The sequence below is a fragment of the Meriones unguiculatus genome, chromosome 16 (assembly GCF_030254825.1).
Source record: "Meriones unguiculatus strain TT.TT164.6M chromosome 16, Bangor_MerUng_6.1, whole genome shotgun sequence".
NCBI classification, from domain to species: domain Eukaryota; kingdom Metazoa; phylum Chordata; class Mammalia; order Rodentia; family Muridae; genus Meriones; species Meriones unguiculatus.
The window spans coordinates 22,552,967-22,696,792 of record NC_083363.1 but is presented as its reverse complement, the minus strand read 5'-3'; the positions used below and the strand labels follow the sequence as shown (position 1 = coordinate 22,696,792).

Here is a 143,826-nt window from a genome sequence, read left to right as displayed (position 1 = left end):
GGCTAGAAACAAGCTGTTTAAATTCATTGCTGTTATTGGGCTCAGTCTGCTCTCAAAAGCTAGGATAATCTGCCCTTCATGCTGAGTGTAAGTTGTTGGTTCTTTTTTAATTTAAAATTTAAAAGTACTTGTATGTCTGCATGCTTATGCGTGCCAGTGCTCAAATAGGTCAGAGGTGTTGGGTCCAAATGTGGGTGCTGAGAATAAAATTGTGTCCTATGCAAGAGCAGTGTGTGCTCTTAATGGCTGAGCCATCTCTCCTGCTCCCAGGCCTAGGTTTTAAAAAGTATCTTAAGCTAACATTGGTTAAAAGAAGAGCTGAGACAAAGCAAAACGCAGCACTTGGCAGGAGACTTCACAGACCTGGGCTCCACTCTTAGTTTTTAGATTGTAAATATATGAAATTTTGTTTTTGTTTTTTTTTCTTTTTGGTTTGTTTGTCTTGAGACAGGATTTCTCTGTGTGGCCCTGGCTGTCCTGGAACTCGCTGTGTAAAACAGGCTGGCTTTGAACTCACAGAATGGTCTTCCTCCTGAGTGCTGGGATTAGAGGCAGCCAGCAACACACCCAGCAAAAATTAATATTTTTAAAACCTTAAGAAAACAGTACAAATTGTTTCCTCCAAGCTGTTAAATATCTTCTGTCTGGAATAGATGCTCAGAGATGGCCATAACCTTCCCATCAACAGTGACTGACTTAACACCTCATTCTTCGGCTCCACCTACCCTCAGAGGTGATGATGGAATGAAGACTATTTGCCATTCCCTGCTACTAGATATTGGCCTTGTCCATAAAGCGGGGAAGAATATAATGCCCTAAGTCTCTGCTGTCTCTAGGATTCATGACAAAGCCTGTTTCAGGCCATCTATCTCTTCTGCCTGACATGGTAGCCCCTCGCTTATGTCACACTGGAGGCTTCCTAGGAACTTCCCTGGCTCCCAAACTTCCCCAGTGCTATCCCAAACCAACCTCTCAGTTGGCAAAGGAGGCAGTCACCTTGAGAGGGCAATTAGAGATGGCTGGAAGGATCACTCACAGTGAGTGTTTTTTTCTGTGTACTTGCCAGAGCCTGAGATGGCTCCAACTGGAGTTACTTATATCAATGAAGTCTATTGTGCCTTCAAAAGAGATGCATTTAAAATTCAAAGGTTTGGGATGAAACCGTCACCTTAATCTAGAAAGATGGTCATTACGGTATGGACAATAATAGGAAAATTGGAACTACGTTCAATAAGAATTAGTTAAGCAAATTATGATATGCTTACTGCCTATAATAGTTTTAAAGTTTATAGAATGGTGAAAATTATGCAAAATAGTACATGAAAGAAAAACTAATATCTCAGTTGAAATTTTTTATTTGTGCATGATCCCTGTGGAAGAACAGATGAATGAAATAGGGCTCAAAATGCTATTTGCAAGCATATTTAATATGCTGATTATTATCAATAATTCATAGATGAATTATAATAATTACCTCTCTGTTTACTTCTGTAGCTTGAGTCTTAGAATACTCTGAACTTTGAGGGTGAAAAGTAACCCTGCCTTGTAAAGCAGGATGCTTTCCTGTTTGAGGGATATTGATGTTTACTGTGTTGTGATATGACTTTGTCTTTAGCTGTGTGTTTGCTGTGTTGACTTAGTAAGACAACACAGAAAAGAGCGCTGACCACAGCATTAGAGATATCTGGGTTCAAATTATGGCTTCTTCTCTCTCAGCAGGTGACTGAGACGGTTATGCGTCTTTTCTGAGCTTAGTTTTCTTTATCTTTAATTACATGTAATCCCTTTGTCAGGGAGTTAAGATCATCAAGAGGGCAAAGCCCAAAAACACATGGCCTGTGGCTGTGAGTATGCAACTGACATCATTATTAACACTTGACACTGATGTTAATGTTGAGGAAGTTTCAGAAAGTTTATATTTATGTGGAAGTGGAAAAAGGTCACTGTTTTCCACATCTAGTTTATTTTTAAGAAGCCAGTTGAGATATGTTTACTTGTTTTACGTTTATATTTATTAAAACTGTTAGAATAATAAAACTTCTAAGCATTCAATACATAGGATCTCTGTAGTGTTTAAAGTCTTATGTTCTAGGATGTTGGTGCTTGGTGCTCAAGACCTACTTCTGATGCTTCCTGGCTGTATAAAGTTGGCAAAGACTCACTTGTAAGCCTTCCTCTAAAACTGTAGACTAGGGAAAACAATAGTAGCTATCTCTAGGCTGAAGTGATGATTAAATGGCCTTGGCATTTGGCATTTCGTAAGCATTCAATAGATGTAGGTACTATTGTCACATAAAGCTATGGCCACAAGCGGCCCCATTTTATGATGGAGAAAGAGGAGCACCAGTGAAATGACTTCCTATGGAAAGGCACTGACAAACAGCATGTCTGTCTTCTGCTGAGAGACAGGCTCCTGAATGGCCTGACCTCACTGCAAAGCATTGTATATATTCTCTTAGATTGGCATGCTCCCTGTTCCCTCCTCTCCTTACTCTCTTACTGAACTAAATTCTGCGTAGTTTACAACTTGCAACAAAGAAATGAGCGCTGGGATCTCTCTTCTCTTCCGTAAGCTGGAAAGGCTCATGTTCTCATCACCAAACACAGCATTTAATGCCATATGTTGAATTTGCCTGTTTACAGTTTTGGTTGCTTTAGTTTCTTTTGGTCTCTCCTACATTGTTTTGTATTACCACATTCTCTCCACAGACAGAGAGCAGAAGGTAATCAACAAATACCTGCCTAATTCTCTTCTTCACCAGAACTTCCTATTCGCTCTATTGCTTATTTTTTAATTGCAGTGTTAAGCAGAAAAGATAAAATAACAAAAGAAAACTTACAGTCAAAAGAAAAACTATATAATACTACAATAAAGGAAGAAGTTTTCATACGTGTTAGGAAAGTGTTCTCTCACTGGGTAACAGCCTTGCCATCTCATCTAGTAAGTTTAACTGAACATCTCTGCGCCGGGTGCTATTCTAGGTGTTGAGGAGTCAGTGGCCCGTAGAAGACAGAGCTTCTGTTTTTAGGGAGCTGACTTAGGCTATCAATGTTAAGAACAATGTGGGGCATGGTAGTCAATGTAAAACAGGGAGGTGGTCAGGAAGGGGGTTACTTTAGCTGGGAAGGCCAAGAAGATCTATTCTGGAGACATCGGTGACTTGACCAACTGGGGAGAATATTCTTTTCCAAGGAAGAAACGTCAAAGTCAAAAAAGATTAGTGTTTGGTGTGTTGAGTCAAACCCTATGAGGAAAAGAATGGAAGACATGAGGTTAGAAATGTAAAAGGCCATAGACTGGGCTTGGCGCCTTCTGCCTGCAATCCAGGGCTGGGAGGGCTGAGGCAGGTGCAGCAACATGGAGCCCAGGCGAACCACAGTGAGTTCTAGGACAACCTGAACTAGAAAGTAAGACTTGTCTCAAAATAGTAATAACAACAACAACAAGAAAAAGAAAGAAGGGGGAAAAAAGGAAGAAAGAAGAAAAAGGCAGAAGGCCAGATTATAGTAAGCCTGCAGACCATGGGAAGGACTTCAGATTTTCCTGTGCTGTGAATGGAGAAGATTCATCAGAGCAGTTGGAAGGTGTTGGTGCGGGCCAGTGAATGATAGCGACAGGAGGTGGTGGGGAATGGTTGGGTTTGAGATAGCTTGTAAGAGCAGAGGCCAGTGATTTGCTCATCGGTTGAGAATGAGCTATGAGAGAAAGGCCAGAGTATTTACGACCTGAGCAACTGGGTTGTTGGCGGACTCCGACCACGTGTTCTCTTAGATATTCCATCGGGTGTTCTGTGGCGTTTGCTGTATTTTCATTTTGTTCCTTGTAGACTGAAGTGTAGATTTTATGGCTCTTTCAAAATAAGATGAATAGCCTCCTGAGAAGGCTTTTGTGATGTTTGTGAACTGGACCATAGTGGTAGTGGGGCAATCCCATCAGCCACTTGAGAGACTTGATCCCAGTTCTAAGACACAGTAGCCATACTGGAAACTTACTGACTTGGCTAATTTTGCGTGTGTGTGTGTGTGTGTGTGTGTGTGTGTGTGTGTTTTCTTTTCCCGGTGACTTTTCCTGAGGAGAATCTGCCCTGAGAACTTGTTTGCTTCATAAAAAATAAAACTGGATGTTAATACCCTCTCTCTGTTTCTCTCTCTGTCTCTGTCTCTCTCTCTCCTTTGGCACAGGGTGTCACTGTGTAGCTCTAGCTGTCCTGGAATTCACTATGTAGACCAGGATGGAGTCAAATTCATAGAGATCCTTCTGCTTCTGACTCCCAAGCGCCAGGACTAAGGGCAAGAGCCACTCTGCTCAGCTTGCTGGCTCCCTTCCTCAGGTGCTTGAGGTGGAACCCAGGGTCTTAGGTAAGCTGAGCAAGTACCATTACTAAACCATATCCCCAGCCCATAGGGCATATTTCTTCACTCATCATAACTCACGCAATCCTTCTTCAGGCATTAAAAAGACCCTGTTGTTCAAAAGATTCTATGTTATGGATTCATCTTTTGTTTATAAGGCGACTATATAATTGGGACTTTAGGGACTCAGTTCAGCGGTAGAGTACTTGCCTCCGATGCAGGAGGTCTTAGGTTAGATCTCTAGCACTACAAAAAAGCAAGCAAACAAATAAACAAACTGTGGTATTGCCCAGGAAATTTGCAAAGCCCAACATTAAATAATTCAAATTTAAACCTAAGTGCTGGAATTTTTCTGGCTACCAATAACTGTTTATTATATTATTATTGTTATTTGGTGCTAAGAACTGAACTTAGAGACTCACACATGCTGAATATGCCAAGTATCATTATCTATTTAACGGAAACAAACAAGCCATAAAGGCTGGAGGTGAGGAGAGGTGGCTCAAGGGTCCAGAGTCTCAAGTAGAGAGAAGAAATATGTTCTGGAGATTCTCTGTACAGCATCGTAACTATAGCTAATGGAGCAATGTATGCCAAAAACATAAGTAGTGAGGTATTTTAATTACCTCGACTTAATTACTGTACAATGCATACATATATCAAAACATTGTGTTATTACCACCAGCAAGCACAACTTTTGTCAGTTAACAAAAGTCATTGTTAATTGTAAAGTAAAATTTTACTTAATAAAGTAAAACAGGAAATATATTTTTTGTTTGTTTTTGTTTTTTAAGACAGGGTTTCTGTGTGTAGCCCTGGCTGTCCTGGACTTGCTTTGTAGACCAGGCTGGCCTTGAACTCACAGAGATCTGCTTGCCTCTGTCTCCCAAATGCTGGGATTAAGGGCATGCACCACCACTCCCCTGCTAGGAAATATCTTTTATCCACAGCTCTTTAAACACTGCTGTACATTCTGTGCAGTGCAGGGAACATTCTCATAAAAGCACAACAGAAAGAAAACAAACACATAAAATCCAAATCTAGTTTCTAGACTGACACAGAAACAGCCTAATGCCTGATAGTTATTTATGAAGAAAGCTGGGATAGGAAAAGTTGGTCATGTTTAAGCAACTTATCTTCAACTGCGGACACACAAAACAAGCCTGTTAACTTCCTAGTTTGTCTGTGAAAACGCCTTAAAAACAGAGCACTGTGCACATTTAAGATAATTCTTTTCTGCTGATATGTAATTACGAGGCCCAGAATTTTCTTTAGGAGAACAATAAGACAGTGCTCTCTTCGTGGCTTTGTTTATGTTTTTGTGACAGTTTCTCTTGTAGCCCATGCTGCTCTCAAACTCCATTTGTAGTTGAGAATAAACTTGAAATTCTGGTCCTCCTGCCTCTACGTCCTGAGCGCTATCTTTTTTAAATTAAATTTTCATAGTGTGTGTGCTTGCTCACTCACTCAATTGAGAGAGATCACATATGCATACCATTGAATATGTGTGGCGGTCAGAGGGTAACCTGTGGGAGTTGGCACTGTCCTTCCATATAGGTCCCAGGAATCGAACTCAGGTCATTAGGCTTAGCAATGGACCTTTACCCACTAAAGCCACCTCAGTGGCCCCACTTTTTTTTCCAGTTAAGACAAGAATTTCCCTATGCAGCTTAGATGTACCTTTCAATCTTCCTATCTCAGCTTTCAGAGTGCTGTGATTACAAGCAGAATTGCCCAGAATTGCCCAGATAAGCAAGTTCTTTGGGAGAAACTCTTGCTTGGCTGAAAGGCGAATCTCAGTGCAGAGGAACCAGTTTGGAGAGCTGTGCATAGAACACCTGTTAAACATTTGGCTGCAAGTGACATGCACTTTGTGCACCATTACAATGCCTGACCCTCATACTACCTGCACTTTTGTGTTTGTAACACAAATGGCGTTGGCAATTTAGATTAGTCTAAATAGATGTGGGGATGAGGTATGGGGAAGTGCCAAAGGTCCAGAAATAATATGACTCATTCTCTTAAAGAGCTTCCAGTCTGAAGGAAGAAAAATAGTAGTCAAAGATAAATCCAGACGACCGACTCAGTGAAAAGTATATGTTGAGGCTGAGCCCGGAGGTACACACGTATAATCCAGCTCTTAGAAGGCTGAGGTAGGGGGATTGTAATTTGAGACCAGCCTGGGTTACACACCAAGATTCTGGGTTTTAAAAAAGTTGTTTCTTTCTTTGTTTAAAGATAGATAGATAGATAGAGAGAGAGAGAGAGAGAGAGAGAGAGAGAGAGAGAGAGATAGATAGATAGAAAGAGTGTGTTGGAATACAGAGGCAAAGACCACACACACTAGAGTTAGTGAGGATCTCTTAACTAGACCATCCCTGAAGTCTAGACGATGACACAGTGAAAGGACTTTGAGAAAATAGGGCAAAGGCAAATAGGCCATTCTCTCCTTGCTTTCATGAAACTGATAAAGGCCGGTAAGTAGGAAAGAAAGAGTTCACTGATGTTCAAGAAAGGGAGATTGGGGGGGTGGAGAGATGGCTCAGAGGTTAAGAGCACTGGCTGCTCTTCCAGAGGTCCTGAGTTCAATTCCCAGCAACCACATGGCGGCTTACAACCATCTTCTGGTGTGCAGGCACACACGCAGTCAGAACACTGTATACATAATAAACAAACAAACAAACAAATAAATAAATAGAGCTGAAAAAGAAGGAAAGAAAAGAAGATTGGCCCTACAATGCAGCACGTGTATTTTTTACGCAGGAGAGGACTGACATGAAAGAGACACTGTGAGAGATTACTGGAAGTGATACTGATGCCGGAGCTCAGTTACCACTGAATCTGAAACACAGAGAGCAGCTGGGATCTAGAAAATCCCAGGGCCCATGGAGAGGCTGATGGAAGGACTCTAGGATTAGAAAGGCGTTTGCAAGTCAGAATAGTTCCATGGTACACCATTTACCTAGCATATACAAAGCCCTGAGCTTTGAGCCCCAGCATTTGAGAGAGAGAGAGAGAGAGAGGTTGATGGTAATCCCAACCACAGGGATGGAAGCTGTATGAAGCATTGAGTTATACAGGGCTGCAGTTTACAACCTTCCTAATGCTGCGACCCTTTAATATGGTTCCTCATGTTGTGGCGACCCACAACTATAAAATTATTTTGTTGCTACTTCATAACTGTAATTTTGCTACTGTTATGAATCATAATGTAAACATCTGATATGCCACCCCCGTGAAGGGATCAACTTGACCCTCAAGTTGAGAGCCACTGATATACATTTTCATCATTAATGTAAAACTTCTGCTAATCCTCATAAACTCAAATTTTCTTTTTTTTTTTTTTAATAGGAAAAATAAAGAGGAAAAGGACCCACTCACATTCTTCAACCTCTATTTACATCATTTCTTTGTATCTCAGGTAATCAAGACCTTGAAAGGGGGTTAAGCTCCCTCGTTAACCTGGCGCGATGTGTTTGCAAGGTTGGGGGGTGAGTTCTAGATGAAGTGTGGTCCGTAGGCTCTGCTGAGGATGGGGCGCCATGAGGTTCCGGTGGAGGGCTCCGAGCCAGGCCGCCTGGGCCACTTTGTCAAGGTGACTCACTGTGTGAGCTCTGGGAGTTCTCTAGAGGCCACAGGTACAGTCATGCTAACGTTCACTGCCACCAAAACTATCTGTCTGTTTAAAACATGCTCGCGGGCTGGAAAGCCAGCCAGGGGTTAAGAGCCCTTGCTGCTGTTACAGCAGACCCAGGTTCGTCTCTTCACCCTCCACTTCCCAAGGGCTCCAAGGCCCTCTTCTGACCTCTGAGGGCACCCGGCGTGCCTGTGGCACACACACACAGGCGGGTTGCCCCCTGAGGCAGATGTATAACGCTATAGACATTTTTAAAGGCATTCTGGAGACAATCATAGAAACTCGTGAAAACACATATGTAGCGCACCATTAATCTTCATCCCCTAGCAAAGGGAAAGGCCGTTAAAAAAGACATTTCTTTTCAAAACTTAACTTGTAAAAGCTATCTCAGTGAATCCCAAAACAAGCTTGCATAATAATTGATATATATATATATATATATATATATGTGTGTGTGTGTGTGTCTTTATTTAAGTATGTCTCTGAATTTATTGTGTTTATAAGTTGTAGTTCTGAGCGGATACCTTTTAAAACATTTGTTGTTGTTGTTATATTGTGCATGTGTGCTAGCAATGGTATGGAGGTCAGAGGAAAGCCTGTGGGAGTCTGTCCTCTGCTTACGCAGTATGGGTCTTGGGAATGGACCTCGGGATGGACACTCGGCAGTGTATGCCTTTACTCATGGCACCATCTTGCCATCTTGCACAGTAAGTGTACATTGCTGCTGCTCATCAGAACAGAAGCTTGTTGGAGCCTATGCTGTAAGTCACGGATGTAGGAAAGAGTTGGTGGTTCACAGAATTGTAGTTATCATTAACCATATCATTACATAGCTTATCAGTGGGAATACAGACAACCTTCCAGAACTTGGATAGTTTAAGCTGCTTCGTAGTCCACTTATTTCTCAACTTCTGGAAGTGTAATCTCCATGCATTATCAGATTTCCTGTGGTGGCCTTGATTTTAAATTTTGCTTATTGTCAGATACAATGTCAGAGAGAGTAAGTGTAGATATTTTTGATTTCCTAGAAGAGTACTGTAGATTTTAAATGAACTTGAGAGCATTATTAAGAAGAAATTGTGGAGTTACGACAAAATTTTAATTCATAGCCTATAAAATTCATTTTCTCATTATTAAAGTGTTACTAACATGAAAGTGAACAAATTACCTTAATAATTTGAGAGAAAAAAAATCTAAATAGCTATTTTGTCTCTCTCACACTAAGTGATGGGGGTATCTTTAATACATAATGAAAATTTCTTGATTAGGTGATGCCATTTCTTCATGCCATCTACTTTTTATGACTGGAGACACGGAATGATCTACCTTTTCTCTTTGCTTGAATAGTTTTAGAAACAGTCAAGATGCTCATCTAATTACCTCTAAGAGCTAAGAGTCCAGTGTACCAGGCCAGACATTTGCCAGGGGCTGCCAAGTCTCTGTGATACAGCTGGGGAGAGAAGACTGGAAAAGGAGAGGAGAGAGACGGAAAAGGAGAAAAGAAAGAAAAGAGATGGGGGGAGAGAGAGGAAGTGAGAGGGAGGGAGAGAGAGAGGGAGAGAAGGAGAGAGACTGAGAGACTAAGAGAGAGGGAGAGAGGAAGAAATGGAGAGAGAGAGAGGGAGAAAGAGAGAGAGAGAGGGAGAGAGAGAGAGAGAGAGAGAGAGAGGTGTCCCTTGAGCAGTCTTTCTGCAGCTGTTGTGTACATTAATCCAGGGAGCAGATCTCCCAACACTAAATATAGCAAGCAGATCCTTTTACAGGATAAAAAAAAGTTTTAAATGAAAGCCTTCAGCCATGGAGTCACATTATTTTAGATTTGATTTCCTTTAAGAAGGAAATAGGCATTGTATACATATTCTCCATATAAACAACTTTAGTAGAACTGATGAGTATGTAGAAAAATGTCAGTAATAATGGCCACAGCTTCCTCTGTAAAAGTATTTTTCCTTAGACCTCCGATAGGATAGCGCCTCTGTGAGTTTCATCTCCTATTCCAAAAGCTTTGGAATAGAAAGCCTTGTTTTCTATTTAATTGTGTGTCTCATGATACACAGTTAGAAACTTATCTTAGGTTTCACTCTAAGGAACAGTAATTAACTCCCTGAAATACCCCTTTCCCCATTGTCAGTAACCCACTATCAGAACACACTTCGCAAACTTAAATCTGGATATTACCTTTCTTTTTTTAGGTGGCCCAGATGAGGATGTCCAAACCAGGAACGCTTCTGTGATGACAATTATCCAAGGAGAAGTTTTGATGAAAACACGAGAGAAAGGGGAAATTCTTCACGCCCTTGGAGAGAGTGAGTAGCCGTCCATAGAGAGTGAGGAGTTAACCTTAGTTTCGGTGAAGATGGCTGTTAGCTGGGCAACCTGTCACCACCACGGCCAGAGCATTTGTCAGCTCACAGGTCCCAAGTTATTTTGAGCTGTGTAAACCATGTGCCTGTGAAACATTCCACCTGATTGGACAGGAGAAAACTGAGCAAAGGGATTCCATTGCAGGACGGCACCTACGGGAGCTGGGGTCAGTGGCATTTATCTACCTACAGAATTCCGTTCACGGCTGGAGGAGCAACATGCTTATTGACGGAAATTTTGAATTAATAGAAAATGAGCTGTATTCCATTCCACCTGTCCAAAACCAAAAACAGCCTTACTTTAAATGAATTTGTCATTTTATTGTTGTTCATCAGTATGTATTTATTTACTTACCCTGTGAGTTTGTGTCGTGGGCGCACAGGTCCCACAGTGTGCATGTGTCAATCAAGGGACAGCTCTCAGGAGGCGGTTGTCTTCTTCCACCGTTCAGGACACAGGGATCAAATTCAGATCGTCAGCACCTTAACCCTCTGAGCCGTCTCACTGCTCCAATATCTTTAATTTTAACCAACGGACAACATACTCTCATTTACTTACTAAGATACTGAGGAATTCTGTCTACAAAAAGGAAATATGAAGCTAAAGCCAACGACTTAAAATTGTCTGTCCCCAGGGAGCTAATCCAAAATCACAGATCAGGTAGAGGAAAACTCCACTTTTCAGTCAAAACAGGAACAAAAACGTCTGAACGACCTTCTTCATAAGTACAAATTTAAGCAGCGTGTGGTGGCACATGCCTCTAATCCCAGAGCCCTCTGTGAGTTCCGGGCCAACCTGGTCTGCTTAGCAGGTTCCAAGCCAACTACGGCTACATAGAGAGACCCTGCCAAAAGACAAAACAAATAAAAGCACAAATTGGGTAGGCTTGAGTTAAAATGAAGGGTGGTAAGATGGATCAGGGGATAAAGGCTTTTGTCACCAAGCTGATGGCCTGAATTCAATGCGTGGGACCCAATGGTATGTGGCACACACACACATATACAAACAAACAACACACACACACACATTCGCAGAATAAATATATATATAATTTTAAAATTTTAAAAATCTTTTAAATGACGGAACTGGAAGCGTGGCTCGCGGCTGAGAGCGCTTACTGCTGTTACGGAAGATGTGAACTTGGTTTCCAGAACCCAAGGCAGGCGGCTCACAACTGCCTGTACCTCTGCTCCCTGGCCTCCTCCAGCACCGCATTCACACGCATTTGCACACCATACGCACATACCACAGGCACACAAACACACACACACAACTGGTTAAGTTAGAGTGACAACGAATACAACATAATATAACCTATTAATATGTTATTGCCCAGCTATAAGTTCTTGTATATTATTTAAAAAATCAATATCTTCTTTAATAAGCATTATCAATCAGTGAAAAAAAAAAAAAGAAAAAGAATCCTTAACCCGACCACATATGCTCAGATAGTATCCTGATACTATACTGTCCTGTAAAAAGTATATATTCTTTGATGTTAATTTATTTTATTTATAGAGCATGAATTTTAAGAACATCAACTCCACTAGTACAGATTAAAGGAGGGCTTAATAATTCCATCTTGTCAGAAGACTGTATTTTGAAATTCAGGAATTATTTTTTTCTTTCTTTCTTGGTTGTTTGGTTGTTTTTTTTTGTTTTGTTTTTTTGTTTGTTTGTTTTTTTGGTTTCTGAAACAGGGCTTCTCTGCGTAGCCTTGGCTGTTCTGGAATTCACTTTGTAGCCCTGGCTGTTCTGCAACTTACTTTGTAGACCAGGCTGGCCTCTGTAGACCTGCCTCTGCCTCCTGAGTCTGGGAATAATGATAGGGGTTATTTTCTCAAGAATTGTTTTCAAATTCTTTTGGCATGAGATAGATTGGTTAAAAATTGAGCTTTGTTACTAAATCACACAATTGCTTACAAGTTACAAGTTTCTCTCTCTTTCTCTTTCTCCCTTCCTTCCTTCCTTCCTTCCTTCCTTCCTTCCTTCCTTCCTTCCTTCCTTCCTTCCTTCCTTCCTTTCTTTCTTTCTTTCTTTCTTTCTTTCTTTCCCTTTTCTGAGACAGGGTTGCTCTGTGTAATCGCCTTGGCTGTCCTGGAAATCACTTTGTGACCAGGCTAGCATCAAGCTCACAGAGATCCACCTGCTTCTGCCTCCTAAGTATACAAGTTCCTTTACATCTATCCACTCAGTAAATGTTCGCTTAGTTCTCGCCATGTGGCAGGCAGTATGCATGAAGAGTGTACAAAGTACTCACACCTTCCTGCCCTTACAGAACTTACTAAGAGGGCTTTGTCCTCTCTGGTCATCTTGAGTTCCTATAGGGCGCTGGATAGAGGCGACATTTGTTTATTGTGGTCATAACAGAGGTTTCACTGCACCTTTTGTTACAAGGTCTTATGTTTATACTGGGAAAAAAAAGAACTATTATTAAAGAAAGAAAAGAACACAGGGAGATATGAGTCATCTGGTTAGATTACTTTTAGAAGTTTTTAGTGGACTAATTTAAAAATTGGCAAATAAAGTAAAAGGTTTCTGAGTGGCATCTTAATAAATACTTAATTTTGTTCGGTCCTCTCCCTCACCCTACTCCCCTCCCCTATTTCTCTGCCTCCCCCATCCCTGCTTCTACCCATTCATCCCCAGTATCTCCCATTCTGCTTCCATGCCACTGTAGTCTATTACCCCTTCCAACCTCTCTCTGAACATCAAGACTCTTTAACTTTGGCCTGTTGTGGTAGCTCTGTAGATGAGGCTGGCCTCGAACTCACAGAGATCCATCTGCCTCTGCCTCCAAGTGCAAGGGTTTGTGCCATCATTGCCGCACGGTGACACACTTTTATAATCTTAGTTCTTGGGAGGCTGACAGGTGGACTGTAAAGAATTCAAGGCCGGGGTGGGGGGTGGGGGGAGATACAAAGTGAATAAAGTGTAATTAATAAAGAAAAAATTAAAAAAAAAATTCACTGGTAATTCCCTCAGGGAAGTATGGAACATTGTGTCATCCAAGAAGTAGTGCTCATTATGAAAAAGAACCCTTAGAGACAGAGTAATTTTTAAGAATTAAAAACATTCCCTTTAAAGAGCAAAATATTGAATATGACTGAACACTCATACTGAAATCCACAATTATGATATGGAAGAAAGAGTTAAAGAAATGCCGTAGTGGCCAGCTCCAGACACTCCAGGTAGATTCCTCCCCAAGCTCCATGCCTGACAACTCCCCTTAAAGCACACCCAACAGCCTCTAAGTTTGCACCCCATCACCTGACCTCCATTTTTCCTGCCTACGACTATACCTGCTTTCCCAGAAAAAAATCACTGGCAAAAACAGTGGTCTACAAAATGGAAAAAGATCTTCACCAACTCCACATCTGACAGAGAAATGATATAAAAAAAAACAAAAACAAAAACAACAACAACAACATATGTAAAGAACTCAAGAAACTAGACATCAACAAACCAAACAACCCAATTAAAAATGGGGTACAGATCTAAATAGAGAATTCTTGACAGAAGAATTTCTAATGGCTGAGATGCATTTAAAGAAATGTTCAACATCCTTAGCCATCACAGAAATGAAAAATGACTCTGATGTTCCAGCTTACACCCATCAGAATAACTAACTCAAAAAAAAAAAAAAAAAAAAAAAAAGAATTCAAGGCCAGTGTGCTGACTGCTACAGAGAGAGACCCTTTTTTTGAAAAACAAAAACCAAAACAACAACAAAGTAGATCTTGGGTTGGGTGTGCAACTCAGTGTCACAGCCCTTGCCCAGCACTCACAAGGCCCTGGGCTCAACCCTCAGCATCACCGAAATAAATGAACACCTTCTGCCCCCATTCCAACTAACATCTTAAGCCATGATCAATATCAGTGTTCCTGGGTCTTGGGTGCACGCATGAGAAAGTGGAACTTCTATTTTGAGGAGCTAATAGGGACCCAGGTTGGTCTTCCAGGGGGAAATGCTTATATGCACTATAAAGAGAACATGCTTACTTCCCTGAAGACTCTCATGATGGGTCCGCTATCTTTTTAACTTTTATCTATGCATAAAACACTGAGTTGGGAGGAGACCCACAGATTGACCAGAGTTGGTAGGATGTGAAATTAGGTATACCAAGTATTAAAACCTGTTTAAAATATAAAAGAATTACAGAAGAAACCAAGAATTGCTGTGTCCTCTCTCTCTGTGTGTGTGTGTGTGTATGTGTGTGTGACATTTTCCAAAACAAATACTATACACATTTTTAGGCTTTTAAAAAAAGCTAAGTACCAAAAAAAAAAAAAAAAAAAGCTAAGTACCTATGTTACTTAGGTATCTAAGTATTATTCAGCAATTATGAGGCAAATGTTTTGCTTATAATACCTCAAACTCTTATTATAGATATTAGTCTTAGACTTTGCCTTACTTATAAATACTAATTAAGCAATTATTATAACACAAACCTCCCAGGTTTTATCAGAGTTTATTGGCACAGAGAAGAATTCTTAAAGCTTTTAAAAACCTAACATAGTCATAGATTGACTTACTAGTGACAAGCAAACACAAGGTTATATGACTTAAGCCTTCCCCATAAAGCATTGCAGTCCAGCTCTGTATGTGTTTTTAGGTTTAGAGCCCGATCGTCTGGTTCAGCTGTTTCCTTAATTCAGTTACGTGCGAAAGACATGGCTTAGTCACTCTGGGATGGGCCGAAGGGATGCCAAGGAATCTGGGAACCTACGGCACAGTCATCTTCACTTAACTAGAGACGTGAATTTCTGCAGTAGGAGATTCGTATAACATTTTGATTTGCTATTTTCTATATTGCCATAAACTCTAATGTCTAAAAGGAACTGCTCCCATCTTCCATAGTTCATAGTTTTATATTGAGGTCCCCCTTCTAGTATCATATTTCAAGACCAACAATGTAAATTCATCTTCCAGATCTTTGTAATGAAAGACGCAAGTTCTTGACCATCCCAAACAGGAGCTAGGTGGTCACATGGCTGCTATGCAACCCTGTGATATAATTGAGAAATACAGTGAAAGTCTTAAGAAGCTTCTCTTTCATCCCAGAAACATTTACCTAGAAAAACTAAATGTAAAAAAATCTAAACACTGTCAATTCAAAATGCATTTAGTTATAAGAGCTTTTAACACTTTTAACACTTCTCAAAGCTAAACAGAACACCTGTTGATAAACATGAGTTGAAAAAGGAAAGTTGCCATTCATTACCTGTATCAGGAGAGGTGCCATCCCTGTATCAATCAAGCAGGATCATCGAAAGCCCAGCTCTCACTGCTTCGCTTGTGTCAGCCACAAAAGTAGCATGGAGGAAATGTGATACAGCCCAGCCCAAGTGATGAAGGGTATTTACAGGGTTCCAGTGCAGATCCAGGGACGCTCACTTAGAACACATTGCTCTTTCAGATCGACCTTAATAACCCAGTCTGTATGAGGTTCCTAGCCTGCAGCGTTGGGGGGGGGGGGGGTTGGAAACTGAGATGACTGAGGACACAAGCCATGCTCGACCTCTCACATGAGATGAGAGAACTTGGAAAGAAATTCTAAAGAACATCAACCAAAACTGAGCATATGTAGCAGTACCATCAGGAAATAGTTGCTTTTTATGCTAACTAAAAAAAAAAAAAAATAAGGAACAAACAAGACATTCTGGAAAACAAAATCTAAAGACTGTGCAATACCCAGGAAATAAAAAGGCCTTTACTTGGTACAGAACAGAGGCTATGGGTAACACATTTAGTTAAGTGAATGTGGGGAAGCGATCAATTACTATTACTAAATACTTGGAGTTTGTGCCCCAGTTTTAAGCTAAAACATTACAGTGTGACTTTTAGTAACTGGCAGCAAGGTTATTTTACTGTTTCTGGTATAAGTATTGAAAATGGAGTTTAGTAAAGTGATTAAATAAATTAATTAATGCAGAAGAAAAAATATATTTCATTTCCAAACATACCAAAGTTTATATTGTAAAGAAAATATTACGTCCAAGAAAAAAAAAATCTGTTCCCAAAACTTTAAAAGTTGTTGTTGTTTTGTGTTTTTGTTATTGAGACAGGATTTCTCTGCATAGCCCTGGCTGTGCTGGAACCCACTCCAAACACCATGCTGGCCTCGAACTCAGAGATCTATCCCCCCCACCCCCCGCCTCTGCCTCCAGAGTGCTGGGATTAAAGGCGTGAGCCACCACTGCCCTGCCAAATGATTTCTTTTTAATTCTGTGTATGTGTGTGTCTGTGGGACTGTATGTCTCATTTGTGTGAGCCAGAAGTGGGTGTCAAGTGCTGAAGAGCTAGTTACAGGCAAGAACTGTGAGTCACCCGACATAGGTGCGGGAGAACAACGCTGTGTGGGTTCTGGGAACTCAACCCAGGCCTCTGCAACAACAGCAGTCATTCTTAACTCTGAGCCTGCTGTCCAGTCCCTCTTCCCAGAATGTTGTGAAAGTGCTTCCGGAGACGAGGTATGCAGTTCAATGGGAAAGTGTGTGCAGAGAGTGCATGAGCCCCTGGGTTCAATTTGCAGCACATGTGCACAGGTGTGTATGCACACAAACATACACAAATGCACACAAAAGCAAATGATTAGATAAGCACCCTGTTTATGAAACACAGTGCCATATGCAATGAAGATACACAATGAAAAACAGTTAAGTATCTATTTGAGGGATGATCTCCATGATTCACCATATTAGATGGGAATAAAGCACAAAGCCAGCTTGTTGATCCTAGGATATGTGTATTCTGATTTTCACGTTTCTGAACTCGGCATGGGCCTATGACTGACCAAACTTTCTGGTTGAAAAAAAATTAAGAGTGGGTGCTGGAGAGATAGGTCAGCAATTAAGAGCACTTACTGCTCTTGCAGAGGACCTAGATTCAGTTCCCTGCACACACATGGTGGTCCACAGGCATCTGTAACTCCAGTTCCAGGGAATCTGCTGTTGTCTTCTGGCCTCCACAAATACCAGACATGTAAATGGTGTCCAGACATACATGCAAGCAAAACAGCCACACACGTAACATCAAATGAAAACAACAAACACAAACAGTGGTGGAGTTCAATCCAGGACTCCAGATTAGGGTATCTCTCATCCCTTGTGAGAGAAGCATCTTCTTGCAATACATGGCAGTTGGCACAGAGACTCTCAACTGGCCAATAAGACACTGTGGAATGCAAGACCTAAATAGGACAAGCATGTCACCTCCCCGAAAGCCAGGGGGATCTTTGTGAAGGGGGAGACAGAAAGGCTGTGAGAGTCAGAGGTGATAGATAGCATCAAGGAAACGGTGGCTTTTCTTAGATGCAGCAGGGCAGGTGAACACAATGAGCTCACGGCAATTATGACAGCATTCACAAGACCTGGGCCAGCCCAAGTCAGACAAAATCCCACCGTGGAGGTGGGGAGGTGGGCACGAAATCCCGCCACTAGCCAAAGAGTGACTGGAATTTGATACTGGGAGAGGAAGAGTCAGTTTTCTTTAATGGTGTGAGACCTTGGGTAGGTAGACAACTCTCCAGGGCAAGCCCTGCTCCCAAAAGTAGTTGAGCAACACAAACTGGGCTCCATAGGGAAAAAGAAGAAAACTCAAAGTTGGGTAGGTAGGTGAGGTAGGACATAGGGTGTATCTAGGAGGGGCTGGGCACGGGAAATAAGTGATCAAACTACATCGTGTGAAATTCTCAAGGAATAAGAAATATTTTTAAAGTATTCTGTGACTAACACCGAGTTACAAAAATCCAAAATAATTAGTATCAGGTATATACTCTCAAAGATACTAGTTTAGTTTGCCATTTTGGTAAAAAGCACATTAGCATTTCTGTGCTGTGCACTAGGAACCTGGCTGGGAGCTCTGTGTGGGTTGTACTTTACTTGAGAATCTGGGGTCTTAAAAGAGGTTAAAAGCATGATCAAGATCACGCAAGTCATCGTTTGAGCCAAAATTAAATCTATGCTCATAACCACTGTGAATAACTAAATGTTCCCACTTTCAATGCTTTTGTTAAAAGACTGTGGGTAAAATAAATATGAAATATGCCTTTTCTTTCAGTAAATATCCTAAAGAGATTCTAGGTAAAGCTTTAAGTTGTTCACGTTTCTGATTGACACTTAACTCTGGAGTTCTTCAGTATGATTAGACAAACAAAATGAAGGAAAAATTTAGAGGGTGGAAAGGAGATGCTTTGGAATACTCTCTACTTTCAGATTTTAGTCTGCGTTGAGGCTCACCCTGCAGATAAGCAGGGGAACTGATGCTCAGAGGTAGGGTACTGACAGGCAGGCAGAAGGCTTTCCAGAGCTTTTTTTGGGTATCTATTCGTTATAGCAATTTGCTAAAACAATTTAAGAACATTGTTCATTTGAAATGAAGCTTAAATGCTTTAGATGTTATTTCTGAACACATTCACACAAGTCAATAATTTTCTATTTTTGCCAGACAAGGCTAGGAAAATGGATTTGAGTTCTCGCTGTAGAGCGTTAGCTCGGAATGTGCTAGTATGTCAGGCTCTGGGCGATCCCACTCAGAGTCTATTTTTGGGCTACAAGGTCATCTCAGAATCAAAGTTCAGTGTTCTTTGTGATGTGAGTAGTTGCCTTAACACTAACAATGGGAGGAAGGGATAGAAGCCAGTGTCTGTTTACTTGATTCTTTCTTTCTTTCTCTTTCCTTCTTTCTTTCTTTCTTTCTTTCTTTCTTTCTTTCTTTCTTTCTTTCTTTCTTTCTTTCTCTCTCTCTCTCTCTCTCTCTCTCTCTCTCTCTCTCTCTCTCTGTCGCTCTCTCTTTTTTTCTTTCTTGGCAGGGTTTCTCAGTGTAGTGCTGGCTGTCCTGGAACTCCCTCCTGTAGACCAGCTTTGACCTCACAGAGCTCTGCCAGCCTCTGACTCCCAAGTGCGGGAACCAAGGTTTGTAACTCTGGGAGTTACTCTCCCTTAATTCCCAGTAATCCCATAATCCAGTAATGTTCCCTGCATATACTGGGGCAATTAAGCTAAAGAAACGTGGCTTTGCTGCAGTGACCCGATCAGTAGGATACACAGCCGGGTGCATTCGAACACTGGTCTTCTAGCTTAGAACTTTTCTCTTCTCATTGGCTCCCACTACCTTTTCACAAAGGATAATTATTCAGGGAAATAAGACAAAGGAAACTGCCCATTTTATTACTTTGCTCCTAGGGAGTTGGGGTTTATTTTACAGAAATAGGAAGAGAACAGAAAAACAGTATCACACACACACACACACACACACACATACACAACCTCTTGATAAAAATTAATTGAAGCTTGGCAGTGTGGTGGCACTCAGGATAATCCGAGGAGGACCCTGGCTTTTGGGATAGGCTTGGTGCTGTCAGATGTCCACCTTGTTCAGGGTGCCTTTCCAAGATGCCTCCTCTGGGGTCCTTCACCCCTTTGCAGTGTTCTCCACAGACTGCCACTTTCCCTGAATGCCTTTCCACAGCCTTCGTTTTATATTTGCCCGTGATTTCATCCCACCCCACAAAGACAAGATGGTTTCTTGTTTTTTTTTTTTGCTTCTCTTGGGTTTTACACTTTCTGACCCTGAGATGACAGCTCCCTCCACTCCCATGCCTTGATATTGGAGAGCCCAGCTCTAGGGAAGCCAAGCTTTCTGGTTTAAAGAATACATTTAAAACTTATATAATATGCACTAATTTATATCAAGATCTCAGTGATTTGTTACTGACTACTGGATTTACTCTTTAAAATGCAGATGAGCAGAGTAAGTTTCTTAGCTCTTCGAGTGATGCTATGACCTCAGCCCAGCTCCCTCCCAAGCTTTGATTTTGTTGCTCTAGTTAATATAATGACTTAACACGACTCAGGAAGTCGTGGTCATTATCTCTATTTTATGAGGGATGAACCTGAAAAAAAATTACATGCTTCAATGTTTTTTGCAGATCCAAGGGTCTGAAAAAGATGGCTTAAGATGTACTATGTCATTATCTTCTTTTTATAGAGGAGGAAACTAAAGATGCAAAGCCACTCAGGGCTGTGATTCACACCCAGGTCTGCTGGGCACAAGCCACCTTTCAGAGGCCTTCGTCTAGAGCTATACTTAGGAATCAGTTTGGGATTGGGGGAATCTTGGCAGAGATAGAATCGCAAGGAGAGCCCCACACCTGGTAATTGTTGACCGCAGTGGCTACTAACCCCCTCCAAACTTCTCCCAAGTCCTTTGCATCCCACATGCTTTTACTGTTTCTGGCCAGTCAAAGAAGCAACCTAGACGAATCCAGGTAACAATAACCAATTCTCTCTGTATATGTTTATAGACCAGGTGTAGAGGATACTCAAAACACGTGAGGCTGTTTACCTATAATCTTTTTAGTAAACCCATCCTTAGCATTTCATCTTTTCTTGTTTGTTTTTGTTTTGGATTTGGGCTTTTTGTTGTTACGGGGTTTTGTTTGTTTGTTTGTTTTTGTTTTTTGTTTGTTTTTGTTTTGAGACGGAGTTTATCTGTGCAGCCCTGATGTCTTGGAACTAGCTTTGTAGAACAGGCTGGGCTTGAACTCAGAGATCTGCCTGCCTCTGCCTCCTGAGTGCTCAGGTTAAAGTCAGGTGCCACCAACACTGGGCTAGCATTTCATCTTTTTAAGTTAAGTTCTGATTGCATTGCCAGTAAAAGCAAGTTGCTGAGTGCTGCCAGTTTGACCTTTTGTAACCCCAGCCGTCTGGGGGGCTGAGGCAGGAGGAGTGCTTGGAGCCAGGGTTGAAAAGCAGCCTGGATATTATGGTAAGGTCCATCCTATAAACAAGTAAATGAAATAAAAGGAACAGAACAGCACTGTCCTTGCGGTTGGTCTTTCCTGTGATTATTTTGTATGTAGGAAAGCAGTGAAGAGCAGCATTGTGTGTGAGGACACACCAGTAATAAAACCCACATCCCCATGACTCGTGCTCATGGATCTAAGGTGAGCGTCTTTCAGGGAACTCCCCTGAGCCCTATCTTTAGCAAAGCAGAGTTATAAGTGAGAGACAATGGATCTGGAACAGCACTGAGTAGAACAAACAGCTGAAAGAAACATCTAAAGATATTTAATATCTCTAGATAGTAATTGCTATAAACATTTTACCAAGTGATAAGAACTGTGAGAATCAGACTGATTTACTCATTGAAATGAATCAAATTGCTTCACGAACTGTACTTTAAAGATCATTTATCCCATCAAAATTATATTCCCTAGCTACTATGGTTAAGCCTGAAACTCATAAAATACAAAATCAGATTGATTTGTTTTGTTTTTCAAGACAGGCTTTCATTGTGTAGCCCTGGCCATCCTGGAACTCATTCTGCAGAACAGGCTGGCCTCAGATTCTCAGTGATCCACCTGCCTCTGCCTCACCTTGTTGGGACTAAGGGTGTACGCCACCACCACCCAGCCTAGATTTTTTTTCAATGTATTTGCTTTTTTTTCCCACAAGGTCTTACTATGTAGCCCCTACTTGTTCGGATCTCACTGTGTAGACTAGCCATGCTCACCCAACTTGTTAATTTTGGAGGCTAGGCATGGTGGCTCACATCGGTGATCCCAGCACTCAGAAGACCAAGGCAGAGAAAGTTCAAAGTTTCAGGGCCAGCCTGGGTCACATAGTGGGTTCCAGGCCAGCTTGAGTTATATTTCTATATAACTCTATCTCAAACAATAAACTAAATGGCAACAAAGATTTAAAAGCAGACAGTAGGAGGAAAGAACTCAGTTCCTATGACAACAACAAGTGGCTGTATTTGTGCCAGAAGGAGTAGAAGAAAGAATTTTAGGTTGTTTGTTTGAGTTTTTTTTTTTTTTTTGGGGGGGGGGGGAAAGGGTTTCTCTGCATAGCCTTGGCCATCCTGGACTCACTCTGTAGACCAGGCTGGCCTCGAACTCAGAGATCTGCCTGCCCCTGCCTCCCAGGCAGGCATGTGCCATCTCACTCAGCTTCAGAAACCATGTTTTAAAAAGTTTAGCATGATAGTATGAGCTTGTAATCCCAGCGCTGGGAGGCGGAGACAAGCCAATGCCTGGGATTCCCTGGTCAGCATAGTCCGCTGGGCAAGTTCCAGGTCAGGGAGAGAGGATCCATCTCAAAGACAAGGCGGGCAGTGCTTGAGAGCACCAGCTGAGGCTGTCTACTGGTCTCCACATGAACATACACACACACACGAACTCACACCGGCATCTCACAAATACACACAAAGATATCGAGCACATAGGAAGATATAAAAGAAGAAATCAAGTAATTATTATAATTAGGCAGAATGCGGTTGAATTTAGAATCAAATTCTAACACTACCACTTTCTATCTGAGAAACTTCTAGCAAGTTGTTGAGTCTCTTTACACTTCCGTGTGTTTTGTAGAAATGAGAAGCAAGATACACTAGTTCTGGAGGTTGAGGTGGGAAGACTATTTGAACTCAGAGTTTGAGACCAGTCTAGGCCACTCATTGAGACCCTGGGTAAACAAATTAATTAAGCAAAATAAACAAACAGGCAAACAAATAAATAAATAAACTTTAAAGGGGGAATCATGGGAACTAAGGCCCTAGGAATGCTGGAAAAATTGTTAATACTCTTAGATCAATGCCTGCTTCCTCGAAAGTAAGCAAACAATGTTAAGCACCACTATTATTAAAAACCAGGTGTTAGCAGTGCGGATTTGTAATTCCAGCACTCTGGAAGCAGAGGTAAGAGGATTGCCACAAGTTCTGGGGCAGGCTGGGCCGTGATGTGAGTTCTGGGCTAGCCATGACTATATAGTAAGAGAATATCATTAAGACTGTTAAAGTAGGGGATGGAGAGATGGCTCAGCAGTTAAGAGCAGTTAAGAGAGTCTACTCTTCCAAAGGACTCAGGTTCAATTCCCAGCACCCACACGGCAGCTCACAGCTGTCTGGAATGCCCATTTCAAGGGATCTGACACCTTCACGCTAATGCACATAAAATAAAGATAAATAAATAAATATTTTTTAAAAAGACTGTTAAAGTAAAAATAGAAGTAAAAAGTGAGATGAACATCATCTGGCCTGTTGTGTGAGGTCCTGGGTAGTGAAGTTCTTACAGTTTTGCTGAGCCATAAACTTAAAGAAAGGCCAAAGGCTGAATGGGCCACCCAGACTGATGACTCAGGCCCTGCTGCAGTTCAGGTTTCTAGACTGATTCAGGCCTTGGCGTCTTTCCTGAGGCTGACAACAGGAATGCCAATTAGTGCCAAGGGTGATGAGTTTCTGAAACATGGGGAGTTGCCTGTGAAAGGTGTGAATCAGGCGACTTACACCTTGTGCAGAATACCAATCACCATCAACCACGCTCAGACTCATGCAGAAGATAAGCAGAAAAAATGCTACTATCTAGTTACTCTGCCCCGGAAACATCCGCCTCTGAGTTCTGGATTGTCAACTGACCCACTGCCAAGGGGCTAAACATAGCAAAAGCCTTTAAATTATAATTTGATCTGACAGGCCAGGTATCAAACAAGACCTGTGCAGCCAAATAGGGTGGTGACAAATATCAGGGCAGTATTTCATGCTATGGTGTGCGCTTTATGACAAGAAAATAATAATTGGCAGTGTTAGTGAATATCTTTTTTCTCATTTAGTCTAAGTAAAGAATGTCTGTTTAAGTGTAGCAGTCAACACGGGCTCACAAAACTATGCTTCAGTTTAAATGATTTATAGGGGAGAAACCTGGATAAGTGTGTGTGTGGGGGGGATAGCTTAATCTTTTCATGGTCCTGAATTGTCCAAAAGACTAATGTTAATGCACATTAATGCCTCCTGTGGAACAAAATAAATCAGACATACATACACCAAATAAATGCCCCCAAAGACAATTGCAGTCGACTGGGACAGATGTCAAATACAATACAGTAGAGTTTCAATACTATTACTAGGGTGGGAGAGGGATAGGAAGGGGAATAGGGGTGGGAATCAGAAGTGGGGAGGGAGAAAGCTGGGAGAGAAAACTGAAATTAGCGGGGGCGGGGGCTATCTCTGGGATAAGCACCTGGGAGTCTGTGGAGGTGACCCTAGTTGAGGATGTAGAACCTCAAGAGGCCACCTCCTGTAGCCTGGCAGGACTTCCAGTAGAGGGAAGGGCACACCAACCCACCCACAAAACCTTCGACCCCAAACCTGTCCTGCCTACAATTAGTGCAGGGATAAAGATGGAACAGGGATTTAAGGAAAGGCCAACCAATGACTGGCCCAACCAGAGACCCACCCAGCTGTGCTTGCAGACAGGAGTCTAGCACAGCTCCCTTCTGTGAAGCTTCATCCAGCAACTGATGGAAACAGACGCAGAGACCCATAGCCAAACAACAGGTTGAGCTCGGGGAGTCTTGTGGAAGAGTGGGAAGAAGGATAGAGGGAGCCAGAGGGGTCAAGGACACCACAAAAAGACCTACAAAGTCAACTATCCTGGGCCAATAAGGGCTCACAGAGACTGAACCATCAATCAAAGAGCATTCATGGGTTGGACCTAGGCCTCCTACACATATGTAGCAGATGTGCCTTCATGTGGGTCCTAACAATTAGAGCTGGGGGGGGTCTCTTTCTGACTCTGCTGCCTGCCTGTAGATCCCTTTCCTGTAGCTGAGCTGCCTTATCTGGGCCTCAGTGGGAGGCTATGCATCTAGGCCTGCTGCAACTTGAAGTACTAGGGTGGACTGGTACTCAAGGAGGGGGGCCTCCCCTTCTCTGAGAATAAGGGGATGGGACATGGGAGAGGGGTGTGACCGTGGGCCTGAGAGGAGAGGTGGAATCGGGGCTTCCATCCGGCTGGAATGATGATGATGATGATGATAACAATAATATTACTAGAGCTGCTGGGCAGTGGTGGCACACACCTTTAAACCCAACAGAGGCAGGTGGATCTCTGGGTTCCAGAAAGCCAGGGCTACACAGAGAAACCTTGTCTCTGAAAACCAAACCAAAATTTAAAATGTTTTCTTTGAAAAAGGATTCTTTTTTCTTATCTATTTCTCATCAGAATCCTGTCAGCAGATCTGCTTTAATGCACATGTTTTACCACAGCAAATTGCCACATAGAAAAAAGAATTAGCTTGCATCTACATACAGCAACTCAATGCTAGAAACCATCTGAGGATGGTTATTATTTCCATAGGCCATTGTTTATCTTCAAGTCTCAGTGAGCTGTGTCCACGTAATTTAGGTACCACTGGGGGCATCGAGGGATCTGTGGACAGTATCATTTACCCAAATTCACACCAAAACATTAGTGTTGTAGCCAAATGATTCCATTTCAAGTTGGGGAGTAGCTGTCCTAAATCAAAGTATGCTTCAATTTTGGTTCCCTGGTCACCTATTCTTTCTCTTAAAAACTGAGACTGAGGTTATAGCTCAGTGGTCAGGCCATGCTTGCTAAGCACGGACCCTAGACTTGGCCCCAGAATAACATTCTTTTTAAATGTGGCAATATATAGGTAACACAGTTTTTCTGTTTAACGCATTGGGGCTTTTTTTTTCCTTTGAGGCAGAGTCTTACTATAGCACTGGCTAACCTAGCATTCAGGAGTTAGACAAGGCTAGTTCTTACAGAGAGGTCTGCCTTTCTCTCTCTGCCTCCATAGTACCGAGTAAAGGTGTACCTGAAAAACCCTACTTTGTTTTTTTTTTAATTCTAGGGTTCAGTAAGCATTGGCTGTAATCTCTCTGTCCACCCCCGACTCTTGTGTGTGTGTATCTGTGTGTGCGTGTGCGCATGCGTGTGTATGTGTATTAAGATGTGCATTCAGCCAGGTGCAGTGGCTCACGCCTGTAATCCCAGCACTTAGAGAGGTAGAAGCAGGTGGATCTCTGTGAGTTCTAGGCCAGCCTGGTCTACAAAGCAAGTCCTTCCTCCTCCCAAAAAAATGTGTACTGTGTATACAGGGCCAGGCCAGAAGCCACTGTCCGCCCTGTTCTTTCATCGAATCTGCAGCTCGCTGATCATTTAGACTGGTTGGCAACATGCCCAGCAATCCTCCTATCTGCACCCAGCTGTCCCCATCCCCCATCACAGCACGAACTGGGTATCGGTAGGATGCCATGCCTTGTATCAGAACTCGGGTCTCCGCGCTTGCTCTGCGCGCACTTTACCAAGCCATCTCATCACCTAGCTCTACATTTGTAAAGCTTCTAAAACCAAAAATGGCAGCAATTGGTTTACTTTAAAGCTTTTGTCGTCTCTTTGAAAGTTAACAGATTGGGGTATGGTGGCATTTGCCTTTAATTCTAGCATTCAGGAGGCAGGGGCTGGAGGATCTCTATGAATTCAAGTCTAGCCTGGTCTATACAGTGAGTTCAGGCTACACAGAGATACCTAGTGAGATCCTGTCTCCAGAAAAAAGGAAGGAGAGAGAGACAGAGACAAAGTTAGAGAGACAGAGAGATAGACAGAGACAGAGAAACGGAAAGATAGAGAGAGACAGAGACAAAGAGAGAAAGAAAGAGAGAAGAGGAGGAAGGGAGAAAGGAGTACATTAACAAATTGTAATTCTAGCTGGTTGGCGTACACAGGCATAAGGTCCCAGGTTCAGTCTTCAGTAATGAAAAAAATTATTTTGACAAATTTGGGGAAAAAACAATGTTTTTTAGTCTGAGCTTGGAAAGCTGATGGCCAGACAATGGAACCTGTTAATTTCATCAAGGTAATAATAAGCTTCAAGGTCTATGGCAGCCAACAAAATGAACTCCCCTAAAATTCAACCCTGTAATCCTGGATGTCATATTTAGCATAAAAAAAACACCCCCAAGGCAGGTGTGTCTAGAAGACCTTACCATAAAATAATTCTACAGTATAAACAATGGACATGGCAGTTTATCTACAACCCTGTATTATTATTCCCTCTTTCTGTGTGTGTGTGTGTGTGTGTGTGTGTGTGTGTGTGTTCTCCATATGTAGCTACATATGAAGGTGTGGAGGACTATGCCAAATGTGTGTAGAAGCCAGAGGCAGACACTGGGCGTGGTGCTCTATCACTCTTTGCCTTATCCCCTTCAAACAGGGGCTCTCGCTGAACTGGGAGCTGGCAAGTCGCCAGCAAGCTAAACCTTCCTCCTGTCTCCATGCCCACAGCGCTAGGGTTGCAGGCACTCATACGCAGCCTTTTACATAGTGCTGGGATCTAAACTTATGGCCTCATGCTTATAACCCACGGAGCCATCTCTCCAGATCCCCACTATTAATTATTCCTAATCTAGAACTACAGATAAATTGATGACCCAAGAAAGTAAGTCATTTAAACCAGATGGTGGTTGATGTTAGTTCAAACTTGCCTCAACAGTTGGTGGTTCATGATCCAGAACATGAAATTACTTCAGCTTTTATGAAACAATGCCATTGCTGTATTATGTGTATAGCTACAGCTGTACCTCCCCTTCCCATTTTAAAACACTTACTGAATAGTCTGTTTAAAGTACCTGCTATGTCAAGGTTGTCTTCAAATCCATTCTGTAGATTTTATATCATCATTAGATGTCGAATATTGAAAATAGAAGGAAAGAAATGTTTACTAAGATGCTAATATTTACCAGACATAGTCTAGACAGCTATCCTCATCAAGGTTCACTTACAGAATGCACAACTGCTCTGGCTGTGGTGATGCAAACCTGCAGAGGCAGGCAGATCTCAGAGATTAGGTCAGTTTGATCTACAGTTCCAGCACAGCCGGAGCTACACAGAGAAACCCTGACTTGGAAAATAAACAGACAGAATATATAACCTTACAGTGTATACCTATGTGCCCTCTAGTGATGTCCTAAACAGATATGCATCATTATATCAGGTCTTATTTGAAACTATCATTAAACACAAGTCATCATGGGGCTGGAAGATGGATCAGTAGTTAAGAGCACTGACTGCTCCTCCAGAGGAGCTGGGTTTGATTCCTAGCACCCACATGATAGCGAACAACCACTTGTAACTCCGGTTCCAAGGTATTTGATACCCTTTCCTGGTGTTTCAGGCACTGCAAAAGTGTGATGCACAGACACACATGTTGACAAAACATACATACAAGAAATAAAAAAAATTAAAAGTCATCATGACTACGCTGCATTGGTGAAAAATGTTCGACACCAGGCTGCCTTCACAGTGGGATAACCTTAAAGGGATGGCTGTGGATGCCCATGACAAGTGTACAGTGGAGGTGATGGTGAAATCAACAGCCAAGACTTCAACTGAGGAGTCTTTAATCTTGCTACACACTTAAGTATATTAAAAAGAGGGAAAAAATACTGCATATCAGGATTCCACTTATATGAAAAGCCCAGAATAGACAAATCTACAGAAGCAGAGGGTAAGTCGGTGGTTGCCTGGGGTTGTGGATCACAGGATGGTAAAAGAAAGGAGGGCTGGAGGGACAGGTGTGTGTGTGTGTGTGTGTGTGTGTGTGTGTGTGTGTGTAATGTTCTTAAATTGTTTGACGGTGGTTGCAGTTTGCACAATCCCATAAATGTTTTCAAATCCTCTGTAATGAATACTCCAAATAGGTAATGTATTGTATATCCATTATATCCCATTAAAGTTACTATTTAGTTCTGGATCACTGTTATTCCTTTGTACAATCTCTTCAGATTAAGCCTGGGAAGATTCTTTTAAAAGTTTGTAACTTTTAAAAAGAAAGAACATATGAAAATAAATTCCAAGAGGGAAGACAGATAGTTATGGCTCAATGGATAGGGGCTTGGGGTCCAGCTCAGTGATGACCACCTGCTTGGTGTCTTGAGGCCTGGCTCCACTGCCATCAGTAAGCTGTAATGAGAGTAAAGTGGGCACTGGGTGTGCTGGGCATAGCTATTCCCAGGGCTTGGGAGGCTAAAGCAGAAGAATCGGGAGTCTGAGGCCAACATGAGCCACACAGCAAGACACTGTATCACAACCAACCAACCAGCCAATTGAGAGTGATATGTTACTTATCCTGACTAAGAATACCTTACTAGACCTTTCTTTCTTTTTTGGAGAGGGTCTAATATAGTCCAGGCTGACTTCAAACTTGACAAAACTGACTTGAACTCCTGTTCCTCCTATGTCCATCTTCCAAGTGCTGGAGCTATCAATTCCAGTAGCTATCAATGCCTGATTACTAATTCTTTATACAGATAGCATGCTAGCTCTTTCCAGGGTCCTGTCATCTCAATCAGCTCAGTTTCTCTGTATTTCAGTGGTAGAAAAAGCCCCCTGTTGCCCCACTGGTCTTGTCTGCATCATGTTGAATCCTTCTGGCTCTGCATTATCCCATCTCTTTCTCTAAATCATCAGTGGCACCTTCCCCAGGCCTCTTTCCACATGCTTCACAGATTTTTCTAAAGAATTTTAGCACTTGAAGAAAGCACATGCTAGAGAGCCCCAGGTCAGTAATGTGGAAGTGGGTGGTTTGGGTGAATAATACTGGGTAAGGATGATATGAGATTTCTGTTATGGATTTTTTTTTCAAGACAGGTTTCTCAGTGTAGCCTTGGCTGTCCTAGAACTCACTGTAGACCAGGCTGGCCTCAAACTTACAAAGACCTGCCTGCCTCTGCCTCCTGAGTGCTGGGATTAAAAGCGTGTATCACCACCACTCGTCCTATTATAGATCTCTTAATAACTAGTTTATTAGAAGCATCATTCATTGGTAAGAGCAAATCTTTCAATTCTCTGGATGGCCTCCTAAGAAGTATCCACGGACTTTCTCTCTGGGGATGCTAGCCCACACCTGTAATCCCACCACTTAGAAGGCTGAGGTCAGCCTAGGCTACATAGTGAGACCCTGTCTCAAAATCAAAATCTCTACAACAGAAAGGAAGAATTGGGGTTGGAGGGGAGAGAGGAGAAGAGGTAGGGGAAGGAAGGAAAAATAGGGAGGTTGCATTACCCGCAGTGTGTGTTGGGGTTGGCTTACCTGTCACCAGCAGAGGCTGCGGAGATTAAAGGGGGATCCTCCTGGACTCCTCACTTGTTGAGGGCAGAAAAGGCTGCCTGGCTTTCCCTCCTGGGCTTGCCCGTCTTGCTAATTTTAGGCTGCTTCCTCATGCGGCTGCCGTGAGTATCAAAGCATGTGGCTCCCCTCAGAGGAGCTATTTTCTCCTATGAGCCTCACTTGTTTGTTTCCAACTTGTTTTCCTTCTCCTCCCCCACTCCGTATCTGTGGAACTGAGCCATCTCACTGTAATGTTCATATATAATATCCTACTATATGTCTTTCAAGAGCTTCTTAGCATATGCAAAGCCCTGGGTTCAAACACAGCATACGTGCGCGCACGCGCGCGCGCGCGCGCGCGCACACACACACAACATCCCAGAAAACCCTTTCAGAACTATGCTTACTCTGATCTGAATTCAATCCTGAATGCAAGAGACAAAAAGCAAACTTTTTTACGCTGGATTTTAGGTATACTTGCCAGTAGCCAATTTCTAAGTCATGTTTGTCTAACAAACATTTACTAGACTGCCCAGCGTCACTGAAACATGATGAATGAAGCTAGACCTGTGCTTACTGGTGAAATCTTGGTAACAGAACATTTATCAAACTTCCACTGTGTCCGGATCAGTAAGCGAAACCTGCTCCTTAGAAGGTACATGTATATTTCAGTATATAAAGACCCAAAGGCATACGTCTAAGAAATTCTGGCTTCGACTCAGGATCTTAGATAATGAAGAGATTTGTTTATTCAGTCTGTCAGTAAAAATGGATGTGAACACAGTATTCTGCGAGGCACCAGAGGTAATAAAATTGTAGCTACCACCGGTCTTTCCCTTAGAAAGGTGCAATCTAAACAGAACTGCTTAGGTGATAAACACACAAAAAAAAATACTGATTATGTTCACAGTCTTCTCTGAGGTTTTATCTTGTTCACTAGAGATAATATATCAAACCATCCTCATAGGCTTAATAAGGTTTTCTAAGTATTTCTTATTTTTTAAATGATAAGTGGTTTGGGCCATTGAGAAGGCTCAGCAGATAAAGATGCTTGCTGCCTCCCCTAATTACCCAAGTTTGATCCTCAGAACCCACGCTGCGGAGGGAGAGAATTATTCCCAAAGTTGTCCTTGGACCTCTACATGCATGCTGTGGGCATGTGTGTACACCCATACAACTCCAGATACAATAAATAAACATTCTTAGGAAGATAAACGATCATCCACGGTAACAGTTTATAGTCTTCCATTCTTGAGGATACTTGGATAAAGAGATCCAAGTTCACTGTCGTAAGCTAGGCATATAGTCTCGATGCCCGGAGGCAGGAAGATTCCAAGCAGCCGAGGCTGTAGAGTGACTTCTGTGGATATAGGTCACTAGCACAGCACTTACCCTGTGTTGACGCCTTTGGATCCTCCTAACGCACAAAGTGATGAAAGCAAACAGTATTTGAACTCCAAAGAAACCCTTAACATCTACTGTTCTACAGGGGTTTCATTTTGTTGTCAACACTGTCTGAACTTGTGAGTGGGGACAGTTTCAGACTGCTCTTTGGCCTTCTGGGTAGGGCTTCCTGCTAAGATTGAACCCATGGCTGAGCACGCCTTAAATCCCAGTACTCCAGGGCAGAAGCAGCCAGATCTCTGTGAGTTGGAAGCCAGCCTGGTCTACATAGATAGTTCCAGGCCAGACAGGGCCAGATAATGATATCCTGCTCCCTGCTGCATCCCCTAACCTCCACTCCCAACACCTTCCCCACCCACACATCCCTTGCCAAAAAGCTTGAACAGATGAAGTTTATTCGTTGTAGGGAACACACTACATCTTGATTTGCATCATAACATCCCATGTTCACAGAATAACTTAGTTTGATTTCTTAGTATATGTATAGATTTTTACAAAGCAGTGTGACCAGAGTGGCATTTTTCTTGGTCTAACATTTTTGTTATTTTAATATGGTCAAACTGTATTAGGCAAAGTGAAAGTGACAGCTATAATTTATTTCCTAGAACACCCTGTCTTTCTGGCCACTACTGCTCAAACTCTTTAGGCTCTAAGTTTTCACGTTATGGTTATGAGTGCAGCTTTCAGATTCTAATAAAGATCTGCCCATAAAAATATAAACGCTCAGTGGGGAAAGACGCTGGCTGCTAAGTCTGAAGACCTGAGCTCAAGCCCAGGTCCCACACCAAAGAGAGAAGCAATTTCTGAAAGCTATCCTCTGATTTCTGCACACTACCCCATCACTAAATGAACATGTTTTTGTTGTTTTGGTTTGGTTTTGGTTTTCTGAGACAGGGTTTCTCTGTGTATCCTTGGCTGTCCTGGACTCAATTTGTAGACTAGGCTGGCCTTGAACTCACAGAAATCCTCTTGCACCTGCTTACCAGAGTGCTGGTGTTAGCATTTAGGCAGCCTGGTAGCCTATGATGTCATAGTGTGTCACTGCCCACAGGGGCCCAGGATAAATGGACCCTTGCTTCTTTCTCTTTTTCTCCCCCCCCTTACTCTTATCCCTCTCTCCTCCTCTTTCCCCTCTCTCTGTCGGGGGCGTCCCTTCCCCCAATCATATCTCCCTTTCTCCACCCCTTTCTTTCTCCATCTCTATCCAATAAACCTCTTTCATATAACATCTGTTCTGAGCATCATTTTTAACAGCTAGGATTAGAGGCATAGGCCACTGTGCCTAAATAAACATTTTTTTAAAGCTTAAAAGCATGTCAGTGATTTATTTATTTATTTATTTCTAGATATTAGTCTTTCTTTTTCTTCTTTTTTTAATAGGATTTCACTATGTATCTGTGGCTGTTTGACTGTCAGCTGAATTTCTGCCATTAGATAGTGGGAAACTTTCTTATAAAAAGAAAACATTTAGAAACAATTATGCCTTTCACAAGGCAAGAATTACTGCTGTTTTACACAGAAACAGTGAGAAGAAAGTTGAAGTCAGACAGTAAATTTGGAGTGATGGTGGAGGCTGGGATAAGTGTGATGGGGAAAATTGAGAAGGTTCTTGCAATACCTACTCAGAAGAATTACCTTTTTATATTGTTGACTAAGTGAAGTATTTTATAACAATATCAATAAAATTGTAGTTGGGCATGGTGGCGCACGCCTGTGATCACAGTACTCAGAGGGGCAGAGACAGGCAGGTCTCTGTGAGTTCAAGGCCAGTCTGGTCTACAAAAGGAGTCCAGGACAGTCAAGGCTACAAAGAGAAACCCTGTCTCTAAAAACAAACAAACAAAATCAATGAATTGCTTTTAATGTATTGGAGTTATTCCCCCCCCTTTTTTTTATTTTTTGAGAGCAGGTCCATAACCCCCAGAGGCCTCCCTCTGCCTCCCCAAGTGCTGGGATTAAAGCAGAGCACCACTGCACCTGGCTTTTTTTTTTGGTTTTATTTTTGAGATGTGGTATTATGTAGCCCAGGCTAGCACTGAACTTGGTAAGTAGCCAAAAACAACCTTGGACTAATTTTCCTGCCTCCTTCCATGTCCTAGGAATACTGGCATGCGGCACCATTCCTGGTTTATTCACTCGTGGATGCTCGGCGCAGGCACGCTAACAAGTGCACCACGTCCTCAGCCCAAAGGCCTTTTTAATAAGAATGCAAAAGAAAGGAATATTATTCTGGGCTAGGCGTGATTCCGAACACCTGTAAGCCCAGCACTTGCAGGCTGAGGCCTTGGCCAGAAAGAAGAGGGCAACCCAGGCCCCTTAGTTTCAGGACAGCTGGGGTTAGACTGTATGTGGTGGTTTGAATAAGAGCAGCCCCAGAGGCTCCTATATTTGAATGCTTGGTCATGGGGAGTGGTCAATTTGAAAAGAATTAGGAGGTGTGGCCTTGTTGGAGGAAGTGTGTCCCTGAAGGTGAGCTCCGAAAAGCCACAGCAGGCTCAGTCTCTCCCGCCTTCCTCTTTCTCTCAGCCTATGGTGTGGACGCACTCTCAGCTACTTTTCAGCACCTGTCTGCTTGCACGCCACTGTGCGTCCTCCTTGATGGTAAGTTGTAAGCAAGCCCAGCCACTATTAAATGCTTTCTTTTATAAGAGTTGCCTTGGTCATGGCGTCTCTTCACTGAAATAGAACAATGATGCAGACACTGTCTCAGGAAAAGGAAGCAGGGAGCTAGAGCCGTTAAAAGCACTGGAGGCTCTTCCAGAGGATCTGAATTGGGCTCCCAGCACCCACATGGCGGCTCACATCCATCTGTAACTCAGTTTTAAAGGAAACAGACACCTTATCTGGCCTCTGTAGGCACCACACAATCACATGGTACATAGAATACATGCAGGCAAAATAGCTATACACATAAAAGAAAAATTAGTTAAAAAAAAAAAAAGGAAAAGCTACTGTGGCTCACAATATACTCTTCCCTGACAAATTTTCATGTTGAAGTCCTTTCATTCCGTATGCCAGTGTCTATAGGTCTATAGGAACAATTAGGTCACAGGGTAAGACCCTAATTCCTTATGATTCATGTATTTACAAGAAAAACAACAGGGACAGAATACAGAAAGCAAATAGAAGATCATGACAACACATAGCAAGGGGGTGCCTATTTGCAAATCTAGGAAAGAGTTGTTTTCTCTCTCTCTCTCTCTCTCTCTCTCTCTCTCTCTCTCGGGAGAGGAGGAGGGGAACTGCTAACACCTTCATCATGGACTTCCAGCTTCCAAAGCTGTGAGAAAATAAATCATTTAGGTTATGTTTTTTTCTTTTCTTTTGTGGTAATTATTGTGCATGCAAAGCAAGCACTGTACCACTGAGCTATACCCCAACCCTATGTAACTTATTACTAATAAGTTACATAAACTATTGAATAAATTCTGTTACTTAAGATACCCAGTTTGTCTGGGCACAGGTGTCTTTTTTGAGAATGATACTCCAACCAAGGACCACTCATTGGAGATAACCTAGAACCCCTGCACAGATGTAGCCCATGGCAGCTCAGTGTCCAAGTGGGTTCCATAGTAATGGGAACAGGGACTGCCTCTGACATAATCTGATTGGCCTGCTCTTTGATCACCTCCCCCTGAGCAGGGAGCAGCCTTACCAGGCCACAGAAGAAAACAATGTAGCCAGTCCCGATGAGACCTGATAGGCTAGGATCAGAAGGAAGGAGAGGGGGACCTCCTCTATCAGTGGACTGGGGGAGGGAGAGTGGGACTGGGAGAAGAGAAGGGAGGGAGCCATAGCTGCTGGGGGATACAAAGTGAATAAATTGTAATTAATAAAAATTAAAATTAAAAAAAAAGATACCCAGTTTGGGGTCTGGAGAGATGGCTCAGTGGTTAAGAGTACTGTCTACCCTTCCAAAGGGCTCAGGTTCAACTCCCAGCACCCACATGGCAGCTCACAACTGTCTATAACACAAATTCTAAGGGATCTGACAAATTCACACTAATGCACATAAAAAAAAAGATACCCAGTTTGTGGTGGTATGGTAGTTTTACAAAATTAATACAAAAACATCAAGACTTTCTCTTGCCAAAATGTATCTTCCAGCTGGGCTTTGTAGTATACACCTATAATCCCAGAACTCCAGAGGTAGAAGCTGAGGCATTTCTGCACATTTGAGACCAGGCAAGTCTACGTACGTAGCAAGGTCCAGGCCAGCCAAGGGTACATAGTGAGATCCTGTCTCAAAACACACTAAAGCTGCCAGGTGTGGGGGCACCTGCCTTTAATCACAGAAGTCAGCAGAGGCAGGGGGATCTCTGAGTTTGACATCAGACATCCTGGTCTACAAAGCGTGTTCCAGGACAGCCAGAACTACACACAGAGAAGCCCTGTTTTGAAAAACAAACATCCTCATCCCGCCACCATCATCATTCACAACAGCAACAACAAAAAACTGAAAACCTTACCTTCAGCTTCCTTCAATGTCTTCATTTTAGTAAATGGCTTTAATTACTCAGGCAGTTGCTGAGTGAAAAGCCTATCAGTAGCTTCAATCATTTACTACCTAGTGCAGCCCTGGTAAATCTATCCACAAAGTAAGTTTTTTAGCTTCTTTGCATTTGTTGTGTTTTTTTAAAAAAATATCTATTTTACTTTATGAAGAAATACTTTAGAGGATTCAAAAGTAAAAAGTCAAGAGGTGCAGTATTTAAGTTGGACATCTTGACTCAGAGGCCATCAGTCCTGTTGTTAAGTTTTATCTTTTTAAACTCATGTTATAAGTGTGTCTGTGAGTGTAAGTCATGTGTGTGTAGTGCTGGCAGAGGCCAGGGGCATTGGAACCCCTGGAGCTGGAGTTACAGGTAGTCCTGAGCCACCTAACATGGGTGCCATCTCTCCAGCCAACACTCTAGAGGCATTAATGGAGTTGTATGTCTAATATATCTGAAAAACTGGTATCTTGTCCTCAGCTCCTCCCTGAGGTAATAGTCCACGGGCTGGCCTGGAATCTACATCCAAAATATTTTCTTGGTCTGAATTCTGAATCTGTGGTCTCATGGCTTCTTCAGGAAAGCTGAGGGTACCTGGTCTCATCCCTAGTTCAGGATGCAGAAGCCTGTGTGCTCTCCTAGAATGTACCTGTTGCTTCTATGTCTAGGTCAGAGGTTGATGCTTGGTCCCTAGCTACCTCTAGACTAGTGGTTAACACCACCTTATCACAAATGCCTGGACTGATAGTCTGTTCTAGGCCACTGATTCTAGTGGGCTGCTAGTTGATTCCAATAGGTTACTGGTTGATTCTCATTGGTTTTCACAGGTTGATTCTAGCAGATCACTAGCCAGATTCTAAGCAGTCACTGATTGATATGAGGATGGATTGAAGAAAGCCAGCACCACATTAAACAGGTGTCAGGACCTTGCAGGGTATGGTGCTTGGTGAGGATGGGGGCACAGGTGAGCAGGCAGAAGACAGAAAGCAAATTAAGCTTGACCTCAACCTTCTTCACATCATCTCTGTTACTGCCATTTCAGCCCCACCACTGCTAACTCCCTTTGGATAACAACCTCCCCACCTTCTCACTAATTCAGCAATCCTGTTCTGTTCCACAGCAGAAGTTACTTTTTTCCTTAGTATATATGGTCACTACACTCCTCTCTTTCCTTGGCGTATATTTCTTGTTCATTCCCTACTTGATTTTCTGTCTGAATTATACCCTTTAGCTATTCCCTTGAATGTTTTTCATTTCTTCCTAGGGCTTGATACCTACTACCTACCTATCTCCTGAAACCTGAGACTCGTGTACATCTTCTGTGTAGCTAAGGCTGACCATTGAACTCCTTATCTTTTTGCCTCCCCCTCATAAATCTTTCCTGTTCTTTAATTTTCTCTTTTTTTCATGTTTATTTATGTGTGTTTGTTGCTGGCCCTACTTGCATGCCTCTTGCTCAAGGAAACCAAATGAAGGGATCATTTACCCTAGAACTAGAGTTATAGATGCTTGTGAGCCACCATGTGGGTGTTGGGAACTGAACCCAGGTCCTCTGCAAGCGCAGCCAGTGCTTGTAACTACCGACCCACCTTTCCAGTCCCTTTAGTTTTCATTTTTAATGTCAACTCCTCTGTGGAGACTTTCACTGCCTATCCTATTTCAAGGATTCACTCTATTATTCTCAGCTCTATGCTTTATTACAGCATAAAATGCACTTCTGTATGATGGTTGTCCTGACAAAATAGTGACATCTTGTTTCAAAATAAGCAAAACAAACAAACAAACAAAAAACCAAAAACCAAAAAAAAAAACATATGAAAATGAAAAAGTTTGTGAGTACTTTCACATTCCAATGTTGAAATTATGCTTTTTCTTAAGTATTTTACCATTTTATACTTCTCTAACATACTGTGATAGGCTGAAATTTTAGCCTCAGGTACCCTGTGTGATCTTATTGGAAAATAAAATCTTTGTAGCTACAATCACTTATGATGATGCGCTCATAATGGATTAGCGTGGGTCCTGATCCAGTTACTGGCATACTTGAGAGAAGGGAGACTTGAGTAGAGACATCCAGAGAAAAAGCAAGTAAAAGTGGAAGCAGAAATCAGTGGAGATGCTTCCCCATGGCTTGCCAGGGGCCACTGGCAACCACTAGAAACTAGAGGAAAAGCATAGAAAAATTTCTCCCCTAGAAACCAGAGGGGAACAACCTGCCGCCACCTTTCTGACTTCTAGAATGTGATGCATCAAATTTCTACTATTTTAAGAGACTTGATCTGTGGTAATTTGTTGTAGTCCAGGAAATTAACACACATATACCAAACTGTTGACATTTTCTAATCTAAAACACTTTTCAAAACAAACAACCCAGCCAACGGTGAAATTGATCACAATTAACATTCATGCCAAAATATCAAAGTTTAGTATCTTATAAGCCAGGTGCTTATGGCCTGCACCTGAAATTTCAGCCATTGAGGAGGAAGAAGCCACAAGTTTGAAGACAACCTAACTTAGCTTTGGTGCCATGCTTAGTTAGCTAAAGCATCTAGTAAAGAAATAACTAAATGCTGTGTAAAAATAAGTCCTATACAATTCCAAAACTGCCTCATTTATTATAAATTCATTTATGACTATGAATTTTGAGACTGTAATTTTGTTTACAGCTATCCTCTGCCGAGAAGGTCTTGTACCTCCTTCAGTCGTGCAGCCCCCGCCTTAACACAATTGTTTTGCTTGGAGCTACCAAGATTTTTTTGCTGTTGTTGTTTTTCCCTCCCACTCTCTTCAAGCTCGACACAGACGCAGATTGGTAGCTACTGGGTTTCTTCAATTGTTTCCTTCTAGGAATGAACCTGTGTTAAAAAGATTTAAATGTTAGCAAGCTACTCCACACTCTCTTGACGTCTTACCCAATAAATCTTTTCTTCTTGTCCAACAATTTGCCCTCCATTCATTCACTGGGTTCTTTTTTTTTTTGAAACACAACAGACACATTTGGTATAAAAATGATGTTAAAATTGTTCTGTGAAATCTGGATTTCGTTTTCACGAAGCAGGAACTATAGCCGAAACGTTCTGTTTTTCTCTGAGTCAGAGGTTGGGCAATTTAACCTTATTCCAAGGAGTTAGCTGAAAACGTGAGCTAACACTGTTCCAGGAAACCTGAAGCAAAGATGCTGACATTAGATTAGGCTAAGGCCCTGTTCCATTGCTATCAATGTATCTCACGTGCTCAGATTAGGTTTAGGTGAGTTTAAGGGTGTAAACTGAGCTATCGGCTTTTCTAACCATATTTGTGAGTTTCGTCTGCTACTTCAAAATCTCCTCAGGAAAGGTAGAATAAAATTATGAAAAGCAGAAAGACAACCCAAGAAGAAAATGTCATTAAATAGCCTTTCTGAACGCAGAAGAATTATAGAAAACACACCGACAAAAACAAACAAACAAACAAAAACCAGAAAGGAACCACACTGACAGCTTCTACCCTCAACCCGGGGCATTGCTCTCTCAGAGCAGGAAAATAAGAACACAACTGCGCAGCCGCCTTGATCCGACGAACCCTGGGAGGACTCCCGCGCAGGCGCGCGAACGGGGAAGTGGGCGGGGCCGCGCATGCTCCGCGGCTCACTTCCGGCCGGCCCCTCCCTTCCCCCAACCCCCGCGAAACCACCGCCCCTCTCCCTTGTCGCCAGCCTCTCCCTCGACTCTCTCCACCCCTCGTGCTCTCCGCCCTGCTCGCCAGCAGCCCTTCCCCTCCCGCGCCATCCGGGTCGCTGACGGCTGTCTCTCCGTCGGGAGGGTGCCGGCGGGAGCTCCTCTCCGAGGAACCTGAGAAAGTTTCACAGGGGAGTCGGGCAGCGACGCCGGCGGAGCGGCGGCCGGGACGCCGGGGGAGCCGCGGTAGTCGCCGCGGCCGGGACGCCGGGGGAGCCGCGGTAGTCGCCGCGGCCGGCCGAAGGAGGAAAGTCTCAGGAGCTGGAGAGCCGCCCGGAGGTCTAGGGAGCGGCCGCCCTCCCTGGCCCAGGGCTCTCCCTGCCCGAGGGACCGGGTGAGTCGTTGCCCCGTGGGTTCGGGGTAGTGTGACGGAGGTGGGCTGTGCTGGGGCCTTGGGGAAGGGCGCCGGCGTCCCCATCGTTTCCTGGGGCCCGGGCGCTGCACCCCGTCGGGGAAAGGGCCTCCCTGGGGCTGAGGCCTCGGGGCCCGAGCCCGGTGCCGAGCCCGGTGGGGCGGACTACGCGGCGCGCCCGGAGCTGCGGGAGTTTGGCTGGTGCGCCCTCGAGGCTGGGCGTGTGCAGACCATTGCTCTTCCCCGGGCCGCGAGAGCTGGTCGCGGTGCATGGTCGGGGAAAGAGGAAACTAAGCTGCCTTCCGTTCTCCAACCTGTTGCTGGCGAGAGAACGACTTTCCAATACCCGTTCTGACTTCTGGAGGAAAAAAAAAAGGGTGCCCAAACGAAGCGCATTGAAATGGATTTGTTCCTGTCTTCCGCTAGCCTTGAGAGATAGGGAAAGACAATGCAGAACTCTCTGGAACTTCCGAGTTTTGGCGTCCCAGAAGAATGAAATCAAACTTCTGTTGATGGGAGTGGAGTGGAGCAGCTTCAGCACTTTCAAAATAGACATATATGCAGGAAAATTATATTTTGAAACCTCAGTGTAAGAAATGTAGGTGACACTTTGGACAGCTAGGATAACCTCCATTAATGCTGCTCTTTAATGATGCATCATGTTTTTTGAAAAAAGTGTGGAGGTTTAGAGAAGGATTCAAGTTCTTCCTTTTTTTTTTTTTTTTTAACTTTATGGATGTTTTACTTAGAGTTTTGTGTACCTTGTGTGTGCCTGGTGCCAGTGGAGGCCAGAAGAGGGCGTAGGATTGGGACAAACTGCAGATAGCCTCCTTGTGGGTGCTGGGAATTGATTCTGCACTCTTTAAAAGAGCAACCTTAGACATCTACCAACCCCGTCCTGTAAGTCCTTCAAGGGAAGAAGTTATATAGATCTCCCTATCAAACTTTCAGTGTCTTAACCCCGCCCCCAACCCGCTCTTACTTTGAAAAACGCCCAGCAGGCCAGATATTGGTTACAGTTTGTTTTTCGTCAGTTGTCCCAGAGGTACACATAAATATAGATTATTGAAGGATTTTTTTTTTAACTCGTAGGAACCATTCATAATAAAAAAATTCAGTGGAGATGGTGTGGTGCTAGTATTTTGACTTGTGAAATGGAGTTGTTTTGAAATTATGACTTGATAGATTCTAATTTTGTATATAGCCTATTAGTATAAATAATAAGAAACCTAGTTTAAATTGTGAGAAAAACATTTTTTGAGTTACATTATTGGTTTTATTTCTGTTACAGATAAGAGCTTCAGTTCTGTGTTGATGTGGAGGTAGGTATCAGATTGTTGGGTGCTGTGCGCTGAGGCAGACTGTAAGGTTGTTTCTGCGTTTGGCTGCATACTTGCTTGTTTGGGCATTGGACACATGCCTTATTTACTGTTCTCATTAAACTTGAAACTAATTTCATCAGAGTACTTATTTCTGAGTTATTAACAAAGTCCAAGCCACTTAACTGTTTTAAGTTTTGGGAAGAACAATAGAAAGTGGTGTCATTTCCTAAACCTTTGCATATGAGGCTTTAAAAAAGAAAGAACCGATTGGTTCTTGGAACTGGATGATGACTCTGCATCATATTATAATATTGACAGTTAAAATCCTCGTGGCTTAACACTTGATGAGAGAGCAGTTAGTTACACATCACACTCTTTGACGATGTATAACTTTGGTTTGTCTCCTCAGGCATAGGGTACCTCCAAGTTTCCAGTGTTTCAGAAGAGACTTCCGTATTGAAACTGGAAGACCAAAGCCATTACAAGCATGTTGTGCTGGGGAAATGCATCCTACGGACAGCTAGGTTTGGGTGGAATTGATGAAGAAATTGTACTAGAGCCCAGAAAAAGTGACTTTTTTGTAAATAAGAAAGTCCGAGATGTAGGATGTGGACTCAGACATACTGTATTTGTCCTGGATGATGGAACTGTATACACATGTGGATGCAATGACCTAGGACAGCTAGGCCATGAAAAGTCCAGGAAGAAACCAGGTAAGTTAAAGGTTTTCTACTTCAGTAATTGATAACAATCCTAAACTTGCCGTCTTGATCAAGCTTTAAAAGCAAAGCAGGAGTAAAACATACTCTTAACTTTCAAGTGCCTCTTAGTGCGTTGGTTTGTGGGTTTGTTTGTTTTCTTTTTAATTATTACTACTACTAGAATGACCTAATTGTATGTGGTTGAAAACATCAACAAAACACCCTAGCCTTCAGTGTATGTTCCTTTTGTATAGAATATAAAGGTATCAAAATCTTTAATAAGTTCAGCCACCTTGAACAGCTTTTGAATTCCTGATTTGCTCTCTGTGATGTTTCTATACACATGGGGGGTGGGTATGGTAAAGCTTTTATTTTCATTTACTTGCTTAAATTATATCTTAATTCTTCCATTTTATCCCCGTTACACTTTAGATAAGTAATTTTTGTTTTGCTTAGTTAGAAATACTATTTAATTCCCTAATTTCTGCTTTCATCATTATCAGTGCTAGCTTTTAAAGGGTTTATGAATGTGAGGTAGGTAGGCTGACGATGTAGAGGTATCTAAGTAAAATAGTTTATCAGGTACTGAGAATTGAAAGCATTTGGTCAGATTTCATGGTTTGTTTTCCTGGGTGTGGTATTTCAAATTAGATACTAAAACGTTTAAGATGATAATGTTAGGTACTTTACTCTCAGATGTGATAACCAAAAGCTGCTACATTTAAGGTAGTAAATTCAGGCTAGTTTGCTGCGGTACCCAATTATAATAATGTTTATTTTACAATAATGACACTTAGGTATTCCCTATGGCAATCCTTTTTCTTTATCAGCTCATTGTGTCAGGTTTTTGAAAGATCAATGTAGGTATAAAAACTCAGGCAGTAAATGGAAATGTCTTTCATATCATCTCACCACCGCTGCAAACACTTTTAATTTGCAGATACTAGAGATTTTATTCTTTGTGGGTAGGATCTTAATCTTTTTTCACAACATGTAACATTGTCTCATGATATGTAACTTTTTTTTTTTTAAATGAATGAGACATTCCTAGTACAATAGGTCTAATTATTGTAGAACTCAAATGATAGTTTTACTTATTATGTTTCACAAAATGGTCTCTTAGAGAATTGTACCAGATTTTCATAATCTTGAACTTTGAGGTTATTGTGCATGGCAATTTACTATCTGTCCATTTTGCTTAGTGTGGAAATGTAGCCTCATGTTGAGATTTTCATGGTATTGGGGCCACATAGTAGGTGTAGGTGTTGCCAGTATGCTCACTGGAACTTAATGAGTTTAGAACTTTTAAATACGACTAAACACTGTTGTTCAGAAGAGGGTAGACACGTGCACTGGTGAGTAAACTGTAAATGAAGTTTGGGGAAAGCCAAGTGTTTTTTGGTCTTGTTGACATGGTGATGGCTGTATTGTGACATTGCTGTCTTCTGTTAATTCATTCTGGAAGCATTATTTAGTGATACAGAGTTGAGGAATGTGCTTCCATTTTCACTTTGGCTTGTCAGTGTCCAGGGCACATAAAACAGGCTCGCTAGAGCTGCGTGGTGGCATCCTTGGCATCCTTTTACTCTGGAGGTGGACGCATGCGGATGGATCTCTTAAGTTCAGGGTCAGCCTTGTTTACATAGTAAGTTCCAGGACTGCTAGTACTACACAGAGAAAGCCTGCCTCAAAAACCAAAATAAATAAATAACTAAACAAATAAGTAAATAAAGAAATAAAAAAAAATTGAGAGCTTGAGTTGGGAGTTAAGATATTATAACTAAAGGGAATTTAAATTTGCCATGATATGCAATATATTTCAAGTGTAGGGAATTTAAATGATGAGAAAGATATGTGGGATTGAACTAAAGAAATAAAGGTTTAAGTTTAATTCTGTCAGTAGTCATGTAAATAGTCAGAAAATAAGTCAAGCTAGAATTACTTTTATAAAAGGGCTGGCTAAGGTGGTCAGAACATCTGATCCTAAGCAAAAGTCCTGGTGCTCTGATAATTCTGAAGTGTAACTAGGATACAGAGATAGAAAAATAGGAACTCGAGGTGTGATTGCTATGATAGGATTCCAGCTCTCAGCCTCATCTTCTGTTTAAAGAATGTGAGTGGTAAATTTTAATAATGTTTTAACTAAAATTAATTTTCTTTGGAATGATTCTTCAATGTTTTAAGTGTGCCCTTTCCCTGCATCTTAGAAATTGTTGAATTTGAGAGCTGAATTTAAAGATAAGGAATTGTTAGATTATTATTGTTATTTAATTGGTCTTAAAGTTTTGATAATTGAGCAGTCTGATTATGTCTGAGTCATAGACAATTCTTTCATCAGAGCTTAAGTCACAAAGAAAATAGGGAAAAACGTAAGAATTATTTCTTTACATAGACTGGCTTTCTAACCATAACAAATGTGTTATGAAGAAGTGGAACTTAGCATCATTAAGATAAGTTACTGAAGTCACATGGTAAGGAGTTGGCTTTATTTACCATGTAGTAGTTTGGACCTGCGGCCTATTGGGAGAGTTTTCTTTTTGGATATTTTAGGAATCAGGCAAAACACTTACTAATTACACCAGTAGTAGAGTAGGCTAAGTGCTACCCGTCTCTGTTCTCATAGACATACATGACCTCACTGTCGACTTCCTGAATTAGCTAGAAAAGTGAATGTCTTTTACCTTCATGTATTTTTTCTTCCATAAGAACTTCTAAATACTTTGTAAAGCTAATTTCTCAATTTCTTAATTTATAGCTTACAGATAAATACATTAGCTCAATGTGTTCTGTCTGTCCATTTAAATGAACTTAGTTTTATTTGTATACTTTTTAGGTTTACCTATGAAGATTTAAAAGCACTTTATTAAAAGTGTACTTTTCCTAATGAGTTTCTTTACTCATAATATATCCAGTCACAACTTGTTGACAGGAACTTTATGTGTATGTTTTAATACGTTTTACTTGTTTCATGTTAGAGGTAGTACCAAGCTATTTTATGATTGTAAATAGTGTTATAAGTTTGTTAAAGTATTTTGATAGCTTTCTGTGGTTTTCCAAGTTCTTTCTGATGGACTATACTATTTGATCTTCACACACTGCTGTTAGTCATTCCAAAAATGAAAGCATTTTGGTCACAGCAGTGGCTACTTGATTGTCTTTCTTGATTTCTCACTTTCTGACCTATTCTTTCTGTTCATAAAAACATAAATCTATAAATGAAATGTCCTTTTATATACAATTGGATTTTTTAAAAAATAGTATAGGAAATACGTAAATACGGTAAATTATTTGCAGATTAAATATACCAAATTATCCCACATATTTATTTTACCAAAACATACAAGATTGAAGCTCACTGGATTTTATAAGTCTTAGTTTTCATAATACCTTCTAAGGAAGAGAAAGACGTAGATTATACAAAGACTTGGAAAAAAGCATTACATAGGCCAGGATGGCAGGCTTGCCTTGAGCGCTACTTTGAGAAAGGTCAGTGCTCAAGAATTACAGCTTCAAGTGTAGGGAAAGTCATAATGCAAACAGATGCTACTGTTAGAGAGATGTATAATAATACTTTACTTTGTGTAGGACCCCACATCTGAGGAATTTCAAGAGCATTACACAATAACTCATGGTTCCTTTCAAAATGCTTGTGACACAAATTGCAAGAATTATCCTCATCTTAGGGGATAAATTTTCGGAGAAATGGCAGCACAAGTTGGTAAGTAACTTGTCAAACAGCAGGTGGCTGGTGAACAGATGTAAACTGAATCTGAAAACTTAAGCCTACCAGTCTCCTACTTTATTCACTAAATTGTGCTTGTTTAGTGTTATTTACAATAATATCTTTTATTTGAGGCAGATCAAATGCTAATACAGATGTTTTTTTTGCCATTCTGTTTGATGGCCTGTTGAAATAAATCAATATTTTACCAAGATGATTGCACTATGCCACTGTGTGGTAGGAGCAACTTTTTTTTTTTTGGTGTGGTTATGCTACAGATCAAGCCTAAGGCCTCACATATGCTAAGCAAACACTGACATTCAGCCACACCCACTTCAAAAATATTTAGAGAAACAAAGCTTTTCTTATTTCTGTTTTTATTATCATATATTCCTTCATTGTCTGACTGCTGTGCTGGTCTATCAGAAGCCTGTAGTGATTGCCATGTAGGGTTGATTGAGTGGCTAGCGTTAAAACTTAGGATTACTTAATTTATGTTGTATCAAGGCTCCCTCTGGGATGCATTGGTTTGCTTATATTTTATAAACAACTCATGCAAAAAAAAAAAAAAGGTTAGCTGTAGTTGGCTTCTTTCATGAGTTTCTTTGTGTTTGTTATATTAGTATGTTTACATGATTGGCCTGTAATACAACACTCAGAAGATTGAGGCAAGACTTTCCCTCAAAAAAACAAAATGAAAAACGAAATGCCACTTTCATCACCAAAGAAATGGTAGAATTCAGTTTCATAGTTGGGCAGTTACCAAGAATTAACATTGTAAGATGGCAGCCTAGGGAGTCAGTTTGTATCATCTACTTGGAAATATTTTGAGACGGGATCCCACTGTGTATCTCTGGTTGGCCTGGAATTCGCTAAATAGACTAGGTTTGCCTCCAATTTTAGTAGAGATCTGCCTGTTCCTACCTCCGGAGTGCTGTATTAAAGACTTGCACCATCACACCTCTTCTTACTTAGAAACTTCTTACAGATACTAGGCTTCCATTGTTGTCAGTGTGCTGTATATATGTAGCATGGTTCTCACAGCACACCATGTGCTTTTAAGATTGTTTGGAGGAAATAAAAGTGACATCTATTTTTCCTGAACCATAAAGCATATTATTGAACGTTGGGATTTTTTTAAGACTGATACAAGGTGTACTTAAACATTGTGACAGTAAACATTATTTGGGTTAGGTCTTATAGGAAAATGAGTAGTAAAAGGAGTCATAAAGCAATCTCTGGACTTAAACATTGTCGATAGAAAATAAGGCAGCAATATACACAAGGAAAATGGCGGCATGTGTAATCAAGTGTGTAAAAAGTTTAGATGTGGTGGTGCCTACCTGTAATTTCAGTACTGGGAGGTTACAGCAGGAGGATCAAGACTTGGAAGCCAGACTGGGTTATATAAATACTCTCACCAACAAAATCAGAACAGGTCTGTTCTAGTTACAAAAGCAAAATTTCTTGATCATTAGTGCTTCTAAAAATTTACCTGGACTTACTCTTCTGCCTTATTTTGTAGCTTGGTATAGTTTTATTTTTGCATTCTTAAGACTGGTTAGTAAGCCATTTTCTACATATTATTCAAAACTAATACTTCTTTTTTCTTGTAATTTGAAAGATTAAAGAGTCCAGGCTCTTATATATACTAGGCCAGCACCGTACCTCTCTACTATACTCCTGCTCCTTGCTTCTTTATTAATATGTAAGTTTAGACTGATTTTTTCCTCCTTGGTTAGTTATTATATAATTCTGAAATACAGTTTTAATTTTTTATTACAAAATTAATATACATTCTTGATAGAAAATGTGGTAACAATAAGAAGGTAAAAATCAAGTGTAATGGCATCTTGCAGAAATATTCTCATTTGAGTCTTTACTCATTTTTCTAATTACAAACTAGCAGTGCATTGTTTGTTTTGTTTTGTTTTGTTTGAGACAGGGTTTCTCTGTGTAGCCCTGGCTGTCCTGGACTCGCTTTGTAGACCAGGCTAGCCTTGAACTCAACTATCCACCTGCCTCTGTCTTCCTGAGTGCTGGGATTAAAGCTCTGTGTCACCATGCCTTGCTTGTGTGTTTTTTTTTTTTTTTCAATGATTGAATAATTATTTTTCACATTACAAAAATACTGAGGGGCTAGAGCGATAGTTCAGCCTTTTAAGTGCACCTGGCAGCCCTTCCAGAGGACCATGGTTTAACCATTTGTAACTCCAGTTCCCTGGGTGAATCAGACAGACTCTTTGGCCCTCCTTGGGTGGTCACTTCCTATAGCATGCATGTGGAACCCAGACATACATGTAGGCAAAACGCTCGTACATATAAACAAGACTCAATTTTTTAGATTGTTGACTGATGATACTTTAAAAGTTTATTTCCATCTCTTCATGTCTGTATATCTGTATCTGCCATGATTGTTGTATGTATCAGTTTAGTTCTTGTTTTCATCTTATATATTTAGGAAAAAAAACACTTTTAATTTTAGCATATCTACAACAAACAGCTAACTTTTATTTTTTAAATGTTACAGTTGTAGATCATTTTACAGGTACTTATGCTCACAAAAATTGCATTTGTAAATGGAAGTTACAAAAAAACATTGATTTGACAAGCTTCTGAGTATAATGAACATTGTGTGAAAGTTTAGTAAGGAAATAAGACATAAATCATAGGAGTAGTGCACATAAATCTGCAGCAATATTGTTTACAGATAAATGATTGTCTAGAATAGCTCACGTTTGTAGTCCCAGGACTCAGGAGGAGTTCTGCAAAGTTGAGTCCAGACTGATCTGTTTTGGGGAGTTTTGTGCCAGTCAAGGCTTCACAGTTGTGTACGTTTCAGAAAATTCCAAAACACAAAGATGGGTGATAGAAAATTGTAGATTATAGGTGAGTGTAGAAGAGGATAGATAGCACATGGATAGGAATGACATTTGCTGCTCTTAAAGGAGAGAATGGAAAGTGCTTTAGAGGCAGACTAGTTCAAATGACCATAGGCATGTGTCTTTAAGAGTTTCTGTTGCTATGAAGAGACATCATGACCACCCAAATCTTTTTGTTTTTTATTTTTATTTATTTTTCACGCAACTCTTGTAAAGAAAAACATTTGATTAGGGCTGGCTTACAGTTCAGAGTTTAGCCCATTGTCACGGTGGGAAGCATGGCGGCATGCAGGCAAATATGCTGCTGGAGGAGTAGCTGAAAGTTCAACATCTTAATCTGCAGGAAGCAGGGAAAGACTGCTTACCATATTAGGCATAGCTTTAGCATATGAGACCTCAAGGCCTGTCCACACAGAGACAAACTTCCTCTAACAGGGCCACACCTCCTAATTGTGTCACTCTCTATGGGCTTTTGGGGACCATTTTCTTTCAAACCACCAGATCAAGTTTGATGCCCTCTAGGGAGTGGCAATCTGTTTAATTGGAATGTCTGAACTATGGCACATAAAAATTCTATACAATCATTTATATACAGTCATTCATCTGTTCATAAACAAGGTTTATTATATTGTACATTGAAGCTTGTCAGATAAATATATTTTAGAACTTTCATTTACAAACAATTCTCATGAACATACGTGCTTTTAAAAGGATCTGCAACTGTGTTTACAAACAGATTGAAGTATAAAATTATATTTAGCTGTTTTAATTTTAATTTGGCTAGTAGACACTAATAGTTTTTAATGGCAATTAACGGTTTTGTAAGGGAAGAATTAAAGAGAGGAGAATTTGGAAAGCAGTTAGTTTATCTGTGCTAATAGTTGTTTAAAACAAGGAGTAGATAGATCAGGAGAGATTGGCAGACCCAAGATAGACTTTGTTCGCTTCATGGAAGTGAATTGTCTATCAGTAAAGATAGAGCCAGCTTCAACCCCAGGTGGAATCATTGGAAACAGAGAAAGCAGCATGAAGAGAAGATTCTGGTGAGATAAATTTTAATGTGAATGTGATAGCAATATTCATTGGGCAGTAAGGAATTTAAAAAAAAAAAAAACCCTAGGAGAAAATCAGGACTATATACATGAAGTGTTGATTTCCAGTTTTGTTTTCCCTTAGGTGTATTAGGTAGGGTGTAAACTTTTCCATCATACCAGTGTATCAGGTAATTAATAACAAAACTATTATTTTGTGGTTGGGATTCAACCTTTTGGAATTGTTAGAAGTACTCAGTGAATTTAAAATAAATAGTAAATTTAAAGTGCCATAAATGGCTGTCTACTTTATCTATTTTCTATTTTATTATTTTTTGTTTGTTTGTTTTGAGATGTCTGGTACTCATGGCTATTCTCTGTCTTGGTTTACCAAAATTGAGGTTACAGGTTTGAGCCACACTCCTATTTTTATCCAAGTTGAATTTTTACGGTGATTTAAAAAAAAAAGTGTTTGCTTTGCAAGGTACCATCTGATAGTTTGGTCACTTGAAATTTATAATAGGCTTTTTTTGCTTATACACAACCCTATCGGTTAATTACTGTGTTTGCCTTTTTCTGTGTTGTAGTTGGAATAGTCGTCAACTGTGTATTGGTGTAGGCAAGAGTTCCTTTGATGTCACACTGTTTTGTGACATGAAAATAGGAAGGGGAAGAAATTAGATTGACAGAAGAGGTCCTTTTGAGTGGTGGGGACCATCTGAAGAAAGCTGGAGGAAAGTTTGGCTGCTTTGTTACTAACTAGTAGAAACATGTGCATGAGTGTGTTTTAAATTTCCTATGCATTGGTTTTGCCTGCATGAGTGTTTTGTTCGTGTGATGGTGTTGAAGCCTCTTGAACTGGAGTTACAGTTGTGAACTTCCATATGCATGCTGGGAATTAAACCCAGGTCCTCTACAAGAGCAAGCAGCAAGTACTCTTAATCGCTGAGCCATCTCTCCAGCCCGGTGATTTTATCATCATGCAAAACAGGTGGTGGCGACACACACCTTTTCAGCACTCAGGAGGCAGAAGCAGGCAGATCTCTGAGTTCATTGCCAGCCTGGTCTACAAAATGAGTTTCAGGATAGCCAGAGCTGTACAGAGAAACCCTGTCTCAAACAAAGAGACTGCCATGTTGAGTGCACATCTCTGATTGCTGCCCAGAATCAATCACAAGTATTACAAATTGCTACATACATACTTTCTGATCAAATGTTTGTTCATAACCTTTCAACAGTGAAACTACAGTCACCTTTTTTATAAAATAATTTATCTTTTATTTTATGTGCATTGATGTGAGGGTTTCAAATCCCTTAGAATTAGAGTTACAAACAGTTGTGAGCTGCCATTTGGGTGCTAGGAATTGAACCTGGGTCCTTTGGAAGAACAGACAGTGCTCTTAACCATTGAGCCATCTCTCCAGCCCCTCACCTTTTAGTAGTTATTTTATTGTTAATTATGTGTGTGTGTCTGTGTGTAGATATGTGCACACAAGTGCAGATGAGGTCAGATGTCCCTTGAGCTGGGATTACAAGTGTCTGAGCCACCTGGAGTAGGTTTAGGACTCAAACTCAGGTCCTCTGGAAAAACAGTACATGTTCTTAGTCACTGAGCCACCTTGCCAGCCCAACTTACACTTATGTTTTGAAGAGTGGTTATGTAAAAAGCTAATTGGTTATCTCTGCATACACGTTTCCGCATATGCTCAGGATAGTAGTTAAGTCTGCAAGTAGAAATAAGGAGGAAAACATACATTTATTTATAAGTTGATATGGCAGAGTATAGAGGAGAGAAAAACATTATGGGAAACTTAATAAACTTATTTTAAAAATATAATGCTGATATTCAAAACTAGTAATAGGGACCACCATTTATGTGTCAGACACTGTTGAATCCTTTCTATATTACCCCAGATCAGCTTTTGCCCCTTTTTTATTGTTGTTTGAGACTCGGGGTCTAGGCTGTCCTTGAATTAATTAGTGATGGGATTATAGGTTTTGGCCACCATGTTCAGCCTTGTATTTGTGGATAAGGAAAGCAAGAAGGTAAAGTTGGACTTGAGAGATGGCTAAGGGGTTAAGAACATTTGCTGTTCTTTTAGAGGACCTGAATTTGGTTCCTGACAACCACATTTGGCCACTACCAAGTTTGAGTGCCCTCTTCTGGTCTCCGCAGCTGCCTATATACATACATATTTCTATTTTCTCTCTTTCAGTCTCTCGCTTCTCTTCTCTCTCTCTTGTGCACATAAGATTAATACAGTGAAAATAAGATCAGTGAAATAATAGAAGATACCCTTTATAATAACAATAAAAAGAGTAATAACTCAAGGTCATTATAAAAAAGTATAAGACCTAGATGAGGAATTGAAAGCACTGTGTTTTTTATCTAAAAAGTCCAGTGTCTGGGCTATTACTTAATAGCATTGCAACAGAGTTTTATGGAGATTAGAAATAACTTTAATGTTCTTTTGGGAACTGGTAAAATAATCCAACCACTGTTAATATAATGCAGTGCTTTGTGGTTGAGGACTGGGATGGGAAGGCATCTAATATACTAAGGAAGAATAAGTAAGATATAGAAGAATGTTAGGTAAATCAAAATAAAACACTTATATTGATTTATAAAGGTATTAAAACATAATAAGAGTAGTTACTGCAGGTACAGAGGTAGGAGCAGAATGAGCAGGTTGATGAAGGGTACCTTATATCTTTTTCAACAGTGTAAATATACATATGTGTGTGTATATATATATACATACATATATATATATATTTTTTAAGGTAGAAATTTAACCAGGTACCAGGTGTGGTGGCACAGGCCTTTAATCCCAGCAATCAGGGAGGCAGAGGCAGGTAGATATCTGTGAGTTCAAGGCCAGCGTGATCTCTACAAAGTGAGTCCAGGACAGCTGGGGCTACACTGTCTCAAAAAACAAAAATAAATAATAAAAGAGGTGGGATTTTAAGAACTTAGATGTAGTCCTGGGCTTTTGCTTATAGGTATGTCTTAGGCATATTTCTTACCCTCTGTGTATCTGAGTGTTCTGGTCTGTGAAATTAGGATAATCATGATGAGTTTTTGCGAGGTTAGGAGAGAACACATGCACTGTAAAGAGCGCTTTTTTTAAAGCTACTAATGTTGGAATTGGGAAGGGTACACAAATAGGTCTGCCTAATACCAATTTGAGTATTCAGCTGTTTTTGTATTTGCCTGATACCTATTACGTTGACTTGTTAGAAACTATGTTATTTATATGTTTGCCTCTAGATAGCAAGTGCCTGTTTCTTCATTATAGGTGAAGTTTAGTCATGCATTCAACGAACAGTTCTGCTAGTCTTGGCTAGACCAAGCACAAAAATGCTTCTTTCCCTTTAGGCTTTAAAGACCTTATTGTAACTTTTATTCAAGAACTATGCTAAAATATTAAAAAACCAAAATATTGTGGAGCTTGGAGGTAATGCCATATTGGAACAAGACAAAATGGGTGAGGTTCCTTCACCTTCAGATGTAAAAGATGTCATGGACAGGAAAACAATGATGCTCCCTTTTGTGGGAAGCACGGAAGTGCCAGAAGTTGAAATTGGTTATTGATATTTTTTTGTTGTTGTTGTTGGGCTTTTGTTTGTTTGTTTTCTTTTTGTTTTTTGGAGACAGAGAGTTTCTCTGTGTAGCTTTGGCTGTGCTGGAACTCAGTATGTAGATCAGGTTGGCCTTGAACTCAGATCTGCCTGCCTCTGCCTCCCAAGTGCTGAGCTTAAAGGCACATGGCACCACTGCCTGGTCTGTCTAGGTATTTTGATTGTGGTTAGCTGATTTTTCTTTCAACTTAAAAAAAATTATTTGCTGGAGATGAGTACACATGTGCAGGTGTACATGGAGAGATCAGAAGACAACCTGCAGGAGTTGGCTTTCTTCTCATTGTGGGTTCTGTGGAGAGAATTCAGTCAGAGTTAGTGGCCAGCCCTTTACATTGAGGCATCTTGCAGGCCCCTAGCAATTGGTTTTAGTAATGATTCAGTGAGTAATTACAGTATAGTTGTATCCTAATATTTTGAAAAAAAAAAAAAAAAAAAAAGATATGTCTCATGCTTCTGCATTTGCAGTTATTTCCACACCAATCTGAATATTTTTTTTAAACACAGTCATTATTTTGGTACTTAGAAAGAAGGGAGACTTACATGTCAAGAAGATTAAAGCGTTTAAGTCCAGCATTTAGGGAGGCAGAAGCAGGAGTATCTCTGGGTTTGAGGCCAGCAGGACCGCAAAGAGAGACCTCGTCTCAAACAAAACAAAATGAAAAGCCAAGAAAGAAATTCAATGTGTATGTATGTGGGATTATAACACTTAATGATTATGAGAGGAAAGGAGTGTTAAAAGTGGGAGTGATTGTGATTTGGGTTAGTCTGCTTTATTTTCTCCAAAACAACTCCTCATCCCTCTGTTGTTATTTACCCCTTGATCTCACCTAGATTCACATCTGAGAAATTTATTTAGGCTTTGTTTCCTTGTTACAGTATCAGTATTGGCCATGTTGCAAAAAATTGATGTTTTATTCTGTAAGTTCTGTTATTTTATTTCTTTTGTAGATGGTTGTGTGTGATTCTGAGCTCATTACTTTTTTTTAATTTATTTTAATTTAATTTTATGTGCATTAGTGTAAAGGTGTCAGAACCCTTGGAATTGGTGTTATAGACAGTTGTGAGCTGCTATGTGGATACTGGGAATTGAACTCTTGTCCTTTGGAAGAGTAGGCAGTGTTCTTAACCACTGAGCCATCTCTCCAGCCCCCTGAGCTCATTACTTTAAACCTTGTGTCAGTACCTCAAAGTCTTGGTTATTATCCGAGTAAGAACACTTCTGTTTCATGCAAGAATCATAACAATAGATGTCTCTGACTCAGTCTGTTCTTAGCTAATACCTGGTTAATGTTTCCAAAGTATATTTCATTTTGTCTTTGAAACCCCAGATAAAATGAAATTTTTATCATCACTCTTTGGTCATTCCTATAAAAATTAAAAGAAAAAATACTTAAGTATTTATAAACTGTGTTCTGAAAATAAGCTTTTAGACAATGTTGCTATAGCGAGCCTATCTGTGAAGAGAGGACGTTGCACAGCTCATGTAGTGAGACTATCTGAAACAGTAACCAAAAAAAAAAAAAAAAAATTAGAATTATTCACTAATCCAGGAGTGACTAATGTCCTTATTTTTAAAAGTAGGAATCATAAAATTATATTTTTTGTATTTTGTATATTATTTATAAAATAAAAATTAAGTGGGTAAGGAAAAATATGTGTAACTAGTATTGACAGTTTAGTTTATTTTCCAGTTTTTCTGTTTGGCCTGTGTGTGATTATGTTTTTAAGTAAAAATTGAATTCTACATGAGTACGTGCACTAGACAGAGTTTCATGTAACTCAGGCTGGAGATTAGCCTTGGACCCTTAATCTTCTTACCTCTGTCTTTCAAGTTCCTGGATTCAGCACCTAAAATTAAAAATACAGGTACTTTGATTATATTCTTCCCCTCCCCCAAATGCTCTCCACTTGTCCACCAAGTTCATGTTTAATACCCCATCTCCTGCTGCCCATCAAACAAAAAAACCCAATAAGCCAAAAGATAACATGTGTGCAAAAAACCATTAAGTCAGTTTAGTACTGTCAAACTACTCTTGGGCATGGAGCCTACCCTGGAGTGTGGTTGATATACACAGTGACCCTCCATTGGAGAAAACGGATTTCCTTTTCCTAGCAGGTTATCAGTTGCAGGTAGCTTCCTTGTTAAGGGTGGACTTTGTTTTCACTTCCTCTTTTCTGTGTTGGGATTTTGTCTGGTTTTATGTTGTGTAGTTTTTATGTGTGCTGTCACAGTATCAGTGAGCTCACCATTCCTTTTGTGTCCAGAAGACTATTTTCTTAGTTATCTACCAACTCTGGCTCTTAAAAATCTACCTGCCACTTTTGCATGGATTCTTGAGCCTTGAGGGGAGGTGTTTATTAAAGACATCCCATTTAGGGCTGAGTGCTCCAAAGTCACTCTGCCCATTGTCCAGTTGTGAGTCTGTGTTAATTACCTCTACTATAAAGAGAAGCTTCTCAGATGAGGATTGAATGATGCTTTGCTCTGTGGATATAGTAATATGTTTTTGAGAGTTGTTTTATGCTATATTCCTTTAGCAGAATAATAGTAGTGGGTTTTCTTCTAAAGCCCATGGCCTGTATTCTTTGGCTGTTGGCCCCTTGTAGCAGTGTCAGGTATGAGCTCCATGTTGTGTCATGGCCCTAACCGTAACCCGAAAGTGGTGGCTTGATAAGATTAAAGGCAATTTTTCTGTGCGTGAAGTTCTCATCTTTACTCCATTTTTGATGTGAAGTACTGATCTTTTCCCTAGGAAGTCATTAAGAATTGGAATGGGCTAGGAGATACCCACGGTACACAAGAGACTGAGGTTGGAATTGTGAGTTCAAGGTCAGCCTAAACTATATAGTGAGACTCTCCCTTAAAAATAAATAAGTAGGGGCTGGAGACATGGCTCAGAGGTTAAGAGCACTGCTTGCTCTTCCAGAGGTCCTGAGTTCAATTTCCAGCAACCACATAGTGGCTCACAACCATCTATAATGAAATCTGGTACCCTCTTCTGGTATTCAGGTGCACATGCAGGTAGAACATTGTATACATAATAAAATAAATAATTTTAAAAAATAAATAAGTAAGTAAAAGAATTAGGAAGCCAGGTATGATGGCACACACCTTTAATCTCAGCACTCAGGGAGGCAGAGGCAGGTGGATTGCTGTGAGTTCCAGGCCAGCCTGGTCCACAAAACGAGTCTAGGACAGCTAAGGCTACACAAAGAAACCCTGTCTCGAAAAACAAAAAATGAGACAACAAAATAAAAACAAGAGTGAGAGATTGGTGTGATAAACGGTGCTCGAGGCGATTATCAACTTGGCTGGGCATGGTTGTTCACACCTATAATCTTAGCACTTGGGAGGCAGAGGCAGGTGGATTGCTGCAGCCTTTACGCTGGCTTGATGTACATAGTAAGGGCAGGTGTACATGTCTGAAAAGTAAGTTATCAACTCAAGATACGTTAAGTAAGGTAAGTATTTAATGTATTACTTGTGTTGTATAGATGGATATCCGAAAGTTATCTATCTAGCAACGGCCTCCCACTTAAAAAGAAATTGTAATTTGAATTGCTTTACATTCCAGGAATATCAGTTTCTTTGTTGCAGTGAGTTTCATAATTGAATAGTATGCCAAGAAACCCTGGATGATGGAGTTTTAATTGCTTTTATCATGAAGTTTCTGATGTATAGCATTTTTATTAAGCTTATGAAGTTAATTTCAAATGGCATGTTAAAAGCTTGTACTGTTAAAACTAACAAACAATGGCTATCTTTTTGTTTTAATGTGTATGATGAGTCTTTGTCCTGAGTGTTTATATGTGTACCATGTGCATTGAGGTGCCTTTGGAGGCCAGAACAGGGCATCAGATGCCCTGGAAGTCGAATTACAGAAGTTTGTAAGCCACTGTGTGGATGCTGGGAACTGAGCCCCGGTCAACTGTTAAGAATAGCAAGTGATCTTAACTACCCATATCTGTAGCCCCAGTACCTGGGCATTTATAAGGAAACCTTGGTTGTCATTGGCCGGCTATATTTTCTTTAAAATGAGCATATTTTAACCACGTGACGGGGGGTGTAGTTGGTGCTAAAATAGAAGTCTGTAAACTAAGAGCCACCATTTATAGTAGCCATACTACATTTTACTTCTCTATTCAACATATCCAACTGATTTTAAATGTTTAAATCTGAGCCTGCAGTAATGGTGCATGCCTACAATCTCAGAACTTGGGAGCCAAAGACAGGAGGATTCCACGTTGGGCCACCCTGGGCTGCAATAGTGAGATTCTGCCTCAAAAAACCAGTAAAGAAAAATCGTAAATGACCGATTCAGATTATTTCATTGAGAATACTACACTGTCGTGTCTGTATGAAAAAAAAAAGTTTGAATTACTTAATATACTGCTAAAATTCTAACAGCCCAGGTTATTTTTAAGTGATTTGTTTTTCAGTGTTGGCTTTGAAGAGTACTTTTTTTCTGAGAGTCATCTTGATGAGCCCTGAATTTCTCCAAGATGTTCAGGTCATTCATTAGACCTGATAGTGTTTTCACAATGAGAATTTTATATGAACATCTTTGTTAATTTTTTCAAAACAACTGGTTATATTTTATGTTTAAGCATTTCCTTATTTTTTGATAGAAAGTGAAAATTGAATAGATTTTATCCTCATTTCAAGCTTAAAACTAGAATGTAATGTTCTTCTTGACTTCTGTTCTGTAGAGCAGGTTGTTGCCTTGGATGCCCAAAACATCGTAGCTGTTTCATGTGGAGACGCCCATACATTAGCACTTAATGACAAGGGCCAGGTGTATGCTTGGGGTCTTGACTCTGATGGACAGCTTGGCCTGCTAGGATCAGAGGAATGGATCAGAGTACCCAGGTAACGGAGGTGACCACAGAGAAGGTCCTTAATCTTTTATAAGTTTGTTTATCTAAATCATTTTGCTTACTGTGAGCATGTATTGTTGCCTAATTATTTTTCCCCTTTGAATCTTTCAAGAATTTGCTAAGTTGGTTCTTGTTACTGATTTGGGTTGAGGTATTTGGTTGACTATTTATTATATATTGACTATTTAATATATATTGATATTTTCTCCATAATGGGTATAGTTTCTGTTTGTAAAGAAAAGTAGGAATTGTATTCTTCTAGAACGGATAGGCTGATTTATGCTGCTGGTTCTACTCTATCAAGTGTCCCAGCTTTTGAAATATTTCTTTAATACTGATTGGTTGTTGGACATGGTACCTTTAATTCTGTCACAGGCAGGTGGATCTCAGCTCAAGGCCATTCTAGTCTACATAGCAGGCTCCACAACAGCTGGGAAAGACCCAGTTTCAAAAACAAACAAAATACTATTAGTTGCATGTTTTTCTGACTTTTTAAAAAAAGACTTTGTTTAATTAAATCTAGAAATGGAAGCTCCCCAGTAGTGGGGCTTCAGGTACTGAATGGCTTCACCATTCTCTCTTTTCAAATCTGAGAGGGAAAGCAGTTAGCTTTTATTCACTATAATGTTGACGTCTTGCTTTTGTTGTTGTTGTTTAAGATTTTATTTCTTTTTTATGTGTATGAGTGTTTTGTCTGCCTGTATATATATGTGTGTACCATGTGAATGCCTGGAGCCCAGAAAGGCAAAAGAGGGCATCAGAGCCCATGAAACTAGAGCAGTGAGTGGTTCTCAGCTTTCCTAGTGCTGCGACCCTTTAATACATTTCCCCGTATTGTGGTGACCTACAACTGTAAAACATTTTTTTATTGCTACTTCATAACTATAATTTTGCTGTTTGTAATTGTAATGTAAATATTTGATACATGACCCCCTGTAAAAAGATCATTTAATAACCCCTGAAGGGTCATGACCCACAGGTTGAGAAACACTGAACTAGAGCAATGACCTAGATGGTTGTGAGCTAACATGTAGGCGCTGGGAACCAAATATCGGTCCTTCTGCACGAGCAGCAAGTACTCTTTACCCTTGTTTTATATAAGATCATAATATGTTGAGTTTTTTGTTGTTATTTGTTTTTCAACAGGGTTTCTCTGTGTAACCCTGGCTGTCCTGGAACTCAGAGATCTGCCTGCCTCTGCTAGAATCACTACCCCAGTGAGATATACTCCGTATATACTCATTTGTTCAGCCTCTAGGGCTTTTTATTGTTGTTGTTGTTCTTATTTATTATTAGTTTCAGAGTAAATTTATTTCTCTTGAGTTTTTTGAAACAATGTAAGAATCAGTATCAGTTCTATAAATGTTTGTTTGGCAGAGAAGCCATTAGGTACTGGTTCTGTCTTGCTTTTTGTCACAGGTCTGTATGGTTTTCTGTTTCTTCAAGATTCAGTTTTGGTAAAGTGTTTATGTTCAGAAATTGGTCTGTTTCTTCTAGGTTATAAAGTTTGTTGTTATAGAGTTTGTGATAATGTGTAATGATTTTTGTATTTCTGTATTAGTTGTAATGTCTCCCTTTTCATTTCTGATTTTCTTTAAAGGGACTTTAGCATCTATTTGTTTTGCATGCATGTGTGTTTGTGGGTGTGCTTGTGCAGCAGTGTGCATATATGGAAATCAAATAACAACGTGCAGAAAGTAGTTGGTTCTCTCTCCATCATGTGGGTTCCAGGGATGCAGGTCATCAGACAGGGCAGCAAGTAGTCTAGTACTGAACCATGTAGTTGGCCGTGACTACTTTCTTAGTCTGGCCAGGGTGTGCCAGTTTTCACCTGTTGAAGAACTTTTTGTACATTAAAAAAAATTCTATGTATTTATGCTGTGGTCTTTATTTTTCTTTCCATTTATTAAATTTGGGTGCCTTTTGTTTTTGCTTTTCATGATCGTTGAGATTGATGATGTGAAGGGGAAGTATGTAAGATACTTGGGATGTACATCCAGCCTCCCTCAACCCTCAGTAATGAATGCAGATTTAGGAGTGTGAAGACGGAGTATGAGATGGCAAAAAATAAGACATTATCATAAATTATCATAAATGTGAATGGCCTGAATTTCCCTAGTTGAAACAGAAAAGCCACTGCTGTGGGTGTATAGGCTAGGGGAATAGTTATGAGGTAGGAGAGCGCCAGTTTTAGAATAGTGCCAAGTTTTTGTTTTGTTTTATATTCGTTTTACATCCTGGTTGTAGCCTCATCCCTCTTAGGCCCTCCCTGTCCTGCCCCCAAATTTTATGCTATAAAAATTAAGAAAAATATTGGATAATGGAAAAAATGTTTGAAAGAGCATCCTGAAGGATATTTGTCTGTGAACTTGGTGTAGACATGGTGCACTTGTACTTCTATCTTTTACAGTGTTTTCTCATCATATCTTTTACTTTTCTTTTTAAACTTATATTCTGATTACTTGTTTTAATGTGAAGTCTTGATAGTTAGCCTTGACTGAAAAAGATACCACACCCTGAAAAGTCAGTAGACAACTTCTCACATAATAAGTGGCCAGTGAATAGCACATAAGTACCAAAAGATCCACCTGCTACACAGAGGGAATTGATTCTGCTCTTTTTTCTTCTTTTCTAGAAACATTAAAAGTCTGTCGGATATCCAGATAGTACAGGTTTCATGTGGTTACTATCATTCACTTGCACTTTCTAAAGGTAAGCATTTAGCCTTTTTGCTGTAAAGATCATTGCTTGGTACTTTGAACAAAAAGGCCTCTATCTTTCTTTTTACAAGATTTGTCCTGATTCTGGATTCTTTTTGTTGCCATTTGTATTTTAAATAAGCTGTTAGTTTCCACACATACAGATCTGCTGAAGTATTTTAGAGCTTATGTTGTTTATAAATCAGTTTCAGGATTATCTTTACAGGGTTAAGTCTCTTCGGTTCATGAATGTGCTACTTCTCCGTGTAATTCCCTAAGTTTCTCCTCCTCCTCTGTATTCTTTTTGGTTTATTCAAGACAAGATTTTACTGTGTAGCTCTGGCTATCTTTGAATCTACCATGTAGACAGGCTGGCCTTGAACGCGCAGTGATTTGCTGGTCTCTGCCTTCCAAGTGCTAGGACTAACAGTGCCACTACACCCTGTACTAGTGTTTTCTTTAGTCTGCAAATACCTTATACATCTTTATTATATATTTCACCAGGTATTTGCTTTTTTTGTGCATGCATTATGTAATTTTTGTTTAGTATATAGGCCTGAGATTGGGTTATGTCTTAATTACTAAATAATTTAAAAGTCGTTGCTTCATAACAGAGGAAGCTTGGCCTCCATCTAGCTCATTAATTTTTTTTAAATGATTAATCTTTTTAAAAAATGATTTACTTATTTTTCTGTTCATTGATATTATGTTTGCTTCTCTGTGTGTGTATGTGATGTGCTGGAAGTTACAGACAGTGATGAGATGCCATGTGGGTGTAGGGAATTGAACCCATGTCCTTTGGAAGAGCATCCAGTGCTCTTAACTGCTGAGCAATCCCTCCAGCGCTATTAAGTTTTATATCTAAGTTTTTTAGGATAAATATTCTATTCCTTTCTTTCTTTCTTTCTTTCTTTCTTTCTTTCTTTCTTTCTTTCTTTTTCTCTCTTTCTTTCTTTTTTCTTTCTCTCTTTCCTTCCTTCCTTCCTTCCTTCCTTCCTTCCTTCCTTCCTTCCTTTCTCTCTTTCTTTCTTTCTCTCCTTCCTTCCTTCCTTCCTTCCTTCCTTCCTTCCTTCCTTCCTTCCTTCCTCTCTCTCTCTCTCTCTCTCTCTCCGTCCCTCCCTCCTTCCCTCCCTTCCTTTTTAGTTTAACTTATTCATATTCCAGCTGAGGATTAAAAAACAAATTAGATACTCTCTCATTGTTTTTGTGTTACTATTTTTAAAAAGGTAAACTTTAAGAAAACATGAAGAATGCCTCAGTGGTTTTAAGAACACTCCCTACTCTTCCAAAGGATCCAAGTTCAGTTCCCAGCACTCATGAGGCAGCTCACAATTCCAGAAGATCTAACACCTTTTGCATATGCATAGAGACACATATACATGAATAAAAAATACATAATTAAAAGTAAAAAGATAAATTCAGCCTGTCAGTGGTAGTACATTCCTAGAATCCCAGCACTTGGGAAGCTGAAACAAGAAGATTTCTACAAGTTCCAGGTCAACCTAGGCTATCTCAAAAAGTATGTTCTTTTGTCTCTGTCACTATATTAATAAATACCTGGAGGGGTCTATTTAATATGAACAAAACATTTAGTTTTAGCGCCATAAAAACTGATGAAGTAGGGGCTGGCGAGATGGCTCAGAGGTTAAGAGCTCTGGCTACTCTTCTAGAGGTCCTGACTTCAATTCCCAGCAACCACGTGGTGGCTTACAAACTTGGTGTCCCGTCTGTCATGCAAGTGTACATGCAGACAGAACATTGTGTACATAATAAGTCTTTTTAAGAAAATACGATAAATTGAGAGTTTTTCATCTGTTTCTGATTTTTCTTGTGTTCAGTGGCTTTAGGTAGTATAATAATCTCATAACAAAATTTGTGAGCATTTAGTCTGTTCTGTGCACACTTGAGTGTATAGTATACAGTGAGTGATAAGCTATAAAGTACTGGTCCTCATAGGATTATACACAGATAACAGTATGGTTATGTACTGTTAAAGGGGTTGTGGAGAAAAGTTTGTGGTTTATAGAACTTAATGGGAATGAGATTTAATCTAGGATATCCAATAATGAAAACTAGATATAAAGTGAACAGAAAGTTAGTAGGTGGTTAGGGCACTCACATAACACGTGAGTGCAAAAAAAGGTAAGTGTGGCTGGAGTATAGTGAGTAAGGAAAATTTAAACACACACATACAAACCAACAGGCCTTCTTAAAGAAAGGTGAGAAAGCACTCGACTTTTCCCCCTCAAATCTTCCCTTTTTGGTTTTGTTTATTTTTTTGGTGTTTTGAGACTCCTGAGTGCTTGGATTAAAGCCATGTGCCACTACTGCCTGGCTGTTTGTTTTTGAGCACAGTTATACTCTGTAGCCCAGGCTATTTTTGAACTAGGAGCAATTTTTTCTTTTTTGTTTTTTAGTTCTTGTTTTTAGATTTCTCTGTGTAGCCCTGGTTGTCCTGGAACTCATTTTGTAGATCAGTTGGCTTTGAGCTCAGAGATCTACCTACTTCTGCCTCCCAAGCACTGGAATTAAAGGTGTGCACTGCCTGGGAGAAGCAGTTTTTCTGCTTCAGCCTCTCAAGACTGGGATTATAGGTATTAGCCACCACAAGTGCCTGCCATTGTCTGATTATGCAAATATCTAAATGTTTGAAGAAGAGTCAAGGACCTAATATTTCATAGGTTATAGAGAAATTTACTTGAACTGTATTCATTTAGTTAGTTGTTTATGCATAGGTTTGGATCCAAAGGACAGTCTTGGGTGTCATATAGCCTCTGGTGCCATATAGGGCCCCCCACCTTTTTTGTTTTTGTTTTTGTCTTTTTTTTGAGACAGGGTGTCACTGGCCTGGAGCTCAGCAAATGAGTTAGGATAAGCAGACTACCCAGTGAGCCTGAGAGATGCTACTGGCTTTTCTTCCCCAGTGCTGGAGATTGCAAGAGCATGTCTATTCCTGCTCCCACAGCCCCCACAGCCCAATCTGAGACCTGTGGAGCTTGTTTCTACATACCAGCTGGACCGTTTTTCCAGCCTGGATGTTTACTTTTAAATGTGTACTATTTTATTGTATGAACTTTTAAATTTATCAGAGCTTATTAGATTATTGCTAGTTATTTTAATAAAAAGATAACTGAGCTAGGCACGGTGGCTCACACTTGTAATCCCAGTACTCAGGGAGGCAGAGAAGGCATATCTCTGTGAGTTTGAGGCCATCCTGGTCTATAAAGCAAGTCCAAGATAGCCAAGGCTACACAGAGAAACACTGTCTTGAAAAACTAAAAAAAAAAAAAGAAAGAAAGAAAGAAAAGAAAATACCTCAAGTTGCTAGCAGATGAATCAAAACAAAAAGTAGAGATAATGATTAAAGGAACCAGGAAGGATGCTAAAAACATCTATTTCCTAGGAGGGAAAATGCTGTATGTAACTTGGTAATACTTGATAGATTCAGATTTGATGGTGTCTGAGAAAGGGACATGATATCCTGGGTATATGACTTCTGATGAAGAGTAACACTAGAATGAGAAAAGTACAGAGATTGGAAATATGGTAGAAAGCATATGAAGTGATTTTGACCCATCCATGTGTAGGTGTCAGATAAGTAGTGGGTTACATGGTGTTTCTTAGTGCTTAAATTTGGGTATGGTAGTTGATAACTGAAGCCTTGAGAGCAGAAGAGTAGCCTTGAGAGCAGACAGTACTTCTTGGGGAGAGGCTAGAGTAGAAGATAAGAAATGTTAAAAAGAGGTGGTAAGGGGCTGGAGAGACGGCACAGCGGTTAAGAGCATGCTGAGGACCGGGGTTGGAGTCCCGGCACCTGCACGGCGGCTCACAACTGTCTGTGACTCCAAGATCTGACACCCTCGCAGGCAAAACACCCCATGCACATAAAAATGAAAATAAATAAATGATTAAAAAGAGAGAGACAGTACTCTGTTGTAGAGCTTAAGGAAATTCCTAGTTAATATCATTCTTTACTACTGTATTGAAGACACATAAACGTGTGCTAATAAAGAATGCTCTTTTATGCAGTGCTATGTTTTCATATAGAAACAAACCTCATTGTTAAGTAAATGTGTATTTTCATCTAATGAGAACATGTCCTCAGAGAGTAGTTGATCTTCAGATAAGAATATGTGTGTGTAAAGTAATTTTATGATTTTTATCTTGCAGCAAGTGAAGTTTTCTGCTGGGGACAAAATAAATATGGCCAACTAGGTCTAGGCATTGACTGTAAAAAGCAAACTTCACCACAGCTGATTAAGTCTTTGCTTGGAATTCCATTCATGCAAGTTGCAGCAGGAGGAGCCCATAGTTTTGTACTCACCCTTTCTGGAGCTATCTTTGGATGGGGCCGTAACAAATTTGGTCAGCTAGGTCTTAATGATGAAAATGGTAAGTTCTCATCATATTTAAGTATAATTTTTTTAAAAGATTGTTTTCCGACGTGAATGAGTGATTCTTAAAGCTTTGGAGAAATGTATATCTTCCCAGGACTAATAGAAGTGGAGCTGAAAATGTTAACTAAAATGTTAATGTGGTAATGTTTTGGGAGGATCATGTGGAAGGCTAAAAATTAGCATATAATAAATTGGAAAGTTTATTGAGGCCTGGAGATATGGCTTGGTGGAAAAGTTCTCGCCTAGTATGCACAAGGCCCTAGGTTCAATCCTCAGCACCTCTTCCCCACAAAAAAGAAAAATGTTCTTTAGATCACTTGGACTGAGGTTATGGACAGCCGTGGTGGAATGCTTGACTGCCACACAGAGGCGGTGGCCTTAAGCCCAGAGCTGAAGGAAAAGAATGTTATGCTGTCCAAGTCTTGAATGTCTTCCTGAGAGACGGTTTACTAATAAGTTGATAATCGTTGTTGCTTCAGTATTGGCCACCATTAACGGAAAGAAGCTGCCTATGTAGCTTCCTGGTAGAACATATGATATGTGCAATGGGTTAGCCTGGAAGTGAAAAAAATTTTACTCTTGGAAACTAACATGATTTATTCAGTTAATGTGTTTCAAGTTGGATATATGATTTGCATTGTTAATTTGTGATTGAACATCTTTTTACTCTGTTGATAGTCTTGAAAATAAACATTCTGAATTTTAAAAAATTACTTTGAAACAAGTTAGAATCTTTTATCTGACATTTTATGCCTGTCACATATATATCATATATACCTGTCATATATATTATCATTTGTAAAGTTCTAATTTTTCTAATGCCTGAGAGTTTTTAACCTAATAATAACTGGTGATGAGTAAATAACTTACTCATAGAGTTAGAGAAAAGGTGTTTTTTTTTTTTCATTTTTTTTATTAGTTACAGTTTATTCACTTTGTATCCTAGCTGTAACTCCTTCCCCATCTCCTCCCAATCCAACTCTCCCTCCCCCTTCTTCTATGCCCCTCAAGATAAAAGTTTTTATTTGCATTAAAAATACTCATGTTCTGCCACACACACACACACACACACACAAAAATAAAAAACAACAACCAGAAAATAAAAGAGGCTATTAAGTAGGATCTCTGACAGAATAAATAATGATGCACATGTAGAAAATCTGAAAACACTGAAGTCCTGGATTGCTGAGCCCTGTGCACACTGACATAAGAGTAGTTGAATGTTCATCTTCGAATCCTTACTTTATCATAGGTCCTGGAAACCCAATTTTATAGGCTTTTTTTCTTACAAATCTTTGGTAGTAAAAATTAGTGTGTATGCTGAATTTGGAAATCTATAAAGGAAGCACATTTTAGAGGAACTTTTGTTTTAAAATATCATTAACGTCTTTTATTGGAATTTTCAGATCGGTATGTTCCTAATTTATTAAAATCACTAAGATCTCAGAAAATAGTTTATATTTGTTGCGGAGAAGATCATACTGCTGCACTAACCAAGGTATTGTATGTATAAAACTTTTTATTCGCAGTAATTTTTTTCATAATTAGTGAATGCTTTTGTGATATTTTCATTACACTTAAACAATGTTTGTCTGTCAGAAATAGTTGATCTGGAAAAAGACCTAAATTATTATTGAAAACAACTTGCCTTAATTAATGTTTAGTTTTGCTTAGTTATGAACTGTGTGCTTTGATGCAGTCACATTTGATTGCAGCAGTGCTTGAATGATCATGTTCTCCAGACTCACCTTAAAACTGTAAGCACTCCTCTCTCTGAGCTTTGGGAATGCTGGGCTTGCAGTCATTTCATACCATGCTCAGCACTTTTTGGAGGTCTGTTTGTCTGTGGTATAAATAATAGAAATTAAAACCCAGTATCTTGTGTGGACTAGGACACCTCTCTACCACTGAGCCTCATCTCCAGCCCCTCCTGAGATAGGAGCTTACTAAATTATCCAGGCTGACCTCAAGTTTTTAATCCTTTTAGCCTCCTGAGTAGCTGGGATTATTAAATACTTTTAATGAAATTACTTCATTTTGGTTCATCAGGCTTGCAATGCTGTGTATCAGTCCCATTTGTATTTTATCATTCTACCTGATTTGCATTAAACTTCCATTTGGTTTATAAATATTTTATAAAAAGAAGCAGCTGAATTTCTGTTTTCTGTATGCTGAATATTATGCTAGTTAATTACATTGTGTTTTCAGTACAGTCTTTTCAGTCACTTTAACATTTATTTTCATTTTCTGGAGTATTTCTGTGGTGACTAGATGGCAAGGGAAAAAGAAAATATTCAGATAATGGGTGTAGTTCAGTAAGAAGTTATGTGATGACCAAATTTGATCTTCTACAATATAAAAACAAAATACAGCTAAGCTTTACTGGAAAAATACTGTATTTGTCATACTAACATCTAGGAAATTGTTCTTTGGCCAAAGTAGAGATTGATGTTTCAGAAGGGCTAGGGATTTAGTAGTTGGTAGAGTGTTTGCGCAACATACAGGGCCTCCCGGGTTCTATCCCAAGCGTCACAGAACTGAGTTCAGAAATTGAAAGCTGTATTTGGCTGCATAGGCCATGCTCCCTCCCCATTATTGTCATTATTTTGTCTTATATAATCAGTTAACAAAAAAGAAACAGGCTTGTTTGTGTGTGTGTGTGTGTGCGTGTGTGTGTGTGCGTGTGTGTGTGTGAGTGAGAGAGAGAAAGAGACAGAGACAGAGAGGGAGAACCCTCACTGTAGCCCCGGCTGGCTGGGCTTAGAACTTGTTATGTAGACCAGACCGACCCTCTGAGTGTTGCAGTTAAAGACATACACCACTGTATCTGGAAGAAATTAATTTTTAGTCATACTTTGACAATTTGGGAACTGCAGAGATGGTTTATCAGTTAAAAGCATTTCACTTCTTTTCCAGAGTGCCAAGATTTGGTTCTTGGCACCCACCTGGCAGCCCAAACCATCTGTAATTTCAGTTTTAGGGGATCACATGACTCCATCTGGCATCTGTATTCACAGGCGAACTTACATATATGCAGGCAAAACATACAACATAAAGTTGTTTTGGGTTGGGAAATAGAGCTCAGATGAAGCGTATGTACTAATTTGCACAAGACCACAAAAGGAAGAAAAGAAAAAAAATTATACACCATTTTTTTTTCCTTCACTCAAAATTATTATTATTATTATTATTATTTTAAACATTGTCCTCAAATTTATAATCAGTCTCAGTCTCCCTGGTCCTGGAATTACAGATTCCCTTTGAATTCCAAATGTAGTTGAAGATGACCTTGAACTTGTGATCCTCCTCCTACCTTCTGAGTGCTAAAATCACAGGTGTGCACCATCCTACCCATGTCATACAATGTCAGAGATGGGAGCCAAAGCTCTGTACATGGTAGGCAAGCACTCTGCCAACTAGGCTATATCTCCAGTCCCCTGCACTTAATAGGGAAAGTTTTTAAAGTGTATCCTTATACTATAATATATATAAAACTATATTGTCAGGCATTGGAAGCAGGATGTAAAATTGCACACACATAACTAAAGTTAAATGTCAAATTGAAAAATACATGGCTGTGCCAGGTTGTTATGTGTCATATCCTTTTAAAAATGGCCTCATCTGGGCAGTGATGGCTCATGTCTTTAATCTCAGCATTTGGGGGGACAGAAGCAGGTGAATCTCTGTGAGTCTGGTCTGCAGGGTGAGTTCCAGGAAAGCCAGAACCACACAGAGAAACTGTGTCTTAAAAAAACAAAACAAAATGGCCTCTAATTGACTCAGGAGTTTTAACAATAAAAATTTAGAGATTATCTCTTTTTAATTATTTATTTTTATTTCATGTACATTTGTGTTTTGTCTGCATGTCTTTGTGAAAGTGTTGGATCCCCTGGAACTGGAGCTTCAGACAATTGAGATGTGCATTGTGGGTGCTGGGAATGAAACCTAGGTCCTTTGAAAGAGCAGCTAACCACTGAGCCATCTCTCCAACCCTTAAAGATTATCTCTTGTAGAAACTATATGTTTACAATCATATCTATGTGCTCTGCTTACATATCTACTCTTTATGTAGAACTCTTTAATCTTTGTACTTTTTGACACTATCTCCTTGAATAGCTTGTATTATCTTCCTGGTGGGAAGCCATTGCACTCAAATTTAGGCAGCGCATATATCTATCTTCAAGTCATAGCTAGCTTGCTAACTAAAGATAGCATTTATAAGTTTTTGTAAAGGGTTAGAAATGTGTCCTTTGAATTAAAAAAATATAATAATATTCTGAAGCAATGCAATTAAGTATTTCCTGGCTCTTTGGTTGGTTGTTTTAATGGAGGTTATTGTTTGGTAGGTGAGTGTCTCATGTAGTCATGGCTCTTTGGACTATTAGGCAGTCTTTCAGTCTCCTCTCAAGTGCTGAGATTTCAGGTGTGCACCACTGTCTCAGCAATAATTACTTCTTTGATGAACATTTAAATGTTTTAACACCTCACTAAGTACTTAAAGAATCTGTGAAAGCCTGCCTGGTGGTTAGAGCCTGGAGTCACAACTGCTTGAAATGCTGAAGCAGGAGAACCATAAATTCAAGGCCTTCCTGAACTAAAAACAAGTTCAAGGCCAACCTTAATACCTCATTGAGTTTCTACTTTAAAGTAAAAAAGGTAAAAACTGGTGAGATGGCCCAGCAGCTAAAGGTGCTTTCCAAGGATTCATGGCAATTTGAGTTTATTCACCAGCACCAGTAAAGGTGAAAGGAGAGAACCAACTCCATAGAGTTATCCTCTAAGGACAGTGAACATGCACACCCACACAATTAATAGTACATTTAAAAAATACTTGCCAGTAGGCGTTGGCACATACCTTTAGTCACAGTGCTTGGGAGGCAGAGGCAGGTGGATCTTTGTGAGTTTTAGGCCAGCCTGGTCTACAGAGAGAGTTTCAGGACAGCCAGGGCTACACAGAGAAACCCTGTCTTGGAAAACAAAGTTTTTAGTAAAAGAAGGTATGAAGCTATAGCCTGAATGATAGAGTGCTTTCCTAACCTGCACTAAGCTGTGGGTTTGTTCCCTCCTACCACACACTGAATTATCTCAGTCTCAAGACATTTTTACCTTCTTTAGTCAGCCATCATCTAATTTCTAAGACAGGAAAGAAAGCATCGGCTCTGTGTTAACAGTCAGCTGATATTTTGAACGTTAGTTTTTTGTTGAGCTTCTCATAAGTTAGTTGTTTTGTTTGTTGTTGCAGGAAGGTGGAGTGTTCACCTTTGGAGCAGGAGGCTATGGCCAGTTGGGTCATAATTCTACCAGTCATGAAATAAACCCCAGGAAAGTTTTTGAACTTATGGGAAGCATTGTTACTCAGATTGCTTGTGGAAGGTAAGCTGTGGTAAAGAAGAGGATTTTGGTCTCTAGTCTACTTATTGAGCTGGTGAGCGTGATGACATACCTGTAATTGTAGCACTTGGGAGGCTCCATAGGGAGTCCCTGTTTCAAACCAACCACCGACCTCCCCAGCCTAAGAAAAAAAATCCATGTTTTTTTTAAAGGATTCTGTAATAAACTGTCTTCGGGTTCTAATACTTTGAGGTAAAATATTTCTTCTGAATGTCTGATTAGCTACTGAGGAGTTGTATTAACAGAGCTGTTTTATGGTGATTCTGCTTCAGTTTCTTAGAAACTGCATCATTTTCCATTGTAATGGCATCATTTTATGTTTCTACAAAGTGTTCTTATTTGCCAACACTGCTTTCTATCAGGTAGCCTTCCTGATAGGTGTATGTTGTTGTTTAGAATTGTTTATCTCCACTACTTAGTGATGTTAGTCTCTATCTATAGTCTACAGATATTTTCTTATATCTTTAAAATTTTTTTCCTATTATTAATTATATTTACATTGGTGTTCTGCCTCCATGTATGTTTGTGTGAGGGTGTCAGATCCCCTAGAAATGGAATTACAGAAAGTTGTGAATCAGCCTATGTGGGTGCTGGCATTTAAATCCGGGTCCTTTGGAAGAGGAGCCAATGCTTTTAACTGCTGAGCTGTGTTTCCAGACTCATTTTATTATGTCTTATGGTTGTTCTTGTGTTAACTTGGATCATCTGGAAAAGCAACCAGTATTCTTAAGTGCTGAACTAAATCTCTAGTCCCTAGCATCTCATTTGTTTAAAGTAAATGTGCTTCATCTGCATGTATATCTGGTACATTTGTGCAGTGATCAAGGAAGCAAGAAAAGTACAACAGACTCCTGTAATTGGAGTTAGAGTTATGAGCTGCCATATAGGTACTCATTCTAGATAGGGCATAAAAAAACAGTTTTGCCATCTAAGTCTTGAGTGGTGAACCAATGAGTTTAATTTTGGTTTCTTAAAGGAACATGGGCAAACCCTGGGTGGCTGAAGAAAATTCTTTCCCCTTGCAAGTATTTATATATGCTCATGTCAGGTGGGCCTTTATGCTGCGTCATTACTTACCTCTGAGCCCTTCATGTGCTGCCTCAGGATCTTTCCTACACAAAATAATGTTTCCTTGCCAACATTCAGGAGTACTATCTTTAAATGCTGAGCTATTCTTCTAAAACCAAAATCTGGATGAAAATAATCTCCGGGAAGACTGTGAGACAACGCATGGCAGACATTTGGGGGCAGTTTTGGATTTTGGCTTTTGATCATGTAGTTGCTTTCAGAAGACTTTTAAATGCAGTGTGTTTTCCGAAGCAATTTTGCATGAAATGTTCTCAAATAAGTAGCTAGCTTTATTTCACCATGTAATATAATTGTAAGGGCAAAATAGGATTCTGCATGTGGATGAAAAAAATTGCTCATAACATTTGATTGGGAAGGCTGGAGATACGGCTCGGTGGTTAAAGAACACTGACAACTCTTCTAGAGGTCCTGGATTTGAATCCCAGCACCACCCACACAGCAGCTTACAACTGTTTGTTACTCCGGTTTCAGGGAATTTGTTGTACTTTTCTGGCTTCCTTGATCGCTGCACACATGTACCAAGTATGCATGCAGATGAAACACATTTTTTTTAACAAATGGGAACCTGGGAACTGGAGCGATGGCTGAGTACTTAAGAATGCTGGTTGCTTTTCTGGAGAACCCAAGTTCAATTACTAGCACATATGGTGTCTCCAACCATTTCTAACTTCAGTTCCAAGGGGATCCAACACCCTTTTCTGGCTTCTGTGGACACCAAGCATTCATGTGATGCTTAGACATACCTATAAGCAAAAACACCCTTATACATAAAATAAAAACATAAAAATTTGTTTAAAGATAAAAAAGAAAGGAAGAGAGAAATAAATGGGATTCTGGACTTTGTGGGGTGGGGGTTATCTGTAGTAAAGTGCTTGCCTTGCTAGCACAAGGATAAGGACCTGAGTTCAGTCCCCACAACCCCTATAAAATGTTGGGCATGGTGACATGTACTTGATATGATGAGAAAGAAACAGTAGAATTCCTGGAGCTTGCTGACCAGGGTCTAGTCTAATTGGTGAGTCTAGGCTAGTGAGAGACCCTGTGTCAAAAGATATAGATAGTACCTGAGATTCAAAGAGAGAGAAGCTTGCTGTGTTGCCAAGGTTGGACTCAAAGCCCTGGATGTAAATGATTCTTAGCTCTCTCAAACTTTCTAATAGCTGGGTGTGATTAATGGCACAAACCATTGTATCTGGGTAATAGTGTGTTTAGGTACACATATAATTGAAATGTCATCAAGTCTAGTTTGTCTTTCTGTTGCTTGTGACTATGGTGTACTTGAGAAAATATTGCGCAAATCCAATGTGTTTATTTTTGTCTGTTTTCTTCCAAGAATTTTATAGTTCTAGCTTTTAGATCTTTTAGATCTTTAAGATATTTGGATATTATTTTGTTTTGAAGGATTGAACCAGGACATTGTGCATAGTAGACAGTGTTTTGCCACTGAACTACATCTGTAGCCTTTGTTTTTAAGACATCTTGTTTGTAGCTCAGGCTGCCTTAGTACTCACCATGTAGCCAACTTACCTTGAACTTGGAGCAGTCTTCTTGCTTCAGTCTCCCAAATACTAGAGTTACTTGTGCGCATCATTACACCCAGCCTATTTTAATTCTTGTATTCAATAAATGTCAATAAATGTGCAACTTTATTCTACATCTAGCCTACCAGTTTTCCCAGTATTACTTGTGTAAAAGACTTTTCTTTCTATATTTAATCATTTTTGACATGTTTGCCAAGAAGCATTTGGTCTTAAACTCTAGGACTTAATTTGGGCCGTCTGTTCCATTGATTTGTGTGCTGATACTACAGTTTTAGCTACTGTAACTTTGTATTGTGTATTGTAAATATAAAAAAGTGTTGGGCTATATAATGTTTATTGTCAGCCGTAAGATTATCATGGTAGTATTATTTAACCTGCTATCACAGATAATGAGACACAGACACCTGTTAGATTTTATAATTGTCTTATTTACGTTGGGCCAGGCAAATATTTCACCTAAGCTGCTTCAGTAACCTCACCATTCATCTCCCAGCCCGAATCCAAATCCATCCTCCTTAATCCTCCTCATCTGGTCTACTTTCCACTCATAATCCCATGGTACTTGCTTATATTCTTTGTCTGGGCCTCTTCACGCCATTATTGGAGTCCTTCCTATCAGCCCACGTGTTGTGTTCTTGTTTTGTTTTGTTTTCCCCTCCGCTAACCTATCATGGTACCCTCCTTCCTCCTCTCTTCCCATCCTTTCTGTCTCCCATGATTCTCCAGAAGCCTGGCAACCTAGCCATGCCTACCCCATTCTGCCCTGCCCAGATACAGGCTGTTTAATCAGTCAGTCAGTATGTGTCTTAGGCAGGTTTACACAACAGGGATAGGTTTATACAGCAAGGATAGGTTTAATCAGATCTTGAGGACCAGCATCAGACCAACCTTCAACAATTGTGTTTCAAAGTCCTGAAGTATGAGCCCAGCAGTCTTGTTTTTCTGTTCTTAAGACAGTCTTGCTGTGCACTTTTGGCTGGCCTCAAGCAGAAGTCAGCAGCACCAGTTCAGCAGCTCCAGTTGCAGGGGATCAGATTCCCCCTTCTGCCTTTTCTGGGCACAGCGTGCACTTGGCACATGTATATACATGCAAGCAAAACTATCATATGCATAAAATAAAATATTTTTTGAAAAATTGTATTAAGTGTTTCACATCCCTTGAGATTTGGTAGGAGTTCCTAATGAGTTTTAGAATGATTGTGTCTGTTTCTGAAAAATACATCGCTTAGATTGTTATAGAGATTACATAGAACATATGTATAATTTTACTTTAATTTGGTTAAGATTGTTATTCTAATATAGAATCTTTTGAGCCAGTCCTTGAGCATAGATTAGCTTTCCATTTATTTATGTATTAGTTTGTTTTGTTTTTGTTTTTTATGTTTTTGTGTGGGTGTCTAACTTGCATGGAGGCCGGAGACGTTTTCCTTAGTCTCCTTCACCTTATTTTTTGAGACAGGCTTCCTCTCTGAACCTGGAATTTCCCAGTTGGCTTGACTGATTTGCTAGCAAGGCCCCTGTGGTTTTCCTGCCTGTGTACCCTAGTTCTGAGTTTATAGGCATCCAGGCACACATTGCTGTACTTGGCTTCTTTATATGAGTTCTGGGGATCTGAACTGAAGTCCTCATGCTTGCGTAGCCTTCTTCTGTTTAAGCTCTTACTCTGTTGCTTTCAATACTTTCTATTGTTACTTTTTGTTTTTGTTTCTTTGCTTTATGTTTGGTTTGTTTGGTTTTGGTTTTTTGTTTTCTTTTTTTATTGTTTTTTTTATTTTTCTTGAGATAGAATTTTTCTGTTTAGCCTTGGCTGTTCTAGAACTCATTTTGTAGACGGTGGAGCCCACTGGCAGAGTTGAAGAGTACCTGAGTGGGGGGTGAGGATTAAAATAATTAAAACAAATCACACTGCACACGGGATCAGCTGTCAGTTACACTGCAGTTACATACGAGAGGGCTGTCAGTTAGACTGCAGCATGGGTTTATTCCACGATTCATTTTTTTATAGGCAAAACAAAAACAAGTCACATCAATACAAAAAGAAAAGTGGAACTGCCAGACTTCTTCTCTAAAATTACTGTCCTATAGTAGATATGGTCCAAGGTCACGCAAACAAGCTTTTAGGAACTTGGAACAAGTTTTAAGAAACTTGACGAAAATTCCTCTTTTCTCTGTCTCAAGGTGAAGGCCCGGGTGAGAACATGTTTTTTGAATAACACAGCAGCTTGACAAAAAAGCAGCTCTCCAGTGTATACCAGGCTGGCCTAGAACTCAAGGATCCTCCTGCCTCTGCCTCCCAAGTGCTAGGATCAAAGGTGTGTGTCACCACCAACTGTCCCAATAATTTTTCTAGCAGGGTTTTGCTGGGTACTTTAGGATGCTGTACATATACAATAATGCTGTGTGCTTATAGATATGAATTTCTCTATTTTCAATGTGAATACATTTTATTTTTTATTCTTGCCAAACTTGTCATGGCTAGGAGGTGCAGGACTGTGTTGAATAAAACTGGTAGAAAGAGGACATTTTACTTTGTTTGTAATCTTTTTACCATTGAATATGTCATTCAATGTTGGTTTTTCCTTTTTGGCTTTCCTTACACTATTTTGTCTTTTCATATTGTCAGGTCTTTTTTAAGTTCATCAGATCTTTTTCTTTTTTCTTTTTTTTCTGTGTCAAATTGGATGATCATGTCTTTAGGAGGTTGTTTATCATTTGTTTTTCTCTCGTTTTAAGTAGGTATGTGCATTGATCACTTTCTGTATTCTGGGCCACAGGGAAAAAAATCATACTTGTTCATAGTACATTTTATTTTAGTACGATGTTGAATTCAGTTTACTTGGGCCTTTGTTTTGATAAGGGCTCACTTTGTAGCTCTGATGGCCTAAAACGTGAGATCCTGTTTCCTGTCTTTTAAAAGTTGTTTTGTTTGAAGGCAGGCTCTCACTCTGTTGCTCTGGCTGTCCTGTAACTCTTGTTTGTAGAGTTAAACAGGGCTCTAAAGGGAGGGGGCTATAGGTGGGATACAAAGTGAATAACTAATTAATAAAAATAATTTTTTATTTTAAAAAATGGTAAAAATTAGTTTATAAAAGCCAAAAACAAACAAAAATCAGGGTTCTGATTCCCAAGTGCAATTTGATTATTTAAGGCAAACAGTAGTTGTGTTAGATTCTGCCAGTGCAATCTTTTAGTTCCATGTTTGAAAATTTCACTTTCTTGCTTTGTCTTGACACTGTTGCCATAAATGACATACTTACATTGCTACTTTACATATGTATATGTATAAATATTTAATGAGTGCTCTGTCTTCATACACACCAGAAGAGAAAATCAGATCCCATTACAGATAGTTGTGAGCCACCATGTAATTGCTGGGAATTGAAGTCAGGACCTCTGGAAGAGCAGTCAGTGCTCTTGACGGCCTAACCATCTCTCCACCCCTAACATTGCTACTTTAAAATGCTGCCTCGTTAAACTTTTATGTGCGTAGTTGTATTTATGTGCGTTGATTATGTATGGAGTTGTATCTGCAGCTTTGATATTTCTGTTTGTTATGTGTGTTATTTCTATAGTTGTCTTAATGTATTAGCTAATGTTGGAGCATAATGTTCATTAAAGTACTGATGATCAGGACATTTCCCATTTCTTTGTGGGGAAATTCAGTATTTCACAACTAAGTATTTTATCTGCCATAGATTTTTTTTTTTAGGTTTTTGTTTTTGTTTGGTCTTGTTTTTTTTTGAGACAGGTTTTCTCCTTGTAGCTTTGGCTACAAGAGAACTCTCTGTGTAGACCAGGCTGTCCTTAAATTCACAAAGATCTACCTGCCTTTGCCTTCCACGTGCTGCCATCAAAAGCATGCACCGAAGTGCCCAGCTATTTTTGTAAGTAATCTTTATCAAATTAAACAAATTCTCTTATTCCTAGTTTTATTTTTTGTATGTTTGTTTCCAGTGCTAGTGATTGATTCCAAGCTCTTACCTGTGCTAGTCAAGCCCTCTGTCATTGAGTCACATCCAAGCCCCATTCCTAGGTGTTAATGTTGCTCTTGGTGTATTTTTTAAGATGATTTGAGTTTTATTGCTTGTATATGTGGGCACAAATTCAGAGGCTAGAACAGACCATTGGGTGTCCTTGTCTGACACTGTACTTTATTGCCCTTAGGTGTAGGGACTCTCATTGAGCTGGAAGTTCACTATTTCAGCAAAACTGGATGTTCAGTAAGAGCATAGGATCAACCTGTATGTCCCTACTCCTCATGCTCAGTTTGCAAGCACCCACAGCCATGTAAACACCTGGGCATTCTGATCATATCCCCATGCTTAAAGAGCTACCGCTGAGCCTTCTTCCAGCTCCAGTTTAGTTTTTAAGAGAAGGATTATGTTAAGTAAATTTTTAGTTTTCTAAGTGTGTCCTTTGGAATTTAACCTTAAGTCAGAAGTTTTCTATCATTTTATTTTAGGCAGCATACCTCTGCATTTGTTCCTTCTTCAGGACGAATTTACTCCTTTGGTCTTGGTGGTAATGGGCAGTTAGGAACTGGTTCAACAAGCAACAGAAAAAGCCCCTTCACTGTAAAAGGAAATTGGTTTTCTTATAGTGGACAATGTCTGCAAGATACTGGTAAGTGCCAGTGTGGTTAACCTGTCCTACATATATTAAAGCTCTTACCAAAATGTTGGTCTTCTGTTATGAAGGCTTCTGTGTTTACAGGAACTCTTAAGATGCATTGTTAAGATAAAATACTGAATTACCAGGATGGTGTTAATAAAAGGAACATTGAGTTTGTGTGGCCTGGGCTCGTGGCAGGACCCAAAAATGCATATGCTTATGTTGCATATATCTACATCCATATGCATCTGGATAAAATAATAAAAATGTTTTTGTTGGGTGGGTAATACAGAAACTTGGATACCAGTAAAAGGGGTGGTTTGAATTGAGGAATGTATGTGATACAAAATTTGCGAATTAAATTGTTTCAAAATTAAGTAGTTGTGTAATTACATTGTTTGTAGCCACTCTATAGACATCTTTTCATTTTGCAAAACTAAAACTGTATAGCCATTTAAACAGGTGTAGTGGCTTGTTTTGTGTCAACTTGGCACAGGCAAGAGTCCTCAGAGAGGAAGGATACTCAGTTGAAGAAATGCGTGCTCCATGAGATCCAGCTGTAAGGCAAGCCTTGTAAAGGGCATTTTCTTAATTAAACCCAGCCCACTGTGGTTGGTGCCATCCCAGGGCTGATGGTTCTGGGTTCTGTAAGAAAGCAGGCTGAGTAAAGTAAGAAAGGGTCTACTACTGAGTTACATCTTGTGACTTTTGAAAGAAAATCTTTTTTGAACTGGTACAATCATTGTGGTCTAGGGCAAATGAAACCTACTTTCCTATGGTTAGCAAGATGGCTCAGCAGCAGTTAAAAGCACTTGATGCTCTTCTAGAGGGGCCCACGTCCGGTTGTCAGCACCCACGTCTGCCACCACACAACTCAAGAGCCTGGTGGCCTCTGGTCTTTACAGACACATTAATACACACACGATATGTGGACACAGGATACACACAAATGCACAAAAAAGTATAAATGTTTATTTGAGCAGTGGTGGCTTATGCCTTTAATCCTGGCACTCAGGGAAAAACAACAACAAAACTGTAATTTTTTTAAATAGTATTTTACTATTACACAATCAATTATTTACTGAGGATCTTTTTTTAAAGAAACAATGTTTTACTTAGTTATAAGGGAGTAATCACGAAAATTAAAATAATTTTTTTTTCTCAAAAAAGTTTGTGTTTCTGTAGAAGCCACACGTTTAAAAAACAAAAAGTCAAGCCAAGTGTACACACAACAGTAACTTTAATGGATGCAAGGCAATAGAGATTCATTCTTGGCAGTGTAGCAAGTTTGAGGTGGCTGGTCCTACATGAGACCTAGGAAACACTAAAACAGAAATGTCTTAGATTTGGAAATAACTAGACTTTATTCAGTAACTTCTTCAATAGATTATATTCAATAACTTTATTGAAATAGGTTGCCTGTTTTTTTAATGTGTGATACTTCATAGTGCTACCCTTGCCATTTTTATTTGGGAGAACAGGAGAGAGAGGGGTTGATAACCAAACAGGTGGAGACACACGGTTCTATAGACATTGAATAGAAATAGTTTTACATTATGAAGTATTTACACAGAAATATTTAAATTTTTCCTTTTTTTTTTTAATGAATTTTTTTTTCTTGTTTGCTGTTTGTTTTGAGGTATAGTTTTGATGTGTAACCCAGACTGGTCTCAGGGTCAACAGTTCTCTTGTTGCCTACTAAATGCTGGGATTTCTACCACCCCCACTTTAATTTTTTTTTTCTATTTTTTTATAAAAACAAGAATTACAGTTTTATATTTATGTTTAAACCAAAATATGAGATGCAGACTAGGAAACAGTTTTGTGTGGGGTTATAGTTGACTGTTTCCAAACTTGGCTATCGCAATAAGAAACCTTCTAGAGGGGTAGCTGAGCCACTTCTGATTCACTGTCCAGATCTGCTTTGAAGGGTCAGGGCATCTAAAGTCATTTTGGTGGTCCACAGCTTCTACATTAAATTAAAGAGATCAGCCTTACACCTGTGTAGAGGAGTTTTACCAACTTGTCAGTGATGCCCCTTGCCTTGTGGAATCATTTCATGTTCATAATTTGGTCCGTCTTATCCCAGGTAATCAGATGATTTATGCCAAACCATTTATTTCATTTTTTGTTTTATTTTTATTTTTTTAAAGAAAGATTTATTTATTATGTATACAGTGTTCTGTCTGCATGCCAGAAGAGGGCACCAGATATCATCATAGATGATTGGGAGCCACGATATGGTTGCTGGGAATTGAACTTCAGACCTCTGGAAGAACAGCCAGTGCTCTTAACCTCTGAGCATCTCCAGCCCGCCAAGCCATTTCTTATTATGGAGTTCCTAGAATGAATGGGAGGGAAGCCTAGTTAGATGATCGACAATCCCTATGGAAAAATTTGATGTTCTGGAAAATTTAAATCATGGAATCTAATGTTTTACATTTTTTTTCATTGTAGATTCTGAAGAATGTTTCTGTATCAAAAGAATTTTCTCAGGTGGAGATCAAAGCTTTTCACATTACTCTAGTCCTCAGGTACTAATATAATCATATAAATAATTAGTTAGCTAAGATAAGTTGGCATAATTTTAGAAACCTACCTCCCTCTTCTGTATGTTGCAAGTTGTCTTTGTTAATTTTTTCCATCCTCAAGTCTACAAAACAATTTATTTCTCAAAGCTGTCTACTAAGTTTTTGTTTCTGTTATTTAGGAGAAACTGACTTCTATCTTTAACAAAAAACAAACAAATAGATAAAACAATACAGGTTATTGATTTTGTATTGTAAATACCATTTCTTCCTCTGGCTGATCTCTTTAATTTAATATGTAGAGCTGTGGACCACCAGATGACTTTAGATGCCCTGACCCTTCAAAGCAGATCTGGACAGTGAATGAAGCTCTGATTCAGAAGTGGCTCAGCTACCCCTCTGGAAGGTTTCCCGTGGAGATAGCCAAGTATGGAAACAATCTACTCATACATACACAACTTCAAACCTATGTGATAGAGCAGCCTTTGTTGAGAATTTTCATTTCAATATTATTGACTGTCATTCTCTTCATGATTTATATATAAAAAAATTAAGTACTTAGAGTTTCCATAGTGAGTATTTTTAAGATCTCACTTAAAAACATTAGTTCTTTCATACATGTAAAACTGGCTGATGATACAGTGTGGAACAGAGGCATGTTCAGATTCTGTTTAAACTGTGTTTTTCTGTTGCCTTAGTGCTCCTTTTTTAAAGAAATTATTTATTTTGCATGTATGTATGTAAGTGCACACATGCTGCTCTATGTATCCATGTGGTGACCAATTTGCAAAAGTGAGTTCTTTCCATTTATGTAAAGATTATTTGAAGATGGTGCCTGGCTTGTTGGTTCATGCCTTTATTCCCAGCCCTTTGTAGTCGGAGCCAGATGGTTCAGGGACAGCCTGGTTTGCCTAGCAAATTCTAGGCCAGTCAGAGCTACATGGTGAAACCTTGTCTGGTGGGTGGATGTTTTTAAAATCTTCTAAAGTTTTCTTTTGTAGTGGAGAGGGTTGTGTGTGTGTTTTGTGTGTGTGTTTTGTAGTGGAGAGGGTTGTGTGGGTTTTGTGGGTGTGCACAGATGTCTACAGATGTGCATTCCCTTGTTCAAGTGGAAGCGGTGGGCCTATGTTGGGTGTTCCCCCATCGCTCACCACTTTTTTTGAGTGAGACATGGCCTTGGGCTCAGAGTCGTGGGATACCCTTGTACTAATTTTTATGCCACTGAACTTAACAGGCACATGCCACACCCAGCCTTTTTATGTGATTGCTGGGGAATCCAAGGTCACTTCACACTCCTGCTGCAGACACTACCAGCCATGCTGACATAGTGGCTGCTGAAGGTGAATGCATTTAAGCTTAAGTCGAACAATTAATGCCATTGTCTAGTGTTGTGTAATCAGTTTTGAGTAATTTACATAATTCTGATTGTGTTAGCTTGGAAGTAACACAATCTGTAGCATTAAGTGTGTGTGCGCACACACATGCATGCATGTTCATGTGTGTGTGTGCAGATACATGTTTGGGAGTGTGTATAAAGGCCATTGCTTAACACTGAAAGTCTTCCTCAGCCTTTCGTTTTGTTTGTTTGAGACCAAGACCTTTAGTAAACCTAGACATTGCTGTGATTAGGCTAGACTAGATGGCTCTTGGGCCTTGGGGATCTTCTTGTCTCTACCTCCCCAGCTCTAGTATTAAAGCACACATTGCCACACATAGATCCTGGGGATCGAACCTGAGTCTTCCTGCTTGCATAGCAAACAGTTACTAAGTCATCTCTGGCCCCATCTTCTTTTTAAAATGGAGGACAGTCTTAACTGCATAAGCCTAGGTTGGCCTCAGGCTGTAGCTTCTGCTGCCTCAAATGATCAGATTCTACTCATGTGCCACCATCCCTAGGTCTAAATTGTCATTTACATTTTTATTAAAAACAAAAGGCAAATAGTTATTTGTCTCATTTATTTTATTTCTAGTGAGATAGATGGAACATTTTCTTCATCTGGTTGCCTGAATGGAAGTTTTTTAGCTGTTAGGTAAGTGGCAATTCCTTGAGTGACTGAACCTTTCAAATGTATTGAATTGAATGGTGTATTAAAGAATTGAATAATTAATCTCTACTTGTAAAACTATATATTAAAGAAATGAAAATACTATTTTAATTGGTTTTTTTTTAATTTTAAAAAACTTCAGCACACACCCACGTACATAATGTGTTTTGATGATATAACCCCTCATTTTCCTTCCCGCTCACACTGAACCCCTTTTTCCCAATAAGTCCCTGTATGTCCCTGTCCTCCTTTGTGTGTTTGTGTGCTGCCTGTTGCGTTTATTAGTAGTTAGTTGTATGAGCATAGGTGGGAGATTATTTACTGGAGCCTGGGCAGTAGAATGGCTACAACACTGAAGAAAATAACTTTTCCCTCTTGTTTCTTTTTTTAGCAATGATGATCACTATAGAACAGGTACCAAATTTTCAGGGGTTGATATGAATGCTGCTAGACTCTTATTCCACAAACTTATACAACCTGATCATCCTCAAATATCTCAGCAGGTTTGTTTTTACATGATTGTATATTTACTATGTAGCTGCTGGATTTTTACATGTTATTTTATGTTTGCAACCTAATTAACCTCATGTTTCATAGATTTACGCTATATGATAAAAAAGTTAAAAGTTTTTTATTTTAAAGCAGTTACAGTTTAGATGTTAACAATATATAAATCTTTTCAGATGTTTGTAGTAGGCTCTAAATACTTAACTGTTTTGGTTAAGTCTGTTAATAGCTGTATTAGCCACTGTGGTGGAGAGCTTAAATTGCTATTGCAGTAAGGTTTTTTGAAATTTTTTTAGCAATGTGTAGACAGTAGTTTCACTGTGCTCCAACACACATCATTTAAAAATATCTTCTTTTTTGTTTGTTGTAGTGCTTAATTTTTTTTCTTGTTATGTGTGCATATGTGTGTATATGCATCTGTGTGAAGTACGTTCGTTTTAAATGAAGTAGGTTTTGCTTTTTATCAAAATATAGGTGGCAGCTAGTTTGGAAAAGAATCTTATCCCTAAACTGACTAGCTCCTTACCTGATGTTGAAGCTTTGAGGTTTTATCTTACTCTGCCAGAATGTCCCCTGATGAGTGACTGCAACAATTTCACAACAATAGCAATTCCCTTTGGTACAGCTCTTGTGAATCTAGAAAAGGCACCATTGAAAGTACTCGGTAAGAATTTTAGTATTTCTCTTCTGAAATGTTTTCTTTTTAAGTGAAAGTGCTAATGAGTTCTTTAGTTTGCGGTTTGAAATTTTACTGTCTTGCTTATTTGACATTTTTCTAGATGGAAAATGTTTTTCTATTTTATTGGCTTTTTCCCCACTGGGTGTTTGATTCTAATTGTTGAAGTTACTGAAGGAAAATTATGTTAAATATAGAATTTTAATCCAGTATAACACAGAGATAGTATCAAGAAAAATTAAAAACTTACCCATATTTTTTTCCCTCATTGTCTTGAGTGACTTTGCTGTTAAAGAACTAAGAAGAACCATTGAAACTGAATAACATTGGTTTTAAATCATGGTTGAGCCCCAGTATCAACCTTTTTTCTCTTAGTTCCTTCCCTTGCTAATTTCCTTTTGTTTAATTTTGTTTCTCTGCTTATGCACAAGAATCCTGAGTTCACAGTTCGGTTTCTGTTTTGCTCTGTATTTTAGTCTAAACTTTGCTCACCTTTATCCTTCTAATGGTGTGGATCCATCTCTAACTCCTGGCCTTTATACTTGGCTTGCTATGGTTGATCCAGTGTTTTGCTTTCTAAGTTTGCTAGGTATGTGGAACTGAAATATATTGAAGTAATAAAATCACTGCAAGAACTTTAAGGCTGAGGGTGAGTGGAAAAAGCAATGAATGGGATCTGAAAGAGTGAGCCAGTTTAGAAAAAGCCAGGTGCTGCTTCCGCACTTTACAATGTTTCACATTCTTCCTGCCTCATTTCATATGATTGCGGTGTTTTTAGTTAGAAACTGTAAATAATAAACGGGAATAAGGCAGTACAGGTTACAGCTTCACGTTAAGTTCCTGTTTTTGAGTTCCCCGTTTCTTAGGTTTGTGAAGATGTTACTTCACAATATTTCAGTCTTATATATTAGGTTGAAAAATAAAACCTGGATTTTTAAAAACTTGAAAAATATAATTTTAAGGTGTATTTTGTTGAAAAAATAATTCTGATACTAAAACATCTTAATAACTGATTTTAATATTAGGTGTTTCGATGAGTTTTAATTATAATTTATGAATTTAAATATAATTTAAGATACCAAGAATGTGAATTCAGTAGGCTTTCATACTTTATTTTTACTTTTGAGAGTTTCTTAAGAACAGTATCTTTTATCTTGTGAGGAAAGTTATTTGTAAGCCCTAGAGATGTTATATAAATTATTGCTATATTCATCTTCCTGAAATGTTCAAAGGGGTAAGAACCACTGCTCTAGAAGATAAGTTAGTATGTTTTTTTTAATTCTGATTTTTTTTTTATTCATTTTATTTGCATGTTCACCCTTTAATAACAGAAAACTGGTGGTCAGTACTTGAACCTCCACTATTCCTCAAGATAGTAGAACTTTTTAAGGAAGTTGTGGTACATCTTTTGAAACTCTACAAGATCGGCATTCCCCCTTCTGAAAGAAGAATTTTCAACAGTTTTCTTCATACTGCATTAAAGGTTTTAGAAATATTACATAGGGTATGTCCATTAGTCCTTTATTTTTCTCTTTCCCCATTCCTACTAACAGATTGATAATGTTCATTTTAACATTAATAATAGAATGGCATAAAAGTATATATTAAATTTGGAAGTTATTTGTAGTTTCTCATAATTTCCTTTACAAGAAGTAATAACCTATACTTTTGTAGTTTTGGATTTACTTGACTTTGTTAGGCATCTATAGCCTACAGTTGGGCAGAACAATAGCACATTAATGAATTAGAATTCTTATGTTTTCTTGTAAAGAACCTAATGTGTTAATTTAATGATACATTATTTTTAGTTATAAGTGGTTATCATATGAAAGTGACTGGGCCCTTGTAATAATGAACATTTAAACTTAATCTTTTGGTATCAGGTACTAATGGCCTCAATCAAAGTAGAATGTTTCATTTGAAACAAATGACTAATTTGAAAATGAAACTATATGTAATTCATTAATTTGCCTATTGTTCTTTCCTGCCCTTTTTCCCAGTGTAAGAAATAGTACACTTTACACTGTAGAAGAAATAGAGTCTCAGCTGTCTCATTAAAGATGGATTGAGTCATCCCTGACAGTTGGTAGGTATATCTCTGTTATGCCATTTGGTATTCTTGAGTTGCTACTTAGATGAGACATGACCTAAGGGAGAAGCATGTGTTCATAGTCCATATGAGTATAGTATCTTTTCCATACAGCTTCTTTATGCTTTCAGCCTCTTCTTGCTCAGTACTAAAGTAAACAGTAAAGGGAACACAGGAGATAGATCTTCTCTGTATCAAAGAGTCCCTGTGGATCATTTATTTTGCTTTTTTATTTTTAGTGAAGCTCCTGGGTGTTTTTCTCCACTACTTAACCTCCTGAATTCTTTTTCCTTTTGTATTTAATATGTCCAAGTTTCTTAGGCAGTAATCCCTCTTCTCGTTGCTACAATTAAAGAGATGATAGCAATTTCTTTCCAAGAAAACAGGTCATTCCCCAGAACAAGACTTTCTTGCAGCGTATCAGGGCCTGATTGTGCACCATACAGAAGTTGTGAAGATCTTCTAATGTCATAGCCAAGGAGTCAAGCGATTAATCAATTTTGTTTTTCTTTTCTTTGATAAACTTTTTCCCTACTATTGTATGAACCATCCTTCTTCAGCTGGACCTTATTTCTACTTAATTATCCTTTTTTCACTCCTTGTCTGCTTATCTTTATTCCTCTTAAAGAATACTGTTTTTCCTTAGCCTGGGTCTTTTATCTCAAGAGAAAGGGATGCCTGTAATTCCAGCAATCTGGAAAGCTGAAGCAGGAGGATCACCAAAATGCCAGGCCATTGTGAACTACAGAGAATAACCTTGTCTCAAAGAAAAGGGTGGGAAGAGGGACTTTGATAGTCCTAACTAGGACTTGAGTAACTAACTGACTTACCAGCCCAGAAACCTCAGTCTCTATCGAGAGCCCTATTGAGATTCCATCTTCAGTTTTTTAAGGTTAAAGTTTTAGAATTAGGTAATACTTAAGTCTATAAAACAGAGTATGTGTTCCTCAAATATTTTGGGGGCTTTTGTGTGTTTTTTCTCCCTTTCTCTCCAGGTCTGTTACTTGAACTACACATGCTAGGCAAATGCTTGACCTGAGGTACGTCTAACCCTTTGGTTTTGGGGTTAGGATTTCATGGTATATACATCTCCAGCAGGCCTTAAACTAGATCCTCCTGGATGCCTGAAGGATCCACTTTCTTGTTATGTGAAAGGGGGAATGGAGGTGGAGTCTTAATATTTATGCCAACAGTATCCAGCATTAGAAGCTTCTGTATATAATCATGTGTACACCGTGTATATATTATTTTTAAAGGGATTAAAAAAAACATACTTGTGTAGTTGCTATTTTTTTGTAAATTAAGAAAATCCCCCCCCTCCAACAAACAAACAAAACTTAACCTAGCCATTCAGTGGTAGCCAGTGCCTTTAATCTCAGCACTTGGGAGGTATAATAGGTAAATCTGAGTTCAGGCCAGGCTGGTCTACATATTGAGTTTCAGGACAACCAGGGTACACAGAGAAACTGTCTTGAAAAAAACAAAAAGGTTCGGGGAGAAAAGTAACAGTGAAGTTCAGATCAGCTTCTCAGAGCCCTGCTGTTAGTAAGCATGCCAACATGTACTTGGGGGGCCCAGGAGATGGCTCAGTGGTTAAGGTGGTTAAGTACATACTGTACATACTGCGCTTCCACAGAACCCATACATCAGGTAGCTTGAGCAGCTCCACGTCCAAAGGGTTCTAACACCCGAGCTTCTGCAAGCACCTAAACTGTGCACACACATAGTTAATATAACGTTAAAGCACGCACATAGGCTTAGAGTCGGCTTACTTTTCTTACGTTTTTAGATGGGTTGTTTTGTATGCTATTTATATGTGTGTGTGTGTGTGTGTGTGTGTGTGTGCAGTACTAAGAATGAGCTCAGGGCTTCTTTCCTCAAGTCAGGCAGGCACGCTTTATCACTGAACTATGTCTAGTCCGCATCAGTACAAGCTTGGGCTAGAAATTGAAAGAATAAGTTTTAATCTCTCGTGCTGTTTATCAGTGTGATTTTTAGTGCATGCAAGTGAACAATTACCAATAAAATATGCTGGTGGTTTCTCAAGATTACTATTTTATTTAAATTACAGAGCTTATATTCTTTTTATATTTTTATTTTTCAAGAGAGGGTTTCTTTGTGTAACCCTGGCTGTCCTAGAGCTCACTCTGTAAACCAGGCTTTCCTGGAAACTCACAGAGATACAACTGCTTCTGCCTCCCAAGTGCTGGGATTAAATGCGAGCGAATACTATCACCAACTGGCTGAATTATCTAACTTTTAAATACTGTTTTTGTCTTCGTGTGTTGTGTGTGTGCCAGTGAGCATGTACCACGGTGCACATGAAGAAACGGAAACCTGTAGGAGTCCTCTCCACCAGGTGTTTGACAGTGCTTGTCAAACTAGTGGCAAGTGCCTTTACCTGCTAAGCTGTCTTGCTGGTCCGAAGTTAAATAATTTTTAAGTTGTTACACATCTTGAAGTCATTGATTTCATTATGCTATTTGGATGGGGAAGAAAACACTACTTTGATTTTTTTTTTTTTTTTTTTTTTTTGGGATAGACAGACACTAGGTTCTCATTTGAAGTTGTTATATATTTGAAATTAGAATGTTAGTGGAAATTATTTCTTCTGCCCTTTTCTTTTTCGCTATGTAGGGGGGATCAATCCAAGGCCTCTTACATGGTAGGCAAGTGCCCTACACTGAGCTACATTCCCAGCCTTGGAATGATGCTTGTTTGTCCAGGCATCTCCTTCAGGATGTGCTTGGAGCTGTCATCTTTCCTATGCTTCTACTTTGAAGAAAGCTTTACTTCATTCTACTCTACTGTAAATAAATAAATGTGGGGGCTGGAGAGAAGGCTCTCCAGAAGGCCGGAGAGTGCTGTCTGCTCTCCCAAAGGTCCTGAGTTCAATTTCCCACAACCACTATGGGATCTGATGCTCTCTTCTGGCATGCAGCTATACATACAGATAGAGCAGTCACATACCAAAAAAAAAAAATTTTTTTTTTAATCTTTCAACAAACCCAACCAGAAGTTGGTTGCTTTGTTTTGTTTGTATTTCAAGACAGGGTTTGTCTGTTTAGCCTTGGCTGTCCTAGACTCACTTTGTAGACCAGGCTGGCTTTGAATTCACAGAGATCCTCCCACCTCTTCCTCCCTGAGTGTTGGGACCACGGGCCACTGCACCTGGCTTAGACGTTGCTTTTCAAGGACGTTTATATCTGAGGGTGAGATGCTTCTGTGGGGAACCTGTCACCAAATGTGAGTTCAATTCCTGGGACTAACATAGTGGAGAAAGAGAACCGTTCCTCCAGGTTGTCCTCTGACCAAATGTACTGTGGCAGGCATGTGCACTCCTGTGTGTGCGGATGTGTGTTTCTCACACTGTGACAGCTGTTATATATTCCTTCTCTCTTCTCAGTGATTAAGGGTTAGTGGAAGCTTCCTCAGCTGTTTCCCTCACCTAACCTAGGAGCAAGAGTATGAACAAGAAAACTGTTTTGTGTTCATTCGAGGATGTGCTTGTTCCTCCCATATGTCATGTCCTTTGGAAAAACTTTGTAAATGGAAAACATTTCAAATGCTCTAAATGGCATCATGAGGAAAATACCTTTGGTACCTACTGTCAGGAATGGATCTATAATCAAATAAATTTCCTGGAGAGTGATTCAGCTATTTTTGAGTTCTTAGACAGTACATGGTAACAGTATAAGTGTGCCAAAAGAATGGGGCTTACTTGGTATGTTTAGCGCAGTAGCGTGCATTTTACTAGTTATCAGACATTTGAGGCTGCGGCAAGGAGCCGCCAAAGTGAATGGGTGGAAGAACGTGCATCTGTTCATTATACTCACCCCAACCAAAACCCTGAGTTACAGTGTGAAACAAAAGCGTTAGGACCAGAGTTTATGCATTTTATTCTGAACCTTTTTAGTAAAAATTATTTGCAGATTTTTTGAACTTCAATCATGTGATTTCTGCTTTTCCTTTGAAATATTTATTGAGTGCCTACTGTATACTTGTCAATTATATTAGGTATTAGAGATTAGTGATAAAGTTATATCATTTCTGCCCTTCTTGAGCTGATAATCTAGAAAGATTATATATGTACAAATAATGAACATTTTGAGCTGGGTGGTGGTGGCACATGCCTTTAATCCAAGTACTTGGAGGCAGAAGCAGGTAGATCTCTGTAAATTCAAGGCTACCCTAGTCTGTATAGCCGGAAACCCTGTCGAGAGGGAGAGGAGAACATTGTGTGCACCTGGCTAGTGACAGCTGCTTTGGTAGCTGGTAGATTATGAGTTTAAGGCCATCCTGGGTTACACACACCAAATCTGAGTATCTGTGAAAATGCCATTGTGGGTGTGTGCATGTTTGATAATTGCATGTGTTTTCATTTTTAGTAAAGCATGCAAGGACACATCCATAAATGGCTAGGTAGTACTTCATACTTCATATCTCTGTTTATTAAGTAGGACTTGGGTTCTCTAACAGCTTCCCTCTGGTTTATTCCAAATGAGAACATTGGAAAAAATGGTCTGGGGCATGGTGGCACACAACTTAAATCCTAGCATTCTAGAAGCAAACACAGGCAGATCTGGAACTTTGAGGTCGACATAGCTAGTTTTGAGGCATCCAGGGCTATGTAGTTAGTTTTTCCTCTCCCCACACCTACCCCCATAAAATCAGAAATAGAACTCAAATGTTTTTACTTAGAACAAGAAAGGGGTTAAAAATATAGCTTTGAAAATAAAAGCAGTTAGTTTTGTAAGAATATTGAAATATAATATACACAAGTAGTATAAGATTTAATGATAGCTATTATTGGAATTTAGAGTTTGAGTTGGTTTAAAAGTAAAAGTCTACAATTTTAAGTTAAAATTTCAGCTTACCTTTTAGATCGGCATGGTACTGATCTTGTTCTTTGGGGAAGAGGTGTTCTTTGTTTTTTGGGTTTTTTTTTGTTTTGTTTTTTTAATTTTCTTTTTGAAGCAGTTAGCATTTATTGCTCTTACAAACTTACAATTTTAAGAGTTTATATTTTCATAGATTTCAAACTATTTAAAATTAATAATAGCTGTTTATTACAGTGTATTCATCTAAAGGTGCAACAGATAAAGCTGGTTCTAATTATTGTTTTATTGATAGATTGATATTTTCTGTTTTTCATTTGAGACGTGATCTTACCCTGTAGCCCTGGCTAACAAAGAACTTAATATTTTTAGAAGAGGCTTACCTTGAAGTCAGTCATTCTTGTTGGGGTTACCAGGTGTAGGCCACCATGGCCTACTATTAAAGTTATGTGTTCGTTCGTTCGTTCATTCATTCATTTTGCATACATGAGCCACAGCTCACATGTGAAGGTCAGAGGACAATTGTCTTTCCTTTCACTTTGTAGATCCCAAGGATCAAACTCTGACCAGTCAGGCTAGAAAGCAAGTGCCCTTACCAGTTGAGCCATCTGGTCTCCCCAAGAAAAGGGTTATTTGTTTACTGAGTTGGCTTGTTTTGAGTCTCACTGTGTAGCCCTGCTTGATTTGGAACTCCCAAAGATCTGCCTGTCTGTCTGAATGTTAGGATTAAAGGCACCATCATCCCCAGCTCAAGAAAAGGTTTTAATGGAGATTTACTCACTTATCTTGAAAGAGGGGCCATGGTTAGTAAAGTTACTTTTGTTGCTTTCCTTTTGAAGTTAGATTTAATATTTATGTTGAATTAAAGTTATTACCACTGCTTTAGTATCTTTAAAGAAAATAATTTTTTTTTTTAGAATTCTTAAACTTTTTTTTTTTTTTTTTGCACGTAGCCCATATTGTCCTCCACTCAGTAGGTGTTGAAGACACTAGGATGGTCTTCAACACTCATCTCCCTCTACCTCCTGGCTGCCATAACCACACAGTACCTTCTCCAGACTTCATCCTCTCCAACCCCATTTCCTGTCAAGTCTTATTTTCTTTTGTAGTTTACGATCATAGTCGCACTGTTTTTAAATCTTGGGTCTCTTTATTGTCTTTATAATGTTTTATAGTTTTCATGGGTCTTATACATCTTTTGAAAAATATTCCCAGGCAGCTAGAGAGGTGGCTTAGTGGTTAAAAGCACTTGTTGCTCTTAAAGAGAACTGGGTTCAGTTTTCAGCACCCGTATCACATGGTGGTTCACAATTATTTAAAGCTACAGTTCCAGGGGATCCAGCGTCCTCTTCTGGCCCTCCATGAGCACCAGACATGCCCATGGTCCAGACATACACATAAAGTAATAAACATTTAAAATATTCAATGTCATGTCTTTAGTTGTATATAGTTTAAGTGTTTAAGCTGTCCTAGAACTTGCTCTGTAAAGTTGGCCTTGAATTCAGAGATTTCTGCCTCCCAAGAGCTGGGACTAAAGGTGTGCACCACCACTGCCTGGCCATCTGCAGTGGTTTTTTATTTGTTTGTTTTGCTTTGCTTTCTCTTTGTAGCCCTGGCTGTCCTGGACTCACTTTGTAGACCAGGCTGGCCTTAAACTTACAGCGATCCGCTTGCCTCTGCTTCCCAGAGTGCTAGGATTATAGGCATGCACCACCGCACCAGCTTGATCTGCAGTGTTCTTAATAAGGTAGTTGTTTCATTTTCTGTGGGCAAGAATTTGTCGTTGTTATAGTCAGGAAGATGACTTTCATGAGCAGCTTCTTTACCTATCATTAGAATTTCTCTGGTCTCTTAAAAAATTTAAAAAAAAAAATCCATTTTGTGTGGGGTTGGTGCCTTGGCTATCATGGAATGGTCCAAAGACAACATGAAAGAATTGTGTTACTACTTCAACCTCATGGGTTTAGAAATCTAAGTCAGATTGTCTGGCATGGTAGCAGACCCCCCCTACCTCCTCCCCTATCCATCTTATAGGCCCTAGTCTCCCCCTCCCCCCTTCAATTTAGAAAAACCCTACCCTCTTTTACCCTTTAATCTCCATTTCCTTGGTTTTTTTTGATGAATTGTGGTGAGTGTTGTGAAAGCTCCACAATGAGGACTGTATTTTGTGGTTGTATCCTTAATATGGTACTGGTCTATCCTTTCTATTTTCTGCAAAGTAGGATGTAGATCATTAGACTTTCTTAGTTTGCTTGATAAAAAGATATGTACTTGTTACTCTACATCGGCAGAAGACATCTCACTGTACCAGTGTTGATGAGGAAGCCAGGTCACTTGGTTACAGTGGTGCTCATAACTAGGGACTGCCTTTCCTTATGTACATGCTTCTCTCTCCAGGGAGTCTGCAGCTTTGCTTTGCTTTGTCTTTACACCCCATCCAGACACCATCCTACAGATTCAGGGTCTGCAGAGATGGTTCTGTTAAAGGACCTGAGTTCAAGTCTTAGCACCCATTGTCAGGTTGCTCTGTATTGCCTGTTACTCCAGCTCCAGGGGATCTGCACCACCTTCTGGCCTCCAAAGCCACCTACACGTGTGGTGTCCTATCTATCTGCCAACTTGAAGTCCATGTATTTTCTGGTTTACACATTTTATAGTGTGTTGTGTTATAAAGATATTTATTTCTAGACTTGGAGGTACTGAATACAGATAGATATCCATAGTACTTGATAAGGATTTTGCATGTATAGTAGGCACTCAATAATTGTTTTGTTTTGTTTTGTTTTGTTTCCATAGAAAACTAGCTAAAGAACTCTCCAAAGCCTTTCTTTTCTGCTTAAGAACTGAAAGTACTGGCTAAATTTAATGTTAATCACACTTATTTTTTTTTTTAAGGTAAATGAGAAAACAGGACAACTTATACAGTACGATAAATTTTACATACATGAAGTACAAGAATTAATAGATATAAGAAATGACTATATCAACTGGGTCCAACAGCAAGCCTATGGCGTGGTATGTCTTCTCTGCATTTTGAGATTGAACTTATGTGCCATTTGTTATGATACAAAAGAAACATTTTGGAAACAAGCATTTTCATAGCTTTTTTTTCAGGTGTATGCATATATAGCTCTATATGCAGATACTCTCCCAGCACCAAACCTATGGAACAGATAGTACTTCCTAGAGAAAATGCAGGTGTGGCTTAAACTTTCAACTCTTATTTCCTTTGAGGGTTACCTCTTCTTTAATGTTCAGAGAGTAGTACATATTGGATCTCTTAGAAATGTTATGAGATGTTTCCTTCAGAACCAGGGCAGAGCCCTGGGACCATTGATTCTTTGCATGTGACTCAAGGCCTTTAGTAAGCAGATACTTAATATCCTATGAGCACCAAACAGGGTGGTATACACCTGTAGTTTCAGTTCTTCAAGGAGGCAATGAGTTCTGGGCCAGCCTGATGGAAAAAGTAAAACCCATCTGTATACAGCCTTTGTTGTAACTGAGATGAATCCTATCTTTTTTTTGTTTGTTTGTTTAGTTACATTTTATTAACTTTGTATCCCAGCTGTGTCCCGCTCCCTCATTACCTCCCAATCCCACCCTCCCTCCTTCATCTCCTCCCTGCCCCTTTCCAAGTCCTGATAGGAGAGGTCCTCCTCCCCTTTCATCTGACCCTATTTTATCAGGTATCTTCAGGACTGGCTGCAAAGTCCTCCTCTGTGGCCTAGCAAGGCTGCTCCTCCCTTAGGGGGTGGGGAGGTCAAAGAGGAATCCTATCTTAATAGGACTTCCTTTTAGCTAGTGACCATTGTCCTGTGTTTGCATATCTTACTCATCCTTCTACAAAGTTACAATGATATCCAGCTCTACGTCTCATTAAGAATAAGGTAATAGAGGTCTATGAGTTTTTTTCCTCATTCTCTCTAATCTATAATATAATTCCTAGCTCTATTTATAAATGAACATATTTACTGAGTAAATATTATTTCAGGAAGCTTGCTTTTCCTTTTCTTTCTCTTTTAAGACATCCATGAAGAACCTACCATGTAGACCAGGCTATCCTTGAACTCACAGACATCTCCTTCCCATAATAGCACAGGGCAAATGTTGTGTATTTGGAAAAAGTTAATTCTTCACCACAATAGCCATCAAGTGTAAATTTAGTAGCGTGTTTCAGAGTGTAAGCCCTGAGCATATGTGGAAACTGTAAGAAAGAATGTAGCTCAATTGGTAGAGTACTTGTCTTACAGGTGAGGTGCTAGGTTTGATACTCAGCAATACATAAAAGTAGGCATGGTGACATGTCTACATCTCAGGAGGGAGGGAGGATGAGAATTAAAGTTCAAGGTCAGCCTGAGATACTTGAGACCCTGCCAAAATTTTTTTTTTTTTACATGTGTGGGCTGGGGTTGTAGGTCATTCACTGTTTATTCACTTGCTTACTGCATGCAAGGCCCTGGGTTTAATCCCCATAGTTGGGGGGGGGGGAGGAGATTTTTAAAGATATCCTCTTAAATATACTTTCATTATTATTCCATTCATAAGTCTGTTCTTGCAACTTAGCAACCTCTATGTTCTGTCTTGTGCTTTTTATTAAGTTAATATTGTTTGCTAGGCTTACTGTTTTTGGCTCAGGATTAGGAAAAATCACTTGCTGAGCAAACAGGAAGAGAACCAACATGTACGTGCTTTCTCCTGACTGCCATAGACACACCAGTGTTGTCGCTCATACACCATAATAATAATAACCAAAAATGTAAGGAAACATACTGAGCATTGTGGTACATGGTACTTTGAATACAGCTCTCAGGAGATAGATAGAGGTAAGCCAGTCTCTGAGTCTGAGGCTATCCTGGCTAATAGAGTAATTTTTCAGGCCAGCTAGAGTTATACAGTGAGACTCTGTTTCCAAAATAAAGAAAAAGTTTAAGAGAGGGAACAACACAACCACTATAAGATGTCTTTCTTGTTGTCTGTTACATAATTTATGGCAGCTTTTCTCTCATTTCATTTCTCTAATAGCTTAATATACTAAACATTTCTTACTTCATTGAGGGCAAGTCTGAGAAGTAATTTCTTTCATTTTTCAGGTAAAGAAACACCCATAAAGATATATTAAGCTAAGAATTAGTTTGCTAGTCTGTATAAATTCTGCAAGTGGAGAAATGTAGTTGCTAAAACCAGATCTCATTATGTTCAAACCTGATAGTTCCATACCCCAAAATCTTAAATTTATAGATACAGATGTTCTTGTGAGACAGTGAACTTTTTTGTTAATTTATTTTCTACCTCATTAAGTCAATATTCAGCTATAGCAAAATATATGAACTACTTCTTGACTAGAAATAGAACACTAACACTGCTCTTTCCTCATTATTGTTGCATTCTGCATTGCTCTCTTAGGATGTCAGCCTTGGATTAACTGAGGTAAGTTTGGTACAATAAAGCCTCATTTTTATGAAGTATGTTCTGTTTTTTTCCTGTGTGTAGAGTCAATTTTGTCTTTAGTGTGATTTTGTTTTTGTTTTTAATGTGCATATATATATATATATTTGGTTTTAAATGTATATGTTATGCTGGTTTTAAAACTTGACTCTATAGAAATTATCCTGTATAATATCAGAATGTCCTGTATAATTAAGAAAAGTTTTCTGAATTAAAAGCTCTTGCCAGGTATGATGGCATGCCTCTTTAATCGCAGCACTTGAGATGCAGAGGTGAGCAGATAATCTGAGTTTGAGGCCAACCCTGGTCTATGTAATAAGACTAGCCAGGGCTGCACAGTGAGAATCTGTCTTAGGAAAAAACAATGGCAGCAACAAAAAATATTGTTTAACATTACACCTATATGAATCCTTCCAACAACATTTACTTTAATATATTTCCTGTTCTTTGTCTCCCAATATAAAATATACTATATTCTCAGAATTAAGTACATTTTATTTTACAATTTTATAAATACTTACCTAATAGAGCAGAATATTAGAGAAGTAAAAATGATCTATTTTTTAAACTAATAATTGATGCTTATTCTTTTTGTTCCATGTGTTACTAATATATAAAGTTGTAGTACTTTGACCTGAATAATAAGCAGCCCTAAGCTTCCCTTTTCAGAACTGGGGATATTATGTTATTACTTTTGTGTTTTAGTGTCAGGTGGTGTTTTGCTTTGCTTAGCTTTGCCTTATTTAGTACTGGTTTTATGGAGTATTAGTTAGCTTACATTATAAAATATTGTTTGTTTGCTTTCTCAGATAAGTATCGCATTAAATTGTAAAAAGAAAGCACTGGTATCAGACACAATTCAGTGCTAGAGATTTTGCTGTCATGAATAAGGCTCCATGCACAATCCCCACCAGCATGAGAGTTTGTGTTGGGGAAACAGGAGATGAAAACATGATCAGGCTGGGCATGGTAGCACATGCCTGTAATCCCAGAACTCATGAATGCAGAGGCAGGCAGATTTCTGTGAGTTCGAGGCCAGCCTGGTCTGCAAAGTGAGTCCAGGATAGCCGGGGCTACACAGAGAAACCCCATCTCATGAATGAATGAATGAATGAATGAATGAATGAATGAGAAAGAAGAAAGGGAAGGAAGGAAGGGAGAGAGAAAGAAAGAAAAACATGGTCAGGACTTGAAATGTTGCATGACCGTATACTTTCCTGTAGGAGTTAAATAGCATTTCTCAACCCGTAAATCACTATCCCTTCGGGAGTTGAAGGATGCTCTCACAGGGTTTGCCTAAAACCATTGAAGATATCAGGTATTTACATTAGAGTTCCTAACAGTAGCAAAATTACAGTTATGAAGTAGCAACAAAAATAATTTTATAGTTGAAGGTCACCCCAAGATGAGGAAAGCACGAGGATCGCAGCATTAAGAAGACTGAGAAGCACTGAGCTAAACAAATCCTTAGTATTACATAAAAGTGAAGATTCAGGAACATGGAGGTGGTTCAGTAGGTGAAGGTACCTGCCATTGCATCCGCATGGTGGAAGGAGGAGACTGACTACTGCAGGTTGTCGTCTGACCTCCAAACACTTGATGGCATCTATGCACAGATTAACAAAGCATAAAGAATTTTACAGGTGATTTCTGTAAGAGTTGCCTCAGTGTAGATAAAGATATCTGCTACCTAGGTTCAGTCTCTTGGACCCTCCTGAGAGAAGGAAAGCACTCATTTCTGACCTGCACACACATGCCATGTATGATGCTAGAATGCCTGCACATGTACTCACACAAAATACATTTTTTTTAGCACTCAGGAGGCAGAAGCAGGTGGATCTCTCTGAGTTCTGGGCCAGCCTGGTCTACATAGTTCCAAAACAACCAGAGCCATGTATAGAAAAACTGTCTCAAAAATCCAAAACAAAGAGAAGTTTTATCTGGGGATTAATATTTCAGTACTGCCTTTACATTAAATTCAGTTGTGATACATGTTACTCCGGGGAAGGTAGGAAGTTGAAGAGTTTAAGGCCAGCCTGGACTCAAAAATCACAGGGCTGAGAATGCAGTTCAGTGGTTGAGCACTTAACTAACATTCACAAAACCTTGAATTCACTTTTAAAATCCTATAGTAAAAAATGAGTGACATTATTTTATAATTTTTAACACTACCAATAAATGAACCAAGAATGTGATGATCATCTTTACTAAAAATGACAGCACCACACACCACAACCAGCTTCAGCTATAATAAGTTAATTTTTTTTATTTCCAGTTGGCAGATATCCCTGTGACAATTTGTACATACCCATTTGTATTTGATGCCCAGGCAAAAACTACTCTGCTCCAGACAGATGCAGTCTTACAGATGCAGGTAAATGCTGTGCAGTTGGTAATTTGATTTAGAGATGTTCTTAAAAATTGTCTCAGGGTTTGTTTGTTTGTTTGTTTGAAACACTAGTGGGGACACCATTGTTGACATGTTTGCATAGTATCTTGTGAAGTCATGAAGATCGCTACATGAGACACAAATGTGAAAGGAGTAATTTGAAAAGCATAATTTAGCTTTTGTTTCATGTTAAGGTTTATCTTCAAAAATGAGAAACCTCCTTTGTTATATAAGTACATCTTTACAAACAGTTTTATTAGCTTCCCTATAAAACAGTAGATTGTTTCAGACGCCTGGCTTCACTCTGTCCTTTAAGAGTGTACTTGAGAAAAGATGGAAGGAGTGAGAGGTGAAATAAAATTAAACTTGGAAGCACTTCATCACTTAAATGGGAAGAGTTTGAAATTGCCTTGAGCCTGTTGTGGTAACACATATTTAAATCCAAGATCTGTGAGTTCAAAGGCCAGCCTGGTCTGTATAGTGAAGTCTGCAACAGCTTAGAACTGCAGAGGCCTGTCTCAAAAAGGAAAAGAAGGGGAAAATTACCTTGAAGTTAGGCATAGGTGTTTCTTTCCCTTTTTTTGCTGTGGTTGGGTGGCTTTTGTGGGAAGGACAGGACAGGGTCTCACTGTATAACCCTGGCTGGCTAGCCAAGGATAGCCTCAACATCTGAGCTCTGCCTCCAGAGTACCCCCCTTCCTTTCTCTTCTCCTTTTTCAGTGAGCTTTTTCATCATAATGAATTTTTTGCTTCTTGAGAACAGGGTTTTTCTGTGTAGCTAAGGCTGTCCTGAACTTTGTTTGGCTGGCCTCAAGCTCACAAAGATCTTTCTTCCTCTGCCTCCCTGAATGCTGGGATTACAGGCATGCACTATGCACACAGATCATAATGAAAAATTTAAAAACTAGTTCATAGAAAATACTAGGCAAGGTGGCACACACCCTTAATATAGCACTTGGAAGGCAGGCCAATATGAGTTCCAGGCCAGCCAAAACAAAACAGTGAGACTGTGTCTTTAAAGGATAAGAAAAGTTTATGTGTGTGTGCCGTGCACACTTACATATACATGTATATGATATTACGATGAAACTTTGTGCTAACTAGAATAAGTAAAATATTTGGGCTTGGTGATGCTTGCATGTGATCCCAGCCCTGATTCAGCTTTTGGAAAGTGGGAGTATGCAGGAGTTCAAGGTCATCCCACCTTGTTGTGTAGACACCATGAGTGGGGCAACTTAGAAGGGAAAGCATTGAATTGGGGGCTCACAGTTTTAGAGGGTGATCCTCTAAAACTGGCAGGAAGCAGGTAGGCATGGCCCTGGAGCAGTAGCTGAGTTTTATATCTTAATCTTCAGGCAGGAAGCAGAGAAGAGAGTGGCTGGGCCCTGATGCTCAGAGCCCATCCCTAGTGACATACCTCCAACAAGGCCATATCTAATCCTTCCTAAATAGGCCACACTAAATAGTCAAATACATGAGCCTTTGGGGCCCGTTCACATTCAAACCTCCATACTGAACTTCATAGGAAGATTAGGGTAAATGAGATTATATGAAAGTAAAATAAAAACATTAAAGTAAAATAAAATTCTGATTGATTTGTTTGTTTTCTAGATGGCTATTGACCAGGCCCACAGGCAGAATGTCTCCTCTCTTTTTCTCCCAGTGATTGAGTCTGTGAATCCTTGCTTAATTCTAGTGGTTCGCAGAGAGAATATTGTAGGAGATGCAATGGAAGTCCTTAGGAAAACCAAGAATATAGATTATAAAAAGCCACTAAAGGTAAATGATAACTTCTTTGCATGAATTGGGACTTCTGTTTAGAAGCTATTCTGGGTATTTGTGTGTGTGTACGTGTGTACTCTAAACGTTTTGTGGGATTTGGGGATTTTTTGTTTTGTTTCTATTAATTACAGGCTTATTTTTATTCTGTATGCATGTTTTGCTTACATGTGCATATGCTGTGTGCATGGCCTGATGCCTCTAGAGGTCAGAAGAGAAGTTAGATCCTGTGGAACTGTAGTTAGCACACAGTTGTGAACCACCAATTGGGTGCTGGGAACCAAACCTGGGTCTTTTGCAGGAGTAACCCTGCTTCTAACTTGGAGCCAGCTAGATTATCTGTTTAACTTTGAAACTGTAGACTGCTGAGATTCATTAGCAATGAATAGCATGTTACAGGATCTGAGATGCATTTTCAGCTTTTTACTGTCTATTCAGTGTTCACATTACCCTGTTTTAGGTTATATTTGTTGGCGAAGATGCTGTTGATGCAGGAGGTGTACGCAAAGAATTTTTCTTACTCATCATGAGGGAATTGCTGGATCCTAAGTATGGCATGTTTCAATATTATGAAGATTCCAGGCTCATTTGGTTTTCAGATAAGGTAAAATGCCCATCTACCACAGTTATTTCTTCATATCTTGTTTCTATTTCCGTATATATCAAGTTCACTCAGGAAGACTAGATTGCTAACATTTTGGTAAAAAGTCTGCTTTACTACAACTTGATGTTAGGAAGTTTTAGAGCTATTGTCAGTATACAACCTTTTTTTTTTTTTTTTAAGTACATTTCAAGTTAAAATAAATTGGGGAACATTTAGCTTTAAACGAGTGAATTTTCCTTCTGAGTATTTCAGTTTGAAAAATGGAATAGCTATTACTATGCCGGCTTCTCTTCTGGGTGGCTTCATTTAATATTAGAGATCACTGGTGTGCTGTAATTTAGATTAAGGGCCCACAGACTGTAGTGTGTGAGCCGTATCTTCTCACCACACACTTTCATACGCGAACATACCTGTTGGCTGTGACTGCTTTGACAGCGTGCACATCAAACGCAGGGTTCATTAGTCACAAGGACCCAGTGTTGAACTAAGATTAGGATGTTTACCAGCTGGTCCTTTATAGGAAATGTTTGTTGAACTCTGGTTTTAAGAATTTTCTATCATCTATGTTATTGATAAGATTTCTTTTCGTGTGTTTTAGTCTTTGTTGCAGGAGGCTGGCTCTCTTGTGTGAGGATAGCAGTTATTAATGTCAGTGCCCAGAGCAGTTCCTGAGGGGGAACAAAATAGTGCCACTATAATTATTCTAGCGTGAAAGCTTTTATAGAGAGAGAATACCTCTACATTGTTTAGTCAGTATCTGCTTCATGGGCAAAGGGTCTTGTCCAAGTTACCTGTTGAATAGGCCAAATGTTTGCTAGTGCCCACCAGTGGTCACAGTGCAGATTGGGTCTCGTGTCTCTCAGTCTGTGTTGCAGTTATTGTTACTGATGCCCACCTACATTGTCTATCTTTTGAGGGCATCATGGTGTTGCCTGGGACCTGATCAAACATCCTCAGCACACTGGTAGTTCCACCAAATGCAGCCAGACAATAGCACCAGTATTATGATGTAAATGAAAATACATTTTAAGTTGCTGTGTCATTTATTTCATCTAAACTTTAGGATATAGCTGAGTAGAGATAAACACCTAATGTTGTTTGCTATCATTTGAAATAGTTAAACTCTAGTTTTGAGATTATTATGGTTATTCTATCAGTGTGTTTATTTTTAAGTTAAGGGGTTTTTTTTTGGAATTGGTTATTTTAGTATAATTTAGTTTTATAAGTATATGAAATGTTTGCATATTTCTACAGTAAGATTTATAGAATAGATACATTGGAAGAAGCTAAGCTTTATGTCATTTTTCTCTTTTCTCCTGTAAAGAACTCCTTTTGGGTTTTCTTTCTGCTTTGTTTTTGAAATGAGGCCTCTATGTAGCCATAGCTGTCCTGGAACTCTATGTAGATCAGGCCAGCCTCAAACTCACAAAGATCCTCATGCTACTGCCAGTGTATGCCACCACCCCTGGCCGAGTTCCTGATACTCTTAGCCTCCGTAGTTGCCAGGATTACAGGAGTGTACCACCATAACTAATTTGAATGTATGTTGTATGTTTTTGTTTCGTTTTCTTTTGTTTGAGACAGGGTCTCACTGTGTAGTCCTGACTGGCCTGGAGCTCCCTATGTAGACCAAACTGGACTTCAACTCACAGATCCACCTGCTTCTCCTTCCTTAGCACTGGAATTAAAATTATATTCCACCACTCTTGGCCTTGAATTTTTTTTTTTTTTTTTTAATTACTGTTTTAGAGGTAGTGTTGGCTCAATTGGAAATAAAGCATGTGTCTTAGAAACATAAGGACCTGGGTTTGATCCTCAACATCCACCCACTTAAAAAGCTTGACATAAGGGCTAGGGAGAGATGGCCCAATGGCTAAGTAATACTGGCTGCTCTTCCAGAGTTCCTGAGTTCAGTTCCCACCTGGTAACTTACAACTAGGATCCTGGGGTCCGATGCCCTCCTCGGGTTTGCAGATGCACACTCAGACAGGGTACCCATATACCTAAAATAAAGAAATCTTTACCAAAAATAAAATAAAACTTGGTATAAGCAGGATATAGTGACTCACACCTGAAACCCCAGTGCTTACGAACTGAGTTTGAGTAAATCTTAGGCTGCATCTAAAGTTACAGTTGCGGGCCAGACCTTGTCTCAAAAAAAAAAAAAAATATATATATATATATATATATATATACACACACACACCAGGCATGGTGGGGGGTGTGTGTGTAACCCCAGTGCTAGGAAGGCAGAGTCAGGAGGATCTTGGGGGCTCCCTGGCCAGACAGTCTAGACTTATTGCTGAGCTCCAGGACAGTGAAAGACCATGTCTCAAAGGAAGTGGCTAGCTGCCTTAATGACACCCAAGGTTGCCATCCAGCTACCACACACGTGCATGTGTGCAGATACACACACCATGAACAGTTTATGTGTTTTTGCTTTTATTGTCTTGTCAACCACCCTCTTACTCCTGCCTATCCTTGTTATCACACTCGGGGATGTGCCCATAGAAATGAAGCCTAACATCCCACATTCACTGTTTAGTAACATGAAAATGCTTTTGTTTCTGGAAAGAAGTCAGTTGTGAGGCCATATGTATGTCTGTAATCCTGACTGTCCTGGAACTAGCAATGTAGATTGTTCTGGCCTTGAACTTAGGAAGGTGCTCCTACCTCTCTATTCAATCCTTTGAATGGAAATGGACCCAGTGATGTTCATGCCAGAGAGACAGGAATAGGAATGAGCTTCTTTCTTATTTGTTACTTTTCTGTGTCTTTGAATTTTCCCACTGTGTAGAATATGTTTTTGTATTAAAAATTAAGTTTTAACTTAGAAAAACAAGTACAACTTTTTTCTTCTTTGTATTTTTTAGACATTTGAAGACAGTGACTTGTTCCACTTAATTGGTGTTATCTGTGGATTAGCAATTTATAATTTTACTATTGTGGACCTCCATTTTCCTTTGGCTTTATATAAGAAACTACTGAAAAGGAAGCCATCCCTGGATGATCTGAAAGAGCTGATGCCGGATGTCGGGAGGTTAGTGGTTAGAAAGTGCTGAGGGTAGGTTTGGGGCAAAGAGGAGAGGAGTGTACAGAAATAACCATGTTTTGTGAGTTTTGTTTACATTTTAAGAAAACCAGAGTTTCAATAAAGGAAAGTCCAGTATATACTTACTCATAAGCAGAATTGTCGAGATAATGTATGTTTTACTTTTTTTTTTTTTTTTTTTTAAACAGAAGCATGCAGCAATTGCTGGACTATCCAGAAGATGATATAGAGGAAACATTTTGTCTAAATTTTACGGTAAGATCAACAGAAATAGGTTGGCCTTACTCTCTTAACAGTGTGCTAGCATTTCTTTTTTACATAGATAAATTGCTTTTTGGGTTTTTTTTTGGGGGGGGGACAGGGTTTCTCTTTGTAGCCCTGGCTGCCCTGGAACTTGCTCTGTAAGACGAGGCTGGCCTCAAACTCAAGAGATCCATCTCCCTCTGCTTCCTGCTGGGATTATAGGCATGCCCTATCAGCAGTACCCATCCTTTTTTTTTTTTAAGTGTGCTTATGTGCATGTTTATTCTGCATGATTATATGATCACAACATTTCCTGGGACTATAGTTATAGACTATGGTTGTTAGCTGAGAATTGAATCCACATCCTCTGGAGGAGCAGCTAGTGCTTTTAACCACTGAACCATCTCTCCAGTCCCATAGATGGAATTGCTAAGCCTGAAACTAACATTTACTATATGCCAGCCACAATACACACATTCTTTAACTTTATCCTCACCAATCTATGAAGTTGTTTTTATCCTTAATTTACAGATAAAGAAAACTAAAACAATTGCATGGCAGTCATTCATCTCTGTGCTTTCAGAAATTACGTACTTTGCTAATCATAATAAGAAGGGAACTTAAATTCAGGAGACTTAACTTAGGGATTAATTTCTGAGGCTGTAACTGTAGGAGTGATTAGAGAAGGGAAGATTATTGAAAAACAGGATTTCTCATGAATTTAGGCTACTTAATAGATGAATTCCTTTAGTTTGTCTCTCTGCTTCTCACTGCCATCCATCCTTGTCTAACTCATCAGTTCTGTCCTTCCACCATGAATCCAGGAACTGAAATCATGTTGTCATGCTTGCACAGAGAGCATCTTTATCCACTGAACCATCTTGCCAGACCGCGTAAATTGTTATAAGATTGAAATGTATGTGGCATGTTTGTAAGGAAATGTGATGCATGTTTAAGATGAAGTAGAACTGTATTTTCTTTCTGTCACAGGAAAAATCTTCTGGTGGCTTAAATACTTAGATGCCCTTGCAGAGGACCCAAATTCAGTTCCTAGCACTGCATTTGGGAAGCTTACAATTGGCATTAACTTAGTTGCATGAGCCTGTGCCTTAGGCCTCCACGGGCACCTGCACTTAGGTGCATGTACCCACACACAGAACCTACGTATGTAAATTAATGGCTTCTAGTTGAAGGGAGAGCCTATTTTCTTTATAGGTATAGCTCCTGCTAAGTTCACCATACCCAGGAGCCAAACTCCAGAGTAAATGTCCCATGCACAAGAGTACTTGTTCTTTGGGTACCATGTGACAAAAATTTTCTAGGAAAAGTTCCCCAACTTGGTGAACCAGTGAGTTTTACTGGGATTACATACAAGAGAATGGATGGGGAATTATTTACAGGGAACAAAAATGACCGCTGCATCACCAGCACCCACCACAACATGGGCGACAGGTTACAAAAGCTGGGAAACTGGGAACACACTGAATAGCGTGTAGGCAACTCTACAAGTTGAAGAATGTCCTTTTCAAGTGACTCTGGTGTAAACGTCATCCAGGCACCTGTTGTTAGTCTTTTTTGCATTGTAGCTTCCTTCTTCTGTCAGAGAGGGACTCTCTACTTTTATTGTTTACTCTGGCAGGGAGGGGCCTGGTGAACCTGATCAGTTTCGGGGACTTCCTGAAGCTATTTTGAGTTGTTGGCCTTCTTGCCCAAGTCGCTTCTCTGCGGGTTTCAGTCTCAGAAGAAATAGTTACACAACAGTGTACAGAACAGATTAAAATTGATGGGTTCTTTTTAAAAGACCCAGAATGGGGGGACAGTGTGAGAGGTAGGGATGAATCTGGGAGGAAGTTAATTTAATGGATGGATGGATGGATGGATAGATAGATAGATAGATAGATAGATAGATAGATAGAGGTGTGTACTTTTAACCCCAGCACTACCAAGACAGAGGTAAATGAATCTCGGAGTTCAAGGCCAGTTTGGTCTAAACAGCAATTTCCAGGATAGCTGGAACTTCACATTGAGACTCTGTTTTGAAAAAGGTGGAGTGGGGAGAGAGGGAGGAAGGACTGTCTTAGAGAAAAAAGAAGTGGGAAGAAATCTTACTTCGAATGCTTTTCTTTTTCTGTAAAATTTTGGTTCCTATTTTCAGTAGATTTACTCATATCAGTTTAAGATTCCTTGTCTCTAACTATAGTTGATTACAATACTAAGTTCTGTGACATTCAAGTTCTAAAAGTATATATATAAATATGTTTTCTAAGTATTCAGGAACCAAGAATTGCTAAAGAATGTAAGTCAAGCATTTCTTCCTGCTGCTCTGTTGTAGAGATTCTCTTGTGAGACCCCAGACATGTCTGTCAATCGCAATGACTGATCAGATGACCAAAAAGGTCCAGATAGGCGCCTAAACTGAAACAGATTGGTACCACACTCTGTGCCCCTTTTATTGCCCCTTTTAAGCTCTATGGGAACATAAAACACATCATTTCTCCTTTTACAAAAAGATTATATTTGTGTCTTTATATTTGTGTGTGAGTGCATGTGCATGCATATGCACTGACTTGCTTGCCTATGTGGTGATTTGGAGGCTTAATTTTTGAGGAGCTCACTATATTTGCTGGGCCAGAGCACCCACACATCTGCCTTCTCCACAGCTCCTAACCTTGGTTTTAGAGCTCCAGCTCAGTCCCTCGTGATTGGAAAGCAAGCAGTTTACTCACTGAGTCATTTCTCCAGCGTCTGTAATTGGACTTTCTTTCCAGCTTATCCCTGTATTTATATCATTTATCGTACAATAGTCTTTCATGTAGTCTGCCTTTTTAAAAGAACCATGTGCCGTTTGAATGTTGAGAACTTGGTTATTTTATTTACTGCTCTATTGTTGAGTTGGTGTATGAGGATATCGTGTGGTAGTTTTGTAGAGATGATTCCTGTGTGGTAAAATTCGGTTCCTTCCCTTTTTTTAAAGGCTTTCTCTGCACAGATGTAGTCCCACTCCTCATCTCACTCATGGTGTTTTGTGGATACAAAAAAATAGCAGACTAGTAGAAGAAATAGTTTTAAAAATGTTTACTGCCTTATAAACCAAATTAGTGTGTAACTAAAAACTATCTGGAATGAAATTTCACAATAGAAGAATACAGGAAAGTACTGTCATAAGGGAAGTGCCGTGCTGACACCTGTAGATGATCTGGCTGAAATTTCCTGTATTTAGCTAACTGTGTACGTGGTAGTGTGTCCTTAGCTGCTGTAGGATTTCAGACTACTAGAAGTGGAGTCCTGGTTGGGGTTCTAAGCATAATTTGTAAGTAGGCCCTGAGCAGCATGTTTTATGTTTTAACTCATGTTTTTTTACATTTTTGTTTGTATATTTAATGAGAGAAATCATGTTACAGGTTGAGTCTGATGAATATGAGTCTGAAAATATGTTACATTTAAAATATGACAGGTTTTGAGTTTAATTTTATTTTTTAATTTCTAGATTACAGTTGAAAACTTTGGTGCAACAGAGGTGAAAGAGCTGGTTCTGAATGGTGCAGACACTGCTGTTAACAAACAGAATCGGTAAGTGGATTGCACTAGTCTCCTTGGAGTGACAGGGGTTACCAGGCGTTTTTAAAACGTGTCACAACTCTAAAGGAAGCAATATTTTAGGTTGTGCAGTGTACCACATGCCTTTATTCCCAGCACTTCAGGAGGCAGAGACAGATAATCTCTTTCATCCAACTTCAACTACATAATGAGACCCTGTCTCAAAATAGTTCAGACACAAACAAAAAATAATATTTGAATGTTTAATGGGAAAGTAATACGCCTTTGCTTCTGAAATCCTCTGAGCAGGAGGAGGAGAGAGAGATAGAGCCTGCTGTCAGGCTCTATCTTAGAGAGAGACTTTCAATCCCTTTCAGTTCCTTTGGTTTCAAGGAATCTAACAATATTTATACCCAAGAAATAGATATTAAGCATTCAAGATCATCTTTAAAAGGTTTTGTTTTTTGAGACAGGGTCTCTTCACATAGCCCTGGCTGTCCTGCCTCACTGTGTAGACCAGGATGGCCTGGAGTTCAAAGCTCCATCTGTCCAGAGTCCACATACTTTTATCTCCAGAGTGCTGGGGATAAAAGTATGTGCTACCACACCTGGTGCCTTGTTTATTTTTAATGGAAGAATAATTGGGTTTGGTTTAGTTTTTCCCATAATGACAATGTCCCTTTGAAGTCTACTCATTTTTCCAAGTTTAGTTGAAAAGTAGCAAGAAGGAGCAAAATTTGATCATGTGACCTGAACATCTGTGCCTTGCTTTTATTTCTAGGCAAGAGTTTGTTGATGCTTATGTGGACTACATATTCAATAAGTCAGTAGCATCTTTATTTGATGCTTTCCATGCTGGCTTTCATAAAGTGTGTGGGGGAAAAGTTCTTCTGCTCTTCCAGCCTAATGAATTACAAGCTATGGTCATTGGAAATACAAATTATGACTGGAAAGAACTGGAGAAGGTAAGGAAAAAACAGTCTTGTCGGAATGGAAAGGCAAGACATGCCTTATTGGAAACGTAGCCCTTCTGCGTGTTGTTGCTCCTTGCTGTGGTTATGATAGACACTCCAGTGCCCCTCGTGCCTGCAGTGCTCACTCTGAGTCAGGTGACTGGGAAAGTGCTGTAGGCCCCTACCCAGATTGAACGGCTTTCCACCCAGTGGTTAATAAAGACGCGTTTCCCTGTTTTTCTAGCAAATCCAGTGTTAAATTGGTCCCTAATATGGCTGGCCATGAGGGGATCACAAAGATTTCTAGGCCATCCCAGAAACAGACTACCACAGAACACTGTCAGTGTTGCCCCTAGCATTTTTGTTTAAAAAAGGAAAAAAAATAGTAGAAATAGTTTGTCTTCCTGAAAAATAGTAAAATAAACTGTGATACAGTTCCATGTTGCTATTTTAATAAACCTTACACGTCTGCTTACAAAGATGATAGGTCTATTCCCTTTCCCTGGGAATCAGCTTTACATTGTAAAGTACCAGGATTACAGTAGTCCTGGTTTATGAAATCTTTAATGCTGATAAAAGGTTTTATTATTTTTAGAATACAGAGTACAAAGGAGAGTATTGGGCAGAACATCCCACGATAAAAATTTTTTGGGAAGTGTTTCATGAATTGCCACTAGAAAAGAAGAAACAATTTCTGTGTAAGTATTCTAACCAGCTCTATATTCTGTGAGAATCTAATTGTTAAAGCTGAAATTTTAGCTCACTTTCTAGTTAAGACTTTTATTTACATGTATGTTGTTTCTATGTGAGTATAATGTATACAGGTGTCCTCAGAGGCCAGAAGAGGGTGTCAGATCCCCTGGAGGTGGTTGTGAGCAGTCACCATATGGATGTTGGGGACCTAACTAGGATCCTATATGCTACAGGACATGGCTTGATTTCTTTTCCTATTGTTTTTTATTTAAAAAAATCTTTGTAGGGTATTTTTCTTGAAGCTCTTCCCAGTCTTGGTAGTTCTGAGCCAGGATCTCAAGCTCAAGGTGTGCTTTTGACTAGAGCGTGCTAGAAACAGTTTAGCAGTGAAGCTCAGCTCCCCGAGTTCAGTCCCCGGGGCTGTTATGGTAGGAGAGAACTTCAGAAACTTAACTGAGTTAACACAAAAAAAAATTAAGGCTAGTTTAACCAGTTCTCTAAATTCTTCCAAAAAGGACTTCAAAATGCTCTTTCAATACCATTGTTCATCAAGAATTTATGGAGCACTTCCTGTAAAAATAATTAATGCAAAGCTAGACTGTGGTCATAGACTGCATTGCCTAAATCATTGTTCTTGGCAGTATTTTTGACAGGTAGTGATCGCATCCCCATTCTTGGTATGAAGAGTCTGAAACTAGTCATCCAGTCGACAGGAGGCGGTGAGAACTATCTCCCGGTTTCCCATACCTGTTTTAACCTTCTAGATCTTCCAAAATACACAGAAAAAGAAACTCTACGATGTAAACTGATCCAAGCTATTGATCACAATGAAGGCTTCAGTTTAATATAACCTTGGAGTTCTGACTTTACTGTTTAGTGCAAGGCATCAAACCACTTTTTTCTTGTGGATTCAGCACAGTGAGAGTTATTTCTGTAATTCTTACTTGCAAATTGTTCACTACTGTATTAATGAAAGCCAAAAAAATTAAAGAAAAATTGAGCAACTGTTAATGCTAAACTTACTGTACAGAACCATGGATTGTCCCCATCCTCATAAACATACAAGTATTGTGAATACATTAAAGTTTTACTAACAGGAATTTGAGTTTGCATATTTCAGAAATGACCTGATATGTGGGTGCATGGAAATGTTGCTTAATATTTCTTCAATCACTGGGTAAAAAAAAAAAAAATCCTTTAACTTTTGCCTGCCGATAGTCATTTGATTATTTTTCCATTTTGTAAATAAAAGTTTTGTAATAAAATAGTGACATTCAGATACCAGTAGTTTCTGTTGTAATTGAACTGAGCTGAAATTTAAAAATTATGATTCAATCTGACTTGGAGATTTTAGAAGAGCATGGTGGAAACAATCTTTTTGCTGCAACCAATGTCCATGCAGACCTAAATTACAAATAAGTATTATTTAGCCTGCAGCTCTTCTTTTTGCTGAGATATGTTGGCCAGAAATATCTAGTGGCCACTGTGAGAACCAATCACAAGTTACAGCTTCAAAACTACTGACGCTAAAGTATTACATTTTCAGTGCTTTAGAAAAATCTTAAGTGGTTTTATGGTGCTGTTGCTTAGTTATGTTAATAAATTGTGAAACTGAGTTGATGTGGTACATGTGACTCTGCTAACTACAATGCAAATATTTATTTTTAAATTAAAAATGCCATGAAAAGCTTAAATAAAGACTTAATAGCTAATATTTCAACTTCCATTGGTTCACTCGCATTCAAACTTAGGGAGTTGGTGTGTCTGTGTTTCATGGATGCAGGAGCCCTTGGAGGCGAGAAGCAGGTATCAGAGTCACAGGCTGCCTAATGTGAGAACTAATCACTAAAATGGGGATCACATCTAAATAGTTTAGCTTTGTCCATTTAGTTCACACACATTCTAGTGCTGTCATCCCACACTCGAGGTAGGCATAGGTTCCAAGTTACCTTCAGTAACTTTTTTCCTCTTAAAAAGTTGGTAAGAAGCATGGAGGCCTTCTGGTCATAGACACCTCTTAGCACAGGTAAGAAGTGTGATGAGATAGTCAGGGTTAGAAGAACAAGCCTTATTGGGCTGGTACACTTTTAAACAATGGAAGTTAACGGGGGGAGGGGGGGAAGTCAAATGACAATTTTAATATAAGACTTTAAAACAAGATACAAGTATAAAACACTGCTTTTGTATTTCAAAAGTTGGAGGAAGATAATCCAGTCATTAAACAGTCTACAAAACATATGCCAGATTACATAAAAGTCTATGTACAATATAAAAAGAGCTGGAAACAGTCTTCACTGTAAAAATAATTTAAAACAAATTTCTCAATTTAAAATATTGTCTATAGCACAAACACATCATGCAAATGAAAAACTAAATATACTGCATTCTTTAGCCAAATAAATTCAGATTGAGAGATCTTTAGGTAGGGAAATGAGCCACTTAATTGTTTTCTCCTCTGGCAGTAACAGTCCTAACTGGGTATTTTCTGCATAAGAACAGCTATATTTCAAACCCTTTTTTAAAAAATAAATACTAAACCAACCAGCACATGAATAAATTTGGGGGTAATGGTCCAAAGAAACCTGTAAAATAAATACTTTTTTTTTTTTTTGAGGTGTGAACTGTTTGAAAGGCTAAAAGCTTCTGCAGTTCAGAAAAAATGGATCTCTAGTTTTAAGGCAAGCTAAGCTTTTAAATAAATAAGGACTAGTTTCATTAACTATTGGATTTGTATTCATCTCCATAATACAGGCTAACACTTTGGGATACATTACACCAAATCCTCTCAACAGGAACAATGTACTTTCTGGTTGAGTTATAGTTTATCTTATGACTTTGGAACTTTTAATTAAGAGGCATATTGCTTTCTTCATCAATGGAAAAACAGCAGTCCAAAATATTACACTCTCCCCAGTACCATTATTAGATTCAGAAAGAAAGGCTTTGCATATTCACATCTTGGCAGTTTAATACTTGTGGTGAAGATCTATGCAGGCTCTACCACAGTGATAGGTATTTAATTAAACAATGGCAAATATTCAAACTAAGGGGACCTATAGACAGGCACTATTGTTTCTAGAGCAACTGAAACATTTCCAAATCATTTATCAGGTTAATCTTAGGGGCCTGTTTGGACATTACCACATGTCTGCAGCAAGTACAAAAACCATCTTAACTAATAAATACACTTCAAATTCTGCACCAAATTGTGAGTGCCCCCCACACATGCTGACTTCTTTCTCACAAGTCATCTGATTTTCTAAGTTAGCTGCCACAAGTTTTGGAAAATGCCAGTGTTTAAAAAGGTAACTGCTAAAAATAAAAGTTCAGCAGAACAGAAATTCAGGATTTCAAAGTATTCAATGTTACAAACAAAAGTGTGAAATACCATTCTTTGGTCTAGATAAGCTGTTCCCTTTACATTAACATTCCAATGGCTTTTTGAAAAAATGTTGACACTCACTAGGCAAAAACAAAATTATATATACATATGGTTATATCATACAAATGAACCTTTAAAGGAAAACAAATTTAACTAACAGCTGATTAAAGATACCTAGTACCTTTAAAAATGTTAGTGTTGGATGTACAAGTACAGAAATGATGGAACTTTAAAAATCACCCAAGAGAAGACAACCTATTTTCCAGTCTATAAATATTACATCTGATTTCCTTGTTCAAGTTCACAAGTAAACATTCATTTTTGACATGCTGAAGTTCCCAATGCTGGTGGAGCAATTCCTGTACCTGGACAACTGCAAAAGCGTTATGATTTATCTGATGGGTAGTTTACATCTGTTACTTCCTGCCTCGTGGCTATAGTTTCATTAACTACTACTTGAGCCCCTCCATCAGCTCCAAATCCTGATACTCCAGCACCTTCAGGTCTATCCGTATCATCTTCCAAGCCATTGTAGAACTCTTCAATTTCACTTTCATCTTCCATGGGTTCTTCTAAACTTGGACTCTGGCATGTGCCACTGTCACTGTTACTGCCACAGGAACTAGAGGACAAGACGTCATCTTCAGAGTCTGAATACACCTCAGCCCCATGGAATATGTAACGATTTGGTGGTACAAACAGGTACTGGTTACCTGAAATACAGCAGTAAGAAGTAAACATCACTTGATTATCTTGAGACCAGACTAAGACTCCCTGGAGTCCTTAGGTACAGCTAACCTGAAAGGCTCACAAACTTTCTATTCTGTGGTTTTGTTGGCTTGTTACTGTTTGAGACAAATCTGCCTTGAACTCACCTGCTTAATTCTACCTCCTGAATGGAATTTATAGATACTATAGATATATATTATAGGTAACCATGTCTTGCTTTACATGTTATCTTCCAAATCTGACACTTCTATTGCTTGTACTCTTTGAGAAAGAACAGACTAAATTAGCCAAGATGATCTGAAATATATATACTTTTACCTAAAAGACTAAAACAGTGTATTAAGACTGTTCCAGGTCTGGTTTCCGGGGGCAAATGTAGCTATAAAGTCTCTTCCACTGTGTATGTTGGGTGTTGGGTGGATGGAGAAGTTATGTTAATCAAATCACTTCTCTGCCATTTCCAAACATAAATGTTCCAATGTTTACCCGAAAAGAGGATAAACTATTGCTTAACACGTTGGACTCTAGCCAGTCATGGTGATGCATACCTCTAATCCCAATATTTGGTAGACAGGGGTAGGTGAATCTCGAGTTCAGGGCCAGCCTGGTCTACAAATCCAGTTTCAGGTCTGTTAGTCTACACACAGAAAATTCTCAAATTTGGTTCTGGCTGTTCTTCCTCAGGTTATGAGTTCAACTCCCAACACCCACATAATGGCTCACAAACAATGGAATGTGCTATCTGTCCACATGTAAATAGAGCACTCCATCACGTGGGGAGGTAGAGGCAGTGGATCTCTGAGTCTGAAGGGGGGCCAGAATTAGGTTCTATTATCAACTTATTTTGTGTGGGGAGGGTTGTTTATTTTGAAATGAAGTACTCTGCTTCAGCAATACTAAAACATTTTGTCACCTGTTTTTAAAATCACACAAACAAAAGTACAGATTTCTATCTCCAGAATTTACTATACTGCCTTGTAGGGGAAAAGGTCAAATTTACTCAACTAAGATTTGTTTACTGGCAGATTGCATGCCCATCATCCAAAGCCTTGAGTTCATAACTCAGCATTACATAAACTAGGTATGGTGGCACATACTTGTAATCCTAGCACCGGGGAGATGGATGCAGGAAGTTTATCTTTGATTATCTAAAATATTCTTCACTGGTCTGTGACGGTTCATTGACCACAATCCTAGCACTCAAGAGGGAGGGACCAACGCCAGGTAACTGTTAAGAGAAACTGCAAATTTTATAATTTCAAACTGGGCACCTTTAATCCCAGCACTTGAGAGGCAGAGGCAGGCCAATTTCTATCAGTTCCAGGCTAGTTTGGTCTACAAAGCAAGTTCATTCAGGACAGTTACACAGAGAAACCCTGTCTCAAAAAAAAAAAAATTATGTAAGTCTGCTGGGAGTTTTATTTATATAGGGGATAGAAAATAGATTGTTATATTACAGTGCACTGCTGTTGTCTAGATTGCTATGGTTTGGATGCTTACCAAGGATCAAAGCTACATACTTTTCAAGGCCAGCTTACTCTCCAAATGTGAGGCTCTATATAAACCCCGAAGTTGGTTCCTACAAAGTATGGTAGCGGTTGTACCATAGAATTTAAGCAGACTATCCCACCTACATTAACAGTTGATAGTACAAAATAAAATAAGATAGACATCCAGTAGAAAGGAACCCTGTTTTCCAGACCTTAAAGCCAGCCTAGAATTTTACCTGGCAAACCTTCCAAGCCGTCATACATGAGTTTTCCCACCCTGCCAGAACAGTGTGTCAGTTTACATACACAGCTGACATTCTTCTCAGTCATTTGCTGGGGAGGTAGGCAAACAGTTTACCTTGTTAAATCATTCCTGCTACTTTAAACAGCACTAGCTACTTGAAGCCCTGGGTTTAATCAATACATAGTACTTCCTGCAAAAAAAAAAAAACCACATCACCCAGACTTTCTCTGACTTCTTACACACAAACACACAGCACTGTCTTGACAACTAATGTCAAAAGTTACTGACAATGGGAGTCATCTTTCTTCCACAATACTCTGAAACTGGTTTTCAACAAAAAGCATCCCTTACCATCGAGCCGCTTACTAATCTGCTCCTTTGCAAGTCTGTTGGGCCAGCATTTTCTTACTGTTTCTGCAACTGAAGTTCTTTCATTTTTGTCTCCTGTACTAGAACCAACAGCCTTGAAATCTGGACTTTCCACATTAATGCTCTCAACATTCTTACAAGTCTGTACTTCTTGTGATTTTTCTTCCATGCAGCCTTTTGCTTCAGATACTTCTAAATCATCAGCTTTGTTCTTTGTTGCTTTGTCTACAAGTGTAGCAGTCACAGAAGAATCTTGTGGTACAGTTCTTCCAGGTGAACTTGAGTCTTCCGAAATATGAAGAGGTGTTGGTGGCAATTCTGATAAATGAACCAATTCCTTTTGTGTTCGTGGAGGTTTTTCGGTAATTTCTAAAAGCTTTACAGGGTTACAACAAAGTTTGGCATATTCGCCACCTAACCTATGACACAACTCATTTATTATAACATCGCAGTCTCCAAGAAGCTCTACATCAAAATGCAGATGAGGCAAAGGTTCCCTATTTATTAATATTTGAGGCACTTCATGGGGTATGGAACCTAAAACAGTGAAAAAGGAAGAGAAAGCATGAAAACAGATGTATAGGGTGGGCCTGGTGTCATACCACTTTAATTCCAGCACCAGGATCTCTGGGAGTTCAAGGGAAGTAGCTAGAACATAACAGCAACAAAGGTAGAGGGAGGCATACAAATCTATTTTGTACGCATTTTACAATTTCCAAAACCAATTTCCTCTAAATAACAAGCAATGCATGTTTCTCCCCCTTAGGTTGTCCCTTATTCTGTGGCCCTAAACTCATGACAATCCTGTCCAGCCTCAGAAAAGCTGAGATCCCAGGTGTTGCAGTTCAGAAAGCTTACTTTAAAACCCCAAACATCCTTTGAATTAGCTTTAAAAAATAAAAATCTAGCTGACGTTGGAGACCCATGCCTTTAATCCCAGCACTTGTTAAGCAGAGACAGGCAGATGCTTGTGAATCTGAGGACATCCTGGTCTACAGAGCTAGAGTTCCAGGACAGCCAGAACTGTTAGCATGACATATAGCTGTAAGTATTTACAACTAAGTCTCTTGTCCTCTTGATCACACGTATCTGAAATGTCTCAGTTCTCCTTAGCTTCACACAGTGGAGGTGTCAATAGAAACATGAAAAAAGAAATTCAGGGGGTAGAGAGAAGGCTCAGCCATAAGAGTAATTACTGTCTGCTCTTCCAGAAGTCCTGAGTTCAATCTCCAGCAACCACATGGTGGCTCACAACCATCTATATACTGGGACCTGTTGCCCTCTTCTGGTGTGCAAGCATACATGCAGACAGAGCACTCATATGTATATATATATAAATAAATCTTTAAGAAAAAAAAAAAACATGTAGCCAGCTTAACCAAAACCAAACTTTTGCTGTAAGGGGTGAGGCCACAACGGCACACGCCTTTTGTCCCATTACTCAGAAAACAGGGCCAAAGAGTTACACCGTAAGTATAAGACCCTATCTCAAAACAGCCCACAGACCTTGGACATTGGTTGGTTTGGGAGGGAAAGGGTGTTGTAGATAAGGTCTCACTGCCTTGGCTGTCCTGGAACTCCGTATGTAGGCCAGGCTGCCCTCGAAATGAGAGCCACCTGCTGGAATTATGTTGGCTGCTATATCAAACTTCTGGACATAAGCAAATGTCCTCTCGAAACTACAACCATTATGGAAAAGAACTTTGTGGGTTTTTTTTTTCATCTATCCCGGGGTGGCCTCAAATTTTGCTTATGTAGCAGAAGCTATCGTTGAAACTCCTGAGCCTCCTGCCTTCACCCCACCACCACATGGCTTACAAACAGGTGTATGTCACCATTCCTGGCTACCAAAGATTAGCTACAGGTAGCATATGCCTTTTATCCCAGCACCCAGGAGACCAGAACAAGCATCTCTCTCTCTCTCTCTCCCCCACCCCACCCTCTGTGGGGCCAGCCTAGTCTGTAGAGAAGTACCAGACCCAAACTACACTGAGGTCTTGTTCTCAAGTGGAGTGTGGCCTGGCAGTGGTGGCATACACCTTTGAGCACAGCACGAAGCAGAGGCAGTCAGATCTTGGGAGTTCTATAGTTCCTCCAGGACAGCTAGGGCTACACAGGGAAAACTTGTCTCAAAAAACATATTTGAGGTTAGGTGTTCTATGCCTACAATATCCCTATCCCTTGGCCAAAGAGTGTGCTATATAACCTATAAACTGGAGATAAACTTAGGTGCTGACATGTGGGTGCTGGGGAACTCATCCTGAGTCTCCAAGAACAGTGCTCTTCACTGTTGATTGATCCATCTCTCTAGCACATACCCCTACACACAAATACTTCCATCATATATGAGCACATAAAACCGCTAACAAGCTTTCTGATCACACATGAGAGCTATTATACATTGAACTCCATAGTCTAGTGGTTCTCAACCTGTGGTCATGATCTCTGAATGATCCTCACAGAGGTCACCTAAAGCCATCAGAAAATACAGATATTTACAATTCATAACTAGCAAAATCACAGTTATGAAGTAGCAACAAAAAATATGTTATGGTTGGAAGGTCATAACATGAATTGTATTAAAGGGTTTCAGCATTAGAAGGTTGAAAACCACTGTTCTAGGGGGTCTAACATTCTTGTCTGGTAAAGTGGGCACACAGACATACATGCAAACAAAACACCCTCACACATTAGAGACTATACATGGAATTAATTGAAAGTAACCTCTGCAACTTTAAAAAGTTGCACTAAAAAGTGCAACCACTAAAAAGTATGAGTCAAACAGTTTTGCTTTGATTTTGTATAAACTACAACTAAAATTTGATATTACGTCTATCTTCACAGCCCCATTCCCATAAAGTGACATAAAATGTCACTTTAAGACCACCTCAAAAGTAGAGCTTAGGCCTTCAACTAAATAAAAAGGAAATAAAAATTGCCTCTGTCCTGATAAACCATCAACTTACTTGGAATCAGTGCTACTGGTCTTACTTTCAGAGAAGACCCAATAACAATGAGGAGGTCAACTTCATCTTTGTCATACTTCATGGCTCTATGAAACTGCTCTGGTAAATTTTCACCGAAGAAAACAATCTCTGGCTTCATGATAGCAAGTGGCTCATCAGCTGGGCACCTTGGACACCGAGGAACCACCTACAGGAATGTGAGAGTGAAGGGCGCCCAAGTTAGAAGTCCACATTCCCAGAAAAAGCTGTGTACAAGTACATTTGATAGTGTCTACCGTGGAGCCAGGGTGATGGCTCAGCAGGTGAAGGAAATTTCCACCAAGCCTGACAACCAAATTCAACTCCCAGAACTTTCCACCAAGCCTGACAACCAAATTCAACTCCCAGAAGTAGAGAACTTACTCCCACATTGATGTCCTGACATCCACACCCTGATCTTTTAGGCTCTGCCTTCTCACATAGATCATTATATACCTACCTGGGCATACACAAAATACTATATATGCAAAAGAGCATCGGGGAAAAAAGCAAACAAAAAAAACTTGGGCTTTTAAAAATGTTTGTGAAAATGACTCCATTTTGTAGAGGGAATTTTAATCCAGAACATGGCTACTCTGGCTGGAATACAGACACGCCCTTAGTACACACCTCTAATCCCAAACAATAAGGTAGTTTGCAGAAGAAGCACCAGTTTGAAAGGGATGTCTAACTGAAAGGCAGACAACATGACTTTGACAAAATAGGACATGACCAACTCTAAGAGAGAAGGCTTAAGAAGAGTGGGGGGAGAGGGGAGGCAGAGGAAGCAGTTTTACCAGGACAGTTTAACAGAGATGAGCTGTAGAGAGAATAAGCTAAACACAGGTGAAGACAGATAAGCCAGACAAAAAGGAGTCAGAGTATTAGATTAGACTGCTATAGTCTGAGGCCAGGAGAGCAAAAAGTCAGAAGCTGAGAGAAACCAAATTGAATCTGTCAGCCAGGAGAGGAGTTTGAGCCAGAACAACGGAGTTGAACCAGCTAGAGTTCAGAAAGACTTAGAAAAGGTGAGGTTATTAAGTAATAAGTCTCAAAGGCTGAAAATATTCTAGACCTAGGTTAGACTGTACAAAGGCTAGAAACTTCCAGGACTAGACCTAGGTTAGGAGGAGGCAGTAAGCCTCCAAGACAACGAATCAGGCAAAAGTCGCTTCAACACCATTTTCCTGGTTATACATGATAATGCAGCTAAACATACAGGACATTTTTCTGGATGTGTGTTGCTATATTTTCCTTTAATAAATATTTCACTGTCATTTTGGAAATGTTTAAATCTTACAACTAATGTAAGAAATTCTGACTCCAGATCTAACCAAAACTGAAAAAGCATGGAAGGAGAGGTATTTCCCTGCAACTTGTGCCCTGGCCTCCTGTTAGACTTAGTCAGAAGGTACTTAGGAGGTATCAAGTAGGACTTTTAAGTTTGAAAAAGGGTCTCATGTAATGAGAGCTGGCCTCAAACTTGTTTGTAGGTGAGCATGACCTTCAGCTTCTTCTCCATCATCCCAAATGCTGGGATTACAAGCATGTGCCCACACACCAGATTTATTGGTGCTGGAGCGCAAACCTGAGACTCTGAATGCTAAGTAGCCATTCAACCAACTGTGCAACATTCCAACTTTTTTTTTTAATTTTTTTTTTTTTTTTTTAATGAGACTTCCTATCCAACTCAGGTTAGCCTGGCCCTCACAATCCCCCTGCCTCAGCCTAGTGGGCTCTAACTCCTCAGCCTGCAGGGATTTCCTACTTAAAGTAGAAAGAAAAAAAACAAAAAACTTATTCACACTAGAATTTCCAGCATTCTATACAACATACAGCTCAGAAAGGAAAAATATGAACATAATGAACATAGAAGCAACAAAAGGCAAATTTACACAACTTCTGAAACGAGAAAAAGAATTAAATTACCTGATTAAAAATATCTCCGCGAACAGCTTCACAATCAACTTTGTATTTACAAATCAAGCAAGATGCTGTTGCAAATGAACCTAAAACAACCAAAATGTAAGTGCTTAATTGAAGGAATATTTGTGGCTTACACCATGAAGACTTTAACCTGAGTTCTCATGAAGTCTTGTAAAGAATATATTACGTGATATAGTTTATATATGTATTCTTATCATTTAAAGCTACTATTTGCAATAAAATAAACTGCTAAAACTCTGCAACTGGAAATTTCCAATTGAGTTACCTTAGCACAGGTGTGTCATATGTAATCAAGGCAGACCATGAACTTGCTATCAAAGCATACACACCAACACAGCTAAGGCCTTCTTTATTTTCCTGTACTTCTCAGTTTTGTACACTCTATTATCAAACTACTGCTTAATCTAGTTACGAGATAGCAGCTTCTTCCCAAGCCTGATGTTCATATTAAACTAAGCACCTCCAGAAAGCCATCGTGACATTTACTAACCATGACACTGAATGATCCTTTGGATTCCTGCAACCTGCTCCAAAGTATCTATATTTTGAGTATAGTTTCGAAGTAGTTTTCCTTCCTTATCTGACAAAGCTATGAATCTGTGACACAGAGATGGCTGGAACTGTCCGGGATATATTTCCTACATAATGTAAAAGGCAGAAAAGTTTACATTAATTAATGAAATAAGCATAACAGATAACATGCTTACATTTACTCAAAAAGGTACAAATGATAACCCCCATAATATGTACTTTAATAAGCAAAATGTATAAGCATTTTAAAGCATCTAGACGGATGGCACAGCTAGAAAGACTTGTTACGGTATGAAAACTCAGCATTGGTGAACTTGCCCCTTGAAGAACAAGATCAGGTGACACATAAACACATCTTAATGGATACTTATGTAAGTCAGAAGAAACACATACCTTAGGTACATCTACATTATGTTGGCTGTAAATTCACATTTTTCTTTAAGGAAAAGGGGGAAACTTTACATTGAAGTTACAGGTATCAAAGGGAGGGGGCTCCACAACTGAAAAGCATTGTCATGTAGCATTTTTAACTGTCTGTGTTCACCGTTCATAACCATCAACCTGCCGGGAGTTAAAGCTGAAGTTTTAATTCCTTACCAAAATTGCTTTCCTTCCACTGCACAGGCACATACTGGTATAGAACAGAGTTGCTCATGAATGCTGAGTTGCTGGATTTTGTGTGTGTGTTTTTCCCCCCAAATAATGCTTCAATGCTGTTTCTTCTTTAAAAACAAAGAATTCAGATATACACATGGCAAAAAGATCAGAAAAAAATTATCAATTTTGGTCCTCCCAACTTTTTAAATATATACATTTATTTTTATGTGCATTGATATTTTGCCTGCATGTATGTTTGTGTGAGGTTGTCAGATCCCTCTGGAACTAGGGTTACAGATAGTTTTTGCAAGCTGCCATGTGGGTGCTGGGAATTGAAACTGGGTCCTCTGGAAGAGCAGCCAGTGTTCCTGACTGCTAATCCATCTCTCCAGATCCTGGGTCCTCCCAACTTTTGACACTGTTTTTATTCACTTTCATTTAGCAAGTGACTATGGCAAAAGGAAGTTTCTTCTTTTTTTCTTTAAAGTAGCTTATACACTCTACTTCCTTATAGTCTCTATCTAACCCATCATACTGCTAGGAAAAAACTAAATACAACCGTATATCCATCAATATGGAAACTGGTTGTATAGTAAGGTACATCCATACAGGGGAATATTCAGCCATTGAGAGAATGAAAGGACTTTCATGCACTGACCTGAAAAGTGGTCCATGACAACAAGAAAAAAGCAAGTTAGTCACCAGGGTGTAATTTCTTTGGTTTTATTGAGCAAAACAACAGAAAGTATGTACACATATGGATGTTCTGTCTGTATGAACATATGGGGAGAACTGTATAAACAGGGCTGCAAAACTTAACTCTGTAAGATTAAAGAATTTTACTTTTATTTAGTATCTCCCAAGTTTTTTCCATTCAGTAACTGCTTTAATTTAATCCTTTTTTATCTTTTTGTTGTTTGTTTTGAGACAAGGTCTGTCTCTACACAGGACTGCTGTCATGCAACTTACTATGTAGACCAGACTGGGATCCACTTGCCTCTGCCTCCTGAGTGCCGGAATTAAAGGTGTGCACCACTATGCCCAGTAATAGTTCTATGAAAAATTGTGTGGTGGGCCATTATATAAAGAATTCAAGATTTTTTGGTTTTCATTCCAATGTACAAAGAAAACACTCATGAGGCTGAGTGGCAGCACATACATGTAATCCCATCACACAACACCAAACTAAGGAATAGCTAGAAATACAAAATTCTAAAAACCTTTAACAAAAACCTTTTCTTATACAGACTGAATCTAAAAATTCTGCTGCAAATCAAATAGATTTGGGGTTTAAAGATACAGGTTAATTCCCCCGAATCAAAATTCTCAAATCTGAGATAAAAGACATATCTTTTATTCTCAGATCTGAACACCCTGAAGTCTTTTAAGAAACCAACCATGAGTGTTGGACTAGTCTACTGAGATCAAAAGTTTAGAATATATTTTTTTGAAACTAATACTCTGCTGGGTGTTGGTGGTGGCTTTAATCCCAGCACTAGGAGGTAGAGGCAGGCAGATCTCAGAGTTTAAAGCTAGCCTTGTCTACAAATTGTGTTCCTGGACAGCCAAGGTATAAAAGACACCTGTCTTGACAAAACAAAACAAAAACCAAACAAACCAGAAAAAAAAAACCAAAAAACAAAAAACAAAGACAAAAGCTTCCACAGAAATGGGCTTCTCCTCCAGTGATGCTTTTGAAATTCTTCTAAGTCTCGCTCTAGCAGAATAAACAAAGACTCTAAAAGCCAGCCCCTAAAAACTAAAAAGATTTGCCCAATTTTAGAGTTGTAGAACAGAGGAAGACAGCTGAGTCTGGTAGAAACAACCTAAATTCTCCATTCTATGAAGAAACGGCTGGTGCCAGCTGCAGTGATACAGCTCTTGCCTAGCATGTGGGTTGGGAGGCACAAGAGCTCAATTCCTAGCGGCACACAAAAAAGTGAAAAGACTGGAGAAATGGGTCAGTGGGTATAAGGACTAGCCCTGTAATTCCTATATGCAGGAGGCAGAAACGAGACTCCAGCTGAATGGTCCAGCAGGAAAAGCCTGCCTCCACACATAAGGTGGAGAGAGCAATGGATAGAATAACCAAAGTCAACTTCTAACCACCATTTGTGACACACGCACATGCACCTGCTAACTGCATACACACCACACATATATGCCTATAAAGGGGAAAATGTGAAACAAAAATTCCAGTAAGAACCCTTCTCATTTTATTCATTAAACTCAGAGTAATCCCTACTAATCAAAACTTTTTGCCAGCTACCTCATGGAGGATCTTTAACAGAACACATTTTCTAACAGACGGTTACAACAGTGAATGTCTTAGGATTTATGTTGGGGCTATACACTTTGCCATATGGTCTCACTTAGCAAAAGCAGTCAAAGGGACACGGATGTCACTGAAATGACTTAAGAACAGTACAGTAGAATTTAATAATGTTCATGTGGGCTACAGAGATGGCTCAAAAGTTAAGAGCACTGGCTGCTCTTCCAGAGGTCCTAAGTTCAATTCCCAGCAACTACATGGTGGCTCACAAAATAAAAAAATAAATTACACACACATAGTGTTCATGTGACAGTTCCCAGTCATTAATTCTCAGCTAATGGGGTAGGGCACAATTGGGAAGATGCTGGTGAGCAGACATCTGAGAAAGGATGATATTTAGATGATCTACTGTACAACAGAGATAACACTGTGTACCTACAGGGTCTGAATGTAAGAGTAGAAATAAGTATGTCAAGTAATGGATGTTAATAACAATACTGCCATCCTATAACCTATATACAGCAACATAATGTATACCATAAACATACACACTTACATGTCCACTTAAATAACTTCATAGCTCAGTCACCCATATGTGGAATTATATATTAAGATTTCATCACATCAGAAAAGGAGCAAGCTTTTTTCATAGTACGCCAATACAGATTTTTAATTGGTGAAGCTATAAAGTAATCCCTACTGAACTTTGAATGCAAAACCCACACACTTGTATTCCACATTATATAATGCTGTAGCACACATTATACATACTTCCTATGTTATACATGTTTTAGATGTGTAAGACTGAATTAAAAACAGGGTCTCCAGGGACTGTCTCTGACATGAACTCAATGGCTGGCTCTTTGACCTCCACCTTCCCCCTGTGGGGGGAGCAGCCTTGCTAGGCCACAGAGGACAATGCAGCCAGTCCTGATGAGACCTGATAAGCTAGGGTCAGATGGAAGGGGAGGAGGACCTCCCCTATCAGTGGACTTAGGGGCAAGGAGGAGATGAGGGAGGGTGGGACTCGGAGGGAATGAAGGGGGGGGCTACAGTTGGGATACAAAGTAAATAAACTGTAATTAGTATAAAAAATAAAAGTTTAATTTTAAAAAGTCCCAAGAAAAAAAGCAGGGTCTCATTATGTAGCCCTAGTTGGTCTGGAACCCAAAGATCCACATGCCTCTCTACCAGGGTACTGAGATTAAAGACCTGCACTATTATACCTAGTCCTTGGATTTTTTTATATTAAAAAGAAATTATATATGAATGCTTTGCCTAAAGGTAATATGTCTATGTACCACATGCTTGCCTTGGTGACCAAAGATGTCAGAAAGGGGGTATTATTCCCCCTACAGAACTGGAGTCATGGATGGTAGTACGCCACCGTTTGTGGCAGGAACTGAAACCAGATCCTCTGTGCTCTTAACTACTGAACCACCTCTCCAGGTCCCACTTTAAAGCTTTTAATTATATGTATGTCTGATGTCTGCGGTTGGGGGTGTGAGTGGGTACAGATACAATGGAGGTGGAGGCCTGAGGGCCAGCAGCATGGGATTGTACTAGGACTGGTGATAACAGGCAGTTATAGGGTCTGGGACATAGATGCTAGAAACTGACCTCTGAAATCTGCAAGAAGCAGTATACACTCATAAGCACCAGTTCCTCTCTCTAGCCTTTGTTGTCTGAGCTGACTACGAAGGCTTTTTCCAGATTTCCTTCCCATCCATGCTTGTTACGTGATATAGAGAAAAGAAGAGTTTTCTGATGGAGCTTTTAGAATCTATGTATAGATTATCTTCCATACACTAAGGGCACTTTAATTCCCCCATTTATATCTTTTTATTTATTGAAGGCTAACTTTTATGCCTCCAGCCTGTACCATAAGCAAAATTAAAACTTAAGAACAGAAACACACTTTAGCATGTGTCCATTGCTGGGGGCATAACCCAGAGCCTTTGCTTAAAAAAAAAAAAAAAAAAAAAAAAAAAAAAAAAAAAAGGCAGCTCTACCACTGTGTACTACCTCAACTCATGAGATCCTTCTGTCTTCACCTCCTGAACCCTGATTTAGGCATGCACCACCATTAGGCTTGTTACACATTATTGGAGAGCATCTTCAAGCTGGGCTTACTGGAATTCCAGACTATAATCCTTGGAAGAGGAACAAAATGCTTGTCCATACACATATAAGTAAATGTAATTTTAAAAATTTATGGATACCTTAATTTTAAGTATGTATCTGCAGTTGACAATCCTGGTAAGAGGATTGCCAGAACTAGTCATGTAGTTTTCTAACTCACAATATAAATTTACAAGAAAAGTCTTGGGGACGCTAACATAGATTCACTAACCAGCTATGCTTGTGTAAGATAGGAAAGTAACTTTTAGTTACCTGCTGGCCTTTCTAAACTGTGTCTACTAACTAACCCAAAACATTAGTGTCCTGCATCCATCAAGAAATCTTAGCCAGAAGCAGTGGCACATGCCTCCAGCACTGGGGAAGGCAGAGGCAGACGGATCTTTGTGAGTTTAAGGCCAGCCTGGTCTACAGAATGAGTGCCAGGGTAGTCAGGGCTACACTAGAAAAACTGTTTCAAAAAACAAAAACAACTTTGGCTGCTATCTCACTGTTCTTTCAAACAGTGTAACAGTGTTGCACCATTAGTTCCAATAGTACATTGTAGCTGCAATGTGTGGTCATTCCTCTAATCCCAGTACTGAGGATGGGGAGGCAAGAATTAGAGCATTCCCTTACAATTCTATAAATATACCATTTGCAGATAGCCGTCACAATCCATCTTGGGGCTTACAAGATGTGAGGTAATCAGTGAGTAAAAGTCTGCTGCCAAACCTACTCACTTGAGGTCAATCGCAGGAACTCATGTGTGTAATGTGGGGGCCCAACTCCCTAAAGTTGTCCTGTCACATCCACAGGTGCATATGCACCGTTCACCACCCACCCCTCCAGAGATGAAACTTTTTAAGACCCTATTTAATTTCTGGATTCTGTAAGACATCTAATACAGAAGAGCCTTTCAAATGTATTTCCATGTTTCTATTAATAATGCACTACCGCCAGGCATGGTGCCTCCTGCCAATAATCCTAGCAGATGGAGTTCAAGGCTAGAGGATCACCAGGCTCAAAAGCTATCCACAGATAAGCAAAACTCAAAACCAGCCTGGCCTACATCAGACTGCCTCAAAAACAAAAACAAAACAAACAAAAAGCCTTTTAAGATTAAACTGCAGAAAAATCCTAATGACCAAAATCTTGGGATAGTAACAGATGCATAGGAAATCCATGGAGCCAAGTGTTCAATTTTCTAGTTTGTATTAGAGTGAAAATTTAAAATAACTAATAAAAAAGTTAGTTACTGTTTAGTTTCTGAAGCTGAGCTCATGAGAGAGCCATGGCTGATCATGGAGTCTCCTGTCTACTTCTTAAATTCGGGGATTGCAGGAATGCATCACTATGCCTGGCTCCTGAACATATTCCCCAAAATAATTAGTATTTGTTTGCTTGTTAGTATTTAATATATCCATTTAATAGAATATTCACTTTTCTTTAAAATCCAGTAAGTGTGCCCTCCACTTATGTCAACACACTTCCAGTAGTCAATGGCCACATGCAGCTGTGGTGACTGACTTATAAACTAGAAGACTAGTAGGGTCCTTTGTAATCTTATTTATCAAAAGAATGTAATCTCAATCTTCTGTAATTAAAAATCATTCTTCAGACAGATGCATACATTAAAACTTGTCTATTACAAAACAAAGCAGAGTAGGTTCTATATAACCTCTATGACTCAGAAAAAAAATTAAAACAGCTCATTTTTATATGATCTGCAAACCTCCAAAGGAGAGCATTAAGACACACAGGCAAAAGACCAAAACTCCATTATTTAAATCAGAATCAGAAGTTGTGGCTTCCACACTGTGCATCAAATTCACTGGGCAATGACTGTAAACCTGAAACCATATATTAGAACACTTTTCCATGAAAGACAAAAACATGTAATACCTTTGCAAACTTGAAGAATGGTCTTGGGTCTTTTCTGAAATACTCAATATCAAACATGGCTTGAGGATCTGGGAGATCTGGGAAGTCCACTGCAAGACGAGCATAAATACCATCTCTTGATCTGAAATCAGGTATCCCACAGGAGACAGAAACCTGAAATATACAAGACATAATTCACCCCATTAAACCGTCTACCTTCATAATTAGTATTTCTAGTACATACAATTCAGTGGTAAGAGATGAAAAGATAGTTTAGAGTTTGGGGAACAGAAATACTATAATCCTAATTTAAATACAGGTACAATATGCAAATTAATGAGAATAGTTAAATCTTCCACACGTATTTAATGGTAGTAAGTTGTGCTAATCTGACCTTTAAGCATTTAAACAGTATGGATGAAGTAAATCAATTCCATTTTTAAACCAGAAGTAGGTAAGACTTCCTACTGGATAATCATTCCACACTGTTCTCACATGGCCTGCTTTTACTACCTTAAAAACACTCAAGTTCTGAAACTTGTTTCAACACTGTACTGAAAAATGGGGACACTGGTTCAGGCCTAAAGTCTTAGATACTCAGGAAGACTGAAGGGCTGCTTAGGCTCTAATCTCCAAGACTAACTAGAAGAAATCATAGCAGCAAAACCATTTAAAAAAAAAAGGGGGGGTGGGATCCTTGGTATGTTGTTCAGTAGTTACAAATACCTAAAACATAGCACAGGAAAGCATTTTTTGAAGCCATTAGACTTTATTGCTTTTATTTTATGTGTACAGATGGAAGCCTGCATGTGTATATATGCGTGTGTGTGTTTGTGTTCTACAGGGATGCTTGGTGTCCACAGAGGACAGAAGGGCATCAGGACCATGCAGCTGTGAATTGCCATGAGTGCTGGGAAATGAACCCAAGTCCCCTGCCTACCAGTACTAGCTCTTAAATTGTAAGCCATCTCTCCAGCCTAAGAACATGTGTTTACTTATTTATGGGTTCTTTTTGGTTTTTGTCCTTTGTTTGACAGGATCTCACTACAGACCCCTGGCTGGCCTGGAAATCAGATACACACCTGCCTCTGCCTCCCCAGTGGGTCACCTAGCTTCTCATTTTTTGAGATAGTGTCTTGCTAACCTGGTGCTTACCACTTTGGTTAGGCTGGCCAGCCACTGAACTCCAGGGATCTGCCTGTCTCTATACTCTAACACCTAAAGCTGAGGTTACAGTCAGGTGAGGTCACATCACCATACCCAGCTAAGGATGTAATTTTTAACATAAAAAAAAAAGAAAAACAAAAAAAAAACAAACAAGAGTGGCTCAAGTCTATAGTCAGTGCTAAGACAGCTGGGGCAGGATCACTTGAGCTCAAGTAGCCACCCTGAGCAACATAATGATACCACATCTCAAAGGAAATAAAGGCTAAGGATAGGTCAGTTTAGACTGTTTGTACCTAACATGGTAAGCCCCAGGTTCAAACCTCCAGCAGCGAAAATAATAAATCACAACAGAGTGAGATGGCTCTGCAACCTAACAGCTGAATGACTTGTTTGATACCCGGAACCAAAGGGAAGGAGAGAATGCTTCCAAGTTGTCGTGTGTACACATGTGCGCATGCACATACACAGAAATACACACTCAAAATGGGGGGAGGGATTTTTGAGACAAGGTTTCTCTATGTAGTCCTGGCTGTCCAGGAACTCGATCTATCAACCTGATAGATCTCGATCAACTCGATCTATAAGCCTCAAACTTAGAGAGTCACTCTGCCTCCTGAGTGCTGGAATTCAAGGCATCAAAAAAAGTTATTTTAATGTTAATCCAGATGTGATGGCACCAGCCTTTAATCTCAACATTTGGGAGGCAGAGGAGTATGGCCTCCACAAGTCTGAGGCCAGCCTGGTCTACAGAAAAAGTTCTAGGCCAGCCAGAGAGACTGTCTCTAAATAAATAAAATTATAAAACTTTTAGACACAATCCTTTTTCTTCAGATAAACCCTGACACTTTAAATAGGGAAATCAACAATCCTATAAAACTGGAAATCCGGGGTTAGGGATTCAGCTCAGTGGTAGAGTGCTTGCCTAGCAAGCACAAGGCCCTGGGTTCAATCCTCAGCTGGGGGGTGGGGGGGAGGCAAAATGACCAAAACAAACAAACAAAACCCAAAAAAACTGGAAATCACAGTTTTATAGGATTTCATTCACTTTGGAGTAAAAGGAAAAAACAAAAAACTGTCTCTGGAACACACTTCTAATTGCAACACTCACAGAAGGACTGCTTTAAGTTTGAGACCATCTTAGGCTACAGAGACAGTCTTTAAAAAAAGAAAAGAAAAAATCAGCCAGGCATGGCAGTACATACCTTAAATAAATGCCAATACCTGGAGGATTTCTGCCAAGTTCCAGACTATCCAGGGCTACAAGAAGTAAGCCCTTGTCTCAAGAACAACTAAAACTGGGAGCCTGGAGAATGGCTTTGCCAGTTAAGGTGTTTCTGATCAAGCCTCAAGCCAAGACTCACAGAGGAAGGAGACAATCACGCAGATAGTGCACACTGACATGCTTTGGCATGCTCAACTGCCTCTGCTTCCCACAACAGGGATTCTTAATGATCATTTAGTTCCTTTTCACTTTGCTCAAACTGCTCTGGCTGCAAACATAATATCCAACATACCAAAATCACAGAATTGGTCTTAGACCAAGTCAAATGAAAAGGCCAAGTCCTTACAATCTTATCAAGTTAAAATGAAGAAAAGGTAAAAATGCTGCCTTCCCAATGTTGCTGTTATTTTAACCATGAATTTTTACTCTCCATAAAAACCGCCTCTACTAGAGCCTTGCTACCGTAAAAGGATCCCATTTCTCTAATCTCCTTTAGGGACCAGCCTTTAAAGCTCCAAAGGCTGAAAGATGGCTTGATGCTCTTGCAGAAGACCTTGAGGCTCACAAACATGTCACTACGGTTTCTGGGGATGTCATGTCTTCTGGACTCCCTGGTCACTTCATACATGATACATAAAAACCACACACATACAATCTTAAAAAAATAATTTCACTTACCAATTGCACTACACATAGACCAAGATTTCAAGTTGTCAGACTTTTCAAAACACCGAACTAAGCAACTGTTGCTGCCCTCAAGTTTTTGGCAGTTTCTAGACTCTTATATTATGAACATAGGCTACATCTAGAGCAGAAAAAAAAAAAAAACTGGAAAATAAAATACATACTAGCTTTCTCTACTATTTTTATGCATCTTACATACCCCAGCTCCAGTTAGAACTATTATCTTTTTGCATTCTTGTAGTAGCTTCACAGCATCTTCAATTGTATTAATATCTTTTCTCTTTTTCCGTTTTGGTGGTTCTGAAAGTATATTAACAACAATCTGCCACAGTGTCATATCATCCAACTCAGGTGGAGGAATTGTTTCTGGTAGTAAATCTTTAAGAATTGTTCGAGGATCAGTGCCAATCATGAGATGTTGCTGAACAAAAGTATATGGACCTGTATTAAAGGGAAGAAAGACTTGGGTCAATTCCATCCTTTTTATGTACATTGGTGTTTTGACTGCACATCTCTGTATGAGGGTAACATCCCCTAGAACAGAAGTTATAGACAGTTGTGAGCTGTCATGTGGGTGCTGGGAATTGAACCTGGGTCCTCTGGAAGAGCAGCCACTGCTCTTACCTGCTGAGCCATCTCTCCAGCCCTAGTCAATTCCACTTCTAATGAAAACCTCATTTATTTTATCAGATAATGAGTTAGCAATATATAAATTTTCTATGCAGCCAGCTATAGTGGCACACACCTTTAATCTCAGCAAAACAAAATGATAAGATGCATTTTCTATGCAAAGAAAATACAATTTTATGGTATTTCATGTTATAACTCAAACAAGATCTGACTGATCAAGAGCTTGGGAGGGGGTACTTAGGTCTAAGGATTTTGTTTGTTTGTTTGTTTGTTTGGTTTGAAATAGGGTTTCTCTGTGTAGCCTTGACTGTCCTGGAATTTGTTTTGTAGATCAAGATGTCCTGAACTTAAGAGATTCTCCTGCCTCTGCCTCCCAAGTGCTAGGATTAAAGGCACCTGCCATCACTGCCTGTCCTGTCTAGGTATTCTGATTTTGCTTAGCTGTTTAAGTATTTTAAGATTTTAAGGGTTAGGTGGGATTGGCAAAGGACTTGATAATTAGCATGCAGGAGGCCAAAAAATAAAAATAAAAAATTTTACCATACCTGAGCAACTCATCTAAATGGTAAAGGTGACAGAGACTTTAAAGTTGGTACAAATCAGCTGTGGGTGGTGGTAGCAAGTATCAAATAACTATAATCCCCAGGATTTAGACACAAGATCAGAAACTCCAACAGGGGCTATACAGTGAGTTCAAGCCAGTCTAGACTATAAATGATCCTGTCTCAAGAAGCAAGCAGACAAAAAGAACAAAAAACTAAAAAAGCAAAACAAAACCAGAAACATGCAAAAGAGAAAAAAAAGTGGTATAAAAGAAAACAGACAAAGCTAAGAAACTATCTGCAGCCCCAGACAAATGGACATGGGTAGCATGCCTATAATCCCAGCACTAAGTTCAACACCATCCTTACATCCTAGACTATAGAGTGGGACAAATGCAATTGTCCAAGAGGAAAAGAAAGGAGGGGGAAGACCGAAGAAAAAGTGTAAGGAAAAGAGATAGCCTTGGTTGTAGTACAGTCCCAGAGTCTGGTACAAAAGACTGCAGAGCAGCTGAATTAGCCTGGGCTACAGAAAGAGAGAAAGAAAGAGAAAAAGAGTGGAAGGTGGGAGGAAGGAGGGAGGGAAGGAAGGAAGGAAGGAAGGAAGGAAAGACGACGGGCAACTCTTTCTGAGATGTACAGTCTGAAGCATACCTATCCGCGGCCGTGGCGTCCAGTCACTAGAGCTCGCATGTGACGTTCTATCATCTTCATCACTCTCACAGGAATGAAAGCCATTAGTGATGATTTCATCTGCAAACAGGAGGCTGTCTGTGAAAGAAATCAAAAGGGCTGCTGAAACAGTCTCCAGCTGGGCCCAGGGCTACACACCTGCAATCCCAGGTACTTTGGGGACAGTTTGGCCTATATAGTGAAATGCAGCTTGAGACAGAAACGAAAACTCAGAAATGCTTAGAAGGGGGCACATCTGTGGTTCTGGCACCTGGAAGGCACAGAACTTAGAGACCAGCCTGACCTATATATCATAGTGAGTTCAGGACCAGCTTATGCTACACGAAGACCCTACCTCAAAAATCCAAAAGAAAAACAAAAGCAAAAAAATATTTGTGTACCCCAGCAGAAGCATGCTTTCAAAAAACGGCTCTGGGCTCCATGCCCAGGACCAAAAAAAAAAAAAAAAAAGACAAACTTCATGAAATGCAGCAAACAGATATTACATCTAAATGTCACTAAAATAAAATCCCTAGCCTTGTCCTCTCTGGCCCAGACAGAAAACAAAGTCTCTTTCTGTAGCTCTTCAAGTAGCAATCCTCCTGCCTCAGCCTCCAGGGTGTTGGTAAATTTATGCTTTAAAGAAAATGAAACATACTTTACACTACTTGTTTTCCCTTTAACAGCTGATATCAAGGACTATTTAACTATTCCAAGTGTTTAACACGCTTAAAAAATAATAAAAAAAATTGGCCAATACCCCATTACATGGTCCAGCAATACTTGCAGATTGATAAAATTCTGGACAAAAGTTTATCAGAAAAATAGTAAGATGACATTAGTATACATACAACACTCTTAGTGTCATTATGGTAAAAAACAAGCAGGTTCTAAAAAAATTACAGGTATGTAAGAAATACTTAACCCAAAAATGTTGTGAACATACGATAAAAAAAACAAACAAGCCCATTGAAGTACTGTAAAATTGTCACTCCTGTACCGAGGTGTTAAATGCAATTGCAGAAAAGTAATGTTTCCAGAAAGAGCCATTTCTTTTTTTTTTTTTTTTAAGACTATGCCTCACGAAACAGCTTTGGCCTATTAAAATTTCTAACTTCAGAAAAAGGCACAAGTCCATCCAAAAAAAAAAAAAAAAATCAATGGTAACACAGGTGTCAAGTTTGCAGACGCCATCGCGGCAGGTCGACCAACGGGACAGCCCGAAGTTGCGATCAGAGGGTGCAGCGAGCGGCTCGGACGACGGCGCTCGGGGTGAGGGACTCCGAGCGAGGGAAAACTTAGCGCAGCGACGGCAGCCGCGGGGCCCCGGCGACAGCGCGCAGCGGCCGGGCCGGGCGTACGCGCGGCTCCGCGGCAGCAGGGCCGGCGAGCCCGGGGGCGCGCGGCCGAGCCGGGGCCGGGCTGCGCCGCCGCCGAGCCCGCGGGAGCTCTCGGGGCCCCGGGCGGCCCGGCCGCGGGTGCCGGGCGGGGACGCGGCTGCGCGGCCCCGCGCGCGCCTCACCTCGGTAGCCGATCGCCGCCGCCGCCGCCGCCTCGTCGTCCTCGTCGCCCTCGTTGTCGTCGAAGTCGTCCGCCGCCCTCGGCTCCCGTCGCGGGCCCGGCCCATTGTCTCCGCGCCCGGCCGCGGCCGCCGCCACCGGGGCCTCCGGCTCCGCGCCCTCGGCCGCCGCCGCCGCCGCCGCCACGGCCGCCTCCCGCCACGGCGCCGCCGGGGCCGCGGCGCTCGCCGCCTCGCAGCCCGCCGCCGCCGCGCTTGGCTCGCCGGGGCCGCTCCCCGGGCCGGGCCCGTCTCTGCGCGGCCTCTTGCGGAGCGGCTCCTCAGCGGGCTGCGACGCGGCCTCCATGGCGGCCGCCGCGGAAGGGGAGCCGCCGGCCTGAAGGGCGAGCGCCGCCTCGTCCGCCATCTTCCAACTGCCTCTCTGGCCCTCCGCCCTCGCCTCCTCTGCTCCGCTCGACGCGCGGCACTGGCGCCCCCGCGGCTCGGCTGCGGGAGATTTAAACCCCGTCACGTGACCCGGCCCGCGCCGCCCCCGCCCCCGCCCGCGCGGCTCCCGCCACCCACGCGGGCCGGACCACAACACGCCGGGTCACGTGGCCGGGCGCCGCCCGCGGCCTGGCCCTCCTCCCGGCCCCGCCCGGGCCCTCTCCGCGCCGGCCGCCCGCCCTGGCCGAGTAGGCGCTCGGCCCCGACTCCCCACCCGGGCCTCCCGCGCGCCCCGCCCGCCCTCCCCGCAGCGGCGAGGGGAGCCCCGGCGGCCGAGGCCCGCCTCCCTGACGGGATCCCCCACCTGCCGCGCGCCCGCTTTGGGACCGCCCTTCCTCAGTTTCCCGCCGCGGTCTCCTCAGGAGAGGGCGCTCCCCCACCCTCCCGAGTGCGGGGCCGTGGAATGTCAGAGGCAGCCTTGGCCCTCTGGAAGCATCTGGCAGTTGGGTCGCCCACCCACTCTCCGGCCGCCCTGGCCCCAAATGTTCAACCTCGGCGCCCTGGACCTGGCTTCCCTTCCCCCCAAACACACACACTTTTTCTTTTTCGAGACAGGGTTTCTCTGTGTAGCCCTGGCTGTCCTGGGCTCACCTTGCAGACCAGGCTGGCCTCGGACTCACGAGAGATCCGCCTGCCTCTGCCTCCCCGAGCTCTGCGCCACCGCGGCCAGCTCTGCTTTTGTCATTTGTGAAAACCCGGCACAAAAATACATATTTAAGTAAAATTTCAAAATCCTTAGCCCCTCCGCAAACCTAAGCCCCTTCGCTTTCCAGTTCCCATGAAAAGCTGGGCCCCTCTGCCCGTTTGGGTCATGAGGACTCAATAACACACAGCTCAATTACAGTGGGGCTGGTAGCTCCAAACCTGGAGTTAGAGGCGGGAGAATCAGGAATTTAAAACCATTTTCAAAAACAAAATAGTAGAGCCAGGTATGGAGGCACACGCCTGTGACCCCAGCAGCACTCAGGGAGGCAGAGGCAGGTGGATCTCTGTGAGCTTGAGGCCAGCCTGGTCTACAAACCAACGGGGTTCAGGACAGCCAAGACTACGCAGAGAAACCCTGTCTCAAAAAACAAAACAAAAACAACAAAAACAAAATAGTAGTCGGACTTAGTGGCAGACAGCTTCTCTGACAGCTCTCCCGACGATGACACCTTTAATTCTAGCCCTCAGGGAGCAGAGGCAGGTGGATCTAGGCAGCCTGCCCTACATACGAAGTTCAAGCCACACAGGCCTTGTCTCAAAGACTAAAAAAAAGCAATAATTAAAGTCACAGTTTAAACCTGGGAGTGCAGAGGTATCTCAGTGGTTAAGGACACGCAGTAGTCTTTCAGAGGACCTGAGTCTGGTTCCTAGCACCCATCGCAGGTGCCCCACAACCACTTAGAACTCCAGCTCAAGATTATTCTGATCCAAGGACACTGCCATCGTGCCTGTGTCCAGGCACACGCACGTGCCCACACAGAGATAATTTAAAAATAATTAAAAAAATAAAATTCCAGGCCCAAGACGGATGTGATGGTAAACCCTTTCAACCTTAGTGCTCAGGAGGCAGACGCAGAGGCAGAATGGGAATTTGAGGCCAGCCCAGTTTCCATATCAAGTTTCAGGCTAGCCAGAGCTACACATCGGACCCTGTCTCAAAAACAATAAGCAGTAATAATAACCTTTAGGCCCAGCATGGTGGCGCATGCCTTTAATTCCAGCACTAGAGAGGTGGCAAGTAGCAGGTGAATTTCCATGAGTTTGGGGCCATCTTAGTTTACATAGCTCTAGGCTACCAAGACCCTGTGCCAATAAGAATGGAGACAGTGAGATGGATAATTGGGAACAGCCTAATATCTCTCTCTCTCTCTCTCTCTACTTAAGAACTTAGTAACAGAGTCTAGAAATGTACATCAGTTAGGCCCAGGTTCAGTCCCCATCACTGCATAAGCCAAATGTGATGGTCCGGCCCTATATTCCCAGCACCCGGGAGGTAGAGGTAGGAAGACCAAAAGTTCAAGATCATCCTCCGCTACATAGTGACTGAGTTATAACAAAAACAAGCAAGGAAAGGCAGAGAAGAGAACCTCGCAGCTATATTTTTGTTCTAATAATTGAAAACATTTACCGGCATCTTGTCATTTCTGGTCCTTCCGGCATACAAGCTCACATTCATATTTACAGCTTCCCCCGGAACTGGCCTCGCTTAGAGCTGCTCCTGGCGTCTGTGCGCTCTAAACTGAGCTTTTCACATTGCAGAGCCCACTCTTCCTCCCAACCCCAAAGCTCTCCTCAAGGAAGGTTCCCAAGCCACCCGCCCAGGAGGCAAGAGAACTGTGTAGCACCGGGCTGTGTGAGCATGTGTTGGAGGGTTTTCGTAAGCTAGCCAGAAGCAGCGCTCACTATTTCTCACATCCAGCTTTCTAGAAGTTCATCGTGTGCCTCTACACAGAGAAGACAGGCAGACTGTAGCATCCAGGTTGGCAGGATGGGCCAGTTGGTGAATCAGCAGCAAGGCTCAGTGGGGATGCAGCAGAGTTGATGGATGCTGGCATAGCAATGCACAAAGCCCAACCCCAGCGCTGCAGGGCGGTACATGGGTGCACGTCTGCGGTCCCAGCATGTGGGAAGTGGAAGCAGGGGGATCAGTCTTCCTGCTCCTCGTTTCAGGTCTACCTTATTGCGCCAGCTAGGTTCACGTGAACTCGACACGAGCTAGAGTCATTCTGGAAGAGAGGGAACTTCAGTTGAGAGCTGTGGGGCTGTTGGACCATGCCTCCAGGGGAACTGGCACAGAACTGCTGAGATGAACTATGTTCAAACCCCAGAAATCTCTCGTTTGAGACTGAAAATCTCATCCTGAGAACGGAAGGTGTGGGACAAAGTTCTCTCCTTGTTTCCTGAGCCTGCCTCAGGAGCGCATGGCCCCCAAGGTTACAGGTGGTAGTCACAGAAGCTGGCCTCCTGTTAGCTTTCCCCGTGCAAATCCAGCATTGAAGCATGTTGGGATCGGTCTGGTGCTTATATATTGATGCTGGTTACTGCCTGGGTCCTCGTTGTGTAAACCTGCCCAATTGGCTGAATAAACAGCCTATACCTGGACAGGGCAGAATGGGGTAGGCGTGGCTAAGGTTCCCTGGCTTTAGAGGACAGGAGAATCATGGGAGAATCCTGGGAGAGACAGGGAAGAGAAGAGAGGAGGAAGGAGAATATCAGGATGGGTTAGTGTGGAAAAGAAACCATGTGGGCCAGGATGCCCACCTCCAATAATGGCATGAAAAGGCCAAGATGAAGAATATAAGCAAGTATCTTGGGATTATGGCTGGAAAGTAGTCCAAACAGGAATGATTAAGGCAGATGGCATTGGATGGGGGTTGGGGAATAGATGGTGAGGTTATTGAGATACTGTAGGTAGAAATATCTGCCCAGCCCAAGATAATAAGGCAATTATAAAATCTAACAGGTGTCTGTGTCTTATTATTTGTGATAGTGAGTCAAATAATACCGCCACAATAATTATAGGGCCAATAATAAACATTATATAGCCCAACACTCATTTTTATTTTCTGTAACACCAGCATCCTAGCCCCAGACAATGACACCCATTCATCCTCAAAACCCCTCCTACTGCCCAAAGTTTGTAAGTTCCTGTTTCAAATGAAATGAACGGGCCAGCACCATCTCCTTCACCTAAGGACATCTGAGACTGGCTGTTTATTCTGAGTGCAACACTAGGGAAGGAAGGGCCTGCCTCCCCTCCAGAGTGCTGTGATTTAAGGTGTACACCACCACTGCCCAGCTCAGCCTGCTTACTTTTGGCACCCAGGACCAGGGGTGGTACCATCCCAAAGAACCCATCGCTGGACCCCCAGACTGGACTGCTGGCCAAGCAGGCACCGCAGACCTAGTTCGGTCACCCACCGGCTATTCTTCGAGTCAGCCGGATCACTGCCACTGTCTTTCTTGAGCGGCTCCACCCTCCACAGTGCCCATCTGCGGGAGCGAGTGACTTTCTGTTCCTAAAGCAGCCACCAACTCGCCTAAATCAGGCCTGAGCTCCCCGCTGCCACCTGGTCTGGTGCTGGCAGCCCAGTTCATAGAGCAGCAACACTTACTGTGGAGAAATCTTTTCTCCCAACCCCCCGGCTAAACGAGATCTTCTGGCATGGTTGTGTGTTCCACCCTTTTTGTCCCAGAGACCAGCATTCCTGAGCTGACCCAGCGCTTCATCCCTTCCCGCCTGGAGACCGACAGCACTCAGACCTTCTGGTGGAGAAGGGTGCACCTCCATCCTGGCCTCCTGGGGGACACAGAGCCACAGAGAACAGCTTGCCACCTTTAGCCTGTGGTGCCCTTTGCGTCTTTGTGATTAATGTGGAAGGGCCCAGCTCTCTGAGGATGGTGCCACCCCTGGTCCCGAGTGCCAAAAGAAAGCAGGCTGAGTGGGGCAGTGGTGGTGTACACCTTTAATCACAGCACTCAGGAGGCAGAGGCAGGTGGGTATCTATGAGTTTGAGGCCAGCCTGATCTACAAAGGGAGTTCTAGGACAGCCAGGGATACACAGAGAAACCCTGTCTCAAATTGAAAAAAAAAATTTGACAGAGAAAAGAAAAAAGAAAAGAAGGAAAGCAGGCTGAGCAAGCTATGGGGTAAGCCAGTTAATTAATAGCACCTCTTCATGGCCTCTGCATCAGTTCCTGCCTCCGGGTTCCTGCCTTTAGTCCCTGTCCTAAAGACCCTCAGTGATGGAGTGGGACCTGAGGGCTGGAAGCTGAAACAAACCCTTCTCTCCCAAAGTTGTTTACGGTCATGGTGTTTTATCACAGCAATAGAAACCCGAAGTAAGGCACTTGTCTAAGTAGCAAACTTAAGGCCAGCCTGAACAATGTGAGATTCTGATTTGAAGTGGAGGCAGAGAAGAAAGGGTAGAAAAGGAGGAGGAGGAGGCAGAAGGAGCAGGAGGAAGAGAAGAGTCAGTGACTGGGATGAGAGTTTGCTGGGGATTGTAGCTCAGTGATAGCATACCCTGTGGTTTAGGCCCACCACAGAAGAAAAACGGAAAAGGCATTGTAGCTGTGTGTATTGTGCTTGTGTTGGATGCTGGATTGCCTACTACCATGGTGGTTATTTTCCAGTCCTGGGAATTAAACTAAAAATATTGTAACGTTTAAGAAAAAACACACCTGAGTGGCGGAGGTGCATGCCTTTAATTCCAGCACTTAGGAGGCAGAAGCAGGCAGATCCCTCAGTTCAAGGTCAGCCTGGTCCAGGACAGCCAGAGCTACACAGTGAAACCCTGTCTCGAAAACACAGTAAGGAGGGAAGGAAGGAAGGAAGGAAGGAAGGAAGGAAGGAAGGAAGGAAGGAAAGAAGGAAGGAAGGAAGGAAGGAAGGGAGAGAGAGAGAGAGAGAGAGAGAGAGAGAGAGAGAGAGAGAAAGAAAGAAAGAAAGAAAGAAAGAAAGAAAAAGAAAGAAGAAAGAAAGAAAACACATTACATGGAGCCATTACTGGGAACCAAACTCTCTGATCCTCCGGAAGACCAGCAAATGTTTTAACCACTGAATCATCTCTTCAGTTTCAACCTCCATTTTTTTAGGCAGGATCGTCCATTTTGGGCTCAAGAACTCCTTCTGCCTCGGCCTCCGGAGTTACCACACCTCACTTCAGTCTGCAATCTTTGAAGGCTATTGGGGATGCAGCTTAGTAGCAAAGCACTTGCCTCGCATGTGCCAGCAAGTAGGGCTAAGCATCTTTTCCCGTAGTTTAAATATCTGTTAAAAAAACTAATTTATTAGTTATTGTTGGGATAAGATAATTTTGACATCAGAAATGTATACACATCACACACATATAAACAGACATACATGTAAGAGATTTTGTTACAGTACCAAATTCTTTCAAGTTCTGTATCATTTTGTGCTGAAAAATAGCATAATTTTCTGTTTTCAAGAATATCTCAGCCAGGCATGGTGGCACACACATTTAATCCCAGAACTCAGGGGGCAGAGGCAGGCAGATCTCTGTTAGTTCAAGGTCAATCTGGTCTAGAAAGCAAGTCCAGGACAGCCAAGGCTGCACAGAGAAACCGTGTCTCAAAACAAAGAAATAATATCTCTGTTTTCTCTACCTATCTACCTATCTACCTATCTACCTTCCTGTCTGTCTGTCTATCTATCTATCTATCTATCTATCTATCTATCTATCTATCTATCTTTCTTTCTATCTATCTATCTATCTATCTATCTATCTATCTATCTGTCTGTCTGTCTCACTGTATAGCCAAAGTTGGCGTGGAATTTGTTATGCAGTCCAGGCTCAAATCTGAGAGCTAGGCTGTTAGGTTTATACACCTAAGCCCACACAAGCATAATTTAATGACCTACTAGCTGAGAAAGAGATTAGTTTCTCCTTTGGTTTGCAGAAGGCAAAAGACTGGAAACTACCTGACTTTCAGAAAGATCTGTTACTTAGTCATCAAAGTCATTCAGGTGTAGCTAGACTTACAAACTAACAATTATACTCTATTTTCTTCTACCAGAGGCACATTGCTAGAAAAGTTTGGGGAATATTAAATAATGTTTAATTACAATATGGAGTACCTTGAGTATGTTTTTCTCAAGAATTTGGAAGTTCCAGATTTGCCCACTCAGTGTATACAATGAAATTCAATGCAGTTGTTTGCTTTTAGTTGAGGCTTTCAGAGGCAGCCCAAGATGGCTCTTAACTCTCTGGTCTCGGCCTTCTAAGTGTTGGGATTGTTGGCATGTGTCTCCATGCCTAAATTTATGCATGTAGCTTTCATTTTTCTTTGTCTTCTTCTCTGTCTTCTTCATCTTCATCATCTTCTCCATCTTCTTCTCTTCTTCTTCTTCCTCCTCCTCCTTCTCTGGCTCTTGCTTTTCCTCTTTTTCCTTTTGAAACAGGGTTTCACTATCAAGATGGCCTGGAGCTCACAGAGATCTGGAACTCAACAGAGATCCACCTGCCTCTGTCTCTTGCATGCTGGGCTTAAAGGTGTGAGCCATGCCTTTAAAATCTCAGCACAGAGGCAGGCAGATCTCTGTGAGTTTGAGGCCAGCCTGGTCTACAGAGCAAGTTCCAGGACAGCCAGGGCTACACAGAAACCCTGTCTCAAAACAAAACAAGAAAGAAAAGAAAACAAAACAAAAGGCATGGTCCACCATGTGTGGCCCATTTTTCTTTCTTTCTTTCTTTTTCTTTTTTTTTTAAGATTTATTTATTTATTATGTATACAGTGGTCTGCCTGCCTGTAGGCCAGAAGAGGGCACCAGATGAGCTACCATGTGGTTGCTGGGAATTGAACCAAGGACCTTTAAGAAGAGCAGCCAGTGCTCTTAACCTCTGAGCCATCTCTCTAGCCCCCTTTCTTTCTTTCTTAAACAGCCACATAAAGGAACTAGACCATGGTTTTCCACCTTCCTAAAACTTGGATCCTTTAATACAGTTCCTCAGGTTGTGGTGACCCCTGACCATAAAATTATTTCATTGCTATCTCAAACTGTAATTTAGCTACTGTAATGAATCAAGTGTAAACATTGATATGTAGGATATCTGATATGCGACATCCCTTCCCCCCCAAAAGGGGTTGATACCCACAGGCTGAGAACTTCTGGGCTACAGAGATGACTCAGTGGTTAAGAGCACTGGCTGCTCTTTCTGAGGACTGACTTCTGTTCCCAGCACCTAAGTCAGGTGGCTCACGACCAGGTCCAGGAAATCCAATGCCCTCTGGCCTCCAGCGGCACATGCACACAATGGTGCAGATAAACTCACACAGGTGCACAGATACACATAAATTAAAAAAAAAAAAAGAAATATCTCAAAATAGTAAATGCATATACTGGAGCTGACCTGAGGTATAGCTCCATGGCAGGCTTGCTTAACATGGAGAAGGCCTCTGGGTTCAAAGCCCAGCACCACTCATGCTTCTCCCAGGAGAGTGTAACGGTTTAAATGAACTGTCCCACATAACTGAACACTTGGTAACGCCCTTTCCTCCGTTCAGTGCCCTGTTTCCCCACCCACTACCTGTCCATGTCGGTCCCCCATCCCCACCCTGAGTTAGTTGCTGTTCGGGAAGGCTTAGGAGGTGTGGCCTTGCTAGAGGAAGTGCGTCCTGGAGGCGGGCTCTGAGGCTTCAAAAGACTGTGCTGAGGTCTGAGATGTGTTTTCAGCTTTTCCCTGTACCACGCCCGGTGCTTGCTGCCACAAATCCTTTCTGTGATGCTGATGGACTCCTATCCCCGTGGAACCGTAAGCCCAAAAATAAACCCTTCCTTCTGTAAATTGCACTAGTCGTGGTGGGATATTCCCGGTTGGTTGCTTTTCCTGTGAAGCCTTGGCTGTCCTGAAACTTGCTCTGTAGAGCAGGCTGTCCCGGAACTCAGAGATACACCTCTTTTTGTCTCCCGAGTGCTAGGATCAACACCACGCATGCCAGGCTTTTTTGCTGTTTTGTTTTGTTTTGTTTTTTGTTTGTTTTTTAAGGTTTATTTATTTATTGTATATGAGTGCTCTACTTGCATATATCCCTGCATGCCAAAAGAGGGCACCAGCTCTCATTAGAGATGGTTGGGAGCCACCATGTGGTTGCTGGGAGTTGGAACTCAGGACCTCTAGTGCCATCTCTCCAGCCCACTGGGTTCTTCTTTTCTTCTCCTGTTATATTTTGACACAGGGTCCTACTGCGTAGCACTGGCTGACCTGGAACTTACTATGTAGGCCAGGCTTGTGTTCAGGGCGCGGAGAGCCACTTGCCTCTGCCTTCCAAGTGCTGAGAGTGCAGATGAGTGCTACCGTACCTGCTTGGTTGCAGTGTTTTATTACA

At 40.3% G+C, this 143,826-nt stretch overlaps 2 protein-coding genes across 8 annotated transcripts; one reads left to right on the top strand and one right to left on the bottom strand.

Annotated features, from left to right (window-relative positions):
• The first annotated feature begins 40,079 nt into the window (after positions 1–40,079).
• On the top strand, positions 40,080–129,064 carry Herc4 (HECT and RLD domain containing E3 ubiquitin protein ligase 4). 6 transcript variants are annotated; one of them, XM_060369427.1, is made up of 26 exons: positions 40,080–40,218; positions 41,528–41,558; positions 41,968–42,271; positions 58,246–58,405; positions 61,049–61,125; positions 65,283–65,504; positions 66,916–67,007; positions 70,752–70,882; positions 77,993–78,153; positions 80,599–80,675; positions 80,972–81,096; positions 82,640–82,699; positions 83,106–83,217; positions 83,696–83,885; positions 85,229–85,401; positions 93,720–93,839; positions 96,231–96,254; positions 98,548–98,646; positions 100,273–100,440; positions 100,901–101,044; positions 103,918–104,084; positions 104,285–104,351; positions 107,827–107,909; positions 108,658–108,841; positions 109,425–109,527; positions 128,914–129,064. In XM_060369427.1, the coding sequence occupies exons 3-26, from the start codon at positions 42,046–42,048 to the stop codon at positions 128,964–128,966; spliced, it is 3,018 nt and encodes a 1,005-aa protein (XP_060225410.1). In that variant the 5' UTR covers positions 40,080–40,218; positions 41,528–41,558; positions 41,968–42,045; the 3' UTR covers positions 128,967–129,064. The 6 variants fall into 6 exon arrangements, 5 of the variants coding, with proteins under 5 accessions (XP_060225410.1, XP_021503422.1, XP_021503423.1 ...); XM_021647747.2 differs by lacking the exon at positions 128,914–129,064 and adding an exon at positions 110,164–111,236; XM_021647748.2 differs by lacking the exons at positions 96,231–96,254; positions 128,914–129,064 and adding an exon at positions 110,164–111,236.
• Sirt1 (sirtuin 1) lies at positions 111,683–134,978 on the bottom strand. Of its 2 annotated transcripts, XR_009586750.1 has the most exons (10): positions 134,509–134,978; positions 132,969–133,085; positions 131,342–131,583; positions 128,091–128,243; positions 121,158–121,305; positions 120,650–120,729; positions 118,703–118,889; positions 115,719–116,273; positions 115,482–115,557; positions 113,531–113,617 (listed from the first exon to the last, which is right to left on the bottom strand). XR_009586750.1 is itself a non-coding variant. In XM_060369428.1 (9 exons), the coding sequence occupies exons 1-9, from the start codon at positions 134,909–134,911 to the stop codon at positions 113,289–113,291; spliced, it is 2,214 nt and encodes a 737-aa protein (XP_060225411.1). In that variant the 5' UTR covers positions 134,912–134,976; the 3' UTR covers positions 111,683–113,288. The 2 variants fall into 2 exon arrangements, 1 of the variants encoding a protein (XP_060225411.1); XM_060369428.1 differs by lacking the exon at positions 115,482–115,557 and having other exon boundaries at positions 111,683–113,617; positions 134,509–134,976.
• Positions 134,979–143,826: the final 8,848 nt, after the last annotated feature.

What these genes read in the sequence shown, in the direction of transcription:
- Herc4 (XM_021647747.2), top strand. Translation starts at nt 42,046, where the DNA reads ATGTTGTGCTGGGGAAATGCATCCTACGGACAGCTAGGTTTGGGTGGA. An exon ending in AACAGCAAGCCTATGGCGTG is followed by an intron (nt 93,840 to 96,230) that starts GTATGTCTTCTC and finishes TTGCTCTCTTAG; the next exon opens with GATGTCAGCCTTGGATTAAC. An exon ending in ATTATAAAAAGCCACTAAAG is followed by an intron (nt 100,441 to 100,900) that starts GTAAATGATAAC and finishes ACCCTGTTTTAG; the next exon opens with GTTATATTTGTTGGCGAAGA.
- Sirt1 (XM_060369428.1), bottom strand. Translation starts at nt 134,911, where the DNA reads ATGGCGGACGAGGCGGCGCTCGCCCTTCAGGCCGGCGGCTCCCCTTCC. An exon ending in CATTCTTCAAGTTTGCAAAG is followed by an intron (nt 121,306 to 128,090) that starts GTATTACATGTT and finishes TACATTATGTAG; the next exon opens with GAAATATATCCCGGACAGTT. An exon ending in ACCAGTAGCACTGATTCCAA is followed by an intron (nt 116,274 to 118,702) that starts GTAAGTTGATGG and finishes TCACTGTTTTAG; the next exon opens with GTTCCATACCCCATGAAGTG.